The sequence below is a fragment of the Clarias gariepinus genome, chromosome 16 (assembly GCF_024256425.1).
Source record: "Clarias gariepinus isolate MV-2021 ecotype Netherlands chromosome 16, CGAR_prim_01v2, whole genome shotgun sequence".
NCBI classification, from domain to species: Eukaryota; Metazoa; Chordata; class Actinopteri; order Siluriformes; family Clariidae; genus Clarias; species Clarias gariepinus.
The window spans coordinates 8,517,370-8,661,548 of NC_071115.1; the positions used below are offsets into that span (position 1 = coordinate 8,517,370).

Sequence of the window (144,179 nt, forward strand, 5' to 3'; positions counted from 1 at the left end):
CTTGCCACTGTCACCATTGCTTCATTAGGGACAATGTGATAATTTAGATTTGTACATATTTCCTCATGTCAAACTCATTTAACAATTTTTTTTTTAATTCTGAAAATGCTTTGTAGCAATGACCATTATTGAAATATAAATACAGTTGAAATGAATTAAATCAATTGGCAGCATGGTGGCTTTGTGCTTAGCACTGTGACCTTGGACCTCCAGGTTCTGGGTTTGATTCCCACTCTGTGTGCATAGAGTTTGCATGTTCTCCCACAGTCCCAATACTGTACATCCAGATTTGCCTAAAAGGCTTTCCAAACTTGCCTGTAGTGTGAGAATGACTGTGTGAGTGTGTGTGTCCTGTGATGGATTGGCACCCTTTGCAGGGTGTACCCTGTAAGTCTCTCCTGGGATAGCCTCCAACCCCCCCGTGACCCTGTATACTGGATAAAGTGGTATAGACGATGAGTGAGTGAGTGAGTAAGTGAATTGAGTGATGAATTCAAATCCCAGCACTGCCAAGCCTAGAAATGTTTACCAGCTGTTTTTGAGTTTCTGATTTTGGAAAAGAAAAAAAAAAAAGAATCAGAAAAAAATGTGCAATTTTGATGAAATGTAAACAGAATTAAGTGTAATTTCTTTTGATTTATTAAAACCAAAAGTTTGTAGCAGATCAAAAAAGTATTGATATGAAATTTTTATTTACCTAGATTAATTTGCAAAGACAAAATGCCATTTAAAACTTCTTAAACAAAGAGCCTTGAAAATCAAGGGATGGGGGAAAAACAATCCCAAGTGCTATAGATTAAATTATGTTATAAATGCAATAAACATTTCTTCTCTTATAGCCTGAAATCACATTCATATTCATGCCATTCATATTCGGCAAAAATAGTTACTCCTGACAATCAGCAAGCCGGTTAAATTCATAATTAATATACTAATCAACACCCAACTACAGATACGCAAAAAAAACATTATTACTATGTTGTAAAAAAATAAAAAGATATAACTAAAACAAGACAAAGCATCAGATTAATGACGTTCCAATTTTGGAGAGGGGTTTAATAATTCAAAAATCCATGGTTAAGATCAGATCACAAGGATCAGATAATTTTTCAGATCAGAAAAAAAAGGCAGCCAAATATTTTTCCTTTCTACTTATTAGTTATAGAAAGGAGAACACTTTAAGCATGGAATCTCTCCACATTGTCTTAAATAAAAAACATTTTATATACATTTATATATAATGATTAAAAATATATAATAAGATGACATTCAGTACTCAGAACTGAATGTTTATTTCAGAACTGAATGTTTATTTCATTTTTATATTTTATATAAAAACATATAAATCATAAAACAGATGACATTCAGTATTCAGTTTTTAAAGCCTAATATGATTTTTTCCTCTTTTGTTTTGATATGGACATTCCTTTAGAGAACTGACCTTATTCATTTAAACAACATTAAAGGAAGAAATAATAAGTAAACTACTTTTTTTTCATATAATATATATAATTGGGCTCCAGTATGAGTTCTGGCAAAGACATTATTTATCATTATTTTTTATATGAGTGGGGGCATTTTTCAAAACGGGTCCGGGAGATTTTGTTTTCATGATGTGGCAACACTGATTTTTTTTTTTTTTTTTTTTTTTGCTTAGTAATGAAGCCCAAATACGTAAACTAATACAGTGGCAGTATAGCATAGCCCAGCATAGCCCAATTTGGTTGGATAGTTGATAGTACCTGCTACTGTACTTTAATAGGAGTACATGTAAGTGACTGGTTTTAACAGCCCTTTACTATCTGATGACTATGCATTGCACAGGAGCTGATATGACTATGAGAAATGATCCTCATTCTGGTTGACGAGGTGACTGTAACCAGTAACCTTTTTATTTTGGCAGCACAACACAACAAATACCACAGTGATCAGCAAAAGAATGAAGACAGACTGCAACAATCACATCTATACACCAACACACAAAAGATTAAGGACAGTTATTGATCTCATTTGGTAGTGATTGTAATAGTATTATGATTAGAATGTGTGTGAAATTTGTTCTGGTTAACACCTTTATCACTTGCAGATGAGCTGATCTGTCACTCCTTGTGCCAATCTGTTGGAATCACTGAATGCGTGAGTCTAACGAACTCCTGCAGGGGGCATTGCTGGGCACATCCAGGTAACGTTAAATTGTATAGCTCAGCCACTGAGCTTTCATTATAAGCCACAGAGCTTTCATTATGATAAACATTTTCACAAAGAATGATCTGTTATGGAGAGAGGACCAGAGAGCAAAAAACAATGAGTAAAACTTAAAGGTAGTACTTTACCTGCAGTAAATGAAGTTAATTTTAACTTGTATGTACTGTAACTTGAATTTGCATTTGCTTGTTCCATTGTGCTGCTGCCACATTGTGTCTGATTGGATAGTCCAGACTATCAAGTAAGAGTAGCTGTACTTCCAAATAATACTACTCAAGTCGAAGTAAAAAAGTAGTCTTCCAAAATATTACTCAAGTAAGAGTAAATAAGTATATACAGTATATAAAAATTATACAGTATATGGCAACATTGCAATATTCAATGAAACAGCTAATCTGCATTGATTTATTATATATTTAGGAAGTTGTGTTTTTATATGCTTAAGTGTCTGTCTCTTTTGGCACATAGAGAAAACACCATGGTATGAAGCTGTTCTTTTGCAAGTGAAACATGCTTTATACTGTATATGATGCCAAGGATGTGGGCTGAAGATTTTTTTCCCAACATGCCAAGTGACTACATTTGGTTATTGTAACTGCATCTAATTTGTCAAACGAAGTTGTCATGCGGTAGATCTACCGGCTGCATGTGTAGAATAAATGGTTAGAAAAGTAACGAGTAAAGTGTAGCCCGAATGTAGCGAGGGCAAGAGTAGCGTTTATTTTTCACAAATTTTGTTCAAAAACTTAAGTAAATGTAATGGAGTAAATGTACCTTGTTACTACCCATCTCTGGTGTTTGTGTGTGTGTGTGTTTGTGTGTGTGCGTGTGTGCATGCATCGGAAAGAATGAAAGATTGCATTACCCATTATGATCCTGGTGCAGTTCAAATACAGTATGTGGCAGGAAGCAAATTGTGGCGCTAATCTGTTATACACATTAAGTGCTTCTTGAAGTGCTACAATGGTTATGTCATGCTGCAGAACATTCAAAAATATTGTCATTTGTCTCATGTTAATCATAACCAATGCAGAAATGTGAACTTCTTAACAATCCTAGCGTGCTCTCGGCAAGTATATGGTTGTTTTCCAAATCGCATTGTTTGTAAACAGCTCCAAAACATGGCATTGGTGCTTTAACACCATTTTTCATAATACTTAATGCTTCTTGTCTCCCAATTAATGCTTCATTTTTTGTAAATATATTTTTTGTTTATATTTTTATCTGATAAAAAGAAACTCATGTCTGTAACTTTATTTGAATTCAAAATTTTCAATTATCTTAATTGTCAATCAGATGAAAGTTAGCCAATTTAGATTTTACATAAAAAGACATAAACCTGTAAATTTCTATTATTCTAAAATGCTAAATCGTTAAGATATCACAACATGAATTTGACATGGTTATGGACACTACATATTTTTTTTGGTTTTTAAGCTTTTACCAAAACAAACATCTCTTTTTAATCTAAGCAACAATTTTTATAAATAATATCCTTCTAGAAACTTATACCACCTTTAGTATCAATATTTATAAAGAAATATGAATAATTTGCATTTTAAATTATTATTGTTTGAATCAAGCCAGTTTCCCATTTTGGAAAACATATAAAACCATCTCTCCAAAACAGTTGAAGTTAGCAACTTTTTAGGAAAGCAGGATTGGTCACTTTACTGAATCACATTATAGGCTCATGATTAAATATTTATTTAAATATTTAAAACTGTTAGATTACAAAAAAAAAAGAAAAAAAAAGTGCACGTCTGACCTCCCTGTAGCCGGGATTTATTTTTCCTTTCATAGATGCCAAAAAGAATCTGGTAGGAAAAGTCATTCAGCAACTTCAATATCTTCATCACCTCTGGAGTCACCCAAGGTGGAGTGTGTAGACCATTATAAATCTGCGTTTAAGTACAAAAAAGTAGGAGAGAGAGAGAGAGAGAGAGAGAGAGATTGGGACATTATTATAGCTATTCAGATTTTATTTTCTGATATTTAAATACAGTATAAATATGTTCATCAATACAGACAATAAAAAGGAACAACAGGGACACTGCAAACGTCACCACTTTACACCAGCCCGACAAGCAATATGAACAAGTATAGGACAGTTGGAGCAGTGTTAATATGTCAACAGCACTAGGAGCAGAAGCAGCAAGAAAAAAGATAATGAGCGCTAGGAAAAAAAGTAACTGAGCTCATCTCAGAAGAAGCTATGCAAGCCCAGGAAACCAGACCCACCATGCTTTACCAAAAAACTCATATGTCTTGGATTATGAGTAGATACTTTCTTTCTCCACATTATAACCTCTACCAATTGATGGAAAGACCAATCTTGGTCCCAGAACATTTGTAAATCATCTCTGTTTTTCCTTGCAAATTCCAATTTGGTTTTTCAATTCTTACTTGCATCTTGTAGTCCCTAAGGATAACAGATTTGTATCATGCCCAAGAAGGTTTGCTCCCCCTTTCCACCTCTCTCAATCTTGCATGACTTCATACTTTATCAGCTATGTAGGTGAGAGCATGAGACTGGCATGTGCTTCTTCACTGAAGATGTTGCACCTAAACAGTGATCTGCTTCCATTCTCAGGTACAATTGCTTACACATCTGATCCCATACCTGGGTTCGCTGTATCATTCCGGAGACCAAGTCTTAAAGTGATTTGAAAACGATTGTGTTTTCACTAAATCAATCACATAATCAAGTGTTATTTGAAACAATCCCAGGGCCCATGGGATCCCATGTTAAAACTCTCACAATGTGAACTGCTGTCTAATTTGTTCCGTAGCTCCTACTTGTACTTGGATTTTATTTTAGTTCCAAGACATTTCAAATTTTCATATTGTGCAACCACTGCATATGCAATAGCTCTGGTTAATTTTCTGTCTTTCCTCAGTGTAAGGGACCACCCCTAGAGGGCACTGTGTGCCCGATATTTTGGATTAGTAGTTTTTGTTAGTGGATTCAGTTTCCCAGAAGGCACCTCGGTCAGGTGACGAGGAAGCGCAAGTAGCTCAATAGATCTTCTATAAATAGCTGTTTATTCTGGGAAACTGGGTTGAGCATTATTAACAGTTTGGTCATGTGGGTATTTGTTTTGTTTTACTTTGTTATTAGTTTGTATTTGTTGTGTTTAAGTAGGCTGTTGTTTTGTTATGTTTAGGGATGCACCGAAATGAAAATTCTGGGCCGAAAACATCCAAAAAATTTTTGGATGCACTTGGCCGAAAACCGATACCGAAACCGAAAATGGCTTCATTAAAAAACATGTTTAAAATATTTTCTTTTTGTTTGTATTAAAAAAACTACAAATTAATTAAGCAATCAAACTTTTATTGATAATAAATAACAGTAATAAGGCTGTTTAACAATAACAAAACTTGCTTCCAAGTGCTTCCAAACCGCCGACATACTGACAGCGCGAACGAGACGGGAGGATGGGAGAGGCGTGGCGACAATTTCGGCTTTTATTTTCGGCGCTTTCTTACGTTTCGGCCGAAACCGATAATAATTTCGGTGCATCCCTAGTTATGTTTGTTAGTGTTGCTTTTGATTTATGGAGTCTTTGTTAGTTTGTCTCTTGTCTTGTGTAAGTACTGTTCTGTGTGTCTCCAGTGTTTGTTTGTCTCTTGTGTAGTTCCCTGTAGGTAGCCACACGAGTGCTTAGCTGCTAGAAGGTTTAGCCTCTAGTATGGATTAGTCTTATGTGTTCTTAGCCTGTTGTGTGTTCGTTCCCCTTGTAGGTTCAGTTACTAACCCGTATAGATATTAAACCCATTTAGTAACTAACCTGATTAACTCATCATCCATTTTGACAATAACCCGATCAGTTACTAACCCAAACTAACTACTAACCCGATTCAGTCAGTCGTCTTGTCTTGTCTCTGGTCTCATTTATAGTTTGTCTTGTCTTTGTTAAGCTCTAAGCCTGTGTTTCGCTTAAGTGCCTGCATTTGAGTTTTTTAAGTTTCTTAGTCTGTTTAGTTTCTTAATCATTGTTTATTTTGTTTAAATAAGGCTCTTTCTGTTAAAGACCCTCTGCGCTTATGCCTGTCCTTTTCAGTCCACAGCAATTAGCCAAATACCATCAATCCATGACATTCGACTTAAAAATTTTTACTTTTAGAGCTATTGATTGTTTAAATGGGATATCATGGGCAACAAAAACATAATATATTGAAAACATTACAACAATACATTATTTTTAATAATTTATTTGGTTATTGAAAACATGTGCCAATTTCAGATCAGGTGGCTGCAACATCGTCCACATCATTTGGGACAGGGCCAATTGAAATGTAAAGGTGATGAGAAACAAGTGCTGTTAAACAGGGAACAAATTGTTATAGTATACCAAGAAGTTTCAAAGAAAGGCCTTGTCCTTATCAGTGTTTGGGGACGTTACTTTTTAAAATAATTAATTACATTACAAAATTACTGTCATTAAGAAGTAATCAGTTACATTACAGCATTACTTTACCAATATGCCAACAGATGCACCAGCAAATTAAAAGTACTGTAAAAGTAACTAGTTAGAGTACTTTTTCATTGCGGAAAATAAACTCCTTTGAGGTTCCTCATGCATCGATTTCGTGCAGTGGCGTTAAGTATGGTTCATGATTCACCGGGAGTTTTGGTGCTGTGATTAGGTTGCTATCTTTCCGCACATCGGTCCTCACATAGTCAAACCGCATAGGTGAGATAGGGTAATAACAGCAGGAATAATGGAGGGGGGGTGGGTTATTGGAGGACAACTTTCACACAGACACACTAACAGATTGAGATGACTGCTGTCTGGCTCACGGATTACATAAATTAACTGAATAATGGATTAAATATTTAAAAATATAACCTAAATAAGAGTACTTAAATGGCAGACCTAACTTTGTAGGTTACTTATTACATCAAAACAGCAATCCAAGTACTCTAACAGTAACTCAACTTTGTAATGCGTTACACCCAACACTGGTCCTTATACACTAAATATATAGACCATTATGCCAGCAGATGCACCAGCAAATTTAAATTTAATACTTTCAGAATAACATTACCTAATGTAATACACAATATCAAGAAATTCAAGAAACCCCTCAAATCTCATTGTGTAAATTGGGAAAATGGGACATTTCTCCCTTTAAGCTTCTCTTAATGAACTGCAATACATGATTATTTGGCCAAGTGTCTAATGATTTACTTGCCCCTCTGAAAAACATCTGACACTTCTCACTTCTCAATTTCCCAGGATTTTCTTTATTTGTTCATCCTCTAATAGTGTATTGTTACAGCTCCCCTAGATGGATGGATATTCTTGCAAGCTCCTTTTTCTTTGTTCTTTCTGGAACATTTAAATTAACGTTTTTGTTTGTAACAGATGTATGTAACAAGATGTTTGGCTGAAAACATACTGAGCAAAAGTCTTAGGCACCATATAATATGCTGTAACAATTTTGTTATATATGTTCATCATGTCTGCATAATCATGTACAAAATTATTCAGTATTTCCATATATAACTTAAAAATAAATAAATAAATAAATAACATTACAGGAGAACATATGCATGGTTGAAAGAAAAAAATATATAGTACAAGACAGACCAGTTTTCAGATGGAAACAAAAAATCTAATGTACGCTCATGGGATTTGCATAAAAATAAAAAAGCATGAGTGTGACAAAGTTACGAAAAGAACTCATATTCTCCAGCAAGCTCAGTGAAATCTAACATCTATTTTACTCATAGTTTTGTGCAAAGGTCTTGGGCACATACAAAGATATGGCATAAGCAAAAGATGCTTAGGAAAACATTTATGCATAAAAGAAACTTCTATAAAGAGCAATAAAGAGTAATAAAATAAACAGTCAATATTTGAAGTGAAAAGAGTGAGTGAAGACACAGATTTGTGCAGTTCATAGGAAAACAGCTGATGAAAATACTCTTGTCTTTCCAGTGACTAAACCAACTAACATTCAGACACATTGTGCATGAGTGTATATATGTGCTGTCCTTTTCTCCCAGGTTGGCAGACACTCTAAACTATTTTTCCATTTTTTTTAAACTTCCAGTTCGCCCCCCACGCCTTGCCACCCTAGTTGACTTTTTTCCATGTTCTGCACTCCACTTTGAACCACACATCTGACTGTACGCGTACAATCATACAATTCCCAGCATAAACTAGGGGCTAGGGTTAGCTCAGTGGTTAAGGCATTGGACTACTGTTCAGAAGATCCCAGGTTCAACCCCCCAACCACCAAGTTGCCACTGTTGGGCCCTTGAGCAAGGCCCTTAACCCTCAACTGCTCAGATGTGTAATGAGATTAAAATGTAAGTCGCTCTGGATAAGAGCGTCTGCCAAATGCAAATGTAAATAAACTGGTGTTGTAAACCTCTCCTCACTGCCAGATTATTGTGTACCTTCCAAGCCCAGGATTCTTGCAATTTCTTTCTTTCCATGTATGATTTTCCTGTTCTCAACCTTGCTTGTTTGGGTTTTTGTCTCTTGCCTCAAGTTTAAGAATCTTGTTTCTGGATTGTGGATTTAATGGCTGTGAGTCAACACTTAGTCTCACGATGACAACATTCCTTTACTTCTCGTGGATTTCTGCACAACTGACCAATTTATTGGCTCTGATCTTCTGCTTTGTCTCTCGCTAATGAAACTATCATTCCCCTTGACTTCTGCAGACGGATTCGCTGGCTATGATTTCTCATTTATTTTAAGCTCCTCATCTCAGCCCTGACCTGACATTAGTTGCTTTTTTGGGTCATTGTTTTCCCATATGATGAAGCTCCCAGACTATGATTAGATTGGATTAATCTTTCTGTAAAATAGCATACAGGATTTTTGTTAAGACTTTTTAATAACAATTGTTGATTCCTTCCAGAGGCAGTCATGCAAGCCCACGCCATGACACTGTGCTTTACCAATAAACACTGAAATGTATTTCCCTCTTTGGATAATAATATGTCACTGTCCTTACTCTCTCTTTTAATGCTCCAGCTTTTGCATTTGATTGGTGCCTTCACACAGCTGTAAATTAAAGTACATTTCAAATGTATTACGCAAATATTATGTTGTTTCGTTTGAAGAGAAAAAAGGGGCAGATTATAATTCTGGGGTGTTCTGGCCACAATACACCCGTGTACAAAGGCACAATGTAAGGTACAAAGTGCACAATTTTACTTATATTGACTCATCAGAAACAGGCTGGATCTTCCACAGACATTTGTTCGTGAGAGTTGGCAGCTCTGATTCATTTTATTAATTACCACAGACCTTAAAACGAGTCTTTACTCAGGAAACCTCTGTAGCGTTTCCTCAGGAACTGGCCCATCTTAAAGTGCTGTTTCATTCCTTCTCTATGGCGAAATAACTAAAGAAACAAAGACAAAGGTAGTAAAACACCTAATACGATTGACATCTTTAAAGATTTTATGATTCCTTTAATAATTTATTGCTGCAGTCCCCTCCAAAAGTACTGGAATGACACTGTCAGTACTTTTCTTTTTGTTACACACTAAAGTAATTTGGGTTTGAGATCAAAAGGATCTAAAATAATATATCAGACTTTTACATTTTATTTCCTAATAATTTACATCTAGTTGTGTTAAACAACTAAGATCATGACACCCTTAGTGGTGTACCACCCCATTTTAGGTAAAAAGATCTAAATTAAATTAATATTTGGTTGATGTCACTGTCACGACACCATGTGCACGATGTCTTTCCAAGAGAAGCCGAATAGTGGCATTTATCTTTTTGTGACGGCAATAGTGACAGTAAAGAATAGTGACATTCATCTTTTTGTGACGCTTTTCTAGGCTTCTACTTCAACTTCTTTTACCTGTTGCTAGTTTTGGAGAACTTGTAATTTTAATCTCATCTTCAGTCGGTGAATTATATGTTCAAGTGCAATGTGGTCTGGTGGTTTACTGTGACAACCTATAACCAACTTTTTTTTCTTGGGTTTTAAGTCAGTGTCATATTGCAAGATAAAGTTATTCCAAGTTTATCTTTAAATTGCCATACAGAATTTTTATGTATACTTCTGGATTAATTCTGCTGCTACCATTCCTAAACCTTACAGCTACAATAGTAGCACTCCTTATTGTGTGATATTGTTTTTATGACACCCTTTAATATCAGCAGATTATGATTTGTTTATTTATTTAACCAGGTTTTTTTTGACAACACATATCCTTCTGTGACTGGGCAGAACTACCTGTGACTGGCAGAGCTGGCAACTGACAGTTAACGACCACCACTTGTAATTAACAGGAGTGAAAGTAATTTACTGGTTAAGCATTTCACTACATTTCGTACTGTGTATGACTGTGTATGTGACAAATAAAATTTGAATTTGATTTGATTTGGTTGTGTTAGAAGCTAGTTAGCATAATGTTCATCAATGGGTATCAAGAAGCTTTAATGAATCAAAAACATAAGAAAATGATTTTGAAAATAAAAGTGTCGGGAAATTGTAATGACGCGGGTCTCAAGAGGGGCAGAACCGCGCATAAATACTCTGCAGTGTTCAGAACGGGCAGATCCGCAGGCTGCTACCCTGCGGAGTTCTGAACAGGCAAAGGCGCGGCCAGGTAGACACGCGGTGGCCAGACAACGTCGCCGCTAGGCAATCAGCCTGAACACGCCTAACCTGGCGGCGCGTTTATTTAAGGGCCTTGATATCTCATTTAGGTAGCACCGGTAAGGTATCAGGGCAAAAAGACAAACAAACAACGTGCGCTGTTGAGATACGGTGGCAAAACCCAAACCTCTGCTTCCCTAAGACGCCCTCGGGAGAGAAAGAAAGCGACACACCTCAGTTCAGCGTGCACTCTTGGTTTCAGTTATAGTGTAAAAGCACAAAGAAAAGACACAAACTCTCTCTCATAAATCCTCGGTAAATGCATAGGCCCCGAGAGGATACAGTATAAGTATTTGTTTTATTTTTCAGAGCCCCGTCCGTTCTCTCCTAGACGGCAGAGCTGTTTATTTTGTGTTTTTAAGTTTTCTTTAATTTCCTTCTAAGTTAACAATCTATTTAGAGTTCTCTGGCACTGCAGCAATCAACAATCCATTGAGAATTCAACTGAGAGCAATGAATTGTTAATTGCTGCAGTCCAATGTGCAGCGCCATTTAAAGTACATTGCAGACAATCCATTGCGCTTCCTGTGATAACCCGAATGTAAAGACCTGTTTCTTTATCTAGCCAAATTTTATCAACTTTACCAGTTATTGGTAAGTTAAGCCACACATTAAACCAAATCAAAGCATTTATTTGGTAAATAAAGCCACACATCAAAGCATTCATTTGATAAATAAAGCCACACGGTAAAGCATTTTTTGGTGAATTAAGCCACATATCAAATTATTTATTTGGTAAATTATGCACATCACATCATGGTAAATTAAGCCAAACAAAGCATTTATCTGGTAAGTTAAGCTACACATTAAGCATTGAGCATTTACTTAATAAATCACAGTCATACAACAACAATTGCATGCTTATATAACAGACAGTTAAGCAGCTACAGAAAAAGTATTATCATACTTACAACTGTTACAAATCTAAGTGTATCTCCAGTGGATCCAACCGAATTTCCAAAGATAAACAATGTTAAGGTGATAAAAATGCATGATCCCATGTTTTTAATCACAGACGCAGCTAAATTACAATAGAAGCGACCTCCTGAAAGTACATAGAAGATGTGACAAGAAATGTTTCTAAACACAAATAGACATAATTGCGACAAGAAAATTAGAACAAAAACACGAATAAACAGAAAAGGGAAGTACGAATGGAGCGACACAATGTGCATGATGGCTTTCCAAGAGAAGCCGGATAAAGAAACAAGTACAGTATCGTTATAATAAACGGACTCAAAGGGTAGACAGGCTGCGTCCCGATCGGCTTGAAGTTCCCTTTGAAGTAGAGTGGACTGGCGATACAGCCTGCTCAGTGTAAAGGGGAATGGTAGGGAACAATGGTTCATTACTATGCAGAAAGTGGTAGATTGCCGATTAGTTATTGCACCTCACACAAGAAAAAGAAGACTTATAAGGTTTAGGTCTGGCATCATTTTCGTTCACCATTAGTCATTATACAGCAAAATATTAATATATGGCACAAAATTACATTGTATTCATATTACATAATTCGTTAATAATAAGCATAAGTTAGGGTTCCAGTCCATTGCAGGGAACACACTACGAACAATTTTACTTCTGCTCATATCCTGCAAATTTCTTGTTCTTGTTTACATGAAATGAGAACAGCCGTATAAGCATTTAACTGCAAATCAAATCATATCTTTAGGAATGATACCATACATCTTGTAAATTAATAAAGTCACATTTCAATAATAATTTTAAGTAATTCAGTGGTATCAGTTCTTGTTTCAATGTATACTCAATTTCTAATATTAGTAATGTGAAATGTTTCTGTTACCAGGGTAATGCATGGAGGAAATGCTTTCCACATTGGTGGCACTGCATAGTTTTTTGCATGAAGGAATTTTGTTGAGCAAGTTTGTTTGGCATGTAGTGCATGACTGATTGTGTGTGCCCGTGTGTGTGTGTGTGTGTGTGTGTGCTTGTTTATTCAAATGCATCTTTTTTCATGAACTTTTAGAAAAGACAAATGCATAATTTTTGACATAATCTCCTTGCTTTTCAATGTACTGTACTTTGTCCATATGCCAACAAGATTTCCAACAAGACATTAAAAAATGAAAGCTGAGCTTCAAGCTACACATACATCACTGTGAGAAGTCAACATTCATTCTCATATACAGCTGCTTTCAGGGGACCAAAGAGTTAAAAGTCCAATAAAGCAAGATCAGGACTATAAAGAAAATGCTTTAACACTTAACTTGAAATATTTTTTGGTCAACAATTAAGAATATTTCCGTTCCAGACCCTGCCGTTTGCTCTCAGGCTAATAGTGATGAGTCTATGTCTTTTACCTTCCTTAGATTATTGGTCCAGTTTGCAGATATCCAAACACTTTCTCCATAGTCCGCACTACTATATATTAGTTTCTAATAAGTCACGGCACCAGGTATACCCTTAGCCCACAAAAAAATATATATTCCCAGCTGTTTTTTTCTTATATAGATTACAATTGGGGCATTCATTTTTGCTCACACCGCAGTTACAAATGAACTGATGTATCACATTTAAACCTGCACAGCAGTGACTGAGGAGACAGTAGCCTTGAATGGAAAGCACAGATGCAGCCAACAGATATTTTAATATAACCAGAGTGTGGATAGTTTTTGACTTACAAGAAAGCGATGCAAAATGAGTGTAAGAACTTTAAAACATCTTGCATCAAACATCAGTATTGTCAGTATAAGTGTATAAACATATTTCCTTCAATTGATCAATCAAATTGTACAATTCGAGTCTCACATATGCTGTAGTAAAATAGCAATACATTAACATTGCCAGGTTTTATTAGTGTCATCTGCATAATGCAATTGCACAACTGCAACATCATTGTTCAAAAAATAAAACTGATTCACATTATCCATATCAGAAAACATAAACTCTGAAACTTTTGAGGGATCACTGGCCGAAGTTGTGTTCAACCTTTTTGGTTCTTGACACATCTTCCCCATTCCAAATTTAGCGTGAGTTTAGCCACAAATCTTTTGGCAGGATTACCAGAAATGTTTCACTAATATTTGTCAATGTATGCTTGTGTACTTGCTTCATCAACCACCAAGAATGGATATCTTGAACTTGGTCTTTACTTGGTCTTTTAGAACATTGTATACTGTATTAGCAAACAATTTTTGCAATATTGATAGAAGCCTATGTTCCAATACAAGCTCTATCCTGATCTGGTTGGTTACATTTCTTTTGCTAATACTCAGCTCATGTTCTCTACAGACTGATTAATGCTCTCTTTACCCAGCTTGTTCGTAAAGGTGGACAGCCATGTCTTAGTAGGTTGATTTCACTTATGGTGAAGGTTAAATTTCAGGCAGATATCCAAATAATGCAAAAATGTTATTACAGTTGATTTAAAACATCCCTACAGTTTGACGCATGTGCAGTATGCTGTTATAACTTCCGGTTTGTAATCTGGCACATCAACACATCAACATCTGGTTGTAATCAACACATCATTTTAGTTTCGTTTAGAGCACAGGTTAAGCTGCAGGCAAATACCTACGGCAAAATTCTTTTTTCGTTCTATTCAGCCAGTTTTGTGCGATGCTGTGACAAAATTTGTCTGGACAGACATACAGATAGACATATGGACATACAGACAGAAAATTTTCTGAGACTGGTTTCGGTCCTCCAATGTATCAAATGTTAAGATATTATTAAAAGATTTTTTTATTTATTTGAATATGCTTGTAAAATGACATATGAGATCTGTTTACATAGAATAATGTGAATCAGTAATTAATAATGTAAATAATGTAATAATGTGAATGTTACATGGCATTATTAGACCGAAAATTATTATAAACAGGAGTTTGCTGTAATTGTAAATATGACTAACATTCTAACATGCAAAAATCCAATTTTTGTTTTTGCAGCATTTTCATACTTTTTAACTGTTGCAAGATGTTTTTATAATGATAAAAATCTTGAATTATACCAAAGTTAGAAAAAAAACAAGTACAGAAAATTTAACAGAAATATGCTATAGAATAACATTTGGCATTTAACCATGATGCTGTCAGACTTTTTATCTTTTTTTTTTTACACAGCATGTGCTTTATGAGTCCTTGTAATTGTTCCGCTTTATTTTGACATTCAGACATTATTCCCCTATATGTAAGACACAATCACATAAAAATATCTTATGCCTACTTCAGGTGGTAAAAATAAAGGAAGGAAGGAAGGAAGAAAGGAAGGGAAGGAAGGAAATGTATTGGTATTTCAGGTAAAATAAAAAAATTAAACTCGGACACTTTTAATGTAGGCTTCTGCGTCTGCAATGGTTTTAAAACTCATACATTTCTTGTTATATTTGATAATCACATGAGCTTGCATGCCACAGCGAGTCAACGCCCGAAACTGGGCTTTCACTCGAGCAAAATATTGCCGGTTCTGCAGAGTCTCCGCTGACAGATCCGGAAAGAAGATAACTCGTGGATTCACGTATCTCACATCTTCATTTCTCCTGGCCACATTCAATGTCTTCTGCTGCTTTTTGTAATTAAACCACGTAATAATGACCGTTCTGGGCCTTTGAATTAGGCGAATGGAGTAAGCAGAGGAGGACATATTCACAGGGACCTCATGTGTCCAATTATCCAAAAAGCTACACAGTAGCTTTGTCTCATTGTCTAAAAGCAAGAAAATAATAATTTTAGTCTATTTTTTTCAGAGGATCCTCTCACAAGACATCAAAATCCATGTGACCAACCAGCATGTCATAACCAGAAATCCATAACTAGTTATTATTCTTGTAAGATTTTAACTCCTTACAAAAAGTAAACACCAAACAATACATCAATACCTCAGAAAATTTTCTGGTTCCAACAATCATGCCACATTTTAAGTAGCAGCGATCACATATTACTCAATTCTAATGATTTTATCTGAATATTAATTAAAGAGGCTGACCCGTCTCTACATGATTTGGATTTTCTTGACAATTGTTAGGAAATTGGACTACTGGGGGCCGTTCTTCGTACGTCGCTAACTCAGTTAGCTGGATTTGATTGTTGTGGATTTGTCCTGATCTTGGATTGTTTTATTCTTCGATGCGCTTCTAGCATTTGTTGTCATAGCAACATATCCGTAAGCTTGAACCTGCTCGGGAGCAGGTTTATTTCATGTAAACAGGATTTCGCCTGCGCTCCTGGCGGGTTATGATTGGTTGAAATGACGAGGTCACATCTGATTGGTTAAAGAGCACGACTGACTCAAATGGGAAAAGAAAAGTATATGCCCCCTGCCATGGTCCCCCCCACACACACACATAATCGCTATCAAATATTATATATGAACATAAATTCATAGGTTTATTATTATCAAATATGATATTACTATTATAATAAACCCTAGGTACGAGACAGCCGTCAAGACCATTAATACAAATTCTTGTATAATGTTTTTTTGTAACACATTTATTTTTCAGCGGTTTGTCATAAAAATATGCAAATAAATATTTATGTATATTAAAAGTAAATATTTTATAATGATAAAGTTAAAGGAGAAGGAGAAATTCTGGAGTGAGTTAGATGAAGTGATGCAGAGCATCCCCAGGGGTGAAAGAGTGGTGATTGGTGCAGACTTCAATGGACATGTTGGGGAAGGGAACAGAGGTGATAAAAATGTGATGGGCAGGTTTGGCCTTCAGGACAGGAATGTAGAAGGACAGATGGTGGTGGACTTTGCAAAGAGGATGGAAATGGCAGTGGTAAATACTTTCTTCCAGAAGAGGCAGGAACATAGGGTGACATATAAGAGTGGAGGCAGAAGCACTCAGGTCGACTACATCTTGTGTCGACGTTGTAACCTGAAAGAGATCAGTGACTGCAAAGTGTTGGTAGGGGAGAGTGTAGCCAGACAACACAGAATGGTGGTGTGTAAAATAACCCTGGTGGTGAGGAAGGCGAAGAGGACAAAGGCAGAGCAGAGGACAAAGTGGTGGAAGCTGAGAAAGGAAGAATGTTGTGAAGTCTTTAGGGAGGAGTTGAGACAGGCTATGGGTGGTCAGGAGTTTTCAGTTGACTGGACAACTACAGCCAATGTGATCAGGGAGACAGGTAGGAGGGTACTTGGTGTATCATCAGGTAAGGGGAAAGTGGACAAGGAGACTTGGTGGTGGAATGAGAAAGTCCAGGAGTGTATACAGGGAAAGAGGCTAGCTAAGAAAAAGTGGGACACTGAGAGGACTGAAGAGAGTAGACAGGAGTATAGGGAGATGCAGAGTAAGGTGAAGGTAGAGGTGGCAAAGGCCAAACAAAGAGCATATGAGGACTTGTATGCTAGGCTAGACAGTAAGGAGGGAGAGTGGGATCTGTACAGGTTGGCAAGGCAGAGAGATAGAGATGGGAAGGATGTGCAGCAGGTTAGAGTGATTAAAGATAGAGATGGAAATGTACTGACAGATGCCAGGAGGGTGATGGGAAGATGGAAGGAGTACTTTAAGGAGTTGATGAATGAGGAAAACGAAAGAGAACAAAGTTGTGGAACAGGAAGTAGCAAATATTAGTAGAAGTGAGGTGAGAAGGGTGTTGAAGAGGATGAAGAGTGGAAAGGCTGTTGGTCCTGATGACATACCTGTGGAGGTATGGAAGTGCTTAGGAGAGGTGGCAGTAGAGTTTTTGACAAGTTTGTTTAACAAGATCTTGGAGAGTGAGAGGATTCCAGAGGAATGGAGGAGAAGTGTATTGGTGCCAATTTTTAAGAACAAGGGAGATGTGCAAAGCTGTGGCAATTATAGAGGTATAAAGCTAATGAGCCAGACAATGAAGCTGTGGGAGAGAGTAGTGGAAGCTAGGTTAAGGGCAGAGGTGAGCATTTGTGAGCAGCAATATGGTTTTATGCCTAGAAAGAGTACATCAGATGCAGTATTTGCTTTGAGGATGCTGGCGGAGAAGTACAGAGAAGGTAACAGGGAGTTGCATCGTGTCTTTTTAGATTTAGAGAAAGCGTATGACAGGGTGCCAAGAGAGGAGCTGTGGTATTGTATGAGGAAGTCTGGAGTGGCAGAAAAGTATGTTAGAGTGGTGCAGGACATGTATGAGAGCTGTAAGACAGTGGTAAGATGTGCTGTAGGTGTGACAGAAGAGTTTAAGGTGGAGGTGGGTCTGCATCAAGGATCGGCTCTAAGCCCCTTTTTGTTTGCTCTGGTGATGGACAGGATGACAGATGAGGTAAGACAGGAGTCCCCATGGACTATGATGTTTGCAGATGACATTGTGCTCTGTAGCGAGAGCAAGGAACAGGTGGAGGAAAATTTGGAGAGGTGGAGGTATGCTCTGGAAAGCAGAGGAATGAAGGTTAGCCGCAGCAAGACGGAATACATGTGTGTAAATGAGAGGGACCCAGGAGTATCGGTGAGGCTACAGGGAGCAGAGGTAAAGAAGGTGCAGGATTTTAAGTACTTGGGGTCAACGGTCCAGAGCAACGGAGAGTGTGGAAAGGAGGTGAAGAGGCGGGTACAGGCAGGTTGGAATGGGTGGAGAAAAGTGTCAGGTGTGTTGTGCGATAAAAGAGTATCAGCGAGAATGAAAGGAAAGGTGTACAGGACAGTGGTGAGACCAGCGATGCTCTATGGCTTAGAGACAATGGCGCTGAAGAAAAGACAGGAGGCAGAGTTGGAGGTAGCAGAGCTAAAGATGTTGAGGTTCTCTTTAGGAGTGACAAGGATGGATAGGATTAAGAATGAGTTCATCAGAGGGACAACCCACGTTAGATGTTTTGGAGATAAAGTCAGAGAGGCCAGATTGAGGTGGTTTGGACATGTTCAGAGGAGAGATTGTGAATATATTGGCAGAAGGATGCTGAGGTTGGAACTTCCAGGCAGGAGGTCTAGAGGAAGACCAAAGAGGAGATTTATGGATGCAGTGAGAGAGGACATGAAGTTAGTTGGTGTGAGAGAAGAGGATGCAGAGGATAGGGTTAGATGGAGGCAGATGATTGGCTGTGGCGACCCCTGAAAGGGAACAGCCGAAAGACAAAGAAGAAGATTTTATAATGATAAATTGGACGAAACTAATTTTATTATAAAATAAACAATATAAAAGTATACATGTTGTATTTAAAAAAAAAAAATAGTTCTTTTTTTCATATACAACATATTTATTTTCATATTGCTTATTTTATTTTATTGTCTCATGTAATTTGTAAACCATTAACCTATGAATATTTATGTTCTAATATAATATTTGATAGCGATTATGTAGGGGGGGGTGCAATCCATGGCAGGGGGGCATTTCAGCGCATAACACGTGTTACAAAAAAAAAGTTGAGCCGCTCTTTTTCCATTTCTTCAACCAATCGGAGGGCTTGTGATCAGTGTTTCTACTGTCGATGAATATCGCCTTTTAAACCAACGCACGAGCGCGCAATAATCCTAGACAACTCAATCCAGCTCTACTAATCATCAACAACAGATGAGCTTGAAGAACCGACTTAGCCAGATCGTAATTAGCACGATGAGCTCATCTTAGATGTGTCAATTCATCTCGAATGTGTCAAGCGACGTACGAAGAACGGACCCCAGATTAAGTACTGGTCGGAAGGTTATGTCAGGGAGGTTTTTCTTGACACCTTCGCCCTTGGCTTGCCCATCAAGGACATTCTGATCATTTTGATTTATACATATTTCCTTCCACATTTCAAATTCATTTACCTACTTTTTTATTCTTTAAAGCTGTTTTGTGACGATGACCATTGTTAAAAGCGTTATATAGATACAAGTGTATTTAATTGAATTGAATTAAATTATGAGTTCAAATACCAGCACTGCAAAGCCGGGAAATGTTTACCAGCTTTTTTTGAGTTTCTGATTTTAGAAAAGCAAAAAAAAAATTAAATCAGTAAAAATGTTATGATTTTTTTTGTTTTGTTTTGACATGGACTGTCGGGGATCACCCCTAGACTCGGTGTTTGTGTACTTTTGTGTTTCTTTGAACTCAGTTTCCCAGGATGCACCTCGGTCAGGTGATGGGAGCGCTCACCTGAACCGAGGCAACTCATTAGTTTTCTTATAAGTAGCCATTTGTTTGGTTGCTCGTGGTCATGCATTGGTTGTGTGAAGGGGGCATTTGTTTTGTGGAGCTGTGTCTTAAGTTTGCACTGTTTTGTTAAATTTAAAGTTAGCCAGTCTCTTAGTATGTTTGTCTCCCCTGTTTAGTTACTGTTGCAGTCTGTTTAGTCTCTAGTCTGTTTCGTACCTAGTCTCTGTGTACCTAGTCTGTTCGTGCTTAGTCTGTTTCGGTCCTTGTCTGTTTAAGCTCTTGCCCTGTTTTGTTTTCTATTTGTTTTTGTTTAATTTTTAAAAGACTTTTACGTCCTCACCTCTGCCCACAGCCGACACTAATCATGACATGGACAAAAGGGAACTGACCTTATTCCATAATCAGACTACTTTTTAGCATCTTAGGAATAAAGGAATAGGTGATTTTTGTGAATCAAAGTATGTGCAAAGTAGGTACAAATATTATTTTGCATTTTTATTGTGGGCAACGAAATGTTTCCACATTCAAAAAAATTTTTCCTGTGTGATTTTTGCCTCATGCACCAAACTTTTTAATGTGGAAATACCCAAATCAATACTTCTGGCACCAACAACCATATCACTGTCAGAGATGCCACATATGCCCCCATAAACAAAATAATTTAAGCACTGTGCTGCTGCGATGTGATTGTTAGATAATTGCATGAAACAAAGGGTATTGTGCATATATAAACACAAGTGAAACTGGTCTCTGAATTACAGAGAAAGTTAATGGCGAAATCATGAAACCAACTGCGAAATAAAAGATCACAATTTTCATATCTAAATAAAATGCATGCACCAAGAATGATCCATGGTTTCCTAGCCCAATTGGTTGGATAATTGATAGGACCTGCTACTAGGAGTACATGTAAAATTGTATGTGACTGGCTATTACAGGCCCTTAATACCTGATGACTGCATTGCACAGGAATTGGTTGGAACGATAGCAATCAGCATTATGACAATGTGGCTGTAACCAGTAACCTATCCATTTTGGCAACACAACAAACACCACAGTAATCAGCAAAAGAACAAAGACCCAGACAACCACCACAACAATCACATCAACACCAACACAAAAAAGAGTAAAAACAATTATTTATTTTATTATATACTCAGCCAAAAAAGAAACGCCCCTTTTTCAGGACTGTGTATTTCAATAATATTGTAAAAATCCAAATAACTTTACAGATCTTCATTGTAAAGTGTTTAAACAATGTTTTTCATGCATGTTCAATTAACCATAATCAATTAATTATCATGCACCTGTGGAATGGTCGTTAAGACCTTAACAGCTTACAAAAAGTAGGCATTTAAGGTCACAGTTCTAAAAACGCAGGACACTAAAGAGACTTGTCTACCGACTGTGAAAAACACCCAAAGAAAGATGCCCAGGGTCCCTGCTCATGTGCGTGGACATGCATTAGGCATGCTGCAGGGAGGCATGAGGACTGCTGATGTGGCTAGGGCGATAAATCGCCATGCCCACACTGTGAGACACCTAAGACGGCGCTACAGGGAGACAGGAAGGACAGCTGATCATCCTCGCAGTGGAAGACCACGTGTAACAACACCTGCACAGGATCGGTACATCCGAATATCACACCTGCGTGACAGGTACAGGATGGCCACAACAACTGCCCGAGTCACACCAGGAACACACAATCCCTCCATCAGTGCTCAGACTGTCCGCAATAGGCAGTCCATGAGGAGGAGATGCACTGTAGTACTTCAAGCAGCTGGTGGCCACACCAGATACTGACTGGTACTTTTGATTTTGAGCCTCCTTTCATTCAGGGACACATTGTGAAACATTTTTAGTTTATGTCTTATCATGGTGTTGACTCTTTTAGTGTTCATACAAATATTTACACATTAAGTTTACTGAAAGTAAAAACAGTTGAAAGTCAGAGGACGTTTCTTTTTTTGCTGAGTGTATATTTGGTAGTAAATGTAATAATACTATGGTAGTGTCCATTTTAATAATATGAATAATATAGAATGTGTGTGAAATTTGTTTTGGTTTATACCTTTATCACTTTCATGTGGCTTGATCTGGCACTCCTCGTCCCAATCTTTTGGAATCACTGAACGTGTGAGTTCAATGAACTCCTGCAGGGGGCATTGATGGGCACATCCGGGTAAAGTTAAATTGTATAGCTTGGCCACAGAGCTTTCATTATGATAAAACATTTTCACAGAGAATGATCTGTGAGAAGAGACCAGAGAGCATAAAAAACAATAATTAAAACGTATTAGACGTACAGTAGTACTTTACCTGCACATGTAGCATGCACTGTATAAGTAAATAAAAATAGAAATGTGTGCTCTTGTATAATGATGTCCTGCAGGGGGCAATAAATTGTTCAATTAAGTGCATGTGTAAGCTGCTATACATTCACCAGCCACTTTAACATAAGTACCTGTAAACCTGATCTTTTATGCAGTCAATGAATCTGTCAATTATATACAGTAGCATCAGTGCCATGTATACAATCATGCAATTACAGAGGTTGTATGAAACAGAATGATATGAAAGACCAATAAATGCATTGCGTGGTAGTCCAGTGGGCAGAAAATTCTGATGTCAAAGTCACTAAGATTGTTACGTGGTGCGGTATGGAGAGCCGCACCACGAGATGTAATATGAGTTATAAGAGTCCTAACGCAGGGCTTTAGATGGAATCAGTGAAATAGGACGTTGTGGAAGTGCTTGTAATACGCACAAAAAAAAAAGACCTTCCCGTTTGGAGATAGCGTGAGATTATTAATTATGAGAACTTAAAATGAAACAAATGAAAACCAATAACACAAAATAAACAGAGTTCCGCCGTCTACGTAAGAATGGACGGGGCTCTGGAAAACAAAACAAAAACTATATCCTCTCGGGGCGTTCGCCCTTACCGAGGATTTACCGCGGCGTTGCCTGGCAGCCATGTGCATAAATGGCCGCGTCTTTGCCTGTTCAGAACTCCACATGGTAGCAGCCTGCGGATTTGTCCGTTCTGAACAGTTTAAGAGCGGCTCTGCCTTTCACACGAGTCGCATCGTTACAAAGATCACTGGTTTTAAGTGAAAATTAGCTGAAACTTTTATTTAACTTGAATTTGAATAATTTTGCATTGTACTGCTGTACATTATGGCTGATTGGATAGTTGCATGAATGAAAAGGTGTACACAGAAGGTGTGTGTGTGTGTGTATTGAAAGTTTGCATCACCCATCAGGATCCTGGTGAAGTTCGAATATGTGGCAGGAAGCAAATGGTGGCGCTAATCCATTAGACACATTAAGTGCCTCTTGAAGTGCTAGAATGGTTGTGTCATGCTGCAGAAGAAATCGAGACACAACCAAAAATACTGTCATAGTGTATATAGCTGTGAACTTGTTTACAACCTTAGGATGTTCTTAGCAAGTACAGGTGCATCTCAGTAAATTTGAATATCATCAAAAAAAAGTTGATTTATTTCAGTAATTCAATTCAAAAAGTGAAACTAATATATTATATATGGTACAGTAGATTCATTACATACAAGAGTGATGTATTTTAAGTGTTTATTTATTTTTTATTAATATGGCTCACAGCTAATGAAACCCCAAAATTCAGGAACTCAGAAAATTAGAATATTACTTTAAATTTAAATCAAATTCAAATTGTATTCGTCACATACACAGTATGATATGAAGTGAAATGCTTATACGACTGGTGATGGCCTCATGATTTTAAAAAGAAAGTTTTAGTGTGAAATAAGAGAAGTAAGAGAATTTACAAATTAGAAATAATAGAAATATGGAAATAAACTTAGATGTAAAGGACTTTTAAATTTACATAATGTACAAGCAAAAAAATCATAATAATGAAAATTAAATAGTAAAATAAAAAATAAAAATATTGTTTGTCCTTTTAGTCCTTATCCCAGTTAAGACATCTCTGACATTGTCTCTCATTCGAGTGGATTGACACAGGGGGCGCTATAGAGCCTATTATGGGGTGGGACGTGTTTTGACAGGCTCTCGCTGAACAATAACATTTAATATGTTAAAATCTTTTTTTTTTTATTTCTAGTTCATTTCATTAATTGGTCAGTAATACGTAGTCATAACTTCGTGACAAGTTTAGTAGTTTTTTTTGGTGTCGGGTATGGCTGCGAGCTTGAAAAAAAACAAATTCAGCGGATCATCGAGCACTAGGCCCAGCACACCCTCGGCCCTCAGCCCCGTTAGTGAGCTGAGCTCAAGCCGTGCCGCTACTTTATCCACCTCAAAATTGGAAAAAATGGACGTCGAAGACCTCAAATTCTTATATCCCTCAAGAGTGACAATATAACTGTTATTAAGGAAGAATTGAGAAGTGCACTGACCGAAGAACTGAACTCCATTAAGGGTGAGACGCTCAAGGTCGAAATCACCAGTGGCGTTGCGACAACCCGCGCAGAGATGGACCAGATTAAGTCTTCTGTGAGGGACATGGAGGGCGGACTGTCTACATGGTCGGATGAAGTGGTCTCAATGCAAACTACTATAACGAGCCTGCAGGCAGAAATGACCAAACCGAAAGCCTGGTATGATGACATGGATGGGAAAATGGGGAGATGTAACATTCGAATCCTAGGCGTTCCGGAAGAACCGGGGTCAAGCTCCACCGCGTCTGTCTCTAAATTACTGACCGAAGTTCTACAGGTGGACAAGGACCTACTTATTGACAATTCGTATAGAAGTTCTGGGCCCAAGAAGCAAGGAGGGAAACCGCGCACCATTGTCGCCAAGTTACACTACCATCAGGACTGTATGGAGGTACTGCGCTGTGCTCGGTCCCGAGGTCCACTTCGCTTTAACGGGGAGCAAATAGCTATATTTCCCAATTACACTCCGAGTGTGGCCAAGGCTCGTGCGGCATTTACCGTTGCCAAGGCTCGTGCGGCCAGCTCTTACGAGGACAGGATGGTGTGCGCTTTGGCATTTTGTATCCTGCGCGACTCCGTATCACCTATAAGGGCGAGGACAAGATGTTCACAGATCCGGATAAAGCCATGCACTATGTTAAGCATAGTGTTATTACTTCTGCAGAAGCCAGTCCTTAACTCCTAAAGGACGTTCATATTTCGTTTAGTTGGCAGATGGACGGTAAACACAGTACTGACCGGGGTAAACTACAGTGGTTTATTACAAGTTAGTGTAATTATGTTGAAGTTTCCGTTTTAGTACAAAGTTAACGCTTCATAACCATAATAAGGATGATGTTGACTAGTTAATGTTTAGACCTGTTTATATATTTTATTGTTACAAGCTTATAAGATGGTTCAGTGACAGCCTGATTTTGGCTCAGTAGGATCCAGATAAGCACAGTGTGTGGACTTGTTGGTGTGGGTTGGGTTAATCACCTGGTTTTAATGGGTGATTGGGTTAGGGTTCAGGCCAGTCAGCAGTACTTTTTTTAAAAATCTCTTTTTCTCTCTCTCTCTTTCTTTCTTTTTTCCTGGCTCTATTCTATTTTCTGTAAATCTGCAGCTTCACTATTGCTATTAACTTTTCATGACAAAAACAGGTGTTTCTTTTAGACAGACTAATGGATGTTTGATCAATTTTGTTAGTTGGAATGTTAAATCCCTTAACCATCCTGTAAAGAGGAAAAAAGTCCTCATTCATTTGCAACACTTCAAAGCTGATATTGCTTTTTTTAAGAGACCCATTTACGCACATGTGACCAATCTAAATTAAGGGAGGGGTGGATCGGACAAGTATATCACTCCAACTTCCGCTCAAAGGCGAGGGGGGCTGCTATCCTGATTAATAAAAACTTACCATTTGTAGCAACTACTGTAGATGCAGATACTGCTGGCCGCTATATTATTGTAGCTGGGCATCTATATGGGCTCCCACTTATTCTAGCCAATGTGTATGCGCCCAATTGGGATGATGAAGGTCTGTCTCGGATCCCAAATATGACAACCCACCACCTTATCATAGGAGGTGATATAAATTGCGTTCTTTCCACTGTGTTAGATCGCAGTTCCCCCAAAAAAACGCCTAAATCCAAATCAGCAAAAGTAATACAAAGTTTCCTGGAGGCTTATGGATTGGCAGATGTTTGGCGTTTTCGAAATCCTACTACAAGAAAATACTCATTTTATTCTCCAGTACATTATACTTTTTTAACCATAGATTATTTTCTTATAGATAAAAGGCTTCTGCCTCTTGTAACAGATTCGGATTATAAAGCCATAGTGATATCAGACCACTCTCCACTGACTCTGTCAATCCATATCCCCAGTGCAGGACCTAACTATCGTCCTTGAAGATTTAACTCCTCACTTCTGTCAGATAAGAAGTTTGTGAGTTTTATGAGTTCAGTGATAGAGTTTTTTTTAAATGTCAATCAAACTTCAGGTATGTCATCTTCTACAGTTTGGGAATCCTTAAAGGCATATCTAAGGGGGCAGATTATTTCTTTTTGTGCAAAACAAAATAAGGAGACCAGGGAACAATTTACAAAATTAGCAGATACAGTAAGATAAAGAAATTGGATTCAATATGCAGTGGGTCACCTACACCAACCATACTCAAACAACGCTTATTATTACAAGCGGAATATAATTTAATTTCGACAAAACAAGCTGAATATTTGGTTTTAAAATCACGCTCCTCATTTTATGAGCATGGGGAAAAAACGGGTAGACTGTTAGCCAATCTGTTGCGGCAGCGTTTATATAAGCTATAAGCTATAAAGGGATCGACTCAGAAATTTTATGATACCTGGCAACCATTTATAAGCCATTATGAAAATATAGATGCAAATCAATTAAATCTGTAATAAAAGATTGCTTTTTTAGTCTTTGTTTCTAATACTTCCTTCGCTTCCTTTTTTGTTTGATGAGCAATTTATTTATTTATTTCCCTTTTTCTTTTTCTGCTGACTGGCTTTTTGTTTGTTTGTTTGTTTGTTTGTTTGTTGTTTTTTTTTGTGGGGTGGGGGAGGGGTACAGTTAGAAAAAAATAGTGTACAACGTATGTATGTATATGTAACTTGTTAATATTTCCAATAAAAAAGACTTTGATAAAAAAAAGAGTGGATTGACACAAAAAATGCGATAGTTGTAACCCATATCCTGGATTCATCTGTGCCTGGTGGCTCCTGAAGCACTGACTCCAGCTGCAGACCACTCCTTGTGAATCGCCCCCAAATTCTTGAATGGGCTTCATTTCATGATCTTCTCAAGGCTGCGGAAGTATTACCCTCCAGGTTCAGGGTGTCAATGATCCTCTTCTGGACAACGGTCAGAAAAAGTCAGCAATCTTCCCCATGATTGTGTAGCCTACTGAACCAAACTGAGAGAACACTTAAAGCCAAGGAAACCTTTGCAGGTGGCGTTAATAAGCTGATTAGAGTGTGACACCATTGGAGTGTGTCTTCAGTAGTCAATTCTTTCACAATTTTCTTAATTTCTGATATGCTGACTTCTGGGTTTTTATTAGCTGTAAGCCATAAACATAATAATAAAAATAAATAGTTGAGTTTCACTTTTGAATTGAATTACTGAAATAAATAAAATATTTGATGATATTTCAATTTATTGAGATGTACCTATATATGGGTATTTTCCAAATTGTTTGCCAATATAATAAATATTGATCAGAACCCCAGTGAATAATTTTTCCCTGTACACTGAAAGTTCAGACTCCTGTAATAACACTGCTACAACTGTATGGATAAGTCTTGGAAATACATTAATAGTCTTGGAAATAAAAAGAAAACAGCAATGTTGTAACTCACTGCAGAATACATGATCATCTTCAGCTGCTGAGGTGAGTTTAAAGTAGCTGCAGCCGTTAGGTTCTTAATAATTCGATCCAGCAAGACACCTAAGAGATAGGGGACTAAATGAATGGCAATTTTCCTAAATATTTACTGTGATGTAATTTGTCAAAAGACTTAAAAGATTTTTTTTGACACTTAATAATTATTTTATATTCCACAGTTCAAACAAGGAACCACAAAGTTACATACATTTATTTTGTTCATTTTCACAACCTAGCCAAAGTACTGTATGTAGCTCAGTTGGCTATGACCAATCATCCCACACATCTGTGGTAACCTATATCACCACATTATTTAAATTTTCACGGCGCAAAGTCACATGGTCAATTAATTTTTTTTTCAACTCAACTGTTTTTGTTAGAAGCTAGCTTTGTAGCTTAAATACAGCAGTTTACTACCACACTTCAGATTTTCAATGCAGATCCACACAAATGCAGCAACACAGGCTCCAAAGACTATCCAAAACAAAGGTGTGGAAATGTACACATCAGGGGAAATAAATTAAAAAATCCAACAATTTGAAGACACCCTAGAACACTGACAAGAACTGTCCATCAGTAAGAAATTTAAAGTATAAGACACCAACACATAGTCTTCTAAAATCTGGGCATTCATCAAATCTAAATGACAGAGAAACAAGACACTCAGAAGGTACCAGGAACCAAATGGCAACTTTAAAAGGGAAAGCAGAGGAAACCATATGCATCACCCATATTATAAAATATATTACACATATAGACCAGTATGGGAGGGTGGCAAAAAAAGACCAAACAGAAAACAAAAAACCTAACAAATAAATAAATAAATTACACCCCACCACCACCAGCACTACTACCAAAAGAGTTTTTAGTGGCACATTACATAAATCTCAGCCTACTATAAATTGTGGTGGTGAAAACTGCATGGATTATTAAACTGCTGATTAGGCTACTTGGTGTTCCCAAATTGCCCATAGTGTGTGAGTGAGTGTTTGTGTGCTCCCTGCGCTGTATTGGCACCCATTCCAGGGTGTACCGCACCTCGTGCTCTAAGTCTCTTAGGATAAGCTCCAGGCCCCCCTATATATCCAGGGAGACTTACAGTAGGGCATGAGGCGGGGTACACACTGGACAGGGTGCCAATCCATCATAGGGCACACACATACACCACTCATTCACATACTACAGGCAATTTGAAAACTGCAATTAGACCAATCTGCAGGTCTTTGGACTGTGGGAGGCAACCAGAGTACCCGGAGGAAACCCACCAAGCACAGGGAGAACATGCAAACTCCATGCACACAGAAAAGGGAATCGAACCTTTCCAGGAATCGAACCCAGACCCTGGAGGTGCAAGGCGACAGTGCTAACCACTACACCACCTCCCTTTCTTACTGTGATTTTTAATTTAAATAGCCCTAATATTCTTCCACACCTTGTTGATTGTATGTCGTTGTATAATCTATGAACTGGCTATGAATCAACTTCCCTTAGGGTCTGTCTGTCTGTATGTCTGTCTATCTATCTAGCTCTATGTGGTGTAAAAAAAAAAAAATACATCAAAAAGCTGTAGGGCCAGTTTAAATTGCATAGATGCATTTTTAAATATTAAAATCTTTATATATTTAAATTATTTAAATCTTTAAAATTGTTTTATTATGAAAAAATGTGCAGGTCTGACCTCCCTGTAGCTTGCATTTCTCCTCCCTTTTATAGATGCCAAAAAAGATCTCGTAGGAAAAGTCATTCAGCACCTTCAATTTCTTCATCACCTCTGGAGTCACCCAGCGTGGAAGGGATAGATTATTATGCTCCTGTGTGTGAGTGCAAAAAAGCAGGAGAAAAAGAGAGAGAAAGATCAGGAACTGTATTTACAAGGCTTTTCAGAATTCTCTCAGAGAACTCCTATCTTAGCTTAAAAAGTCGTAGCTAGGAGTCCTAGACTAGTCCTTTGTTAAATGCCTATACTTGACTATAAACATTACATTTGTTGTTCCTGGTAAAAAGCTGAACTTTCTATTGTATCATATCACACATTTTGTTATTTTATGACTTTTGCATTCAGTACATTCAACTCAGTATGTAACATTTTACATTTTTTAAACATTATTTTTCCAAACAAACAAATATTTAATGTTATAGATAAAGAATTATGTCAGTAAAGAAAGCCTCATAAAATGTAAATAATTTGCATGCAAACATAAGTGTGACAATCAAAATATCCAAATAACATAGCAAATGGTACAAATTGTACTTTTCTTAAGCAAATGTTCAATGTGTTCAGTTAATTACTGTGTATGGCTTATAATGTTATACTGTTTTTTATGTAAAAACATTAAATTCTATTATGTTTATGGCATCTTTACTTTGTGGCATTTCTTTAATAATGAGTTTTTTTTTAAGATGCTTTATTCTACATACCTCACAATACATATTTACTAATCTAAATTTAAAATAATGCATCACTCATTTAAATGGTACAAACCTTCTCAGCTATTTAAGCTTGTGGAAGAGTGTTTGTAAATGTTGCTTCTTTAAATCATTAAATAATGCAACAAAAAGATAAATGATATGACAAATCTAGGACAAAACAAAACCAAATTAACAGGAAATTTGGCATTGACTCTACTTCTCTAACTTTACAAGTTTAGGAGCTTTTATAGAATTAACTTCAGCAGAAATGTCCACTTCTCTCACAGTACCTCACCTCAGCGGAAAGTGTGTCGTAGACTTTCCACACTGTCTTAAGAGAAAGTGAATCCAGCCCAGTTTTATTCCGCAGCGTCTTCAGGAAATCCTACTCAATAAAAAGAACAGTATTAGGTACATAGCAAAACTTGCTATCAATAATAAGTCTCTTTCACACTTCACACAAAGAGCACCTATTATGCAGTAATTTTTCACTCTTCAATTAAATTCTTCATTCAAAACATCTAGAAACCCTCCATGATCACCTGTGCACTCCAGTTTAGCTCACTAACCAGATTATTGTATGCTTCATGCTTTGTATTCTCATGTTATTTTATGCCTTTATTTTCTGGATCACTACCTGTGCATATTCAAATAGTTTTACGGACCTCTCCTTTGTCTCACACTTCTTTCATGATATTGGGAACTTTCTCGACTCTCTGGCTTTGGCCCTCGCCTGTCCTCTCCTCTCCGATTAACCATCCTGCCTGTTTTAGCAAGTATTGTTTTAAGCAGGTAATAGAAAGAGAGATTCAGACCCACTTTGTTTTCTTCGTTCTTCTTCTGGTAAATTTCTGAATTTTCTGTCTCATTCATAAGCTGTTCGTAGCGTGGGCAGTTTGCCATAGGAAAGGACAGTAGCTATGGAAAAAAAGTCACACAGACATTGGTCATCAACAACTGTCAGTTTGCATTAAATATAACCTGGGCATTATTGTAGTTGTATATATTAAGGAAAAAAAAAAAAATTACTTTTCTTTAACTTCTCACATTTTTTTCTTAACCTAGGTATTGGTAAGATTTGTGCTGTGTACTGAGTGTATGGGAGAAGATGCATATTCCTACCTTCTCCTCATCCAGGGGGACTGTGTGTATTGGTATAGGCCGCCAGTGCAAATCTGGATGAATCATCCTTGGGTCATTGTGATAAAGACCAGCAAGATTTGAGGCAGCACTCATAATAGTGCGATCATAATCCGAACTTCGTACAGCAATCTGTGCCACAGGAATTAAATTGAGAATGGTAATTAGCACCTACTGTATAGTAAATCCTGATTTTAAAGTAAGGTAGTACAGTTATGGAACAGAGTCTTGGTACCAGATTTTGGAAAGCACCAGAATAAATCAGTACCAGTAATCTTGCGGAGCAAGGCAGTTTTCAGACTAACTGGTGCAGGTAAACACCACCTGGAATATTAATACCTTATATTTACTAGGAAAATAGTCTAAAAATAGGTAGACACTGGTTGACATACATTAAGGTGTGATTGTAAGCATACTTAAAAAGCTATAGATTTCTTCATACAGACAGTTGCTATTGCAAAACTACATATAAAGATTTTTGGCTAAAAACATAAATACTGTTGTCTATCCAGTAAATAAACCAGAGAGAACATGTGCATGATCTGTGTATGTGAATGCATAAGTGTGTACAGTATGTGTGTTGTCCTTTTTGCCCAGGTTGGCAAGTCAGCTAGTAAGAAACGACAGACACTTCAAGCAATTCTGCCATTGTTTTTAAACTACCAGTTGTCACGCATTGCCCTAGTGCCTTTTTTCTGTGCTTCCATATTCCACTGTGATTCAACACGCCTGACTCTATTTATGCAATTAAGAATGTGAATTTATTGGCCTTGATTCAACACTTCGTCTTATGATAACGACACTGGTTTTGGATTGCTGGATTTCTGCATGGCTGATTTCATGGCTAATTAATTGGCTTTGATCTCCTGCTTTGTTTCTCATTAACTAAACTGATCACTTCTCTTGGACTTCTGCGCACACTGTAAAAAAATCCAACTAGATAAATATTAAATTAATTGATATTTCATTGTTGGCCCAAGTTCATATTACAGTGGTATTTGTTGAGACAACAGGTAAAATTGTGTTTTTGAAAACTTTGGAGACAGACTGAATAAACAAAAAAAAAACTCAAGTTGAGCCAGCAATTCATCTTTCTGAGATCACATGATTTTATAAAACATACCACATCGCACTTTCCCAAACATTATCCATTGTAGAGAGAAGAAAAAAAGGGGTGGGGTTGTTGTTCTGGCGTGCTCCAGCCACAATACATCTGCACTGAGGGCACAAAGTAGTGATTTGACTTCAAAATAAAAGCTGTTTATAGCTGACTCATAAGAAACAGGCTGGATCTCTGTGGTTTTATTCTTCCATAGACAACTGTTTAAATATGAAATAGTGATGGGAAGTTTGAATCATTTAGTGACTCGGTTCTTTGAATCTTGTTCATTAAAATGAATGGATCTTTTTTTGAATCATTTAGTTCATTTCATTCTTTTGATCAGAAAATAAATAAAATGTTGCATTTCCATAAAAAAAGACCCCCAATACGTCTACATGCACAAATTTTGGCTATAGTTCCAGTAATTAAAATATTACAATATTACATAGCGTCTATGGGAGTCACATGACAAAAAAACTAACAACTCGGGACTTGAAGACTCATTAAGGAGAACCGTTCAATTCTGTTTCCTGTATACTGCACTGCATAGCATCTATGGGAGTCACGTGACAAATGAACAAATGACTCAGAGTAGAAGAGTCATTGAGAAAGAATCGCTCAATCCTGATTCCTGTACATAACCTACAGTACAGAGGTCTCGCGATGATATGCGCATGCGCACCCAGTAGAAAATGAACAAATCGTTCATGAACGACCCATCACTAATATGAAAGTGTGTGAAGTTGAGAGCGTGTGGCATGAGAGCGTGTGAAAATGAGTGATTGCGTGAGTCTCACGCTCAGTGCGTGAGAGTTGGCAGCTGTGGTTAATTTTATTCATTACCACAGACCTCAAAACGAGAATAGCTTTCACTCAGGAAACCTGTGTAGCGTTTCCTCAGTAACTGGCCCAGGTAAAAGTGCTGCTTCATTCCTTCCTATACAGTCACACAAGACAAACAGGCTCTCAGCTAAGGCTGCAACACAATAACTACACGGGTGATTATAATACACAATGACTTTATCATAATGATTTTTGCAATAGGTCTAAACAATGTACAAAATAATGTTATAATACTACAATAAACATTTGTTACAGATAATTTTGTATGTATTTATGCGGAATTGTACAGTGCGTGTTTGTGTGTTTGTACCAGAGAAAGCTGTCCAAACCCCTGTGGCCATGCGCTCTCATTGTGAGGGTCATTTGGATAGGCGTTGACTGGGGAACGGTCTCCATGGCGAAATAACTAAAAGAACAAGGACAGAGGTAGTTAAACACCTAATAGGATAAAATTTACAGTACATCTTGAAAGATTTTATTATTCCTTTAGTAATCTTTTACTGCAGTCCTATCCAAATGTATTAGAATGACCCTACCAATACTTCAGTTTTTGTTATACTTACTGCAATAAGGAATTTGGGTTTTGAGATCAAAAGGATTTAAAATAATAGATCAGAATTTCAGCTTTTATTTTCCAATATTTACATCTAGTTGTGTTGAACAACTAAGAACGTGACACCTTTAATGGTAGACCACACCATTTTAAGGTAAGCAAAACTACTGAAATGGTTTAATTTGGTTGCTTATTCTTTTTGTGCAATAACTGCTGCCCCACTGATATCACTGAACTGGTATTCATCTTTTGTGACGCTTTTCTGAGTTTCTACTTCAATTTCTTTCACCTGTTGTTAGTTTTGGAGGGTTTGTAATTTTAGTCTCCTCTTCAGATGATGAAATGCATGTTCAAGTGGGTTGTGGTCTGGTAGTTTACTCAGAATACCTACTGCATGATAAAGTTCTTCCCAGTTATATCCATTTCTCTTTAAACTGTCAGGTAAAATGAGTTTGAAAGGAGTCCGGAAATAATTATCAGTTTGTCTATCTTCAAAGTACAGTCAGCACACTCTTTCTTTTGCGCACAATGGTTTTCCTTCCCGCTTTGCTCAGTAATGCAAATACAGTTGCATTCAGTAATAAGAAATGATTTGTTTCCTTAACAGCAGCAACATTATTTTAATTTTTTTTTTTAACTAATAACAACCTAGTTAATAAGAATAATTCCATATTATATGCAGTGAATTTGCTTTACAACAATCACTATTTAGTATAAAGGTCCTTATTTTTCAAGCTTGCTGGAACCTACTGAGCCCTTAAGTGGACATGTGTGGAAAAAATCCACCTTGGAAAAAAAATTAGAGGTAAAAAAAAAATCTACATTAAAAAGAAATGTGAAGGTAAAAATATCTGGCCTAACAGGAATCATCACTCACTCATCACCTACAGTATACCACTTGATCCTGTATTCAGGGTCACGGGGGTCCTGGAGCCTACCACAAAAGACTTAGGGCACAAGGTGGGGTACACCCTGGACAGGGTGTCAATCCATCACTGGGCACACACACACACACACACACACACAATAAGGGCAATTTAAGAACGCCAATTAGCCTAATCTGCATTTCTTTGGACTGTGGGAGGAAACACACCAAGCACAGGGAGAACATGCAAACTACCATGCATATACAGTGGTGTTCAAAATAATAGCAGTGTGTTGAAAAAAGTAAGTAAAGCTTCATATCCATATAATAACTTTTAATTTAAATCACATAAATGCAGTGGACACCCTGCACATTCTATTCTGAATCACAACATGAAAAATGTGCTGAATGTATTATTAGTTTAATGTAAGTGAAGAAAAACAAATATTAGTCCGTTCAAAATAATAGCAGTGTGGAGTTCAATTAGAGAGGTAAATTATTCTGTAAAAAACAGGTGTCAAATAAATTCCCCTTATTTAAGGATGAATACAGAAAAGGTTGTCCTGTGCAAAAAGTATTTTTTCAATTCAATTTTATTTATATAGCGCTTTTAACAATGGTCATTGTCCCAAAGCAGCTTCACAAAAAAAAAAAAAAAAAAAAAATGGGTTGTCCAGACACTGTTCAGAACAACAGCGTACTTTGATTCAAAAGTTGATTAGAGATGGGAAAACATACAAAGAAGTGCAGAAAAAGATAGGCTGCTCTGCTAAAAGGATACCAAATCATTTTAAGCTTAAAAGTGGAGACCACAACCAGAAAGACGTGGAAGAAAACTGAAAACTACTATTCAAATGAATCGAAGAATAACAAAATTGACTCAAAGAACATCTAAAGTTACCTGTTAGTACTGTTACTATTAGAAGACAGCTATGTGAAGTCAAACTATCAGCAAGAAGCCCCCGCAAAGTCCCATTGTTGAAAAAAAGACGTGCTGAAGAGGTTACAGTTTGCCAAAGAACACATTGAATGGCCTAAAGAGAAATGGTGCAATATTTTGTGAACTGATTGTTCTTTTTGGGTCTAGAGAGAAATGTTGCAATATTTTGTGGACTGCTTGTTCTTTTTAAGTCTAGAGAGAAATGTTGCAATATTTTGTGGACTGCTTGTTCTTTTTAAGTCTAGAGAGAAATGTTGCAATATTTTGTGGACTGATTGTTCTTTTTAAGTCTAGAGAGAAATGTTGCAATATTTTGTGGACTGCTTGTTCTTTTTGGGTCTAGAGGCCGCAGACAGTTTGTCAGGCGTCCCCCAAACATTAAATTCAAGCCACAGTACACTGTAAAGACAGTGAAGCATGGAAGGACAAGCATCATGATATGGGGATACATCCCGTACTATGGCGTTGGGCCTATTTATCACATTTCAATTTGAGTCCATCAGAATACTTAAAGAGGTCACGTTGCCTTATGTCGAAGAGGAAATGCCCTTGAAATGGGTGTTTCAACAAGATAACGACCACAAACACAGCGGTAAACAAGCAGCATCTTGATTCCAGACCAACAAGATTGACGTTATGGAGTGGCCAGCCCAATCCCCAGACCCTAATCCAATAGAAAAGTTGTGTTCTGCCAATAAAAAAGCTGTTTCTGAGGCAAAACCAAGAAATGCAGAGGAATTGTGGCATGTAGTACAATTGTCACAGATGTGAAGCAGTTCTCAGAAAGCATTGTTATACAACAATATTAGTTCAGAGATGCACAAGAAAGATTAAACTTCAAGCATTTTTGTTTAAACGGTAAATTTATCACTTTGTAAAGATGAATGATGGCAGTGCTATTTTTTGGACAGGCTATTATTTGTTTTTCTTCACTTACATTAAACTAATAATACATTTAGCACATTTTTCTACATGTTGTGATTCAGAATATTCAATTCAATTTTATTTGTATAGCGCTTTTAACAATTGTCATTGTCGCAAAGCATCTTTACAAAATCTAATGAATTATTTAAGTCTGTATGGAATGTGAGTGTGCATGAATCAAAATTAGCAAATTGTCCCTGGTGAGCAAGCCGCTGGCGACAGTGGCAAGGAAAAACTCCCTGAGATGGTAATAGGAAGAAACCTTGAGAGGAACCAAACTCAACAGGGAACCCATCCTCATCTGGGTGAAACAGAAAGCAGAAATTAATCTGCATTTATACAGTGTGTTAGGTGGCAGCCAGTTCAGCTATAACAGTTGAGATGTAAAGCAAACAATCACCTCACCGTCAACAAACCTAATGATCAATGAGAGTGGGGAAGACAGCATCTAAACATACCAGTTCACCATAATACTCTACGTCCATGAGTCCCCCAGATCTGCCCCTTTACCCAATGAGTCCCGAACATTATTTGGAAGACTATTCCATAATTTTGGGGCTTTGTAAGAAAAAGCTCTGACCCCAGCTGTAGTTTTCATAATACACGGTACTAAAAGCAGCCTGCATCCTATGATTGAAGTGGGCGGGGCGGATCGTAAGACACTAGCAGTTCGCTCAGATACTGCGGCGCGAGACCATTTAATGCTTTATATGTCAAGAGTAGTATTTTAAAATCAATGCGAAATTTTACGGGGAGCCAATGAAGTAAAGATAAGGTAGGTGTGATGTGTTTGTATCTTCTGGTTCTAGTGAGGACTCTCGCTACTGCATTCTGGACTAGCTGAAGCTTGTTTATGCATCTAGTTGAATAACCAGACAGTAAGGCATTACAATAGTCCAACCTAGAGGTGATAAAAGCATGAATTAGTTTTTCTGCATCGATAAGCGACAGTATATTTCTTATCTTGGCAATATCTTATCTTGGTGAAAGAATGCTATCCTCGTAAAATTATCTAAATGTGCTTCAAATGAAAGGCTGGAATCTATAATCACACCGAGGTCTTTTACTGTTGCACTCGATGGAACAAAAAGGCCATCTAAAGTTACAGTGTGATCTAAAATCTTACTTCTAGCTGAATGCGGTCCTATGACTAGAACTTCTGTCTTATCAGGATTAAGCAAAAGGAAATTAATTAGCATCCAATCGCTTATGTCCTGCACACATTGCTCAACTTTAGTAAGCTGGTTTTTCTCATCTGGTTTTGCTGAGACATATAACTGTGTGTCGTCAGCATAACAATGAAAACTAATACCATGTTTACGGATAATGTTGCCTGGAGGAAGCATGTATAGGGAAAAAAGCAGTGGGCCTAAAACTGAACCTTGTGGAACACCAAACTCCACTAGAGAGCATTAAATAGGATCTAAGGATTCTATAATTCAGGATGATCTCCTTTCATGCTATTTGAAATACTAACAATTTAGTTTGACGCCATTTACGTTCTAATTTCCGAGCTGTCTGTTTTATAGTATGTGTGCAGTTGTTATACCAGGGAGCGAGTTTCTTATTTCTCATAATTTTTCTTTTAACTGGAGCTACATTATCTAAGGTATAACGGAACGTCGACTCTAAATATTCAGTCGCACGATCAGAGTTCTGTGGGGTCAGACGGTGATCCAATCAAAGTTGTTAACTCTGGGAGATTACTGGTAAAGCTCTGTGTGGTATTTGATGTGAATGTACGTTTAGTATGGTAGCGTGGTGCTGCGCATACATTATCACTATAATACATTTTAATTGAGACAAGATAGTGATCTGATATAACTTCAGACAGTGGACTTGTGAATAAATTTCTTATGCTTAATCCGAAAGATATTATTAAATCTAAAGTGTGACCTGCTTTATGAGTGGGTCCTACTACACACTGATTTACTCCTACTGAGTCCAGTATGGACATAAATGCTCTACGCACAGGGTCTTCTGGATTCTCAAAATGAATATTAAAATCTCCAGCAATTAACGCTTTGTCTACGAAAACGACTAGGTTTGAGAGGAAATCTGCAAATTCACTAAGAAATTCAGAATACGGCCCTGGAGGTCTGTAAATGATGATTATCGGGATCGACTGAGCTGAATTAATATTTGTAGCTACACTTGTTATGGTACTATAGAGAACTTCAAATGAATTAAATTTGTGTCCGTGTTTTTGTATGATAGTCAGATTATCATTGTAAATAATTGCAACACCTCCTTCTCTACCAGTTAACCGAGGCTGGTGTACAGTATGTAGTTGTATCCAGGAGGACTAGCTTCATTTAGAGCTCCATACTCGTCCTGTTTAATCCAGGTTTCATTAACTATAACTGCTTTAGATGTGAGAGATCTAATATTTAACAGTCCTAGCTTCAGATCAGAGGTAACATCAGATCAGATCGGAAATTGCCTTCGCTAGTTTAAACACCTCTGTAAATTACCCTTGCTAACCTCTGACTGACGAAGGCGTATATCATTCGCTCCAGCATGTCCAGCATCTTGGAGAACCTACTGTATGCTGTCCTAGAGCCCTAAAATTACCTGCTATGTCCGGTGCTTTGCCCCCGGGGATACACCTAACCACTGTAGCCGCTGGCGTTTCTCAGAGGGTGCATCACTGAGAAGAGCAAATGAGTAAATGTCCTGTTGGACACTTAAAGAGTAAATGTCCTGTTGGACACTTAAAGCGCAGAAAAGGTGTGCTCTGGTGGGCTAGCCTTAGCGTTAGCTTTGGCTGAACGAGTATGCCGCCGAGTCGTTACCCATTCGCCCCGCTGTCGGGGGCTGGTTATCTCCATCAGCGGCACCCAGACTTTTCGCTACGGGAATAACGCTGCTCTCACACTCTCTAACCCTCTCTAAATTCTGGATGTGCTCCTTTAATGCTAATATCTTCTCCGAGTGCTCACTAACACACACCTATGACAAATAAAATTACCACTTACGACGGAGGAAGAATGTCTTAACATCCTGCACTCCACACACTGGACAAGCTGAATATGATCCATTATATCGTACCTGAGACTGAGTTTAGTTGTTCTGAACTGAATTCCGTTTGTTGTTCTTAGACGAAGAAGTCCAATAGTATGAAAAGAATAGAACCTGCAGGGTGTCCAATGCATTTGTGTGATTTAAATTAAAATTACTATATGGAAATGGAGCTTTACTCACTTTTTACAACACACTGCTAGTATTTTGAACACCACTGTAGAGACGGGAATCGAGCCTGGCTGGGAATTGAACCCGAACCCTGGAGGTGCAAGGCAACAGTGCTTACACTTACAGCACCATGCCGCCACCGAACAGGACATCAGTGAAAAAAATATATTGGAGGAAAAAAATGTAAGCTAGAAAAAAAAAAAGAAATTTACCTTTTTGTTTGCGTGATCTTGCAAAAACATTTGTAAAATCTCACAAAAGGGGATTTTTACCAATCTAGTGAGTGTTAGTAATTCCCCCGAAAAGTTGGCTGCCAACTGCTAAAAATAAAGGGAAAAAAGCAAACAGGCAAGATAATACTCTGAGTAGAGTAGTTACAGGCATGAAGAAAATTACTGAGTTTTTACTTTCAGCTTGGCCTAAAATATAAAGACTTGTACTTGGAGCTTGCCCTTTACATATTTTGGCGCTGGAATATTGATCCAGAAGTATGAGTCACATGATCTCGATTTATTTTCTCCTATGTACCGATTTTTTTTTTCTTCTTCAGTAATTTTTTTTCTATGTCCCATGTCCCATTTTTTTTCTTCGCCTGCGTGACTACTTCCTGAAAATCATGTAAAAAAAAATCGCCACAGAAGTTTACAATTAACTTGTTAATTCTCTAGTTTTAGCCATTTTGTGCAGAGGTGGACACCACAGTGAATATTTCTACTGCTTTTAGATAAAAGAGCTGGCCCTGCTTTGAATATAGCGACTACATACAGTACCAACCAGTATTATAAGGCTACCTGCAATCTGAATTTGTGAGGAATTTCGTCACTGTTATACTTCCATATGAAATGCGTTTCAGGATTTAAACTCTCTCGTTGCTGGATAACCTGGTTAGGACTCTGAGCTGTTCAATGGACTTGGATTTTTGCTTTCACTTCAGATTGGATTTTTTTTTTTTTCTAGCTAAAACCCAGCTTTAGACCCTGTTTTTACAATCATTTCCTCAGATTCGCATGACACTTTATCTACACTTTTTTTTTTACAGCTGTGCAATACTGATAAAAAAGTTAACAACAAAAAATAAAGGAGGTGAGGAAAAAGGGGGGAAAATGTGTGATTTAAAAACTGCATTCTGCTATTACAGGACAGGGAACTTTACACAATTTACATTTTTTTATGTTCGTTTTCATAATATTTTTACTTTGACAAGCTAAACCAAAAGAAATGTTTAAATTACAAAAAGTTGCTTGGTTATAATTGATCTTTTTTCGCGAAGTTTGTATTTTCAAAAAGTGCAGTAGGGAAATTTGATGGTTGGTTTGGTAAGTTAAGTCAGACATTAAGCCACATCAAAGCATTTCTTTGGTAAATTAAGCCCGAAATCACATAATTTCTTTGGTAAATTAAGCCAAACATTAATGCATTTCTTTGGTAAATTAAGCCACAAATCACATCATTTATTTGGTAAAACAATAATGCATTTCTTTGGTAAATTAAGCCACAAATCACATCATTTATTTGGTAAATTAAGCCAAACATTAAAGCATATATTTGGTTAATTAAGCCACACATTAAAGCATTTTATTTGGTAAATTAATCCACATAATAAAGCATTTATTTGGTAAATTAAGCCACACATTAAAGCATTTTATTTGGTATATTAATCCACATAGCAAAGCATTTATTTGGTAAATTAAGCCACACATTAAAGCATTTTATTTGGTAAATTAATCCACATAATAAAGCATTTATTTGGTAAATTAAGCCACACATTAAAGCATTTTATTTGGTAAATTAATCCACATAATAAAGCATTTATTTGGTAAATTAAGCCACACATTAAAGCATTTATTTGGTCATTTAGGCCACACATTAAGCCATATTAAAGCATTTATTTGTCAACATACAACAACAATTGCATGATTATATAACAGATAGTTACATAACACATACATAAAACAGAAAAAGCACTATCATACTCACAACTGTTACAAATCTAAGTGTATCTTCAGTGGATCCAACCGAATTTCCAAAGACAAACAAAGCCAAGGTGATAAAAATGCATGATCCCATGTTTTAATCACGGACGCAGCTCAATTTACAATAGAAGCGACCTCCTGAAAGTACACAGAAGACGTGACAAGAGATATTTCTAAACACAGATAGACATAATTGCGACAAGCAAATCAGAAATCAGGACAAAAACACGAATAAACAAAAAGGGAAATATGGATAGCACATTCGAACACCAAATGTACGATAGCTTAAGCTATCGATTTAGCTTAGAAGCCGAATAAATAAGCATCGCTATAAAGAAACTTAACGGTCTCGAACTGTACGAACATAAAGGCTGCGCTCCGATCTGCTTGAAGTTCCCTTTGAAGTGTGTAACGGCTGGAAGATATGAGTCTGCAAAGCGTTACTCAACATCACCACAAGGGGGCTTATCCCTATGACCTCACCTAAACCTGTGGTTGAGGCGGAAGCATTCTGCAGGAGAGAGAGAGGAAGAAACGAGAGAAGCGTATCACAGACATTTTGCATCAGCAGGATTTTGCAAAACCCTGGATTTCTTTGTGACGAGCTGTGCACGGTACCAAGACTTTCATTTGTCCTGTTCATGTATGAACAGTTAGTTTAGTAATTCAGACCAACCTGTGTTAACTTGGAACCGGTATCACATGTATAATAAAGCTGAGTTGTGATTTTCCTCCCTAACCTAGTGTAGTGATTCCCGTAGTCAGTAAGACTAGCAGAGGTGGTGACGCTAGTAACCTACTTAATAACTAGTTTATCTGCTACCGTGCTATAAAGGATGGCGCAATTAGCTGAGTGCATCATCCGCACCAAGCTCCCTTTCCTAAATGCCATATCTTACTATATTGCACACTCTGCACATCCTGTGTAAGTTATACATTTTATATTTTGCAGTTTTGTAAAATTTTACAAATTAAAATTTTCTCTTTGTGCAATTTTTCCTATTGCAATGAACTTGTTCAATCTTTCTATTTTAGGATATATTTTACCATATATCCTCTAAATGAATAATGTCACATTTCAACAGGAATTAACTAAATAAACAATTTGTAATGGCATCAGTTCTCTTTTCAATGTATACTCAATGTTTTATTTCAGTAGTGAAATTAAAGGAAAAAGTTCTCCAAGATGTTCCCATTACCAGGGTAATGCATGGAGGAAGTGATTTCCACATTGGTGGCATTGCAGAGTTTTTTGCATAAAGGAATTTTGTTGAGCAACAGTGTGGTTTGTTTGGCGTTTCCAAATTGTCTGTAGTGGATGCTTAATTGTGTGAGTGTGTGTGTGCCCGGCAATGGGTTTGCACCCCTGTCTGTTCTTATTTCATGCTGCAAGGCAACAAAATGTGATTATTTTGAAGGTGGGTGATTCTTTTCAGTGTTTGGAACTTTGACAGGCGCTTCAGAGAATGGTAAATCTTGCAGTTTATGCTAGTTTTGATAGTATTTTGGAAATTAATAACCAAAGATGTTGATTCATTACCAGTAAAAGAATGTACCAGAAAACTAACCGAGGTTATGAGAATGAGAAGTTATATGAGATAGCTTCCAGCTATGTTCCTAGTGATGAATACACACCCATCTTTTGGATGTTTGCTTGACAAACATTGGTTGGACCTAAAAATTAATGCTCTGCAGATGATATTTTTTTTTACTCTTATGCAACCCCAAAAGAGCTGTTAAACTGAAACTGTTACATACTGTTCCATGAAATGTAATCCTGTACAAGATCAAAAATTTACTCCAGTTTGCTGCAGGCAACATTGTGCATTTTTTCTGTTTTGCAGAGGTAAAAAACTATTTGTTTAATCATATTATGTCTATGTATAGCAACGATTTAAATAGAAATTACTTATTCAATTTTTATAATTTTTATTTTGTCTTTCATTTTAAAATTATTTGGTTGCATACAATGTGTTAACTCTTTATTTGTCTCTGCTTCATGTCTAGTGAAATGCATCTTTTGTTAAACAATATTCAATTTAATTTTTTTTAATTCAATTTTATTTATATAGCGCTTTTAACAATGGTCATTGTCTCAAAGCAGCTTCACAAAAATAAAAGAAATTCATTAAAAAATAATAATAAAAAAAATAATAAAAAAATTATAATAATAATAAATTGTGTATGTGTGAGAAAAATGTGTCTAGATAATAATGAGATGAATGAATGAAACGGGTTGACGGCGACAGTGGCAAGGAAAAACTCCCTGAGATGGCAATAGGAAGAAACCTTGAGAGGAACCAGACTCAACAGGGAACCCAACCTCATTTGGGTGATATAATATATCTATGTACTTTTAAGTAATTGACAAACATTTTAGTGTACCATATGGCAATCTTCCATGTATAGTATGTTTGAGGGTGAGTCAAAAATAATTGTTGGCTAGCAGTAGAATTTTAATTAACTTTAAAAAAAAAAAAAAAAAATACACTATTAATTACTTAATCTCCTTTGCTTAATACAATTCCCTCAATAAGCTTTTATATTTCCCCATTAAAAATGTTTCAGGCCAAGCTGCGAGCCTAGAAATGTATTGCTGTCTTCACTTTTTCATCAGATGTCAGTCTTCATCCTCGTACATGCTGCTTTCAGGGGGGCAAACAGGTGAAAGTTCAATAGACCATAATCAGGACAATAGGGAGGATGCTTTAACACCTCAAAATGAAGACAGTGTGGACAGAAGTGTGCAGACATGCGTTGTCACACAAAACCACAACGCACCTATAGCAGTCCCTTTTGTATAATCTGAAGTTTAGGCCTCAGCTCTTCACAACCACCTCACCTTTAACGGTAGAACTGTTAATTGTTGAGCCTTTTTCTGATAATGTTCCGATACTGGTCCTTGAAAATTCCAGAAAACTGCTAACATCAATTTTCCTGCTGATGATTGACTTATGATTGAACTATTTCTTGGTCAGTGATTGAGAATGTTTTTATTTCATACTCTGCCATTTACTCTCAGGTAGTGATGAATCTATGTCTCGTCAGCAATAATGATTCTCTGTAAGAAACATTCACCTTCCTTAGAATATCAAAGCACTTTCTCAATTCTTTGACAAATAATGCCACCAGGTACACTCTCAGGCCACGGAAAAAACAAATCACTGATTTTATTTCATGCAAATCACAAGTGAGGCACCTATTTTTGCTCGCACCATATATGCAAATGAACTGACATAACAAGGAGGAGACAGTTGCCATAAAAGAGAAAGCACTGATAAGACAGTGTGGCCAACAGAATTTTATTATAACAGGAGTGGGCACAATTTTTTGACTCACCCTCACGTGTAGTGGAATAGAAAATTAAAATAAATTTAAAAATATATATTTTTTAATTCTAACTCACCATTATCATTCCACAAAACATGACCACTCTTTTTAAGTTTAATCCATAATGAACATATGGCATTTTTCTTGCACCTTTAGTACAAGTTTATTTTTTTCCGGTTGTGGAGTGTCTTTCATTGTAGATGCTGTTTTAGCTGTTTTACTTTCCATTAATTTTGGGAGAGACAGGGTCAGCTGTTAAAAATAGTAAAAATTGTACAAATCTGAAGTTCCTTGATGTAGCAACAGTCATTGAAAAGCATAATAAAAGCTGTACATGAGTGAATGAGTGTTTTAATTAAAATGGTGGTTCCCATAAAAAAAGCCAGTGTATAATATAAGCATTTGATGCTCAGTGATTAACACATAGAAATGAGAAAATAGTGGTTGATACGGACAGAAGTGGGCAGTGTTCACCTGCAGTATTGATCAAATATAATGGATTTAAACTTGTTTAGAAATTAAGATCAGGATTGCATTAATCAGGGAAAACAAATCATTAAGCTTTTTTGTGCTGTGGAAAACTTCTGTTAGTTGCAGAATAAATGTAATGTATATTGATTTTAGTGGCTGGACTCATTAACTTCCATAAGTATTATAGCAGATACTTTATATACCTAAAAAAAAAAAAAAAAAACATTTACTGTCAAACTCTCTCATCCATTTTGATTGATTTGCATACCTTAAGACTGTAGACATGAGGGTAGGGAAGATTATTTTGTTTATGATTTACCTTTAAATCGCCTTGTACTATATTATTGAACAAAAGGGTATCGGTTACAAAAATAAATATTATATGTGTTTACAAATCAGTGTTACCTCATTAGGAAGATGAGTGTATTTTATAGGATGCAACTTTAATTTTTAAACATTCAAATTTACTCTCCAGATTTTTTTTTTCTTATTATTTTTACTTGTTTTAAGAAAGCCTAAATTATATCAGAATTACAGTAGTGGGTCAAGCACGAGAAGGGAATGGCTGGTGAACATAAAAGCAACAATGAAAGCTTGTGTAACAAAAAGTTATCTATGAGTGCTGCAGCATCGAAGAGGATTGAACAGTCAGATTTAATAAGAGAGAAGACAAAACAGGAGTCTAATATTATAATATAATAATATGTTATCCCCAAAATGACTATTGTCACATGAAAGACTTTTTAAACATTTTTAAAGACACATACTGTAAGCATGTAACTGGACAGGAGAATATTATTAAATATACTCTATTTTCTATATCATTTGGTACATAAGAATAATAGCATGTATATACAGTACTGTATGTATATGAATCTTCTATCAAACAAAATCTATTTTTTTTTAAAACTGCATTTACTCTATATTGTAAGTTAAACCAAACAAAAACTTGTGCAAACTATTAGCTAAAACCATTTTTTGTTAAAATCTCTAATTTTCACTTTATCAGAGAAATTATTGATTTGCAAACAATTTAAGATTTTCGCTATTACCAAATGTAGTGTATTTTACTGTTTCAAATGTAGATGTGCTGAAAACAGATTATTAGTCATTTTTATTTCCACATTATCTCTTAATTTTGTGTAAAGTCAGAGAAGATATAAACAATGTTTCTTGAATATGAACTATAATATCATGATATCATATACAGTATGTTCAGTTCTTATTTAATGAAAGTAGTTATAAGAACAAATGTACAAGTGTCCTTGGCACTTGCTAAGAGTTGCTGTAAAGCAATCATGCTTTTAAAAAAGGTTTCTTGTTTCTTTGTTTAAAACTATAGACTCAGGTACAATTTGTGCAGTTTTATATAGAAATTATTTGCTTAAATTTACTAAACATCCTGCAGAAACAGCCACAGGTTTTGAGGAATTTGTCAAACCTACTTTTTTTTTATTTATGCAAGTCTCAAAACTTTTTTTTTATGCCAAAATACATAACATGCTGTTTTTTTTTTATATATATATTTTTTGTCTGGTTGACAGATATTTTTCTGAGATTTTTTTTCTGGAATGCCAATGTTCGAAAAATCATAACTGTTATTTATTTGTACTGATTTAATAATACAGTAATAAAATAAACATGTTTCCTAATTCACTGTTTGTGTCTATTGTATTTCTATTTTTGTTTTATTTGTTCCAAATTTAAAGTTAATTTCTTCTACATTATATCTTTGTATCATAGCAGATGACCATGTAGTGGAGGAAGAGAGAAATTATCCAGAAGTCTCTCCTCCATTCCAGGGCAGAATGGTATGTCCTTGAACGAGAGTTGGGCGGGGTCTAGTCAGCTGGGTATCTTCTGATTGGTTTGATGTCCCAGACACTTTTGAGAAACTTACAGAAGGAGTGAGTGGAGACTGACTAAGTCAGCTGGTGTGTATAAAAGCAAGAATGAAACTGCATGCAAGAAACAACGGTCTACGGGTAGCGAGAGCTGCAGCAAAGAAGGGGAGCAAAGAGTCAGGATTAGTACGAGATAACACATAATCTTCATATATTCCAAGAGCATAATACAGTAACTGTAAGTACAATTATGTATCTCCATTGTGACTGTTCATATATGCAATACTCCCTTTTATAAAACAATGTTTTCAGGTAAATGTAAGGAGAATAATATGTACTGTATTTAAGACTTTAAAAAAAAACATTGCATTTCTTCACACTGTCTCTTTTTAGTAGTGCCTGATAACTGTAAACTAATCAATAGCTTCCGAAAAGTTAAAGTTTGGCAGAAAAATTATATCCACTGGTCCTCATGTAAGGTTGGCACAAGAACATTTAACTAGACAATATAGCTGAGAGAAAATATTATGACCTTACATTTGGATGTTCAGGTCTCAAAAATATAAGGCCTTATTATAAGTTAACAAAATGACATTACATTTTCCTAGGAGTAAAAGAATAAAACATTAAAGTTATGATAATTAAAATTAAATCGTGGAGTTCGTATAAGAGCTTTGATATGCATGTGTATTTCTGTATTTAAGTTTTTTATCATTACCTTTTACTTTTTGGTTGATCATACAGACTAAAATATATATATATATAAAAAGAAGGTTATTGACCAGATGTTCTGTTCTTTTTGTGAATGTGATTCCTAGATGTCTGACAAACGATCAAGATGTCCTCTGCTAAAGGAGTTGCTATTGGGATTGACCTGGGCACCACCTACTCCTGTGTGGGGGTGTTTCAGCATGGAAAAGTGGAGATCATTGCTAATGACCAGGGAAACAGAACAACACCCAGCTTCGTGGCCTTCACAGACACAGAGAGGCTGATCGGAGATGCTGCAAAAAACCAGTGGCCATAAATCCCAACAACACAGTGTTTGATGCCAAGCGACTGATTGGCAGGAAGTTTGACGATCCAGTCGTACAGTCTGACATGAAGCACTGGCCTTTCCAAGTGATCAATGACGGAGGCAAGCCGAAGGTTCAAGTCGAGTACAAAGGGGAGAGGAAATCCTTTAACCCTGAAGAGATCTCCTCCATGGTTCTTGTGAAAATGAAGGAAATCGCTGAGGCTTATCTTGGACAGACAGTAACAAATGCTGTTATTACTGTTCCTGCCTACTTCAACGACTTTTAGAGACAGGCCACTAAAGATGCTGGACTGATTGCCGGACTGAATGTCCTGAGGATCATCAATGAGCCCACAGCGGCAGCAATTGCCTACGGCCTGGACAAAGGCAAGAAAGGAGAACGCAACGTCCTAATCTTTGATCTGGGAGGTGGTACATTTGATGTGTCCATCTTGACCATCGAAGATGGCATTTTTGAAGTGAAGTCCACAGCAGGAGACACTCACCTGGGTGGAGAAGACTTTGACAACCGCATGGTCAACCACTTTGTGGAGGAATTCAAGAGGAAGCACAAGAAAGACATCAGCCAGAACAAGCGAGCCTTGAGAAGGCTGCGTACAGCATGTGAGAGAGCCAAGAGAACCCTGTCCTCTAGCTCTCAAGCCAGCATTGAAATCGACTCCCTGTATGAGGGAACTGACTTTTACACCTCCATCACAAGAGCACGCTTTGAAGAGTTGTGTTCAGATTTGTTCAGAGGAACACTAGAACCAGTGGAGAAAGCCCTGAGAGATGCCAAGATGGACAAATCCCAGATCCATGAAGTTGTCCTGGTTGGAGGTTCTACAAGAATCCCCAAGATCCAGAAACTTCTGCAGGACTTCTTTAATGGACGAGAGCTGAACAAAAGCGTTAACCCGGATGAGGCAGTAGCTTACGGTGCTGCAGTTCAGGCGGCCATCCTTATGGGAGACACTTCTGGAAATGTCCAGGACCTGCTGCTGCTGGATGTGGCTCCACTGTCCCTGGGCATTGAGACAGCAGGAGGAGTCATGACCCCTCTCATCAAACGCAACACCACCATCCCCACAAAACAGACACAAATCTTCAGCACGTATGCAGACAACCAGCCCGGGGTTTTGATCCAGGTGTATGAAGGTGAGAGAGCCATGACCAAAGACAACAACCTGCTCGGAAAGTTTGATTTAACAGGCATCCCACCCGCACCTCGTGGAGTTCCTCAGATTGAAGTGACCTTTGACATTGATGCCAATGGCATTCTGAATGTGTCTGCTGTGGACAAAAGCACCGGCAAAGAGAACAAGATCACCATCACCAATGACAAGGGCAGGCTGAGCAAGGAGGACATTGAGAGGATGGTGCAGGAAGCAGATAAGTACAAAGCAGAAGATGAGCTTCAGAGAGAGAAGATTGCAGCTAAGAACTCCCTGGAGTCATATGCTTTTCACATGAAAAACAGTGTGGAAGATGAAAGCCTGAAAGGCAAAATCAGTGAAGAAGACAAGAAGAAAGTGATTGAGAAGTGTAACGAGGCCATTACCTGGCTGGAGAACAACCAGCTGGCAGAAAAGGAAGAGTTTGAACATCAGCAGGAAGAACTGGAGAAAGTCTGCAACCCCATCATCACTAAGCTGTACCAGGGAGGGATGCCAGCTGGCAGCTGTGGAGCTCAGGCACAAGACACTTCAGGAGCAAACAGCCAGGGACCAACTATTGAAGAAGTGGATTAAAAATATCGACCTAACAAGTGGTCATTTGAAAAAAAGATGAACAGTGTAAGCTTTAGTATGATTATAAATGGAGGCTGAAAAATGCATGCTGCCAAAAATGCATGCTTCCTGTGGGCCTTTAACATATGATTAAAGATTGAGCTATTGACTGGAATGTTTGGATGTAAATTTAAGCTACCATGGTTCTTACATTAAATTTAATACTGTACCAAACTTTAGGACAACGAAATCTGGTTTTATGACTATACTGTATATGTTATAAATATCAGTAGATGTCCAACTTTATTTTTGTACTTCTGTTTATATTACATGAGAAGAATATTTTTCTTGAAACAGTTAAAAATGTTTTTGCAATATTTGAATACATTTTATTTATGAAACTAAAGGCATACAGTAACAGACATGGTTTTCTTAACTTAATTTAAAAATGTAAAAAAATTCTAATAAAAACGTTTTCCTGTGTAAAAGTCGAGGACATTAAACAGCATGTTATGTGCTATTATGTTAAAAGATTACACCAGTACAAGTTACATTTGCAATCAATTTTACACAGACTTTTCATGAGTAATCATTTAAATAGCATTGTTTTATATTAATTAATAAATCATATTTACTAACTAAGGAAACCATAAAATATATAGATGTATACATTTTCATGATATGATGTACAAGTTATTGTCACAGTGTACACAATAGAAGCCATATACTGTACTGTACAGTTCGATGGTAAGTCATGACAGCATGATGCTTGATATCCCAGCAGAGGTCAGTACTCGCCTACAGTTTTTAGCACAGTTTAGTCTTTAAATATAGTCAGGATCTGGAAAGACCTTACAATTTCTTCGACAATTAAATTTTTCATGTGCACCACCATACATGCACTGAAAAGTTTATACATAGAATTTACGCTACCACAGGCAAGAAGGGGGAAACTTGTGCACCATCAAATTGAGGTATTATTTAGCTACATTGGGAAATTAAATTAGCAACCTATAAAAATATTTTAAAATGTTGAGTAGTGCTAGTATGTTGACAGGAGTGTAGGGGTGTGGGTGTTGTACAGAAAGCTCAAGAATATTTTCCTGGTTAAGTGCTTGGATGGCATGTGGGAAGGAACTTCTCCTCATTCTTTCTGTCTTGACTTTCAAGCAAAGGAAGCACTTTCTGGACTGCAACAGAGAGAAGAGTACATCGCAAGCATCGCTGAAGTCTTTTTCTGTATTTTCCAAGCATTAGCCCAGCACTGGATTGCTGTAGAATTGACAGGTCAAGACCTTGGTGTAGATGGTGTCCTCATCTGATGAGAGAACTGGCCTATATAGCCTGGTGCTGTTCTTAAACTGGGATGTAATGTTTAAAATTAGGATGGCCTCAGTGCAGGTGTAAAAGTTTCTTATCATTTTAGAGGGCACTTTAAAGTCATTTTTTGCATCTAAGGTGGTAAAGACACTTAACATGATTATGCACCAGGGTTTTAGGTTGACAGCTCCTGTAGGATGTTGACACCAAGATACCAAAAATTGTCTCACAGGTCCTTACTGGAGACCTGTAGATCTTAAGAAGACTTCTTCTGCTTCATACTGGAATCCAATATCAACTCTATCTACCTGATATTCAGGGTGAGTTTTAATTTTATTTTATTATTTTTTGCCTAAAACCACATAGTCTAGAACTACCCTCTTGTTAGGCCTTCTCGTTATTAGCAGAGGTCAGAACTTCCACAACAGCATCAACAATTTTGACAATTGTGGTAGAGTTGAAAGTGACCACAGAGTTATTAGTGTCCATTAAGTATAGTCTGTGGTTTAGGACACAACCCGCAGAGGCTTTAGTGATGAAGGAGAGGGAAGGAAAGCCATGTCTACCCGTCCATACTGCATGCGTTCATCCTGTCAGGAATTTGGAGATTCACTGACAAATGGATAGACTTACTGTAGCCCTGTGACTTTAAATAGAATTATAATAGTAAATGCTGAACTCTAGTCAACAAATTTAATTTGAACATAATATCCCTTCCTGATTCAAGTCTATTTGTAAAAGGTGTATGATAGCATTGCTGGTACAGACATCAGCACAGTTTTTGAATTATAATAGGTCCATGTGTCAGGTAACGATTAAGCAACAAGTACTTTAAACAGTATTTTAATCCATTTCATCATGCCTGAAAGGAGGACTACTTGGTAAAAGTCATTGTTGCAGGTAGGTTGTTCATTTTGGACAAGAATCATGATTGATTGTATAGTATAGTAGCATGTGGGGTTTACTACCTCTTCTAGGGAGAGACATAATATCTCCATGAACATCATTGCTACTGTAGCTTGTCACTGCCCTATGCATGTAGTAGGACACAGCCTTTAATTCAGCTCTGGTCTGGTCACTGATGTCAAGCCACAAGTTATAGGCAACCCTTTTTACATCCTTGAGTATCAGAGATGGTTTACTTTTCTGCAAACATTCAGCTGTTGTTTTTTAACCACTATCCTCCCAATAAATCCTATAACAGCTTCTGTAAACATGTTGACGTACAAAGCGGCCACCAACTGGTTTGTCCAGCACGCAACCTCTGTCTGAACTGGACTTTTGTGATTTAGCCTTTGTATGTATTTAGGCAAGAAAAAGATAGTGTCATGGTGAAATTCTCCAGAGAGTCGCTAAGATTGTGACTTGCAGTTATTTTTTAATTGAGTATGGATTTGGTGCAAGATGTAAGTCAGTCCTACTACATGCATAAACCAGTGAAAAAACTTATAAAAATATTCAACCTCTCTTTGGAACAATTGGTAACATTCAAACGCTTCAAATACTTATTCATTATTCCGGTCCCAAATAAATTTAGATTTGGTCCTTTTGTGCTTATGCTCCATCAACTGCTTAAAAGTGCTGGTGGTAATTTTTCTTGCGTAAATTTTTAACTCTGTGTGTGTGTGTGTGTGTGTGTGTGTGTGAGTGAGAGAGAGAATTTATTCAGAAATTGGAAGGTCGAAACAACCAACTGAAAAATGACCAGAGTTGGGTATAACGCATTACTTTGTGTAACGTGTTACTGTAATCTAATTACTTTTCCTGATAACGCAGTAATGTAACGCGTTACATTTTAAATGCATTTAATTTGATCAATAAAGGGGCCCTGGGGCGCTGCCCCATTAAAGTTAGGCAGAGAAGATTGATACTTTAACATGTAATTATTTAACATAATAATTATTTATTTTAATAATGAAATGAATTCATTTAGTCACAATATCCCGCTGTATTTCTAAATATGATTTACCATTTTAAAAAAGTTCATTGTATTATTCAATTCAATTTTATTTTTCAATTCAATTTTATTTGTATAGCGCTTTCAGCAATTTTCATTGCCGCAAAGCAGCTTTATACAATGAAAAGAATTATTTAAGTTTGTATGAAATGTGAATTTGTATGAATCAAAATGGTCAGACAGTGGGCGACAGTGGCAAGGAAAAACTCCCTGAGATGGTAATAGGAAGAAACCTTGAGAGGAACCAGACTCAACAGAGAACCCATCCTCATTTGGGTGAAACAGAAAGCAGTAAATGATCTGCATTTATACAGTGTGTAGGGTGGGAGGCAGTTCAGCTATAATAGCTGATGTTAATTGATGTTAATATGGAGTCCAGGTAGTTATTGAAGACCCAGGTAGACTTGTAGGAAGTTCCAGTCCTGAACTATCGAACTGTCAAGTCCCCAGAGAAACAGTTGTCAACACCAGTCAAGGCCAGAACCATTTTCTAGGTAGAGAGAATCATCCCCAGACACCAGACGCATCCCAGAGAGACACACGGGGGATCCATGTGACGAGATCTTCAGCCAGAAGCGGGGCACCAGGATGGGTCAGACCGGTCCGGAGGGCAGAGGGAGTCTGGATCACTGGCAGCTCAGGAACGACATGTGTAGCTCGACAGAGAGAGAGAAAGAGTGAAAGAGGGAGACAGGAGGAGAGAGGAAAGAGAAAGAGGGGGAGAAAGAAAAGAAGAGGAGAGATGGCAGTTAGGTATGGTCACAGTCACACAATGTATAATGTATAATGTGAATGTATATTAACTGTAGCGTGCAAGCAGAGACTCCGGCAGGACTAACTATGACAGCATAACTAAAAGGGAGAGCCAGAAGGAAACACACACATGAGGGCTTCCTGAGATGTAAAGCAAACAATCACCTCACCGTCAGCAAACCTGAGTGATCAATGAGAGTGAGGAAGACAGCATCCAAACATACCATTATGTTCATTTGTGTTCGAGTACGCGGGGCGCCCGACAAACGAGTCTTATTACCGTTCAGCAGATTGTTGGTTAAAGTATTAAATGGTGATTGACGTGGAAGCCAGCTAAATATGAAAGGAAATTTTTTAATTTCTTTGCTAAAAATACCCCTTGTAAGGCGATCGGACGAAGAACGAAAAAAAAGATAAAGAGCTTTAACGATCGACCTAAAGGAGGGAGAAAGTGGAAAAAATGAGGATTTTTAAAGCGGAGAAAGCCCGAGATTCATTAACATTAATTATCGCCAGCCGACGTTGCGGCCTCGCCCCTTCAGAGAGAGATCCGCTTCAGGAGCAAACAGACAGGGACCAACTATTGAAGAAGTGGAATAAAAATAACTTATATGAACTTAAGTGGACTTCTATGTACAAGTTATTTACTCTAAAATGGTTACATGCAAGACCTAACTAATATGTTTCTCATATAAGATTTAATATTGTAACAAACTTGGGGCCAAATAACCCTGGAGCTACTGTACTAGAAGTTATGCTGTAAATATTAGTTTGTGTGTATGTGTATTTTTGTTTATGCACTCAAATTTGACATATTTGTATAATTATTTATTTCATTAAAATAAAGAAATTATAAAGTATGTTATTTTATTGTAGTCTTAAGTGCATGTGCTACATGTAAAATAATTTACATGCAAATCTGTTACTGTTTTATGCTGGCAATGATGTTGAATAGTTCGTGCCATGCTTAAATGTTGCTTAATTGTTACACAGGTACCTTTTCAGTTTTTCAATCAGCATTTGAACTTTAACACTTTGAATTTTCCTGAGAAATTATTTAGATAGAATTTTATAATGATCAATAAACAATATTTATTGAACTGTGGAAAAATCTGCAATGTATGACTCATTGTTAAATTGTAATAAAACGAGACAAACAATTACGCAACAGTGGTCATTTCATTTTACTATAAAGTGTTAATTTAGTATAAATGTTCTGCAATACGCATAAGTCACTATATGATTATGTGATGATATTATCGTGGATGATTTGGACAGCAGGGGTCAGTGTTGATCTACAGTTTCTAGCGCAGTTTGGCTTTTTTTTCTAATTCCCATTTTATTTTGTGTGTTCAGAATTTACATTATGTATACATAATAAACCATCTGGGCTTTTATGAAATATTATATGAAATAATTTGAGGAATTATTTGCTTTTTATCAAAAATAAGTTTAAAAAGTATTTATTTCATAAGAGACTAAAGAAATGATAAAAAATATTTATCATTCTAGTCATAATTGAGTAGGCTACATACAAAATCATTTAAATGCAAATGTATATGTTTTATGCTGGATATGTTAAATAGTGCGTCCCGTGCTATGTTTTGTTACGTTCTTACACTGTTACAAGATAGTTCTTTGTAGTTTTTAAACATTCAGCATTTAATTTTTAACACTTTTGATTTTCCTGAAAAGTTATATAGATAGTATTTTGTAATAACACTTAATAAACAATAGTCACTTAACTGGTAAAAAGTTTTACCAGTTATTTTATTAGAAAGTGTGTTTATTAAAGTCACATAAAAAAGCCATTGTTTGTGCTTCAACTCTTATAAATGTCAGTATATGTTTATATCATGTTTCACTATCTAATATCATTTTTGAAATACAGTAATAATGTAAACTGTCAATCTACATTTTAACTGAAACTCAGCTAGGCTTGAGTATACCATATAATATGCTGATAAATGATAACTCATAGTCTGACGTTAAAAAGGTCAATCATAAAATGAAATGAGGACCAGTTACAGTATCTCTTCAGACTTATACAAATAATATAATTACAAATAACTCTCATATCACATTTTTTTTTACATAGAAAAAATAACTTACTTTAAACTGCTCCCATTGAGGAGGCATCACGCCGGACACCCTTCCAGTAACAACCGGTGCATTTCATCGTGGCTTGAGACCAGCACTGCATGCAGGGGCTGGGTAATATGAGGTGTGGCACCTCACTAATGGCAGGGCTCAAACTCGGGTTGTCAAATTCTCAAACCAACAACCTAGAGCTCTAGAGCCTTAGCGGCCTGAGTCACCTGAGCCAACACTCTCAATTTTTTCTCAAAGAAAAAGTTTAAAAAGTTGGTGATCAAAGAATTCATATCTATTACAGGATGGTTAAATTATATATTTTTTTTCTAAAATCAGATTAAATTGTTAAATGAAAAATGTGTAGGGATACACTGGTGCAGTTTGACGAGCCACTCAATTGTCATTTGACTGAGACTTATTTGATGCGGTTAGTCTTTTATCCTCATTCAAAAACATTTATTATTAGGCATAAAAAGAAACATAAATGTTAACATTGTCTGTTTGATATTTCCTATAATGGCAAAAATACAGATATAGTGGATGAATCCTTTATGGATTTACCTTTGATGAACTGATTTCACTTGTTGAGCTAATTTCAAATAAGCCTTTTTAGTCAGTTAAACTAAAATATGATTGGATGTTTAATATTAATTATAATTATTATAAAAGTCATGTTGGTTACTGGGAAGCTTAGATGATTATTGATGAGTGGCTCTGATTTAAATTTTAACTAATAGAAAATTCATAGATAGATAGATAGATAGATAGATAGATAGATAGATAGATTACACTTTATTTTCAGACCCAATTTGGCTCATTTCATTACAGTAATGACTAATTTACATTTTTTTTTGGATTGGCTTCTTCTTTCACATTATATCTTGTGTACACAAAAAGATGGCTGAGATACAGCCAGTCCCTCATGAATATGAAATATAACATCACTTTTTTTTTTGTATGCTTTCCACACAGACAATGTCCTTATTTATTTAAAAGTAATAATACTTTAATAATACTGTTACAATATCTGAATGTTTACAATAATTACAATATCTTAAATTTGACATTAAAATACTATCCTACAATACAGTTATAATATCTTAGATTTGGGTGTAATAGCAACTGTGCAATAACACAATTTGAAACAGCAACATTATTCTAGTGCAATTCATTGCAACAGAACTGTGCATAACATTTTAAACTGTGCAATATTATCCCTGTGCAATTTATTGAAACTAGTGCAATTTGTTTGTTTGAAAGTGAATTTATTGTTTTGTCTTCACTTTTTCTTTTATAGGCTATTTATGCACTATACTGGCCCCATTTTTTATTTGCACAATTTTTTTTTCTTCGCTGCTGTAACAAAGATATTTCCCCGCTGTGTGACGAAACAAGGGATATTTTCTCTTATCTTAATATTAACAATCTGCAAAAGATCCTGCTACATATCAAGTGGTTTCCAGAATGTTTCGGTTTTCTTTTTGTGTATTTTAAGAAAACCTTGTGTCATTGCATTATGTTTTGGAATCTATACATCTGATCATGCAGTAACAGAAAAGAGAAACGGTCCCGAACTCTCTAGAAATTTCTCCTCTGTTCCGGGTAGAATGGTATGTTCCTGAACAGGAGGTGGGCGGGATTTAGTTAGGCGGGTAACCTCTGATTGGTCGGTTTCTCACGAGCTTTGGAGAAGCGTCTAGAAATAGCGAGAGGCGATTGGCTGAGTCTGCTGGTGAGTATAAAAGCAAGAATGAAAGCGCGTGCAACAAACAGCCGTCTACGACTAGTGAGAGCTGCAGCACCAGAGAGGACCACTGAGTCAGATTGAATAAGAGTCACATAATCTTCATATATTACAGGAGTCTAAGAACTGTAAGTACTATTTATTATCATTATTATTAATAATCTTTTTAAAACACATATTAGTTATCAGGTTACTGGACAGTATAGTATTATGTACTGTGTAAAACTTTTAAAAAATAATTTTCTTTTAGTGGAAGAATAAATCATAATTTATGTAATAACTGAAATTTTGAAATTGGGGAGCTCAAATAATAAACAGTTGTAGACAGTTGTGTGTTTCTGTGTTTGATTTAAACATCATTTAATATTTAACTAGCTAAAATTTGTTATATGTATAAATGTATGTTACATGTCACTGACCTGGCTTTTTTTTTTTTTTTTGTCTATGTAATTTCTAGATATTTGACAAAACAATCAAGATGTCATCTGCTAAAGGAGTTGCTATTGGGATTGACCTGGGCACCACCTACTCCTGTGTGGGGGTGTTTCAGCATGGAAAAGTGGAGATCATTGCTAATGACCAGGGAAACAGAACAACACCCAGCTACGTGGCCTTCACAGACACAGAGAGACTGATCGGAGATGCCGCAAAAAACCAAGTGGCCATTAACCCCAACAACACAGTGTTTGATGCCAAGCGGCTGATTGGCAGGAAGTTTGACGATCCAGTCGTACAGTCTGACATGAAGCACTGGCCTTTCCAAGTGACAAGCGATGGAGGCAAGACGAAGGTTCAAGTCGAGTACAAAGGAGAGAAGAAATCCTTTAACCCTGAAGAGATCTCCTCCATGGTTCTTGTGAAAATGAAGGAAATCGCTGAGGCCTATCTGGGACAGAAGGTGACAAATGCCGTTATAACTGTTCCTGCCTACTTCAACGACTCTCAGAGACAGGCCACTAAAGACGCTGGAGTGATTGCTGGACTGAACGTCCTGAGGATCATCAATGAGCCCACAGCTGCAGCGATCGCCTACGGCCTGGACAAAAGCAAGAAAGGAGAGCGCAATGTCCTGATCTTTGACCTGGGAGGTGGTACCTTCGATGTGTCCATCCTAACCATTGAAGACGGCATCTTTGAAGTGAAGTCCACAGCAGGAGACACTCACCTAGGTGGAGAGGACTTTGACAACCGTATGATCAACCATTTTGTGGAGGAATTCAAGAGGAAGCACAAGAAAGACATCAGCCAGAACAAGCGAGCCTTGAGAAGGCTGCGGACAGCATGTGAAAGAGCCAAGAGAACCCTGTCCTCCAGCTCTCAAGCCAGCATCGAAATCGACTCCCTGTATGAAGGCACCGACTTTTACACCTCCATCACGAGAGCACGCTTTGAAGAGTTGTGTTCAGATCTGTTCAGAGGAACACTAGAGCCAGTGGAGAAAGCCCTGAGAGATGCCAAGATGGACAAATCCCAGATCCATGAAGTTGTCCTGGTTGGAGGTTCTACGAGAATCCCCAAGATCCAGAAACTTCTGCAGGACTTCTTTAATGGACGGGAGCTGAACAAAAGCATTAATCCAGACGAGGCGGTGGCTTATGGTGCTGCAGTTCAGGCGGCCATCCTCATGGGTGACACCTCTGGAAACGTCCAAGACCTGCTGCTGCTGGATGTGGCTCCACTGTCCCTTGGCATTGAGACAGCAGGAGGAGTCATGACCCCTCTCATCAAACGCAACACCACCATCCCCACAAAACAGACACAAATCTTCAGCACCTACGCAGACAACCAGCCGGGGGTTTTGATTCAGGTGTATGAAGGTGAGAGAGCCATGACCAAAGACAACAACCTGCTCGGAAAGTTTGATCTGACGGGCATCCCACCCGCACCTCGTGGAGTTCCTCAGATCGAAGTGACCTTTGACATCGATGCCAACGGCATTCTGAACGTGTCTGCTGTGGACAAAAGCACCGGCAAAGAGAACAAGATTACCATCACCAATGACAAGGGCAGGCTGAGCAAGGAGGACATTGAGAGGATGGTGCAGGAAGCAGATAAGTACAAAGCAGAGGATGATCTTCAGAGGGAAAAGATTGCAGCCAAGAACTCCCTGGAGTCATATGCTTTTCACATGAAAAACAGTGTGGAAGATGAAAGTTCGAAAGGCAAAATCAGTGAAGAAGACAAGAAGAAAGTAATTGACAAGTGTAACGAGGCCATTACCTGGCTGGAGAACAACCAGCTGGCAGAAAAGGAAGAGTTTGAACATAAACAGAAGGAACTGGAGAAAGTCTGCAACCCCATCATCACTAAGCTGTACCAGGGAGGGATGCCAGCGGGAAGCTGTGGAGCTCAGGCACGATCCGCTTCAGGAGCGAACAGCCAGGGACCAACTATTGAAGAAGTGGATTAAAAATAACTTGAATGAACTTAAGTGGACTTTTATTTACAAGTAATGTTATTCACTGTAAAATGGTTACATGCAAGACCAAACTAATATGTTTCTCATATAAGATTTAATATTGTAACAAACTTGGGGCCAAATAACCCTGGAGCTACTGTACTAGAAGTTATGGTGTAAATATTAGTTTGTGTGTATGGGTATTTTTGTTTATGCACTTTAAATTTGACATAATTGTATAATTGTTTTATGAGAATAAAGAAATTATAAAATATTTATTTCTAGTTATTTTATTGTAGTCTTACATGCATGTGCTACATGTAAAATAATTTACATACAAATCTGTTACTGTTTTATGCTGGCGATGATGTTGAAAAGTTCGTGCCATGCTTAAATGTTGCTAAATTGTTACACTGGTACAATGTACCTTTTTAGTTTTTTAGTCAGCATTTGAACTTTACCACTTAAAATTTTTTCGGACAAATTATTTAGATAGAATTTTATAATGATCAATAAACAATATTTATTGAACTGTGAAAAATCTGCAGTGTATGACTCATTGTTAAATTGTAATAAAATGAGACAAACAATTACGCAACAGTGTTTTTTTTATTTTACTATAAAGTGGTAATTTAGTATAAATGTTTTACAATTTGCATAAGTCACTATATGATTATGTGATGCTTATTTGATTAGCACACAGTAATGACATTATCGTGGTTGATTTGGACAGCAGGGGTCAGTGTTGATCTACAGTTTCTAGCACAGTTTGGCATCTTTTCTAATTCCCATTTTATGGTTTGTATGTATTCAGAATTTACATTGTGTGTACAGAATTGACATCATGTATATATAATAAACCATCTGGGCTTTTATGAAATATTATATGAAATAATTTTAGGAATTATTTGCTTTCCATCAAAAGTACGTTTAAAAAGTATTTATTTCATAAGAGAGTAAAGAAATTATAAAAATAGTTATCATTCTGGTCATAATTGAGTAGGCTACATACAAAATCACTTAAATGCAAATGTGTTTTATGCTGGGTATGTTGAATAGTGCATCCCATGCTATATTTTGTTACATTCTTAAACTGGTACACGATAGTTCTTTGTAGATTTTAAACATTCAGCATTTAATTTTTACCACTTCGATTTTCCTGAAAAGTTATATAGATAGACTATAGTTATATATATAGTTTCATATAGTTATATGAATAAAATTTTGTAATAACACTTAATAAACAATAGTCACTAAACTGGAAAAAGTGTAAATTGTGCTGATCTGTGAATTTCCATGATGTCACGTATAAGTCATAGTTACTGTATATTGCAATAAAATTATACAAACAATTAAGTAAGAATGAGCATTTTATTTTATTATTATAAAGTGTGTTAATTAAAGTCACGTAAAAAAGCCATTGTTTGTGCTTCAACTCTTATAAATGTCAGTATATGTTTATATCATGTTTCACTATCTAATATCATTTTTGAAATACAGTAATAATTTAAACTGTCAATCTACATTTTAACTAAAACTTAGCTAGGCTTGAGTATACCATATAATATGCTGATAAATGATAACTCATACTAGTCTGACGTTAAAAAGGTAAATCATAAAATAAAATGAGGATCAGTTACAGTATCTCTTCAGACACCTTCTGGTTGGCAAAAAAAATCATCTTATACAAATTATATAATTGCAAATAACTCTCATATCACTTTTTTTTCATAAAAAAAAAATTACTTTCTTAAAACTGCTCCCATCAAGAAGCCATCACGCCGGACACCGTTTCAGTCACAACCTTTGCATTTCATCCTGGCTTACGACCAACACTGCATGCAGTGGCTGGGTAATATGGGGTGTGGCACCTCACTAATGGCAGGGCTCAAACCCGGATTGTCAAATTCCCAAACCAACAGCCTAGAGCCCTAGAGCCGCTGTCTGGGTCACCGGAGTCAACACCCTCAATTTTTTCCTTAAAGAAAGAGTATTACGGGATGGTTACATTATACTGTATATTTCTTTCTAAAATGAGATTAAATTGTTTGATGAAAAACCTTTAGTTTTATGTGTATTTATGTGTAGGCATACACTAGTGCAGTTTGGCAAATTGCCACTTGATTGATTTAACTTGTAAATTGTAAATTGAAGTACATTTAGAGGACTTTTGCGATTTGTGTCTGTGTGTGTTAATATGTACCCATCAAGTTATTTTACTGCATTTTGTATTTACTGTAATAGGTCTTCATTGTCTTTATACATGACCTTTACACAATGACAATATTGTTGAATCTAATCTAATCTAATCTAATCTCATTATGGCTTTGTCTAAATATGGGTTTATTTAATTAAAGGTACCACTGTGCTCTAAACAGACTGCTGAAGAATAGTGAAATTGTTCACAAAGTAGAAAGAAAAGGAATTGAACTATGATTCTGGCACATTTCCATTTGTCTTCATACTCTAATGTTGCAATGTGTACTTGAACCAGTGGAAAAGTTATCTTTATTTAAAAACATTTATTATTAGCCATAAAAAGAAACATAAATATGTACATTGTCTGCATGATATTTTCTATAATGGTAAATGCACAGATATGGTGGATGAATACTTAATTCATTTACCTTCAATGAACTGATTTAAACTTGTTGAGCTAATTTTAAACAATTATTTTTAGTCAGTCAGTTAATATGATGGGAATTTTAATATTAATTACAATTTATATAAAATCATGTCAGTTACAGAAAGGCTTGGATGATGATTGATGAGTGGTTCTAATTTAAATTTTTAGTATGAGAAAATTCATAGATAGATAGATAGATAGATAGATAGATAGATAGATAGATAGATAGATACAGACAATCCCTTATGAGTATGAAATATAACATCCATTTTTATAGTATGCTTTACATACAGACATTGTGCTTATCTATTTAAAAGTAATAATATTAACAACTAATATTGCAAACATTTCTGCTACATGTCAGGTGGTTTCCAAACTTTTTCTATTTTGTATTTGTGTCTTTACATTATATCTTGGGATCTATACTTTACATCAGATCATGCAGTAACAGAAAAGAGAAACGGTCCCGAACTCTCTAGAAATTTCTCCTCTGTTCCGGGTAGAATGGTATGTTCCTGAACAGGAGGTGGGCGGGATTTAGTTAGGCGGGTAACCTCTGATTGGTCGGTTTCTCACGAGCTTTGGAGAAGCGTCTAGAAAGAGCGAGAGGCGATTGGCTGAGTCTTCTGGTGAGTATAAAAGCAAGAATGAAAGCGCGTGCAACAAACAGCCGTCTACGACTAGTGAGAGCTGCAGCACCAGAGAGGACCACTGAGTCAGATTGAATAAGAGACACATAATCTTCATATATTACAGGAGTCTAAGAACTGTAAGTACTATTTATTATCATTATTATTAATGCCGTTATATGACAGGATTTGTAATCTTTTTAAAACACATATTAGTTATCAGGTTACTGGACAGTATAGTATTATGTACTGTGTAAAACTTTTAAAAAATAATTTTCTTTTAGTGGAAGAATAAATCATAATTTATGTAATAACTGAAATTTTGAAATTGGGGAGCTCAAATAATAAACAGTTGTAGACAGTTGTGTGTTTCTGTGTTTGATTTAAACATCATTTAATATTTAACTAGCTAAAATTTGTTATATGTATAAATGTATGTTACATGTCACTGACCTGGCTTTTTTTTTTTTTTTGTCTATGTAATTTCTAGATATTTGACAAAACAATCAAGATGTCATCTGCTAAAGGAGTTGCTATTGGGATTGACCTGGGCACCACCTACTCCTGTGTGGGGGTGTTTCAGCATGGAAAAGTGGAGATCATTGCTAATGACCAGGGAAACAGAACAACACCCAGCTACGTGGCCTTCACAGACACAGAGAGACTGATCGGAGATGCCGCAAAAAACCAAGTGGCCATTAACCCCAACAACACAGTGTTTGATGCCAAGCTGCTGATTGGCAGGAAGTTTGACGATCCAGTCGTACAGTCTGACATGAAGCACTGGCCTTTCCAAGTGACAAGCGATGGAGGCAAGACGAAGGTTCAAGTCGAGTACAAAGGAGAGAAGAAATCCTTTAACCCTGAAGAGATCTCCTCCATGGTTCTTGTGAAAATGAAGGAAATCGCTGAGGCCTATCTGGGACAGAAGGTGACAAATGCCGTTATAACTGTTCCTGCCTACTTCAACGACTCTCAGAGACAGGCCACTAAAGACGCTGGAGTGATTGCTGGACTGAACGTCCTGAGGATCATCAATGAGCCCACAGCTGCAGCGATCGCCTACGGCCTGGACAAAAGCAAGAAAGGAGAGCGCAATGTCCTGATCTTTGACCTGGGAGGTGGTACCTTCGATGTGTCCATCCTAACCATTGAAGACGGCATCTTTGAAGTGAAGTCCACAGCAGGAGACACTCACCTAGGTGGAGAAGACTTTGACAACCGTATGGTCAACCATTTTGTGGAGGAATTCAAGAGGAAGCACAAGAAAGACATCAGCCAGAACAAGCGAGCCTTGAGAAGGCTGCGTACAGCATATGAAAGAGCCAAAAGAACCCTGTCCTCCAGCTCTCAAGCCAGCATCGAAATCGACTCCCTGTATGAAGGCACCGACTTTTACACCTCCATCACAAGAGCACGCTTTGAAGAGTTGTGTTCAGATCTGTTCAGAGGAACACTAGAGCCAGTGGAGAAAGCCCTGAGAGATGCCAAGATGGACAAATCCCAGATCCATGAAGTTGTCCTGGTTGGAGGTTCTACGAGAATCCCCAAGATCCAGAAACTTCTGCAGGACTTCTTTAATGGACGGGAGCTGAACAAAAGCATTAATCCAGACGAGGCGGTGGCTTATGGTGCTGCAGTTCAGGCGGCCATCCTCATGGGTGACACCTCTGGAAACGTCCAAGACCTGCTGCTGCTGGATGTGGCTCCACTGTCCCTTGGCATTGAGACAGCAGGAGGAGTCATGACCCCTCTCATCAAACGCAACACCACCATCCCCACAAAACAGACACAAATCTTCAGCACCTACGCAGACAACCAGCCCGGGGTTTTGATCCAGGTGTATGAAGGTGAGAGAGCCATGACCAAAGACAACAACCTGCTCGGAAAGTTTGATCTGACGGGCATCCCACCCGCACCTCGTGGAGTTCCTCAGATCGAAGTGACCTTTGACATCGATGCCAACGGCATTCTGAACATGTCTGCTGTGGACAAAAGCACCGGCAAAGAGAACAAGATCACCATCACCAATGACAAGGGCAGGCTAAGCAAGGAGGACATTGAGAGGATGGTGCAGGAAGCAGATAAGTACAAAGCAGAGGATGATCTTCAGAGAGAAAAGATTGCAGCCAAGAACTCCCTGGAGTCATATGCTGAAAAACAGTGTGGAAGATGAAAGCTTGAAAGGCAAAATCAGTGAAGATGACAAGAAGAAAGTAATTGAGAAGTGTAACGAGGCCATTACCTGGCTGGAGAACAACCAGCTGGCAGAAAAGGAAGAGTTTGAACATAGGCAGAAGGAACTGGAGAAAGTCTGCAACCCCATCATTACTAAGCTGTACCAGGGAGGGATGCCAGCGGGAAGCTGTGGAGCTCAGGCACGATCCGCTTCAGGAGCAAACAGCCAGGGACCAACTATTGAAGAAGTGGATTAAAAATAACTTATATGGACTTAAGTCGACGTCTATGTACAAGTAATGTTATTTACTATAAAATGGTTACATGCAGGACGTAACTAATATGTTTCTCATACAAGATATAATATTGTACTTAACTTGTGCCAAATAAACCTGGAGCTACAAGTAGTTATGCTGTAGATCTTAGTTTGGGTTTGTATTTGTGTATTTTCGTTAACAGCTAACAAATCTGTTACTGTTTTATGCTGACAATGATTCCAAGTTCAAAATTCTAATTCAAATTTTATTTGTCACGTACACAGTCATACACAGTACGATATGCAGTGAAATGCTTGAATGCTTGATGTTGAATAGTTGAATAGTTAGATATTATATAGCCATGCTATAATGTTGCTACATTCTTACACTGGTACAAGGTACTTTTTTAGTTTTCTCATTTAAAATTTACTACTTTGGATTTTCCTGAGAAATTATTCAGATAGAAATTTTATAATAATCAATAAACATTATTTACTGAACTTTGTGGTAAATGACTCATTGTTAAATTGTAATAAAATGAGACAAACAATTAAGCGACAATAATAATTTTATTTTAGTATAAAGTGCCCATCTTTTTAGATTTATAAAATTTATTTATAATTTAGTCTGGATTACAGAGCGCTCATGATTAAAGTGATCCCTTTAGGGTTTATTAATTATTGCTATATTGATTGAATTGTTTGATTTCCATTAAAAATAAGTTTATAAAGTATTTATTTCATGAGGGAGTAAAGAAATCATAAGAAAGTTATTTATTATATTAGTCATAAGTGAGTCGGCTACATATAAAAATATTTTAAATGCAATTGTGTTTGTTATGCTGGGTACAGTGTAAATAATGCGTCCCATGCTATATTTTGTTACATTCTTACACTGGTACGAGATAGTTCTTTGTGGTTTTTAAACATTTGATCCTTACCAGTTTTTTATTTTCCTAAAAATTATATAGATAGAATTTTGTAATACCACTTAATAAAAAATATTCACTAAACTGAATTGATATAAAATATTCTGATCTGTCAATTTCCATGATGTGATGTAAGTAATTGTTACATTGTAATAAAATGATACAAACAATTAAGCAAGAATGAGCATTTTATTTTAATATAAAGTGTGTTTATTAAAGTCACATAAGAAAAAGCCAGTGTTTGTGCTTCAAATCTTATAAAACTCAGTACAGTGGAACCTTGGATTATGAGCATAATTTGTTGCTGAGCGCAACTACCACATAGAGGATTAAGAGTTGCTAGCGGTAAAATTTACGTTGGAGCTCTTCTTGTCCTTGGCGCCATTGGCTTGATGGGGCTCAGCACCCTTTCTGTGTTCTCACAAACCACATAAACCTGGAATATCTCCAGCAGGCTAAACGGCTCATCTTTTAGCAGAAGTGATGGATCTGTTTTTTAATAGATTCCAATTTCTCTTGTCTTACAGACCCAGCACCAAGAATGTCAAACCTGGTGCCCTGTCCCGAGCGTTCTCTCCCGAGACACATGAGAAACCATTGACCTTGATTATTCCAAGGTCAAGGATTACCGGGTGCTCTGGTTTCCTCCAAAAGGTTAATTGGCATTCTAAAATTGCCCATTATATGTGTGTGTAAGTGCCCTATGATGGATTGGCACCCTGTCCAGGGTGTACCCCATCTTGTACCCTAAGTTGACTGGGATAGGCTCCAGACCCCTTGCAACCATGTACAGGATTAAGCGGTCAAAAAGATGAATAAAAAATAAATAGTAGCAAGAATATAGTTAATAAATATGGACAGCTGAGGGCAGTATTAGCTCATTGTTGCTGACTCCATGGCAGAGGTTTTATTTTCCGACTGCTAGGGTCTGTTTGACCCAATGTAGTAATAGTTTGAAAAAAAAAAAATCTTGAATTTCGTTAAATAGCACTATTATATTTTATGACTTCTTGTATCACATCGCTATGTGTATCTATGTGCATCGCTATATACTGTACTACCATTCAAAAGTTTGGGGTCACTTACTAATTTCTTTGTTTTTGTTTTGTGATTTATTTTCTACATTCTACAACAATACTGGAGATTTCAAAACTATAAAATAACACATATGGAATTAGGTAATTACGTAACAACAAGAAAAACAACAGTTAGTTGTTATTTTAAGACACAGAGGTCAGACTTTCTGTAATAGTTCTTGCAAGAACAGTATTGTCAAGTGCATTTGCAAAATCCGTCAAGCACCATAATGAAACTGGCTCTCATGAAGGCCATCCCAGGAGGGCGAGACCTACTTCTGCCGCAGACGAGAAGTTCATTTACAGGTAAAAATGACCAATTAACAGCAGCTCAGATTAGAGACCTTATGAAGTCTTTACAGAGCATAAGTAGCAGAAACATCTCACCATTAACTGTTCAAAGGAGATTAATGCATTTTTTGGACACCTTCAGCATTCCTTTACAATGTAGAAAGAAATAAAAATCAGGAACGATCATGGAGTTAGAAAGTGACCCCAACCTTTAAAACGGTAGTGTGTATGTATGTGTGTGTGTATATATATATATATATATATATATATATATATATATAGAGAGAGAGAGAGAGAGAGAGAATGTGTTTTTGTATAGATGTTGTTCCTTTCCGCAAAATTTCCCCTTAAATTATTCTTTCATTCAAGTTGATTAGGTTAAATAAATGATTTAATTGTTGCTTTTAATTTGTATTTAATGCTATAATTTTAGAAGTTTAATTTTTTTGGTCTATTTCTACATTTCAGTACATTTTGTGCTTTACCTAGAGATACAGTATAGACAAAGAAACAGAAACTGTTCAAAAAAGAGAGAGAAAAACGACTTGTGTGTGCAGTGCACCTGTGTGGCTATTTAAGCAGTGCAAATGTAAAACCCAAAATGTTTGCTTTTAAGTTGACCTTGTAATCGTAAGGAATCCTAAAACATCCTTCCAGTGTTTGAAAGGAAAAGACACAACAGCCAGCAGCTGAGAAAAACATCTCACCTCCTGCAACCGTTACCAGCATTCCTGCTCGCATGCTCTGCCCTGTTGCTCTATCTTTTTCCTTCTCTGGCACTGTGAACAAACTTTGGAGTGGTTCTGATGGAGCAGAAGGTAGTTCTCATCACCGGCTGCTCGTCAGGAATCGGGCTCAGTCTAGCCATACACCTCGCATCAGATCCATCTAAAACATACAAAGGTAAATATTCACTGAATGATTAATGTGCTGGACTTGTATCTGGATTTGTCTGCTGTTGTGTATTATTATTATTATTATTTAAATTTTTATTATTATTGTTAGATGGAACTCTTTTGCTTTGTGGATGTTGTTTAGTTTATGCCACCATGCGTAATCTTGATAAGAAGCAGCGCTTGCTGGAGAGTGTGAGGGACCTACACAACGACACCATGGCTGTTCTGCAGATGGACATCACAAACCAGCAGTCCATAAAGATGGTCCAAAGAAGCATCACCGAGGGCCGAGTGGACATCCTGGGTGAGAGAACAAAATAAGGCATAGAACAAAACCTTTTCTATCCTCACTTTGAAATTTTTTTACAGTGGTTTGCATTTTATAAACATTCATATTATTATAAACCATCATGGAATTACAGTCTATCAGCAGAATGAGAAAGCAATGAGTTTATAAAAGTTGCAAAGCATTTTTACCTAATTCTAAGGAAATTTCATTAAATTTATGGACATAACCCTATTAATCAGTTTCCCTCTGTGTGCAATCCAAAACCTTTACCAAACCTTCAAGGGTTTTTCCCATTAAAAATGATTGCAAATAGAAGTTATTAGGTTTATTTAAAAAAAAAAAAAATCCTAACTATCCAAAGAATCTTAAAGGAATTGATTTATTTTTTTACATTTCTGATATTAATTGTCTGATGTTCTCTCTCTCTCTCTCTCTCTCTTTCTCTCTCTCAGTGTGTAATGCAGGTGTGGGGCTGATGGGCCCCCTGGAAGCACAATCAGAAGACCTTATGAGAGGAATCTTAGAGGTGAATCTGTTGGGTACAATCCGCACCATCCAGACCTTCCTACCCGACATGAAGAGGAGGAGACAAGGACGGATCCTGGTCACAGGCAGTATGGGAGGGCTACAAGGTGAGAAATAAAAAATGAATAAATAAAATACTTTTGCGTCTTTTGGAGTGAAAGCTTTTGACAAACCTTTGTTTGACATTGTTTGTGTCTATCTCAGGTCTTCCCTTTAATGAGGTGTACTGCGCCAGCAAATTTGCAGTAGAGGGTGTCTGTGAGAGTCTGGCCATCCTGCTACAACAGTTTAATATTCCGTGAGTTCTCTCTATGTATTGAAGTGTTACTGACAAATACGAACTCTTTCTATGAAACTCGAACACTACAAACATAATACTAAATACTTAATTCCAAGATTTAAGTCCTACACATTAGTCCGATGTATGATCTATACGTCTTTCAAATTATTGTCTGGAACTCTACAGTTCTATACTATGCACTATGTACTCTATACATTTTCTCGCCATGCAGTGTGAGTCTGATAGAGTGTGGGCCGGTGAACACTGACTTCTTGAGGAACCTGAAGAAGACAGACTTGAGTGACGAGTCTGTGGAGGTGGACGCACACACACGGCATCTATATGAGAGGTACCTGCAGCACTGCAAGAAAATGTTTCAGAATGCAGCACAGGACACTGAAGATATCATTCAGGTGAGCCCAGGTGTAGAGACAGGATGTACAGTAAATACATTATGATGCTGACTGCAAAAAGAAATCCACATTTTTGTATAGTGTGAAGTACAGTGTGTTTCAGATTGGATATAATATATACTCTATACCATCTATTTCTCAGCATATACTGTACAGTAGTATATATTTTTATTCTACATCTCCTCTGGTTGTCCTTTAGGTCTATATGGAGGTGATCCAGGCTCAGAGTCCCGTCTTCAGATACTACACTAACAGCGCTCTTCTCCCTCTGAGTAGCCTCAAGCTCACAGCTCTCGATGGTTCACAATACATCCGAGCCATGAGTAAGTTTATATTCTCACCTGATGAGAATGCAGACGCACAGAAATAAGAGCGCACCTCAGGATCAAGGTGTACAGTTTCATTTTATGCAGTGAAGTTTTGCAATATGGCCTAGATTCAATCAGTTCTATCCTCTTGAATGAGATTGTTGTACTGCAAACTCTTATATTTTAAAACATGCCTACTGTCTTGCTTATAACACATGCTTACATGTAAAAAGAATAAATCATGTTCTACATGGATGCAAATGTATAACCAAAATGTTTTCCGATTGAAATAAAAAAATTATATATTCCAGAATTGCAGCTCATTTTTAATTTATACCGTAATTTAGTGGAATGTCCAGGTTTCTAGACATGAGTTGGCTACAGGGGAAGAAGTGCACACTAATTAGCTTACTGTATATGTCACTATTCATTTGCAAAATACATTATATGTTAAGACAAAAATAGCAGTTACATTACTGTACTGATTGTATAGTTGACTTAAATCAAGGTAAATTCAATCTGACTTATGCTTTATGCTTATGCTTTATGCCTAAATTAATTATGCTTTAATTTGTCATCAGGCAGACAAAAACAAAAATAAAGCACGTACACAAATCTAACTGCTCAGTGCCTTTTTGAAACAAATCTGTGGTGTTTATGATAGAGGCAGAGCCGCAATTCCAAAAAGCCTCCACAAGCTATGAAATGAAGTATTAAATCAGTGTTCATTGTTGTGTAGTTCAATGTGATGATAATTGTCTCTTTCTTTCTTCTTTAAGTCAAAGCCGAATCACTTTACTGCTGAGGCTGCTTTCATTTTCATAAAGACTTTATATAACTTGTTTACATTTAGTTTCTTAGGAAAACCGTCTTACATCAATTTAATGAACCTATTGACTTAGTTATCTACTAACTTAGATACTGATTCAACACCACAGAAGCAAGTTGCATGTTATTAATGAGTTGTTTTTAATTTTTTTAATAACTAGAGTCATACATAATTATGAGACAGTAGGGATAATTACAAGATAACGTATACAATTTTGATTCTTCAGTGAATTAAATGTGCATCAATACAATATAAACCTATCTGTATCCACCCATCTTAGGAACCCCTGTAGTCCAACTAAGGATTGACCATTTTTTTATAACAGTGGTATGACCTCTGGTCAACATTCACTCACTACAGGCATATATTATATTATATTATACCAAAACTGTTTCTGAACGCTAGTATATTTAATATATTAAAATTATTTAAAATTAGTTCATAAATTCAAGTCAACATAAATAACCCATCTCACATTACTCCCTTAAATTAACTACTCAACTTTATCTCTTGTTCGTCCTTTTTTCAGTGAATTAGTTTTGGTCATCTTTCCCAGCAAGTAAAGTCACGTCCATGGGAAACAGTATGTTCTAACTCAAGGTCTGAACAAAATCTAACCAACTATATCTTGCCCTTGTTATGTCTGTTGAATTCCTGAATGATTGCAATACAGAGGAGTTTTTTCAGTACACTGATACTCCACCTTCACCTGTGATTAGGAGGCAACAGGGGACGCTGTTATGCTCTGCACAGAGGTAAAGCGTTCATTAAAATGGCTAAACACTAGACCGTTCATTAAACAAGCTATTCTCAAATAGACAATTTTTTTTAGAAAATTCAATTATGAATAAATGAAAATATATTGAATTAGCAAAAACAAGTCAATCATTTTGTAGGGAGGATGCATTCGTCCATCTAGGAACCTCTGTAGTCCAATTATGGTGCATGGAAGGAAATGATGACCATTGTATTTATTTCTACTTTTACGGCCATGGTAGTTCCTTCAGCCAACATTTACACACCCATTTAAATGAGCAGTTTGGGATCTTACCTGTGGCTTGTGTCCACTTTTGGCATTACTGGGTGTTGTAATGTGTAGGGGTAAAGCCAGGCTCTTGATGGTATGTTCAAGTCTTTAATCATAAATGACACTGTTCAGCAAAGTTCCACTATGTTACAAAATCACTTAAAGCATGGACTGTATATTGATTACTTTTGGAAATAAAATCTGTAAACATTTAGAGCAAAACTACTTTTTGTTTTGTGTCAGGCAGTGTAAAAAAATGAAGCAGATCTTAAATAAACTTACTTAAGTAACATATTTCATCCCAACTGACATATGACACTTTAACCAGATAGATATCTGCATAATTGCAAGCAGGGCTGGTCCTGGGTCTGTTGTTGCCCTAGGCGAGTTGTTGCATTGGCATGTGTCATTTGGCGCCCTAGGCTACTGACTGTATCTCCTATACCACGGGCCGGCCCTGATTACAAGATAAAGTCTGTTTAAAAGTATCCTCAAACATGATGTGCATTTGCTCAGGACACTAAAGACTATTTGTATTCTGTCCCGTGGTAGAAAATTGCCTTGGACTTAATCTCTCTAGTATGAGTTTGCTAATTTAAGCACAGTTCCTTATATTATTTGTAAAGTACATTATATCTACATTAACAGTTTAAAGATGCATGTTAAATGTACAAGAGATAAAGGCTATCCCTGCTATAAGAAGGGTACAACTTAGTTAGTCCCGAATATAAATGAATAAGGACATTAAACTCTAACAATTAGTTTAGAAAACCTTGATTGACGTGTTTTTTATTTCCTTCTTCTCTTTCTGTCTATTTCATAAAAAAAAAATTTCACAAATACAAGTTCTTGGTAAAAGTTATGGTAAGAACCTTAAAGCACCATCTAGTTTACAACAATACAGAAATAAAAGCACTTTATCATCATGGAAAATCACATTAAAGTAAAACACACACACACACACACACACACACAAGGGAAAGGAAAGCCAGTAAGTTACCTATCTGAATCATTAAAAAAATATATTTATTATTTATTAAATATAAATTCATATTTTCTTATATAATGTCATGTTAAATGTTCATTGTAATGGTATGTGTGTAAGAAACATGAAAAATAAAATGGTCTGTTGTTCTATTCTGTTAGAATATGTATTTTTCATTGTTTTGATTGGCCGCTAGTTCTTACTTGTTAATTCAACGTATAACTGGCTCTTATTATTTGTATGTGTATACAATCTTTCTACATTTGTATCTACCTGAAGTCATAAAGTCTGAGTTATTATTATAAATTGTGTGTATGAGTGTGTGTATAGGTGTGAACAAAAATAATTTAAAATTTAATTATGTCACAGGTTTAAAAAATTCCCCCCAAAAGGTCACTTTTAAAGATCGAACTATCTTTAATATAATATAATAATAATATATTGAATAAATAACAATTGATATGACGTCATTCTGGAACCGTTATATAATTCGTTCAGTTTTATATTCTTCTTCTTATATAGGTAGGTCGGATAGTATTTCGGGGCGGGGTGTTCTCTACTAACCCCGACCCTTTTTTTTTAAGTGAAGTGTATCGCAGTGTGTGTGTGTGTGTGTGTGTGGTACTCAGTTTATTATCCTCCCAGCCGGCTGGAATAAAGACGGATTACTGTTTGCTACACTGAACTAATGGCAAAAAGATCTGCTCAACACTTTCTCCGAGCTCTTGCTGAGCTGCCTGAGGGTCGGTCCTCCAGTATTTGGAGAAAAAACTCCATCAGGTAACTTTAAGGAAATATGATTTATACAATAAGAATAAACTTGAACTCAGTCATAGTCTAACAAATATTTCTACATAGGAATCTACTGGTTTGTTGCTGATAATTTGTTTGTTAAATGTTCCTATTCTTTGTTTAAATGTTTTTTTTTATATATATATATATATATATATTTTATTATTGCTTTGAATGTTTGCTAGTTCTTACTTATTTATCCAAAGTATAACTGGGTTTTATTATTTCACCTAAAATCTTTACAATCTTTCCGTTTCTGTTTCTATATTAATTTGTGGTCTGAGTTAATGATATTATTTAATTTATTTTATTTTTTTATTAAATTTAATGTTGTGCTAGACGTTAACATATGCCAGACCTTTTAAAATACTATAGCTATCTTTATTCAGATCAGTCGCCTTTCGGCCAAAATTGCATTCCACGTCTCCATGGTTTCGGATTATTTAAAGACGTATTTTTAAGGAAGTGGGCTCTGATTGGCTGCAGGGTGGAAAAACGTGACCTGTGATTGGGTGTTGCGCTCTTTGATTAATTCCACTCTGCCACCAGTGTGAGGCGCTGTTTGCCCCAGTGTTTTTTCCCGCTAAATGCAGTGTTTTACCGTCTAGTTAAATGCAATAAATTAGCAAATTTTCTTTTTACTATAATAAAACAGCTTTTTATTCATGTCAACAATACCTTTTTACTTTAATTAAAAATCTGAGATTTGGTCAAAACATGATTTGAGGGGCGTTCAAGTCAAATCAGGACTTCTGACTTTATGTATTTCTCTCCATAATCCCCTTTTACACTAATGCACTTATCCCAGGGTTTCACTAGTGCTTGGATACATCAAGGTAGAAGGTTAGGTTAGGACTGTACAGGGAATGTGGCGATAACTTCCATCACCATACTGTGCTTGAAGTCTTTTGTGAACTTCAGTCGTTTTTATACATTCATTCACGAGAAATTTCATCACAAATCCCAGTTTGACGTGAACACTCCTTGTATATTTAAATTACATATTTTAAACAACATAACACAATTACTATCCTAACATAATTTATTACTTAAAAACGTACAAATATTACAAGAAACTATAAATAAGATTTAAGATTCAAAGAACATTTCTTAAACAATGCTTAAACAATGCACCTAATATACAAATATACCATATTGTGCCTATTAGACGACTATCACCTTCATTATACAAAAACGACACCTAGATATTATTATTCATAGGTTAAAAATATCTACAATGTTAAAAGATCTTCTTTGATTTTTCTTTTTTGTTAGGTTCATAATAGTTATTGTTCTACAATAGCTGGATACAATTTATTAGAAAAGGTTTGTCTTGAATTCAGACAATTCAGAACCTGAGCAGTCTTCTTGATTTATATAAACTCCCATACTCGTGTATATATATATATATATATATATATATATATATATATATATATTACTATTACAGTACGTGAATGTTATATTGTGGAAACTTTAGCCTAATTGAATGTTGTATATAATGTCATTTTATAAATGTATTTTTTTTTTTTTACCAGACATGTGAGCTCGTGTGGTGTGTTAGCAACAAGCAGTAACAGGTTAAAGCTGTTTCCCGTGACGATACACACCATCCCCGCTCGCAAGTTCATTAACCTGGCTGCCCCCGTCATAGCACGAAAAGTGGAGTACTCTGAGAATAGGACTATTGAGTAAGTGTGTATACACACACACACACACACACACAAACACACAAACTAAATTTTGTATATACAAGCAGGTGTAGCATGTCTGAATTGGTCACTCTCACACACACAAGGACCACGCGACCATGCAGGGATGAAATTCAGTGCTTTCTTTATTTCTGCAACAAGGAGAAATAATCAGGGGGTGAAACAGGCGACAACTTCTCCCTCTCTGGCACACACACAGAGTCATTCACAGGGAGAACCGTATAACACATGCGCTCGTTAGCCTCGCACACAGGTAGACTGAGGCAATCAACGTCGCATGCAGAGAAAGCCTGAAGTGTCCAGCTAATATCGCTCCCCCCACCAAACAAAACCTCGGCAACAGAGTTCCACTACTTTAACATTATTTTCCTTTGTGAACAATCACCGAAGAACAAGAATTCGTGAAGTTCATTAAACTAATAAAACAAAACGGAAGAGAGTTAAAACATCATGGACAATAAAATAAAAGTGAAAGAATAAAAATAAAATTAATAATTATACAAATAAGAAAGGGAAAAGCAAAACAAGCAAGATTAAATCAATGTATTATTCACACCAGTTACACAGGCCTTATCAAAAAATTAACAAATGAAGCGTTTCTCTCTAGATACTCAGTGGAACAGATCTACAGTATAGTAGCCAACGTGGACAAGTATCAGCAGTTTGTGCCATGGTGCAAGAGGTCAAAGGTCATAAGACAGAAGAATGGGGATGTGCAGGCACAGCTGGAAATTGGATTCCCTCCTGTCATTGAACGCTATGTGTCTGAGGTCACTGTCATCCCCAACTACCAAGTCAGGGTAAGGACAAATTTGTTGTGAAAATGAATATAGGCGATATTTCTCTTTAAACTCCCAACACATTTAGCTATGGGGTCACTTGAGCAAGGTCCTTAACTCTCAATTGCTCAGATGTATAATGAGATAAAAATGCAAGTCGCTCTGGAGCGTCTGCCAAATGCCGTAAATGTTACTCACCTTAAACTTGGTATATTAGTAAATATGGGGTATGGCTGAATGATCAGCACTGTCACGTCACACCTCCAGGGTTGAAATCTCTTCTCTGGTCGGTGTGTGTGGAGTTTCAATGTTCTTCTTGTTAAAGTTAAAATGCATTCATGATTAAGGCAAGTTTGTTTGCCTGTGTGTTGCACTGGGTTGGCACCCCCTCCAGGGTGTACCATGCCTTGTGCACTGAGCTCCCTGATATGGCCACCAGCCATTAACATAACGGCATAAGCGGTATGGAACATGAATGGTATGATAAATGTGCTGAAACCCTAGAGCAGGTAGTCAGAAGTGGTAGAACAATGTGGCAGGACATGAGGTTACTGTAACATTATGCAATCAGATGGGGTTCAAGTTGCAGGATGAGTTAAAAGATTTTAATCTAAACTGCATACAAAAGTGAATGCTATAAACAGTACTGTATAATGCTCTCATCTAAATGTAAAGTATAACAAACAGAATATTTATTATATTTGTCTGTATAGTCAGTTCGATTTTCGATTGTTCACTAATTAAAGGTTAGTTATTTTATATTTCTGTGTCAAAGTGTTTAGTTTTAATATACATACAAAACAGACTGAGGAATTATTTCATAGATAATCCTTTGCTATATTTAATTTACATTAATGCGTTGTACTTGTTTGAAACCTTTCCCCCAGTGTCCCTTTTAATCATTGTTGTTGACTTTACCCAGTGAAAATAAGCACACGGTGAACCTGAAAAATTGCGAAAGTGTCCTGGGTCAAAATGAGATCACGTGTGACGCATACAAACGACAGTTTACACTATATACAGCCATTGATTATCTAATTTTGAGTTTTGTTATAACTGGGTGTGACGTGTGTTTGCATGTGTGTGTTATTACATTATAGGCTGTGTGTACAGACGGGTCACTCTTTAGGCACCTTGATACTCTGTGGCGGTTCACACCTGCTTCTGGGAACCAGGGAGGCTCCTGTGACTTGGAGTTCTATGTAAGTTTGGCAAATTTAAACAAGTAAAGACTTAAGTGTCCACCAAAACACATACACACAAAGCATGCATGCATTTATCTATCTATCTATCTATCTATCTATCTATCTATCTATCTATCTATCTATCTACTGTATCTACTTGTCTGTATGTCTATTAATTATTGTAATAGATGGAAAGGGACAATCTGGATCACTGTAATTAGGTACTTTTAGCACAGTACATTTTTTAGAGTTCATACTAATGTCTAAAAATTATGTAATTCTAGAGTGATTTACCAGTATTTTCCACCAATCTAGTGCTTTAGTACATAATTAATTTTGTCTGCTGGAAATCTGAGACTGAAAAAAAAATTGACTTGATAAAACACCTGTTTTTCCCCTTATTCAATTATCAATAGTGACATCATAAAAATAATATTTTTTAAAAACAACTATATTTTGTCTCTGTTTCATGTCCTCAGACTTTATTTTCTCAGCTCACATCTGAACTGACTGTAAAGATTAAAAGAGATTAAACGATTATTTTTACCTGGTCGTGTCTTTTTGTCACTGCCCCCAAAATAGCCAGCAGGTCTCAACGCTAATGCAGACTCTGTAACCTGACTATAAATAGGATTACACGGGCAATCTGCACACAGAGAACATGATTACAGATTCTGTATGTGGAGAAATGTACAGTACAATTAAGGCATTACATTTAGGAGACGCCCTTATGCAGAGCAACTTACATTTTTATCTCATTATACATCTGAGTAGTTATGGGCCTTGCTCAAACACCCAACAGGGACAAATTGGTGGTTGTGGGATTTGAACATGGAATCTTCCAAACCATAGTCCAATGCCTTAACTACTGAGCGACCCCAGGCATGGTATAACCCCCGCGGCATGGTCGCATTAGAACATCAACCTCCACAGTATTATATTAATTACATTATAAACATGTATTTTGAAATATTTATGATCAACAGGTTTGATGGAACCAAAAGTTATTTGTATAACACTATTACCAATATATTTTATGAACATTTGTATGAAATGTAAAATTTAACATGGAAATGAATCAAAATAATTAGATTAGATTAGTCAACATAAACATACTGGTAGTATGTGCGTAATGTGAAGTATGTGGCTATTTTTTACATTTTGGGCTTCTGGTTAGATTTTGCAACCCGCCTTCATGCCAGGACAACTGAGCTCAGCTTGTCTAGTCACTTATAGTTTTAAAATAAAGGACTGGGTCAGATGGGACAAAACCAGGGAAAGTGTCAGAGTTTTATTGCCAGTTGCAATCCACATTTCAGCCAGCTACAAAAAGACAAACTGCATTTTTAACGCTTGTTTTTTTTCTTCTCTTTCCTTACCCCTCTAGGTGTCATTTGAGTTCAAGTCCCTGCTCCATGCTCAGTTAGCTACAGTGTTCTTTGATGAGGTGGTTAAACAGATGGTGAACGCTTTCGAGCTCCGAGCTGCCAAGCTTTACGGCCTGCCTCAGGATACCAACAGGAGGATGAGAGCAGCCTGAGAGCGAGATATTCTCAGGGAAAAAAAAAAAAAAAAAAATCACTTTATAAAAGACATTCCAGAAACATAATCACAGTGTTTTAACTCCAGAAGAGGGCTGGCAATATTGTCCGGGATATCGGACAACGCTTCTCAGTGTGCAAATATTTATATGTACAGACACACACAAAATGACTATTTATTTTAATTACAATATTTAATGTATGTAGTATAATATCTTATGGTAAATGTTGTGTGTGTGTGTGTGTGTGTGAGAGAGAGAGAATGAAGTTAAAGAGTGAATGATCAGTGTAATTTAACACTTTTTACAATTATTTAAAAAAAATCAAATATTTCCATTAACTATAAATGGGAATTTCTCCCAGCATGCATTACATTTTTTAAAATTATCTTTATTAAGTCTTTAATTAGACATGTGTGCAGTCTCTTGCCTCAAGACTGAGTTTGTACAAGTTTTTTTTTTTGTTGAGTTTGTTGTGTTTAAAGATGCACAGCACTTTTTGCATATGTTACAGTGAGTGTATGGTTTTACTCTTTATAAGGTTATATTAACTTAAATGCTTCTGCTTTCTGTCTGACATCTGTTGATGTTTCAAGAAAGTTGCATAACGGTTAGATTAACTATTTAGGTGTCCAGTGACCACAGAACCCCTTGGGGAAACCATACTTCCTGTTCTCAAGAGATAATTATGTTGTGGCACGCTCCTGTCTACCCACCAGTCAGGGTTTGCTTCTGCACCCTGTCAACCCGCCACTGACAAATAAACATGTTTATGACCAAGAGGAACCACTTAAATTAAATTTGTAGTAATAATAAAATAAACAGACACACATACAGAGCACCGTAACCATAACATTATAACCACCTGCTGTTCTGACAACTTTCTAAAAGCATTAACCTTTGAAAAAAAAAATGAGTAACTGAATTGCGCCATACACTGCAGTATCAGGACCTGCCAAAAGTGCTCCATAGAAGGTAAAGTGGTGGACTGGCGACAGGGTCATGGCGACAGCCTTGTGAGGAGCAAAGGTTGCCCCATGTAGTCCAATCCAATAGACAAGTTATTGCAACTCAAATTGATGAAAAGGTTAAATCTGGTTCCCTTTAAAATGTGTCAGAACACACAAGTCATCACTGTTATGTTGGCAAAAGCGAGGACTTACTCAATATTAGGCAGGTGGTCATAATGTTATGGCTGATTCCACAAGTATGAAGATCACTGGTTTACTAAAGTGCCCCCTTGTGGAGACTCTTGGAAAGAAATAATTTGATGAATCAAAGCTCACTGTGATGATTTGATACTTTTTAACTTCAAAGCACAAGAAGTTCTTTAAGGTACAAATAAAAGGTACAGAGAGTGCACAGTGTAATTCAGGTGAAACTGTTTTTGTTTATTATTATTATTATTATGTTCAATCATAGACACTTTATTAATTCACAGTTATAGCAGTATGTGGGCGTATTGTCTAACGTTACTTGTTTTGAACACGTACCTTAACTTAGGTGTAAAAAAATAAATAATTAAATGGAATTGCACCACATATTATACAGTAGTTGTTGTTTTTTTTTTGTAAAACATCCAAACAGTACAATAACAATATATTATTTCAACAGACAAGTGTAAACTTTACGGACAATGCCCCAGCACAGTGCACTTTTAAAAATACATTAAAAATAACAACGTGCCTATTTCTAAATGTAGCTATTGCACTAGTTGGTTGCTAATGAATCATGAAGAGAGAGAGATTTAATCCAATGTTTACGCTTCATCGACAGGCTATAGGTAAACTGTAATCATTTTTATAACTACTGTTACGTTTAAATTTATAGTTCTGTAATATCCATGTGATCTTTAACATTTTCGCAGCGTTGCGTCAGCACTACAGGACATTTACGCACATTAAAGCACAACAATTTGCTCACAGTTATGCTGTTTAAGACAGAATGACATGACAAGCTGATCGAAGTGGTGATAAATGTGGTGTGCTGGTGTGGTTTCCATGGTTACATAGACATGTGTTCAGGAAGGACGTAACTGATGTCGTCCCATGGGTGACGGTACAGACCCTGTTTCAGCCGCTTCTGGTCCAGATAATGGCCTGAGGGCAGCAAGAGAGCAAAAGAGGAGCAAAACATTTCAAACCACTGTGTTTTAACAGGAAGCTGCTGAGATACACAGATCATCGAAGGAGGAAAATATACAGTCATCAGGAAATAGTTCAGAACCGGCGGTTTAACACGCAAGCCTGACACAAACATAGGACGCACACACGCCCGCTTCATAACAAAACCCTTAAATACATCAACAACAGATATTTAAATTTAAAACCACAAACTACTGTAATAAAATCTCATATTTTTATCAAATTATTGTAACTGTTTTTTTTATCTTTAACATTTTCGACTTTAATGTTTACAACTGTCTTTGTCGTTATAACTCACTCTCACTGTCTATAGCACTTATTCTGTACAGGGTCTGGGGGGCCTGGAGCCTATCCCAGGGGGGACTTGAGGCACGAAGCGGGTTACGCCCTGGACAGGGTGCCAAACCATCGCCATTTAGGCTAATCCTCATGTCTTTGGAGTGTGGAAGGAACCCAGAGTACCTGGAGGAAATCCACCAAGCAAGGAGGGAACATGCAAACTTTATGCACAAAGACACAAAGGCGGGAATCGAACCCTTGGCCATGGAGGTCTGAGGCCACAGTGCTAACCATTACAGCATTGTGATGCCAACATTTTTTTGTTGTTGTTAAAAATTCATACAGTTAGAAGAGTAAAACTGGAAAATTGTCGAAATATGTATCATCTGAAATTAAGTTTGACTAAAAGTTTAATAATCACTGTGTAAGGTTTATTCGAATGCACATAGACACGAGGAGATGTCCTGACTCTGGAGACACGAGGTGACAGTGCTAACCGCTAAGCCACCAGACGAAATGGCACTATTAAAAAAAATACATTAATTAAAAATACCGTGATAGAATAAAACTATAAAGTGTCCTGCAATGTTTAAGCTTAATCTATCCCCAACTCTATGTATTATTAAAGTTCTGTCAGTTTCATGAAGGGTACCAGTACCTCTGGAGTTGACCATGTCTTTGATGAAGCAAATAACACCAATAACACTTACCAATAAAGCCCATGCTGCGTCCTAGGACAAAGATTCCATTCAGTGCACCGATCTCTATAAATTCATCCGCCTCGTCCCTGTAACCAGAAAGAAAACGTGGTGAGAAAGAGTACAGCATCAAAGAGGGGGAAAAAAAGCTCTGATTAAATCTGTGGAGCTCTTCTACTGACCGTGTAAAGCCTCCACATGTTCTGAGGAGATCGACGAAGGCCACGCCGATAAAGCCGTCTACGTTCAGAATAAGGTTAGGTTTCTGGGAGAGAGAGATGTTCAGAGATATTATCACTTAGCAGCAGAATTTACCCAAATCAGGCGTTTAAAAGGATTTACATTCACGAGTGCCGGCATGGTACCTTGGAGGTGGTGATTTTTTCAACATCCAGCGCATAGTCAAGTAGCTGGGTAGAAGGAAAGTGCTGCTTCACAAAGTCCTTCAGGATCTGCACCCTCATGTCAGGATTATTGATCTGAAAGGGAAAAAAAAACAGTACCTATCTTTCTCAGAATTATATTATTACACAATTATATTATATACAATTATAAACACATTTTAATTAATTTGTCTTTTAAAAAAGATAAAATAAAATAAAGATTTATGATCATTTTATTTGGTGTAACCTAAAAGAGTTCCTGGTTCCTCTTAAGGTTTTTTTCCATGAAAGGAAACATCACTTCTACAAAAGCAGCTGTAACTGGCCGACTCGTTTCCTACATTGTATTTACTTACAGATTTAACTCTGTGCCCAATTCCCATGATCAGCTTGCCATCCTTTTTCATCTTGTTGACAAACTCCATGGGCAGCATGCCACTGTCGAAAGCCTTGCTGAACTGCTTAGCGGCAGCATCCAGAGCTCCACCAAACCGGTCTCCCTAAACACACAGACACACAAAACCATAATCCCACATATTCATATACAGTAAGAACTGATGTAATACAATTAAAGTAACAGGTCTTACGATGGTAAGAAGACCAGACGTGAGGCTGGAGATGAGATCTTTTCCTGCACGAGCACAGACGATGGTATTGTGAGCTCCAGAGACGGCGGGACCGTGATCCGCAGTCACCATCAAACACATCTCTATGAACTGGCATGCGTATCGGGGTAACCTGTCAAACAAAAATCAGTCAGCCACTTAAACACAAATGTAAACCAAAGAGTTTAAATCTGGCCATTCGTACCTTCTCTGAAACCAAAGAAGGCCCAAGGTCCCTCCTAGACCTATCTCTGACTTGAAGACCTCTGTAATGGGCATTCCAGCGTAAATCAGCTCCTGCCCTCGTTCATCACAGATACTAGTCATGAAGGACGCTGGCTTACGGATCAGACCAAGTTCCTGCGAAAAGAGACATGACTAGGACGTGTATGTGCAGACATGGTGCACATTTTCTAAAGAGAATCTTAAAAATATATACTGTATATTAACAAATTCACAATTCTGAGGTTACAGTCCATTCTGAACCCAGAATACTCACTCTTGCCCAAGAATAGTCCATTGGCACAGTGGGAGGGGGAACTTCTTTAGCTGGGACAATCACACCACGGGTCACCAAGTCATCATACACTGATCTGGAAAACACATCATTCCATTGCATCAAATAAATCAGCGACCATTATAACAGCCAGGTTATATCCAGTAGATTTATGGTCAGTCTTACTTTATGACTTCTCCCAACTCATCAAAGCTCCTGGGGACAAAAGCGCCAGCCTCCTGGAGAGCCTTGTTCTTGGCCACTGCTGTCTCTGAGGCCTGGTTAGCACACGCCCCGGCATGGCCAAACTGCACCTGTTTACAGAATCGAACTTGTTATAGTCAGAAATTTCTCCAGCCAATTTAACTCACTTAATGGGCCAAACTGATAAATAAGTAGAGCTGTCAATCAAATAAAATTTTTAATCATAGTCGGTGATTAATCACGATTAATCACCATTTTAAAATACTCAGATTTATTTGTACTATAAATGTGCAATGTTGAAATAAAGAAATGCATGACAAACTGGTTAGAGAAACAGATAATGCAAGTTTTATAATATCTCAAACATTACAGCACAGCATGCAGAGGCTGGGTAGTATGAGCTGCGGCAACCCAACGACAGTGGGACTTGATTCCGGATCCTCAAATCCTGAGAACAACCTACTAGTGATGGGAAGTTTGAATCATTTTAGTAACTCGGTTCTTTTAATCTCGTTCATCAAAATGAACGAATCTTTTTTTTTGAGCCAGAAATAAAATAAAATGTTGCATTTTCAATAAACAGACCTCCAATATGTCTACATACACAAATTTTGGCTATAGTTCCAGTAATAAAAATATAACAATGCAGCTAAGGACATATTATAATAAACAGAATGAGTAGCTCATCTCTCATATCTTCCAGTCTGAGTCGTTTGTTCTTTTGAATCTATTGCACTGCATAGCGTCTATGGGAGTCACGTGACAAAGGAATGAACGGCTCGGAGTAGAAGAGTCATTAAGAAAGAATCGCTCAATTCTGTTTGCTGTACATAACCTACGGAGGTTTTGTGATAATTTGCGCATGCGCGCCCAGTAGAAAATGAACGAATCACTCTCCGAGAGTACTCGTTCTTCTGAGTCACGTTAAAGATTCGTTCAAAATGATTGAATCGTTCATGAACGACCCATCACTACAACCTAGAGCCTTAGGTAAACCTAAGGTTCCCCACATCTTACGGTAAATGTGTCCTTGCATAATCAGTTCCCCTTAAAGGTAGCACTGAGCTTTTTATAATGAAAGTTGGCGTTTAGCAAACGTGCCATTATCACACAAAGACGAGTAAATGTGTTGTGCTTATGGGAAGCCATTGGGATCAAACTAATTTGTGTAAATAAATAAATAAAATAACGTGTTAAAATTTCTAGATTAATATTGACAGCCCTACTAATAAGGCAAATTAGTATTGTTTATCCACTTGCTACACACACCTCAGAGGAAAACATGGTAGCACAGGTGCCGATGCACCAGCAAACCACAGGCTTGGTGATCCGGCCCTCCTTAATGCCCTGACAGATCTTATACTCCTCTGTGCCTCCAATCTATAGATGGACAATAAAACAGAAAGAAAAAAAAAAAGAGAAAGACTGTTTTAGAAAAAAATCTAGAAGTTTAAAAACAAAAATAAATAGCAGCGCTGACAGTCATGTATATGAGGTTTTCTCACCTCTCCAAGCACAACGATCATCTTCACTTCGGGTGTGTCCTGATACCTCAACACGTGATCTGTGAATACTGAACCTGGGTACCTGCAGCATAAACAGCACAAGTGTAACCAAATTGTACGCTCATTAAATATACACATTCACATACATTTTATACGTTTATGTTCTCCAACAAATATTCAACACAACCGAACTCCTTTAAGAGATTTTGAACCGATCTATCCTGTCTTCATCCATCCAGTACTTTTACAGAAACTAGACAATGCTGTGCCGAGGTACATAAAAAAAAATGTTTTTATGAATTGTGTTGGACCTTACTAAGACACTATGATGGATTTTTCTTTACCCATCTCTCTCTTTACACACACACACACACACCTATCTCCGCCAATAGCTACACCCTCGTAAACTCCATCAGTGGTGCGGGAGATGATGTTGTTGAGCTCATTGGACATTCCCCCCGAGCGGGAGACGTAGGCCACACTGCCTGGCCTGTACAGCTTTGATGCCAGGATGTTATCGAGCATTCCACCTGTGTTTCCGATCTTAAAACAGCCAGGCTTTATTCCTCCAACCTAAAACACACACAATTTTTGTTTTTTAAAGAAATCATCTTAAATGTTACCAAAAAAAAAAAAAAATAATTACAGCCAAAACCAATATGATGCATATGAATAACAGCGGTAATGTCGTACCGTTGCTGGCCCGATGATGGTGACACCCTGCTCATCTGCTTTCTTAATGATCTTGCGAGTCAGAGCTTCAGGAATTCCCTCGGCTATAATGGCGATGGTGTGAATCTGAAAGACACATAAACTTGGTGCTTGAATTCATGTTCAAATCAGTGTGATGTATTGTACAGTATGTCAGAAAATGAAGGCTCCTGCTTCTTTCTAGTCCTTAGTGTAATACAGTATTAACATTACCAGCATTAATTAACCACATGGGGCGTTTAAGTCAAACCTGGGCATTTGATTGTGCAAAATAACAGAAAACTACGGTGGCCAAGAAGTGCAAAATAAAATAAAACCAAAAACAATAACAAAAACAAAATAACAAATCAGAAAACACCATGATATATCCAGAAACAAAAAATCAAATGAGAAAACACAACAATTATTATAGCTGATTAAGTGAGACATCTGTCACTCAAAACATACAAGCGCATTTAACACAACTTAGTTGACCAAAGTAATATATAATCCTAAAATACTGAAATGAATCTTTAAATGAAAATACATCTAAATATCCGTGTGGCTGCAGTACGTTCTGTATATTCCTGTATCTAACCCCACTGCAGCCACATGGACATTTAGATGTATTTTCATTTAAGAATTCATTTCAGTATTTTAGGATTATACAGCACTTCACTTGATAGTACTGACTGTATGTCTTGAGTGACGGATGTCTCAACCAATCAGTGATAAGAATTTAATTCACAAACTATACCTACCTTTCCGGTTTGAGTAAATTGTTGTTTTCTTATTTTGTATTTTGTTTCTGGATATATCATTGTGTTTTCTGATTTGTTATTTTGTTTTGTTATTTTGTTTTCAGTTTTGTTATTTGTTTTCAGTTTTGTTATTTTGTTTTCAAACTAGTTATTTTGTTTTTAAACGGGTTATTTTGTTTTCAAACTGGTTATTTTGTTTTCAAACTGGTTATTTTGTTTTCAAACTGGTTATTTTGTTTTCAAACTAGTTATTTTGTTTTCAAACTAGTTATTTTGTTTTCAAACTAGTTATTTTGATTTGCACTTCTCGGCCACCGTAGAAAACAGTTAAGAGAGTAAAAACTCACATTATTTCTCTATATAATCCTCTACTACACTAATGCACTTATCCCAGTATTTCACTAAGTTAGAAAGTTTTCTCAAATACGCCAGAGCCGTGATCGGACTGCCTGCTTCATGTCTAAAATCAGAGGAACTCCTTCAATGTCCCAAACATCTTGCTGGGAGTAAGGTCAGGACTGTACAAGGCAATAACTCCCAGCTGAGTTCCTGTAACATGCAAGTGGGGTTGGTGAATGATTGTGTGTACAGTTCCTACAGACAGATGCGTCTCTTCCGCATGATGGCGACAAGTTATCTGTTGATTTTTAAGAACCAGGCATTGTACTCGCTGCATGTCTACGGGAAAGACTGCACTGTGCTCTGAGCCACCACGGCCTGGATCGTCATTTACAGACGTACTGCCTTCTTTAAAGAGTCTGCACCCTTCAAATGTTTTACTGCAGCTACGACACGCAGTACCGTACTGTAAAATCTTTTTCAATTTAGGTTTCATGACATTCATTCACGAGAAATTTCAGATTCTCTATTGGGAACACTGCAAACCTGTGGATATTGTAATGTTTCCATAGTGCTGTCGAAGGCAGAACGGAGAGAGGCGAAGCTAATCAGGACGTCCACTTCTGGGTGTTTCTTCATAGCGTCTGACATGTTTTTGTAGACTGGTAGTAATATTTCCTTATGACCCCAGTAAAACTTCTGCTTGTGGTCTCCACTGTAAGAAAAAATTAATTAATTAATTGTTACAATATACTATACAGTGTGCAAGTTCCATGTGCATGAATGTGATTATCAGTACCTAAGAAAGTCTAACAGTGTACATCCATGATGTTTTTTTAAATTACCGGTTCAGAAAACGTGACACTTACGTGAAAGGGTAGACCATGGCTGCTACTGAGGGTTGCTCGCGAGAGCACACGTAATCGAAGTCCAGCATTCCCTGCACGGCACGGGTCTGCATCCCCCACACGAGAGCCTTCGTGTGCTTGCTGAACAGAGTGGTGGCCTTCACTAGAGAGAGAGATACAGACAGAGAGGAACATCTCACTCACACGGAAAAAAGACTATACAGTATGGTCATTTTTTTCTTTTTCATTTTAAATCTGGACAATGAATCTGGCATGTTGGTACAGTTCGTCTTGTCTGGGTAATAAAATACCTCGTCAGGTGCAAAGTGAACATGATGTATAACTTTGTGAAAATGAAACCAAAAGCAACAGCGGGGTTTTTTTTTTTTTAGAAGCATTAGTGCTATACATTGGTACACTTTTAATGGATTTTTAAAAAAATTCAAGTAACTGATGACAATAACAGTGTTGAGATTTTTATAGATAATTCATAGTCTATATTTTAAAGACACTACAATAAAATAGTGATACTGAGACACGAACACTGTATGCAAGTCATCCTAAACCATAATCAGATGTTTCTGTGTATTATTTAGTTATTATGTCTTGAGCTGTGTGTAATGATCCTGGAAGGTTATTTATGTCTCCTGGCCGATATCTGCAGTCCAAGGACAAAATCACAGCAAGGAATTCCGGGAAAGAATGAGCATGGAGGACAAATTAAACAATTTCCAACACTGCGGAGATACTATTATTCAAATACTGCTTATTAACTACCAACACAAACAAGACAGCTTGTACATTATAGTAAATAAAGTTTAGATGTTAAGGTGGGAAAATATGACAAAAATACCATGTTGCAATACTTTAAGACATGACGGGGAAAAGTGTATTGTGGCTAGGAAAAGCGTAACCACAGAATTGATATAACATTGTTATACTGCACTGCTCTATTTGAAGTGACCTGTGGCATTCCGTCCAGGGGGGAAACCCCCTCATGCCCTAAGTCTTCAGGCCCCGGCAAATACAGGATAAAGTGGTACAGTATAAGACAAGGAGTGAGTGGAAAAAGTAACCTAAAGAGACACCTAGTGGTCTATAAAGGGAGCACAAGTCTAGATTTGTGTGTTCATTATTACTTACTCATTTGCACATGTATCAGTGTGTGTGTATATGCGTGTGTGTGTGAGAGTGTGTGTATATGCGTGTGTGTGTGAGTGTGTGAGTGTGTGTATATGCGTGTGTGTGTGTGCGGTGGGGAAGTGGGTATGCGCTTAAGACCTGGTGGAGTTCCTGGTTTAGCTTTTTTTGCAGACGAGGCCCCAGCTTCATTCTTGACCTCGGAGAAAGACGCAGTTCTACTAGAGGTAGGAGTCTTAAAAACAAACAGAATAAAATTATATATTTGTAATTAGTAAAGAGACAAAAATAAAACAACCATTACAACCATTACAATATAACAATACAAGATGGAAGCCTCGCCAGTAGGGCTGCATTTGTAAGAAAAAGAAAAAAAAAAAAAAGGTTTCAAATATATTTTTCCTGAATGTAGACAAAATCTAAGTATGACTGCTGAGTCTCTGCTGTCTGTTATCACCCAGATGAGGATGGGTTCCCTGTTGAGTCTGGTTCCTCTCAAGGTTTCTTCCTATTGCCATCTCAGGGAGTTTTTTCTTGCCACTGTCGCCCTCGGCTTGTTTATCAGGGACAGTCTGACCATTTTGATTTATACACATGTTCTCACACATTTTGTACTCATAATTTCCATAATTTTCTTTTTGATTCTGTAAAACTGCTTTGCAACAATGAGCATTGTTAAAAGTGCTCTATAAATAAAAGTGAATTGAAAATACAAAATAAAACACACACACGCATAAGCGCGCACACGCATACGCACACACAAACACGCACACAGTATGCATACACACACGCACGCACACAGTATGCATATGCACGCACGCACATGCACACACGCACGCACATGCACACACGCACGCACATGCACACACGCACGCACATGCACGCACATACACACGCATACCGAGTTGCCACCACTAGTATTCAGCAGGAAGTTGGCTGTGTGGGCAGCAACACGTGGCTGAGAGGCGATTGGTCGATGTCCCAGTGCCATACCAACAATGGCTGTCATATGAGTCTCAGTGCCGAAGACATGAATGGGGATTCCTGTAGTCTTACCTAAAAACACGTACATATAAACAAACACATAAGTCACTGACGGGGCTCGTGTAACAAAGTACATTTTTCAGTAATCTAACATTTTTATTTATTACCTATAAATACCTGGTATTAACATATACTCTTATCTTTCTTCCTACTGTCTTGATCTTTGGCATAACAAGCCATTCCTGCTGGGTGAAATATAATCCTTATCTCTCTTCACACACACACACACACACACACTTACTTACCCACTTCTCCCATCACTCTCAGACCCTCCTGATAGTTTGGACCGCCACGTCGTACAAAAATAGTGACTTCATGCTCCTTCAGAGGTACCTGATAGTCCTTGATTGCTCTGACAATACCCTAAACACAAATCAAATGGAATACCGTCAAAGCTTTTTGAGAAAAAACATTAACGTCACAGGGCAGGAAACAGCTTAAGTAAAAATTTAGGAAGGGATACATTTTGCTGTGATACCAGGATATTTTAAGACTAAATTGTGTTGCTTCTGCCAGGAGGTTAATACTTGCTATAGATCACTATACAGTAGATGTACATTTCTGAACAAAGAAACTCTCTTACTGTATATGAATATTTCCTAAATGAATGAAATACAATTCACTGGGTGACAAATAATACCATTTTTAACCTTTCACATGTTTTCAACTAATTTACATAATTAAAAGGTTGCTCTGTCTTAAAAACCTGGACAGTTGCATCATGCAAGTTCATAGGAGAGTGCTGGTTTATTTTGCAAGCTTTTAATTTTAGACAAACATTTAAAGTTTAAACCAGGCATGAGAATAGGGAAGAAGGGAGATTGAAATGACTGATTTCCAGTTCTCTGAGCGAAAATGCCTGGTTGATGTCAGAGGAATATGGCCAGGCTGGTTCAAGCTGATAGAAAAACAACAGTAAGTCAAATAACACGTTGTTCCAACCAAGGTATTCTGAAGAGCATCTCTACAAGATGCAGGAGCCGAACACCACACCGGGCGCCACTCCTGTTAGCTAAGAACAAGAAACTCAGGCTACAATTCACATGAACTCACCAAAATTGGACAGAACATTGGAAAAATGTTGCCGAGTCTCAGTTTCTTCTGCAGTGTTCATATTGTAGGGTCAGAATTTGGTGTAAACGACATGAAAGTATGGATCCATCAGTGGTCCAGGCTGGCGGTGGTGCTTTAATTGTGTGGGGGAGGTTTTCTTCCAACACTTTGGGCTCCTTAATGCCTAAACACGGTTTAAATGCCAACCTGAGTATTGCTGCTGACCATTTCCAATTTTATGACCACGGGATGAAATGCCATGTCACAAAGCTCAGACTGGTTTCATGAACATGACAATAAGCGCAAATGGCCTCCACAGTCACCTGATCTCAATCCAGTCGAGCACCTAGAGATGCACATCATGGCTGTGCAGCCGAAAAATTTCTGGAACAACTGCATGATGCCATCATGTCAATGTGGACCAAAATCCTTGATAAGTCTTTCCAGCACCTTGTTGAACCTGTGCTATGAAGAATTGAGGCAGTTCTGAAGGCCAAAGTCGATTCAGCCCGGTACTAGCAAGGCGTACCTAATGTACAGTAGTGGCCAGTAGGTGTTTGTTACGTCTTGTAACGTTTGTTACGTTACGTTGTAACGACCCTTTATGTGGCCGCGCTACAATCTATCAGTTCTTTATATACATACCTTAAATGTTGCAGCTACATTGGTGAAGTTTGCGATGCTTCCTCCAATGATCAGCACCTTCCCTACACAGATCATATAATCATTTATATACATATATGAATTATATACTGTATTTATAGGAAAATATTACAGTTTATAGTAATTATCTACAGATTCCTCGAATATTCTAAATGTTGCAAATGTAAATGTCTTACCACCTTATATCGTAGATCTCATAAACATTAAACATTAATTATATACGATATATATAATGATATACATCAAAATGTAAAGGGTTTTCCCAGAATGCCCCCATTCACACACTATATTTGGCAACCAGTTTCTCTAACGTACATTTGCATTGAGTGACGTTACCGAATGGCAGGACGTACCATCAGGATGTTTCTCGCGGGTCATTAGGGACAAGATGGTCTTGGCGTAGTCGTAGGTCTGCTGCTCGCTTGGAGCGCCTGAATACTCTCCGTAATTGGCCAGCTCATTAACTCCACCCAGGTCACAGATCGTATCGCTATGAGGAGAGGAAGAACACAATCATTTAAACATTAACGCCACAAAAACAGGAATAACATCATTAATCCACTACAAAAACACACATGAAGTTAGTTTTATGACAGCAAACATCAAAGTGTGTGTCATTGGTTCACATGTATAAAGAAATGATCCCTCTGTGACTTACACACACACAAACACACATATTCAAACTAATTAGTGCTCCGACTCCGTTGCAGTTTCTCTCCTGACAGACGGAGAGAGACGAGAAAGCTCCCTCACTTTAATCCTCCAGAGAGACTTTTCTCAGACACAGCTGGTTAATGCAGTTCAGCTCGGATGGACTCCAGCATCAATCCATGGCTATGTCTCAGCAACTATCTCTATATTGTAGAAACACACTCTACCAGTCCAGCTCAACAAATCAGGGAGTAAAGTTACACACTGGCTATAGTGAGTGTTGCATTTTGGTGGATACATAAGGGATTTTCAGCACTTTCAGTGCATTGATTAATTTATTTATTGCTGGTATGTTGGTTGTATTGTTCCTCTGCTGACATTACACACACCTACTACACACAGCGTTACTTTTGGCTCTCATTTTCAGTGTAGTCCCTATACCTCACTAGTTCTAGAAAAATAATAAAAATAAAAAACATCTATATTATGCCATGAACCAGTGATGTACGGGTGCAAATGATGACAGATGATCAGGCTGGTGATTAATATACAATTTCCTATTGGGACTAATAAAGTACTCTATCCATCTATCTATCAAACTGATGCTGAGTGGTTGGAACAGACGAGAGGGGAAATGAGGGTGCTGCTGAGTTGATGTTTTTTTGCATAAACAACCAATTGTTAAATTGTATCTTTAGGCACTTTGCATCCTGTCACAGTAAAATTTGTTCTCTTTTTTTATTTATTCTATGTCATTTAATTTAATTTCATGCAAAAATAATAATAATAATAATAATAATTGCTCATTACTGTACTGTAGCTTCAACGGTAGTTTATATGCAGGCTAAGGAATGCTTAATCACTAGTGTACCTATACACCACCGAGGCTCCGCCGCCTGCCACCATGGTCCAGATGCGTCCACGAGGGTTGAGGAGAGTGAGTTTCAGACTTGCACCGCTTTTAGCATCCAAATCGGCGATATATGCTTCCTAATGGAAAAATAGCACAAATATTAATGATAGCAATACAATACTGATTTTAGCTCATGCATTTGTGTATCTTGTTTATACTGTATGCCGGCATGACAGGAGGGTTTGAGTTCACCTGATTTGATTTGATTTTGATAATTGAATTTGACTGTGGAAAGGATACGACACTACAGTATATGTGATTACCAGAGTGCTCCGTCAGCTGTTAATCAAAAATTTATGCATGCCTTCTCCTCCATCCCATCTGGCTACGCAGACAGTTAAATGCCTCTGTCTGATACACAACCAGAACCTCAGTTACTGACGTGTGTGTGCTTTAACAAGACCAACTGACAGCCTTATTAATTCTGTAAGCTTGCTCTCCATTTTCTCTCTCTATATGTGTGTGTGGACCGCAATAAGGCACTCGGTGATCCTCGAGAAGGCTAAATGGGTCAATACATCACTGTGTTTATCAGCAAACAGAATGACAGCTCAGACTCATCATTTACAGCAATGCAACCACATACATCCCACATGTTCCTCATACACAACCATGCACGTTACAGTGTTAATTATTCATGAAGCACGGCTTCTAATTAAATATTGAATCGTATTTCTGTACATGAGGAATTGAACGTGTTTAATTTAACATGCATGATTTAAAGGTAGACCTCAGAAAAGAAGAACATTATGATGTTATAGATATCATATATACACATATCATATTTATAAACGAAGTCTTTTTAGCCAAAAATCTATAAATATGTTCATGTAAATAGATGCATGTACAACCTTGTGTACTGTAAATATCTCATCCATATCAAAATCTAAACATGATCCTTATGTGCGTATAGATCAAAATGAATTCCTACAGTAGGTGTTGACTGACGGTATGCGCTAAAGTCATCACAGTGCAGGTGCCGACCCTACAAAAAAATTTCGGTGGATCGAACTGAGTAATTGAACCTTAGCAGAGCTAATCAGTGTATGAAAAACATTTGCTGTAAATCAGCAACTGCAGTGCACAACTGGTGGTGTGGTTTCTTAGGCCAGTCACATGCATTTATGTAATCGATTTGGCTGAAGTCAACCGGGACTTTTGATCGCCCGGAATAATACATAATTTCATGCATTTCAATAGTTTCCTTAATACTTCCTGCTTCATGACTGAAACGCTGGCCTCCCAGGAACTCCTTTAGTGACCAAAATATGTGAAAATGGCTTGGAACGAGCATGAGGCAATAAGTTAAGTTAAGCCTTTATGTGAAACATATACTGTACATTACTGCACAGTGAAATTCTTTCTTCGTATATCCCAGCGTAATTGGAGTCGGAACGCAGGATACAAAGCCCCTGGAGCAGATAGGGTTAAGGGCCTCGCTCAAGGGCCCAACAACCTGGTGGATGCTGGGGCTCGAACCGCCAACCAAGAATCAGTAACTCAATGTGTAACCAATGTGTTAAGGCTCTGAGTTACTGATCAGAAGTTCCGCGGTTCGAGCCACCACTGCTCCATTAACTTCCACCCGGGATCTCATAATGTGCCCATGTGCCATGTTCCCACAAACGGACGTGTCACGCCCACAAGGTAGCGACAGCTTATCTTAAGTCTTCTGTAAATGTCTATGGGTTTTACACCCTTCAATCCTGAGAAAGCCGTTGTTTTACTTCGAATATCTCATCTGTTCAGAGTCCATGATGAGAGTCTAAAGTATTAACACGAGGCAGCGGACCTACTTCATATCGCCGTGTTATATTTACAGCCATAAACTACTCATTCATAGTTAAACATTAAAAGTTAAGCGAAAGTGGTGCTGCAATTCAACCATATCATTTGCTACTCTGGATGGTCCTGTGCAGGGAGCTTTGTGTAGCTGATACTAAGCCATAATGAGCAAGTAAGCATTATTTAAATTTCTCAAAGGCATTTCTGTATGTAGAATGGGTATCGAGCAACAATAATCGTGATTTATAATATAATTAACTGAACACAAAAGCCAATTGATAACCAATTAGATGTCAGATTTTTCCTCCGAATATCAAATGCAAATGACAAAACAGGAGTAATTTGAGACTTTTAGAGTGCGGCATCATCTTACTTCAGGATACGCCTCCCTGCCAAACGGAGGAGGAAACTCCACATCACCCCATTTAGCCTTGCACAGGTAATCAGCGGTGGCATCGATCTTAGCAGCCATGTCCAACACATACACTCCATCCTTAGTCACCACTGCGAGAGAGAGAGAGAGAGAGAGAGAGACAGTGCAGAAATAAATCAATAAATGCTGGTTGGAGACAGCGAATAATCAATAAAGTCATTCTGTAACATAGAAAAATCATCAACTATAAAACAGGAATTTCTATTACTTTTTAAACATACACTACATGCAAAGGCTATAAAACTGCTAAACACAAGTTGAAAGGAAACAGGTTCAGTTAACAGAAACCTTTGAAAACTTTGGTTATGTTGTTTACTTGGTGAGAAACATAACAGTATCAAAGGAAATACAGAAGCAGATGCTACGGGACTCAAACCAACCGCTAATTGCTATCACACACACGCACACGCCAGCAGCCCATCTTTGTGTAAATTATAAAGTAATTAATCTCTCTTGGCCATTCTAATGAAATGTAAAAATCTGGAACAGGACAAGAAAACACTTGCAGTCTTTCTGATCGAGTCTGATTAAGTAATGTCACATATTTACAATATCATAATGATGTAGATTTCTTCAGCACTGACACAGATCCGCCGCTTCAAATGCTTCATGCTGATCAAAGTTTATTCAAAGAGATGATTTACTTTATTACTTAACTTAAAGAAAAATGGTCTGCTTCGATACTCGATGAACATTGTTTCAGCACACCCATGAGCCTCTTAACTGTGTGTCTAAGGTTCGAATTCGCTGTACTCAATGTTCAGCACCTTGTTGAATCCATGCCATGGAGAATTAAGGCAGTTCTAAAGACAAAAGTAGGTGTAACCTAGTAATAGCAAGGTGCGCCTAATGTAGTGGCCGGTGAGTGTATGTAGAGTTAAAAAGACAACTCAAATATCTTAAGAACTGTAGCCAATTAATAGGGCCAGTGGTGGCTCAAGTAGGTAGGGGTTTCTAGGTTTCTGATCGGAAGGTCGGGGGTTCGAGTCCAAGCACTGCCAAGTTGCCACGGTTGAGCCCTCGAGCAAGTCCCTTAACCCCATCTACTCCAAGGGGCGCTGTATCCTCGCCGATGCTGTGCTTTGACCCCAACTTTCTAACTGGGATATGTGAATTCATCTTTGGGGATTAATAAGGTACTTAATTAATTAGTTCTGATTCATTAATTAATAGTTTTAATTGAGCTCATCTAAATATTTCATAATTAGCAACCAGCCAACCAATTCATTTTTTGGCCAGGCAATGTATAAAAACACAAGCATAGACTGGACAAGGTTTACAGACCCCTGTGGGTTAAAATTTAATACAGAGGTGACGAGGTCAAGTGAGGACTTTTCTAAAGTTGTGACTCACCCAGTGGGTTGATCTCCAGGTAGGTGAAGTACAAGTCTTCATACAGGTTAAACAAGCCCACCAGGAAAGAAGTCAGAACCCTGAACAAACAGAAAACCAACATGATATTAAATAATGTAGACTGACATACCTGCATGCAAAAAAAGAGACAGGGGCGTGTGAGAGAGAGAGAGAGAGAGAGAGAGAGAGAGAGAGAGAGAGAGAGAGAGAGAGAGAGAGAGAGAGAGAAAAAGAGAGCAAAATGTATTCTGAAAACAATTAAGTCAAAGCTTTGTATATTTTTATCACCCGAATACATAAAACCAGTGTATTAAATGTTTTTGCCCAATTTGATATTAATCTATGTTAAACAAAATAGAATATATATATATATATATATATATATATATATATATATATATATATATATATATATATATATATATATATAAACAAAAATATTTGGCCAAACCCATATATATTACACAAATACATAAACTTTAATATGGAGTCCGTCTCCCCTTTGCAGCTGTAACAGCTTCCACTCTTCTTGGAAGGCTGTCCACCAGATTTTGGAGTGTTTCTGTAAGAATTCGTGCCATTTCATTCTGTAGAGCATTTATAAGGTCAGACACTGATGTTGGAGAAGGCCAGGCTCGCAATCTCCATTCCAGTTCATCCCAAAGGTGCTCAATGGCGTTGAGGTTTGGGCTCTGTGTTAGGGCCGGTCAAGTTCTTCTACACTCAACCATGTCTTTATAGTCCTCTTTCCCCAAACTTTTGCCAAAATATTGGAAGCATAGCATTTTCCAAGATGTCTTGATGTGTAAAAGAATTGAGATAAGGGACCTAATTGATCGAAACACCAAAGTTCAATAATTAACAGGTTTGGCCAAATAATTTTGTCCATATTTCCTGTGACTGTTATTTTCATTGCTTTTGTGCATTTCTATTCACTTTCAAAGATTCTAAAATGTGTTATCTACATTTTTTTCTGTTACTAAGTTTAATTCCTTGATACATTTCTCTCGGTCAGTTATGAAAGCAATTTAAAAATTGAGGGAGAGAGGGAGAGAGAAAGAGAGAAAGAGAGAGAGAGAGAGAGAGAGAGAGAGACAGCCAAACATCAATTTAGTGTTTGTGAGTGTGGCTTATGTATTTATAGGGGAGTAACGAAAGTGCCCTATCCGTCATGGGGACAGACTGTCAGTCCACGCCTGAAAGAGTGAGCGAGTGAATGAGAAAGAGAGAAGGACGAATAGGCAGAGGCAGAAAGACTGGGCAATATAGTGAAGTAAATAATTTCAAACAGTATTACTTATCACTGTGTCCATATTAATATTACTTATGTGTCCATATATTTATTAAACTGAACTCGAGGCCACATGAGAAATTAACTGAACGAGGAATTAAAAAAATAAAATCTCCATCTTTATCTTTTCTAATGGTCGACAGTGAACTGGTGGAGGAGGATGCCAGAAAAAAAGCAGAAGCCCTGAACCATAAACAAAGTGCCATTTTGTTTCTAATTGTCCCCTTGAGAGAGCAACCATGGCACAAAGGAGAGACGACAAAGTAGAGAAGAGAGAGAGACGGGGGGAAATGGAGCGAGGTAGAAAGAAAGAAAGAAAGAGAGAGAGCAATAAGTTAAAAAGAAAGGAGTGCAGAGAGAAAGAGGCATAAACGTCGGCCTGGACTATCCAACCGTCAATCTTAATGTCAGCCAAGACAGTGAGTACAGCCAGGGGAGATAAATGTGTGTGTGTGTGTGTGTGTGTGTGTGTGTGTGTGATCTATATAAAAAACAAGAAACAGGTACGTGATAGGAATGATGCTGAGGTGAACGGAGAGAGAGGGAAGGATAAAGAGAGAATTTAATTTATCTAATGGAGACACACACACACGCATACAAGTTATAGTCTATGATAAGTGGGTACACTCTGTATCCCTTGCTCTCTCCCTTTTTCCCTCTTTACCCTCATCTCTCTCTCTCTCTGCAGTGGACAAAGCTTTGGCTCTGAAAGAAAAATTTAAACACGCATAGAGAAAAATAGACATTTTGGCATGCCACAGGACTGATGGTAGGACTGAATGTACCTTCCAGACAGCAAAGAAGCCACTTCTCGCCAGGAAAAACATCAGGGACAGACTGATATTCAGGGTACAAGGTACAGAGATTGGACTGCTGAGGGCTGCGGTAAAGTCATTTTCTCTGATGAATCCCCCAAAAGCTTGTCAGGAAAGGAAAAGGTGAGCGCTACCATCAGTCCTGTGTCATGCCAACAGTAAAGCATTCTGAGACCAATCATGTGTAGGGTTGTTTTTTAGCCAAGGGAGAAGGCTCACTCACAATTTTGACTAAGGACCTAGCCATGAATAAAGAATGGTACAAAAGCATTTCCTGAGAGCAACAATCCAAGAACAGTTGGGAGATGAACAATGCCTTTTTCAGCATCATGGATCATCTCGCCATAAGGCGAAAGTGATAACCAAGTGGCTCGTGGAACAAAACATGGAAATTTTGGGTCCATGTCTAGGAAACTCCCCAGACCTTAATTTCATTGAGAACTTGTGGTTAATCCAAAGAGGCGGGTGGACAAAAGAAAAACCCACAAACTCCAAGCATCGATCATGCAAGAATGGGCTGCGCCATCAGTCCAGATGTGGCACAGAAGTTGATTGACAGCATGCAGGGCGAATTGCAGAGGTCTTGTAAAAAAAAAAAAAGTGCAACAACACTGCAAATATTGACTTTTTGCATAAACTTAATGTAATTGTCAATAAAAGCCTTTGACATTTATAAAATGCTTGTAATTATACTTCAGTGTACCATAGTAACATTTGACGAAGCTGAACTCTGAAGCAGCAGACTTTTATAGCAGAAAATTAATATTTGTGTCATTCTCAAAATCACTGGATATCCTCAACGACTTCTTTATTAGTGTAATTTTATTTATAAAGCCCCTATTTGAGTATATAGAAAAAAAGAAAGTTGAATATAATTATGCTCTTTGTTCACAGAACATAATGCTGTTTTATCATGAACTATCTGCCCCTGTCAGAGTAAACACTAGTGCTTTTTGTAGTGTATTTTTCAACAAAAAAAATGTTTTTAATATTTGATTTTTGAATTATTAATTCATTTTATTGTAATAGAGTGTTATGGTTTTATCTGTATTATTTGTAATTGTTTTGAGTTGTCTCTAACTGTGTTGCTGCCTACTGTATCTTGAGGTTTTTAATCTCACTGGGCATTTTTCCTGGATATATATAAGTATATTAGTTAAACCACTCTGCTGCAGTATTGATTTCGCTTCCACAGCCTGCATTAACCATTCAACAAACTGAGCAGAAAAACAGCGCTTGATTTTTATTTTTTAAACCGTTTCAGCAAGACAGTTTTTTCCAATCCTTCACATCATTCACGTTTCCCCTCCCGAATTTCCCCCACCTATTACACTCACTCTTTTTTGTCTTCTGGGGCGTGTGTCAGGAGTTTCTGTCGCACCAAGTCTGGATTAAGTTTCTCATCGACGCCCACCAGGAGCTTCTGAGCTTTAGAGTCAACATCACCTACATCGACTCCTCCCTCGTGATGGAAGAGCACATAGTCACCTTCACGTGCGGCGTAAATGCACACATAAAACTCTTCCTTCTGCAGAGACACAGAGAGAGAGAGAGAGAGACACAGAGAGAGAGAGAGACATGAGAGGAAATTAAAAATCATCAATCAGTGACAGCAGTGCTGACTGCAAAGAAGGCAATTCATGTAAAATTCAACAAACTAGAAAAATCCTTGGATTAACATTGCTCTGTTACTGTCTGATTACTAAGAATTAGTCTCAATTGTATCTCATAAATGACATAACACTGTAAGTTGCAAGCCAAGATAAACTGATGCATATGTTTTTAATTTATTTGGGGTTCACCTGTGCTTAATTACAAGGGGCATTCAAGTCAAACTGGGACTTGTGTTGAAATCTCTCGACAGTGTAAAACAGAACGACGTTCACAGAAGACTTTAAGCTCAGTACAGCGATGAGACTCGAAGCCGTGGTAAAGCAGTTTAAAGAAGACATGGACATTAGAAAAACTCAACTAGGAACCGCTGCACAGTCCTGACCTTGCTCCAAGCCATTTACACACGTTTAGGCCATTAAAGGAGTTCCTGGGAGGCTGGCGTTTCAGACCTGAAGCTGTAGTCTGCTGGGGTTAAGCAAGTTTTTACTCTTATAACCGTGTTGTTATTCTTAACAGTCAAAAGTACCGGTCTGGCTTGAACATCCCTGGTAAAAATCTTGTGAATCATCACTTACTGTAACTTGGGGGGGAAGAAAAGAAAAAAAAAAAAAAAAAAAAAAAAACCTCTCGTTACTTCAGTAGAACACAAAACAGATAAATGAACTTAATCTATTAGGGCTTGGATGACCTATGTACTATGATTTACTGTTTTGACATCAGACCCCTTTTAACCCTGCTCACCCCACAGGTTCCACTGTGTGTGTGTGTGTATATGTATATATATATATATATATATATATATATATATATATATATATATATATATATGTATATATGTGTGTGTGTATATATATATATATATATATATATATATATATATATATATATATATATATATATATATATATATATATACACACACACACACATATATATACACACACACACACACACACACACAGTGGAACCTTGGATTACAAGCATAATTCGTTCCGGAAGCGAGCTTGTATTTAAATAACACTCGTAAAACAAATTGAATTGTCCCATAAGCAATAATGCACAGCCTAAAAAAATAAATACATAAAACAATTAATACAATATATAACGTAAAAAAAAATCCAAGGTTTCACTGTGTGTGTGTGTATATATATATATATATATATATATATATATATATATATATATAAATAATGGATTTTGTTTTATTATATTTTGTAGAGATTCACAATAAAGTGCATTTAATGTACAGTGAAACCTCGGATTACGAGTAACACGGTTTAAGATTTTTAATAAATTTTGACTTGAAAAACAAGCGAGTCTTGGTTTACGAGTACCGAGTATCATGTATCACGCATGCGCTTCTTGTTTTGACACCGAGCGTAACGTGATCACAACTGAGCCAACGGTCTTTCTCTCTTGCACTGCGGAATTGTGGGTAATTGTCTACCCTGCTAGGTCTTCGTGCCCCTCTCTCACTGGTATAATCAACATCCTTGCACACGTGTACTGTTTACTATAACACTGTGACCATGAGTGTGCGTAAAACATATTTTATTTCGTGTTTGCAAGTGCGTGTGTACAGCGTGCGTGTACCGTATATTATGACACACGTACGTGCGCGCGTGTAAAGCAAAAGAAAGTCTCATTAGAGAGGTTAAAGATAAATTTTCTCTCTCTGTCGTTATGTGTGTGTGTGCGCAATTTGACACCGAGCCCCTTCACACACACACTCTCTCGCCTTTGTCTGAACAACAATGTGAGAACAATTTGCTTTGATTTACTAGTGTTTTGGAATACAAGTCCACTTCCGGAACGAATTATGATCGCAATCCAAAGTTCCACTGTACTTCCAGATTGTAACAGTAATAATGACACATAGTTAAAGCTAAATAATATGCATTGCAATCCATTGGGTATACATGTAAATATATCAAAATGTACAATTAAAAAGTGTTGCGTAATAGTACAGTACATATTTTAACGCTTTGAAGAGAAAATTTAGACTCATTGTGCTTCTTCTGTGAAATCCCAGTGCAAATTGCCTAAGAAATAACTTTTTTTTCCCAAAGAATGATTAAGCTACGACTTTACCTGACTATGGGCAACAAAAGGCTCTATAAGGAAGTTCTTCAGAATGCCTTTGGCCTTTCCAACCTGAGGAAAGATAAGCCATCAGATGAGTGTCTACATAATAATAAAATAATAATAATAATAATAACAACTGAAACAGAGATATAAGAGCGGGTATAAAGTGACTATGTACTTTATGGTAGCAAAGAAACACTGGAGGCTTAATGACCAGACCTCAGGGCTTCACAAAGAAAATGTAAAAGGAAAACAGGACAGCAATTGCTACAAGCAGCACTCACACACACACACACACACACACACACACACACACACACACAGATTTATTTACTGTGCAGTCCCCACAACAGCATGAGAAGGCTCCAGATATAAATTAACAGTGAAGTGGTCAGGAGAAATGACATTTCAGAGCAAGCAAAAAGGAAAAAAAGAAAAGGAGAGAGAGCGAGCATGACGAGAAGTTAAAAATAAAAAGAGAAAGACAGAGAGCTCAGAGTCTTTAGCGGTTTAAAAGCCTCCAGGGACAGGAGATCATTCAGACAGCGAGGCGAGACTTATAGAGAGGAAATAATAGGACAAGGAAAGAATGAAAAAAGAAAATGTCAAGAATTCAAAACAAAATAATTCATATAAAAGGTTGTATATTCATCCAATAATCCTTCTGACATTAATTCCTTATAGTTATTCATTTAAAAATGTCACACATTAGCTGGTTTTCTGTTTATTGAATCGGCTTTCTGATGAAATGACTGAACATGCGTGTGATCTCACCATGGTCTCTTTCATAAGGCGGGGCTTAAGCCATTCTTTGACGCCTTGAAAATCAAGGTTGACGCCTACCAATCCTAGCTTCCCTCGGCGCTTGATCAGCTGATCCGGCTTCACGACTAATTTCTGAAAACAGAAAATGGAAAGTGTGTCAATTCTTAATACAATATAACCGTAGGAAAGAGAAAGAGGAATAAACACCACAGCAGTCTATAATGAACACGGAGGAGGGGGGAGGGGGGCAAGTGATGGAGAAAGGACAAAGGGTGGAGGTTAGAATAAGTGAGTGAGTCTCTAGAGTGGACATAAATGGGATTTCCTAATGAATCCTCTGCCTGTGTGCTTTTTTCCACTGAGACAGAGAGAGAGAGAGAGAGAGAGAGAAAGAGAGAGAGGGATGAGTCATGTATAATATGATTAGACTCTGGCCTTTGCAGTAATGGTGATTAAGAGATCTTTTAGAGCCAGACTCTAATAGGGGCGACGTGGCAGTGATGCATAAACTGTGACTCGGTAACAAATCACATACTAAAACTTAATACACTGAAACAAATTTCCTACATCCTAAAACTCCATCCTTTAAGTGTGTTTATATACAGTAGAACCTATGACACACAAACCTTATTCTGGATCTTAACATGCCAATGCCTTTTACATACCTCTTCATCGGATGATAATTTATGTATACTTATACACAAGGCTTGAAGTAGTTTAAAATTCTTACCAGTACTATGTAGCTTAAATGTGAGAAGAATAAACCATAAAGGTTTGGTATTTTCTTTTGATGGAATTCAGATAAATATCATTATTATATTTATTTTATCATAATTTTCATTCCTTTTCTTACGTCTTTTTACAGAGAAATTTATACAGATTTAGATCATACATACTAGAACGATACTGGAGATTTTAAAACTATAAGAGAGCATAAACTAAATTATATAATTAAGCAACCACAACAACTAAAACAGTCAGTTGTTATTTTAAGACATGGAGGTCAGCTGTTCAGGAACAGTTCTTGCAAGAACAGTATTGTCAAGACCGTTTGCAAAACCCATCAAGCACCATGATGAAATTGACTCTCGTGAGTTTCTCCACTTTTTTTTTTTCCTTCTTGGGATTTTTCCTTATTTTCTCCCTAATGTAGGCATAACTAATTCCCACCCATCATAAGGGCACTCCCCTATCAAGGCTACAGCTACCAACCAGGGAGGACAAAGACCATCACATGTTTCCTCCAGGTGACACAATCCCGCCACCCGCATCTTTGCTCACGCACCATTGGGAGCAATGTAACACACTCAAAGGATAACGCTATCCGCTCCTTCTGCTTGCATGAGCTCACGGACGCGTGATTGGCTAGAGCCACGATTGATGGGGGAGTGCTAGAGCCCCTGCAATCCTTCCCCTCTGAGATAGCTGTGAGAGACTACAGCATCACCCAGGAATCAAACTCGTGAAATCTGCTTTAGAACAGCCTAATTCATCTAACTACCCATTCTGTGGTTAAATCCCACATGGCATATAATTGAAAGCTAGTTCACCACGACGGGTGTCGAATCCCTTGTTCCATACATCAAGTCGTGCTCTTGATGAGGGGTTAGAGAGGGATATGGGATTCAGCCTTGTGTTAGGTAGTTTTGTAGCCGTCAACAAACCTTTACCACTTTGTTCACAGCTATAAAACAAACTAACCGAACCTGAACGCGCGTTAGTGGAAGCTCATGATCATGCAATAGTAATAATAAAAAGATTTTTTTTAATTGGTCAGTTCGTAGAAAATTTTGAATGACTTAGCAGCAATTATTAAGGAGACAAAGTGTTGGTAAAGATGGCATAGCATTATCAGACGTGTTTTCTTGCTGAAAGTGCTACTGTAAGCCTGGTCTTGAATGCAGGTTTTGGCAGGCAGCTGGTCTCGCATACTTCTAATACTGCAGACCGCCACTGAATATTTCAACTGTGCTCATGAATCTTTATCCATATATAAATTCTGTTTTAGCACTTTGCTTACTTAGCTTCTTCCTCCTCAGTACCTCAGCATTACCTTCTCTCTAAGGAATACTGATGCACCAGCAGCCAAGCCTGATACCTCACATAAACGGTGTATATTTGCACACTGCACACTATTTGCTGCTCTCCTGCTCCAGAGAGCAATACTGGATTCAACAACACTACATACAACACATTAGTCTAGGAATTAATCATTGGTAATAAAGACCCAATTTCTAATACAAATTTGTTGAAACAAATTGTACATGTCCTTTTTTTACATAGGAAAATAAAAGCAATTAAAGCGTGAACCAGTTTCCTTAGACGGACAGACGGACGGATGGACGGGTGGCGGGGGAGGGGTTAGTGGTTTGGGGGTTTAGTGGGATGCACAGTGTTCTGAAGGAAGTTTTTGGGATATTACTGAGAAACTGGCTGGGATGACCTGGACCTCATGAAGGGCCTCCAAGAAGTCCAGACCTCACTCTATGTAATTTACAGGACAAAGCCGTACCCACTGGAGGACTTGGAGGAATTTGTTTCAATAAATTTGTATTAGAAATACAAAAAAAAAAAAGAAATGTATTGGACTTTATTACCAAATTTTAACACTAGTTCCTTTTTACCCACCCTGTAGGTCTCTTATTGGGCCTAAAAAAACAAAGGATCAAGCAAATCTGTTTATACACTAAAAACATATAATTGTTTAAAAAAATAAATAAAGATGTCAGCTGTCTCTACTCTTCTGCCCACCTCAGTCAGCAGCCATGGATGGTCCTGAACCAGTCGGTTCCAGTCTGTGTCTGTGGTTACACTGGCGTAGCGGAAGCGGTTCTGCACGACGGCAGTGGTGCAGATGTGCTTGTACAGGAACTCCTTCCCTGTCTGCTCAGAGATGGCCTTCGCCGACATGTTGCTGATTCACACAACTGGAGGGATACAAAAGAAAGAAATTTATATTAGGCGCATGTCAAGGTCAGGAAAGTTCAACTGTGGCCCTGGATGAGTAGAGTGAGGTGGAAAGTTGCAGATTTCCTGCTGTAAAACATCTATAATAATTAGAGTTTGATCAATCACTCTCACTTCCTTCTAGTCAACCTTATAATTATTGGTTATTGGCGAGATCAGGACTGTACGAGGGATGTGGAAATAACTTCTAAGCGATGTTGGCGAATGATTGTATGTACAGTTTCCATAGAGAAATGCAACTCTTCTGCAAGTGGGCAACAAGTTTTTGGGCATTTACAAGCATCAGGTGAATCACTTGCTCAATGTTCACAGTAGCCTCCGAGCCACCTCGGTCGGGATCGAGTCTCATCACCGTAACATCAATAATTAATATTAAACATCAATAATTAATATTAAACGTCAGAAAAGGGTGTGGTAGTGATTAAGCTGATCTGTGTGCCAGTACACCCTGTTCCTGACACATGATCACCTCCTGAATATAATGACATCAACTTTTGCTCAATATGACCTATTTTCCTGCAAACCATGCACTGTGAAGAGAACGATGGCGCAGTAGGTGTAGCACTGCCACCTCATGGATCCAGGACCCTTGTTTTGATCCTAAGCTCGGGTTACTGTCTGTATGGGGTTTCTGAGTTCGTTTTCCTGTGTTCATGTGGGTTTCCTCACATGTTCTAAAAACATGTCAATAGATAGCTATAGATCCCTTGTATAAATGTGTGAATGTTGCCTTGTGTTGGACTGGCATCTTATCTAGTGTGTATTCCGGCCTCATGTAATAATCTGCAGATCCACCACGTCCAGGATAAAGCAGTTAGTGAAAAAGGGACTGTTGGAAATTTTAACTTCCTCCCTCTACATTTATTACTGAGGCAAACTCTTAGTATTTTCTGTAGTAAATGCTTACATGAGAAACTAGCAAGAGAAAGAACAATCAAAGGACTTTTTGCATCCTAATTATAAACAAGCGAGTCCTCTACATACAAACATTCGAGTTATGAACTTTCGATTGCGATGTCCATCGGCACGATTCTAAGAAACAAGGACAAGATCATGAAACATTTCAGTTTTATACTGTGTATAGGCAATTGTGTTAGTATCCTAGTACATAGATGATGTTTGTTGGACTTTCGAACAAATTGGAGCTCTTGAAGCGGAACTCGTTCATATGTTGGGAACTTACTGCATTATAAATGTCTTTATATTCCTCCTTAATCTTTTGCTTCCTAACTTGTTGAATCTTTCAACTGCCTGCTCATCTGTTTCTTACCTTCTCTTAAAACAACAAACCGATAACTAAAAATAGTCCTGATTGCAAGACTAACATGATTAGTGCCCAAGCCCAGCTCAGCAAGAGAACAGTGTGTGCAGAAAGACATGATCGATGCAATCAGGGGCACAGCGGAGGCGGAATGCAGGACTGATGACTGAGGGAACAAGCTGGCTTTCTCCGAATAAACTTAAAAATTGCAAGGAGTGTCCACAGTGATGCTCCAAATTACCATCTTTTTGTCATTTTACCATTTCTATACATCAAAACGAGTGGAAATGTCACCTTGTCTTGATAGTTTGGATGCTAGTAGTCTTCATTTATTTATTCTCTAATTGGAGGTTAAACACACAATATTATTTATGAATTTAAAAAAAGTGCAGAAGATGCCTTTTAAAGTTACATATTCTACTCTTTTTAAATAAAGTTTGCTGAGATCTTAGAGGTTTTCAAAATGTTCCTGCTGAAAAACAACTCAGACCCGACACTCCTTTTTTAAGCATGCTGTTTCGGTGTCTGTAGCTTTAAATAAACTGCTCCTGACCAGTCCTTTGTAAAAGCGCATTTTCAGTATACAGCCAATCAGTATAGAGGGACCAGAAACATCCATGTTCGGGACCTAATCAATCATTTCCCTCACGTTTTTAAGCTTTTCCTACCTACATTTCTGACTAAATAAAATAAGGAGAAAATATAAGTATGAGCATTAGGTCATGATGACTTTCGCAATATTTAGCAATTTGTTGTTGGTCTTCCAGCTGCTCCCGTCGTGCGGTTGCCACAGGGACCAACTGGTTCGCACCACAACTTGGGACAGGTTTTATACCGGATGCCCTTCCCGATGTAACCCTCCCATTTTATCCGGTCTTGGGGCCAGCGCTAACAAGCCAGGGCTGGGGTTTCTTGGTATATGAGGTCACAAAAGGGAGAAAATTTGATTTGCTTGTTTAGGTTTGTTTGCATAATATGTCGCCGTTAACACAAAATACAGCTGAAAATACCATTAATCTTAGGTCAGGATGCACATTCTTACAGTACGTAGTGCAAACACAAGACTAATATGATAAAAGTGTGAATACAGTTCACATGCAATGAAAAGCCTCTCTTATAGTCTGTAGACTCACGTACTGTATACCAATGCTGTATGACTGTATAAATGCTCCTGTGTGACCATCACTCCATCAAATCATCCATGTACGTCTCTTTCCTCCTGACTTCCCTGAACCCTGTCAGCACCTTCATCAATATGAGAAGAATCCGCTGTAAGTGCGCTTGACCCTTCTCCTTCTCATACATACGGAGCAATCAGACCTGCCAAAATCTGGCATAAAATCTGCACTGTAATGCAAACACAAGCATACACAAGCAGTCTGACTGAAAAGTGTTTCTTCAGAAAGGTCACACTCATTCATATGCAAAAAAATGAGTGTGTGGTTCTGTGTGTGTGTCATGTGGTAATAATTTTATTCTAGAGATATATTGGGTACGTTCATACCAGGAATCTTGTAGAAAAAGCTAGTTTCTTCACCCTGGTTTCCGGATTAATTTTTCTGGCCCAGAAATGAGTTCCGCCCCATCTGTGGCTTATGACGATTCACAGAACTATGTGGTTACAGTATAGGGGTGGGATCATTCATGGGAAGGACAAATCTTGTATTCCACTGAAACAATTAGCTGTGTTAAAAAAAAAAAAAAAAAAAACACGTCTATGTCTCTAATGAACACATTACAGTGTTAAAAAGGTAAAAAATATATATATACATTTAGGGGACGACCAAGGACTTGAGGACAACACACACGTGTTCAGTTGGGATAGAAAATATTTATCTCACTAGTTTTCTGATAATTAAACCATGTTACAAAAACAGGACAGACGCATATCCAACAACCGTTAGATAAAAGAAAACAGTAGGGCACTCGATTGTGACAAGGATGGACCATGTCACTGTGTCAAAACTATACAAAAAAAAAAAACCACCATTATCACCACCACAAACTGTTCTTATCTACTGTGCATTTAGCAATGATGTATTTTCACAAGGAAACATTATGACGAGGAAGTGACAGAAATTTACAGAGAAAAAAAAATAAAGATTTATAAACAGCTATGGAGTTAGTCATAGAACTGGTTTAACAGGAGACCGGACCATCTGGTATGCACTTAGTTTAATTAGTTAGGATGGGGGAAGAGCTGTAGGTATTGATCAGCTGTATGGAGAAGATCTGGTTCCCTCATCTGCATAAAGAGTGCGTTACCATAAGACAATGCCATAAATTTTGAGATAAATAACCTTTAAGAACGGGCAGATCAATTAAATCCTAAAAACTACACTGTATAGAACCATAAATGTTGTGGAATTACAAAGACAAATTAATAGAAATGTCCATGAACACAGTACTGTACAAAGATCTTAAGCCAACCCGCATTTCTTAAGGTGTTGCTTCCAAAAATCCTGAATTTCTAGTATTTTTAATGTAGTCCTGAGGACTAGTTGTCTCATTTTCAGTTCGTGTACATGACCAGTTTCAGAGAAATGTTGTTTGTTCAACCACAGTCAGGCTGCACACTTTGCTTATTTAAAAAAAAAAAAAAAAAAAAAAAAAAACACCAACCACACATTGCGATTATTTTCACACATATTGCGATTTAAACTGCACTACACCCACTGACAAAAGTGAGTACACCCTTTAAATTTTAGCAAATATTTTAGTCTCTCTTCCCAAAGGATAATACTATAGAAATGAAACTCGGATATATTTTAGAGAGGTCAATGTGCAGCTTGTATAACAGTACAGATTACCTGTTCTCTGAAAATAACTAAACATAAAGCCATTATTGTCAAAATAGCTGGCAACAAAACTGAGTGATAACAGCTGTATGTACATCTTTAACCATGCAAAGACACATTTCCTTTTTAATCATGTTCATGTGTTTGTTAGTGGCTAAGTACGTCTCCAGACCTGAACCCTATTGAGCACCTGTGGGGCGTCCTCAAGCATTATAGCATTATTGAGGAGTGGAAGAGGATCCCAGCAACAACATGTGAGGATTAAGGCCATGCTAAATGACAATGGTGCTCACCCATAATATATTTTTAACCGTTTTGCATGTCAAGCCACTTAGTCTGCATAAGGTATTGTTAGAGGACAGTAAATCTGAACTGCTATACAAGCTGCACATGACTACTTTAAAGTGTATCCAATTTTCATTGTCCCTTGAGGACATATAATAAAGTGGTTGATGAAATGTGAGGGGTGTTCCCACTTTTGTAAGATGATGCACGCAAGTTCTAAACATTTTGCATTGTATTAAAATTTATTTATCCATACTAACACCAAGAAACTGGACACAAGATGTCACTAATTAAAAGAATGTTTGCCACTATTTATTTATTAGCTAAAAATTATTAAGAAAAAGAAATACTTATATTATTGACAACCTCGACATATATTCTTACTTACTCATCATCTATTCCATTTTATTCTGTATACAGGGTCGTAGCGGGCCTGAAGCCTGTCCTGGGAGACTTAGGCCTTGAGGCGGGGTACACCTTTGACGAGGTGCCAATCCATCGCAACACACACACTCACACGCAGTTTGAAAATAAGCCTAATCTGCATGTCTTTAGATTGTGGGAGGAAACGCAAGTATTTGGAAGAAAACCCACCAAGAACGTGAAGAACATGCAAACTTCATGCACACAGACCCGAGGAGAGACGCAAACCTGGACCCTGGGGGGGCAAGCGACTGAGTCAACCACTAAACCACTGTGCTGCCTGACTATGCCTATATTATGTAAAACAAAATTGCAGCCTCTCTCGATTAACTAACTGCACAGGTCCATATGACGATTTTGAATTTAAGGCAGTGAGAAACAGGGGCAGATGATCAGGCTGGTGATTAGTATACTGGTGATGCTGAACGCTGAGTGGTACAGGGAACAGACGAGAGGGGAAATGAGGCTGCTGCTGCTGAGGCTGTTACATTGTTACAAAATAAATTACATTAATTTAATCTTCATCGTTTCATTCAATGTAATATGTTACAATAAGATGAAATGAGGGGGAAGAGTTTTGCACATTAATACATGCTGTTTTCTTGGACCTATAATGGGATTAAAACACGAAGCGAAGACTTTGATCTTTTAGGGAGATGAAAGGCGGAAAAGGATGTGATCATTAACACCAGGAGACTTTACTTTCACCCTTAGGAGTGGGACAGACCGGTGAAACGTGTTTACAAACACACCCACATCCTGCGCACTTCCAGTGAATGAATAAATAAAGCATGACACAGAAACAGCGCTCAAATGTATTTACACCTCCTTAGACTTTTAACAATCCATTATAACAGTAAAGTCAATTAACAGCAGCATAAAAATGTAATTAAAACCAATCAGATGACCTAATACAAAACAAATAGTATGTAGTTTACCTGACAGTGTCATACTCACGATTTATGAACTGTAAGGTCTGAGGTTTGTTGATTTGTTTGTTTGTTTGTTTTCAGCTCCAGAGACCATACACCGCTCTCACTGCCGCTCGCGCTGTCCGCGCGCTCTGTTTCAGCGCCCCTGTTTTGTTTCCTCCACCCCCCTCCCCCCCTCTGCATCAGACGATGGGCTGGTCCGATCGCTCTGCGCTCTGATTGGTCCACTCCGTCCCACGTGTCTCAGCTCCGGCTAATTCAGCCAACAAACGCTCATTGCTTAACAGTGGCCTCGTCAGGCGCCGAATCAAGTCCGAATTAAATTAAAGGTTACTACAGCACAGAATAATACAATGCCGGCTGTAAAACTAATATATGACAGAAGCCCTATGTGATATAGTAACGTCTTTATTGTTTACTGGGTTATCGTGATAGGAAAATCCGGATCGAATCATTTGACTCACTAAATAAGAGCCGACTCTTTCCAATCGACTCCAAAAACGACTCATTGGAATTATTTTACTATACAAAAAAACTAGATATTTTATCCAGTAGTAGGTATTCTTGGCCTCATTACATAATCTTACTGTACCTTCTATTCATTATTCATTCATTCATTCATTCATTTAGCAGTTAGCATTGTCGCCGTGCAATTCCAGGGTCTGGGTTCGATTCCCGCCTCAGACATGACTGCAATTCTGGAATTTGCATCATCTTCCCGTGTTTGGTGGGTTTCCTCTGGGTACTCCCACAGATTAGCTAATTGGCGTTCCCAAATTCCTCATAGTGTGTAAATGTGCCCTGCGATGAATCTGTAATGTACGAGGTTGCTAGGGGCCCGGAGCCTATTCTACTACACTTTTGGCACAAGGCGGGGTACACCCCTAATCGTTCAGTCATTTATCTTCTATTTTGCTTATTCTAGACAGCACGGTGGTTTAGTGGTTAGCACTGTCTCCTTGCACCTCCAGAGTCCAGGTTCCATTAGGCTAAATGGCGTTCCAAAATTGCCCATAGTGTGCAAATGAGTGAGTGTGTATGTGTGTGTGTGTGTCCTGCTATGGATTGGCACCTTGTCCAGGGTGTACTTGGCCTCGTGCCCTAAGTCTCCTGGAATAGGCTCCATGCCCCTGCGAACCTGTATACAGAATAAAGCCAGGGTTCTCACCAGATCCAGAAAATATGATCATATAACCCCAATATTATCATCCCTGCACTGGCTACCTGTTCAGTTTAGAATTAATTACAAAATAGTATTACTTACATGCAAGGCTTTAAATGGTTTAGCTCCCACATACCTAACCAGTCTTCTAAAACGCTATAACCCACCACGCTCCTTAAGATCACAAAACTCTGGACTTCTTGTAATTCCCAGAATTTCAAAATCTACAAAAGGGGGTAGGGCTTTTTCATATTAAGCTCCAAAACTTTGGAATAGCCTTCCAGACAGTGTTCGGGGCTCAGACACAGTTTCACAGTTTAAAAGTAGACTCAAGACGCATCTCTTTAATCTGGCATACGCGTAACTCATCCCATAACCTCATACTCCAGTACACCTATCCTGAATGGCAACTACGCTAATTCTCTCCATCTGTTCTGTACTTTTCTACCCATCCCGAGGCATCTGGAGATTGTACCAGCTTCAGTAGACAAAGGCCAACCCTGTGAGGATCCTGAGGCATCCAGAGAAGGACCAGCTCCAGCTGAATTCTGCTTTATGATGGTTGGAGCTACACATCCTGCTCCTGTGCTCCCAGTGATCCAGATCCCATCTGCCCTCCGCACCTACTGACTCATCCCTATGTTGAACTGGACTTCATGTTTATTTAAAGAATTTCTGTTATATTGTACTGTACTTTCAGCTGCATAACACACATGGTGTTATATCATCTCTATGTTTTATCACCCAGATGAGGATGGGTTCCCTGTTGAGTCTGGTTCCTCTCAAGGTTTCTTCCTATTGCCATCTCAGGGAGTTTTTCCTTGTCACTGTCGCCGTCACCCTTGGCTTGCTCATCAGAGAAATTTCATTCATTCATCTCGTTATTATCTAGACACATTTTTCTCACACATACACAATTTATTATTATTGTTATTATTATTTTATTTTATATATATATATATATATTTATATATATATATATATATATATATAAATTTTTTTTTTTTTAATGAATTTCTTTCATTTTTGTGAAGCTGCTTTGAGACAATGACCATTGTTAAAAGCGCTATATAAATAAAGTTGAATTGAATTGAATTGAATTGAACTGTACAGACTCTCATTAACGAACAGTACTACAGGCAATTTGGGAACGCCAGTTAGCCATTTAGAATGAGTGAGGAAACCATAGTACCTGAAGGACACACACACACCAAGCACTGGGAGAACATGCAAACTCAATGCACAACAGACCCGAGGAAATCGAACCCAGACCCTGGACGTGCAAGGCAACAGTGTAAATCATAACACCACTGTGCCACATTATTATTATTATTATTATTATTATTATTATGTAAAGATGTATTTAGGTTGTGTTTTTATTTTTTAACCCATTAGAATTTTTTCATGCAAAAGGCAAAAGGAATGAAATAAATTTAATGCAGACCTGTATAACTTTTCTTTTTCTTTTCTTTTCCATATTTGTACAGCTAAGTTTTCTTAATTTTTTCTTATATTGGATATTTTTGTCTTCAATGGATATATTATTTTTATCCTAGCTAAATTTATTTTCTATTGTATATATTTCTTTTTTATTCATATTCATTTACTATTTATTTTATTAATAATATTTTATTTTTAAGGTGACAGGCGGTCGTATAAGCATTTCACTGCATATCGTATTGTGTATGACTGTGTATGTGACAAATAAAATTTTAATTTTAATTTTTAAACTTTTAATGAACTTTTCATGAAAAATTTAATTATTATGCATAATCTTTATTCGATCACCTGTTTTTTTTATGTATGCACCCCTGCCTGTGGTGGCACAACACTTTGGTCATGCCATTTAGTTTTATGGTCACTGCTTTAATCAGACTGTTTTATTCTGAGTGCCTTTCAGTGTTTAGAAATCATAATGAACCTTGTGTTACTGAAACACAGTGAGTCAGTGTTGAAATCAATGATTTCCAAAAATAACCTGTAGTCATCTCATCTGTGCAAGAATTAGATCATCCAAATCAATAAACCTTTCTCAATCAAAATTTTGTCACGCCGCTTGCACGTGAATGTCTTTGATTAGGACTGGTATGAGAAATGAAAGGAATTAATTCATACATATTTGGGAGCTGAAAATACAGTGCAAATTGCATTAAAACTCATTTTTAAATGTCTCTTAAGTACTTATAACTATTAATTATTCGAGCGATCCTACATACTGGGTGGCTAGACTTACTTTGTGATAAAAAGGTCAAATCAAAGTCTTGGCTATTAAAGTGGATCTAACTTCAGTGTGATTACTTGATGCAGTCTCAGATCTCCAGCCAGGAGACTTTGTCAAAGAGACCAGAGCTTCAGAAGCAAATGTTCCTATTGATTACTGGGGAGGGGCAATAAATGATGAAATACTCAGTTTAAACATTTTAATTGCGGCCACTATAAGCAGACAGGACAGTGGGGCAAAAGGAGCATATTGAACTGGAGGTTGAATAAGCTTTAATTTGGCATAAAAAATATAAAATATATGCTCAGTACGGGGTGCCCCAGCAAGCCCCATCTCAATTATTTCCTGCACCTATAAACATAAACATATACTGCCTGGCCAAAAACAATTATATTGTTAATTACTGGGAACAAGGTATTTAACCCTAACGGCAGTGAGTATCTTCTCATTTCTTAAGCAACCATATCAGAAGACATATCCAGTGGCTGTGACAAAGATGTTAATCTGCTTCAGAAGGGTCAAATTATTGACCTGCATCAGGCAAAGAAAACAACTAAGGAGATGGCCAAAACTACTTAAAACTGGGTTAAGGAATGAGGAATGCATTATTAAAAACTGGAAGAATAGTGGTGAAGCATCATCTTAGAGGAATAAATGTGGTCAGAAAACCATTCTTACCATCCTAAATGCTTAGTGAAATCAAATATGTAAATAAATAAATACATTAGAACTCACAGCTATGTTTAATGGTGAACCTTAGAGCATTTCAAGGGATTGGGATTAAACAGCTGGGTAGGCTTAAGAGAACCACTTCTCAGTGAAACTAATCAGAAAAAAGCTTTCAATTTGCTGGGAAGCATAACGGATGGACTGTAAGGCGTTAAAAATAGGTCATGTGGTCCAATGAGTCCAGGTTTAAGATGTTCCAGAGTGATGAGCACATCAGAGTAAGACGAGAGAGAGAGGAGGGAGTTTATGCAGCTGTCTGATTCTCCCATTATCAATACAAGACCTTGGGAGGGTTATTCAGAGTAAAAGGCTGTCCAATTGACTATCAGTGTGTGCAACTTTCTTTTTGGCCAGGCAGTGTATATATGTTTGATGTAACTGCGTAATCTGCTGTTTGCTTTATTGGTGGAAAATTTAGGATTGATGGCAGGCATGGGTGGAGCTGAGAGGTGGCCAGGGCAAACAGTGTGAAGAACCGTATGGTAATTATTCTTATTATACAGTGCTGTAACTGAATGACTTGGTAATCCTTAATGTCATAGTCTGGCTTGAAGAGAGAACAAGCAACTCAGATAGCTAAATGTACTATTCCCTGGCACTGCTGACCACAACATGCATTTGACATGAATATTAATATTCCTTAAATATCTTTTCAAAGGCATAGCACTGTACTGTACTGTCACTGCCTATTATTTGCTAGAATTATATTATTAGGAAAAAGAAATAAGGCATTGGATAGGTCATACACCGTTAAGGCGATTCACATTATGTCTTTTTCTGTGGATGTGGATTAGTATTTTGCCCAATCATACACTGCCACTCGAGGAAAGTAATAAAGCTTAAATTGGCTGAAAGCCTTAAACCAGGAACAATTGAAAAATTTAAGTCAAACTTTCTAGAGTAAACCTGCCAAAGAAACTAAGGTTAAAAACATGCCATTTATTTTTGCTGATTCGTCCAATAGAGACGAAGTCCTTGGCACTGTAGCAATAATAATAATAATAAAAAAAGTGTTAAGTCAGCTGTTTCCCTGCCCGTTTTTTCCTTTCAGACAGATCCAGGTCGTAATAAACTGAACCATCACAATCCTAAAAATCATCTTCACAAGCACTCATCCTTAATAAAATGGCTTCCCATAACTTACCCAAAATATTCAAAAGTTTCCACCACAAAAGATGTGACCTTCTGTAATAAAAAAAAAAGTTAGATAGTCAAAGGAATCTCAAAGAAGACACAATCTGGCAACCCTGGCCTGCTGAACTACTCTGCTGTTTTAATGCACTTTAAATGCCTGGTGCCACCTTGTGGAGAGACTGTTCCACATTTACTTAGCAGTGATGAAGTTGCTTTGTGTTGAATTTCCAATTTGTCTTGGATTTATTTGCATGGTTAATTGATGATGTGAGGTCTCTAAGTTTTAACACACAAGACTTAAGTCTTAAAAGTCTTGGTTTACAAGTAAAAAAAAAAAAAAAAAAAAAGAATTATTTTTTGTTGTTGTGGAAATTAGGATTTCATCTTCAGTCACAGATGATCACATTGAAAGTGAAGTAGTGGCTTAAAAACGCAACTGAACGGTTAATCGGGGTGTAAAGAATCTTGGGGGAAAATGATCACACAGTCTTTGGAAGACGGCATGAAACAATAAAAAAAAAACAAATAAAACAGGAAGTGTAGTCAACTTTTTAATAAAAACAAGCAAGACACTGTCTGAGCCAAGCAAATCGTTTATTAAGTGTACAAAAAAAAAAAAAAAAAAGAATAAGTGCAAAAATACAGTGCCTCGACACCCGAGGCCTACATAAGCAAGGCGTCTGCCTTGTACCAGCCCATTTGAGACGAAGGCATCAGGGCAGGGGGCCAGTCACAGTATTCTGAGTGCAGCTTGTCAAAAGTGACTGCAGCTGGAAAGAGCAAAAGTGAGACTAGCTCAAAAAGCTAAAGAAAAGGATAATACTAGTTAACATGTGAAGCGGCACATGGCACAGGAAGTCATCTGCCTGGAAATGACTGCAATGCTGCATGAACACAAGAGTTAGGCAAGACAAACCGTTTCACTCACACAGCCATCTACACTGAATACAGAGAGAAAGATTAGTAATAGTAAGTAGTAGTAGTAGTAAAGGCGAAACTGTTAACGGGTCTGTGACTGTAAACACTATAGACGGATAAAAGTTGGGTGTGACTGTAAAGCTGATAAACAGCATGCAATCAGAGTGAAATGCATCTCAAATGTTAGTACAACTGAAAAGATAGATAGAGGGAGGGGGAAAAAAAAAAACTGACATGCTACAAACACACACACACATACATACACACACACCAAGGCCAACCATCATGCACACTTTTGTACCAAACTTAGCAATTCATTAATTTTAGTCTAATTTCAAAAAGATGTAAAAAGGTGTCGAATCATTTTTGCCTGAAAAACAGGTAGTCGGAGCGCCGCCGCTCACAGATCAGTGTTCGATTACACATTAAGTGCAGGGAAGACCGAATGCTGCAGTGCAGGAAGAAACGCTAACGAAGCAGACTGAGCAAGCACCTGGCGAAACAGAGTGGACTACAAACTACAGCACGGTGATTCCTGACCGTAAGGCAGATTCTAAGGCCTTGGTGCTTGTGCTGCCAAGTGAAAGGAAAAGGCACCTGCTAAGAAAGGTCGCTTTGGAATGGGAAGGTGGTGTAGTACGTACCGAATCGCCCACACCCAGCCCTAAAGCTGAAAAACAAACATTCACACGTACACAAAACCAGTCTCAGCCCTAGAACGCCATTAACCCCTCTTCATCTCTTTCCACCTTCTCACAGAATCGAGCACTTCGGCTTCTTCTTTTTCTCCCCCCCCTCCTTCTTGGCTGGTTCGGTAACACGCTGCTTTTCGGAGAAGCTCGAGAACGTGGCATCGCACGTCACCTTCTCCCTCAGAGACAAATACCAGCGACCCTTGCCCAGGTACGAGAGTGTGCCCAGCTCCAGCTCCTCCACAGTGGCTGGTTTTTCTTCTCCTTCCTGGAAGATCAGGATCTCCAGCAGATCTATTCCGGTTTGAACAGCCTCCACGTTCGCTGCACAGCCCAGGGTCACGTGAGCACGGCTGCCCACAGGGAGAGCCTCGACACCGGGGAGGTCTGCTGGAGGAATCCCTACTTTGTCAGCTCCCGTGGGCCACAGTGACAGCTGTTCAGGGGTCAGTGACACGCGGGCACCGAACGTGCGAGGAGTCACTATGAGGCCGACTACAGATAGTTCTGTTGTTGTGTTGTTGGAATCTTTAACCACCTAAACAGGACACAAAAAGAAATTTATTTCTGCTTAAGGGGTATAAAAGATTTAGCAAAAAATAAATTATTTTGAGTGGAGTCACAACCATTTTTAGTGATCTTGGCACGGCTGACCTATTTGCAAACACAATTTGAACAATGTTAAACTGCAACATGGTAAAGGCTTAATGTTAAAACAGTCATTAAATCCATTTGGGACTCTCACAATAGCATTAGTGCTGAGAGATGGTCGAGTGACTGTGTGTGGCACCTCACCAAACCGACTACTTTATTTTAAAACCAAATTTTTTTTTACATTAAAACTTTTTTTTACCTTCATTATATACTTTTGCGCCATTAGAGGTGGTGTGCTCTAAACTATTCACACATTGGTAGGCAGCACAGCATTCTGTATGGTACGGGCCAATGATTTGCCATGTTCGTTTAGAATTCGAATAAAATTTAAAAACAAATAAATAAAAATACCTAATAAAAAAAAAATCGGGATATTTATAAAATCGCGATACTAAGAGAATCGCAAAAAAAAATTTGAATCAGCATGTTATTGTGATAACGCTATATGAGGAGGTCTATAAAAGCTCTATATGGTCTCAAATTGCTTATTGATAGAATCTTAACTGATGAGACCAGACAAGATATATTTAATTAACGTGTTTAATACTAACTGTTTTTTTTAAATGTTGCAAGCGTCCATTTAAATGAGGAACGTCCATTTTTCGACCAATGACACTAAAGGTGATTTACTATAACTAAATAATTCAAAGCTGTCCAGTTCCTGGCAAGTTGTATATATTAACTAGCTCGTCTAATCTCGGCTTCCCCCACAAATATGGGGAAGTAGATACTGTTTTGTGTGGTGTTGAGATGTAAATTAACCACACGGTCAAAGCTCTTCATTTTTTTCTCTCTCCATGCTCTCATTGGTGCATTATCTTTAACCTTACTCAGCATATTAATCCTCAACAAAAAATAAAATAAAGTGATATCAAATAACTTATTTAAAACATTTTCAAGGTTTCTTTCCCAGACAGAGATTGACCAACCTGTAGTTCAGCATATTCTTTTGAACCCTCTGCCTTTCCATAGTCACAGAACTTAGTAGTGCAGTGGAGCGGTGCAGAGGTCTGAAAGAACTGTTCCAGATCCACCTCCTTGTTTACATCCCCAGTAACTAAAAAAGACCAGACAACCATTTTAAAGCCAGGCATCCAGCACAGAGCTATGTACACGAACACACACACACACGCACTACTCACAGTCACCAATATGTTTCTTGAAGGCCTCCAAAGTGTCCAGCGTCTTCAGGAACTCCATTGTTGAACACTTGATCTTTTCTTCAACTTCAGCCAGCAGAAACCAGCCATAGAACATGGGGAGCTCTGGTTCTTTAGGTTGTGCCTCCACCTCTTTTTGGGCCACAGCCTCGCAGGGCTTTTCTGCCTCTGCCTCAGTTGTTTTGGCTTCTGATTTCTCTGCCTCAGTCGGTGCAGCATCATTTGCAGGTTGTTTAGGTTCATCCTTCTGCTCAGATTCTGCCTTTTGCTCAGGTTCCGCCTTCTTCTCGGGTTCCGGCTCCGCCTTCTTCTCGGGTTCCGGCTCCGCCTTCTTCTCGGGTTCTGCGACTTGTTGCTCCACCACTACGATCTCAGGCTTATTCTCAACTTCAGCTGGCGCCTCAGCAGATTTTTCCACCTTGACAGCTTCCTCCGCTACTTTCTCCTTCTCGGGTGATTTCTCTGGCTCTACGGCTGTCTCGGAGGATGCACTCTCTTTGGCGGGCTCCACCTCAGGTGTTTCCCCTGTGGACTCCTCTGCCGGCTTCTCTGGCTCGGGAGGGGCCTGAGCCGAGGGCGTCTCATTCACCTCGTCAGATTTGGGATGCTCAGGGACGGGCGATTCTGTCTCATTGGTCTGAGAAACAGCCTCGGGCACTTCCTGATTCTGATCAGCTTCCATTCCTCAACAGCGGTCTGTCTCGAAAAAAAGGAAACTCATGATAACCATCAGTCCCACAATACGTCAGCTTCACAGAAGAAAGAGTCTGTGCTGTGGCTTTACTGTAAATGACACTGAAAAACTTGACTATCCATGAGCGGTTCATCAAGGAGTACAACGTGCTTAAAAATGTGTAGAATATATATAACGTGCACAATTACTGTCATCAATCAGAGATGTATTCCACTGGATATGGAAAAAAAACTACTAACTTCTTCTAAACTAAAGACTAGGCTTGCAATTATTGTCAATTAACCAAAAATAATACGATTTCACCCCTGCACTGGTAAGCAGATTTGATTTAATAGCAAGTGCAGGTTCAGCAAATGCTAAATCATACTATAAATACAAATCCCCTAATAAACCAAATAAAGAATTATTTTTAAAAGAACAGCTTAACATCCATGCATTTGTTGTCAGCAAACAAGCCAATCAGAATGACAGCTGGAGGTCAACTCATGACCATGTTTGGAGAAAAACAGAGCAGATGTGATTAAAAATCCCTCACGCAATGAAATAGAATCGAGCTAATAACTTAAATAATAATAACGCACAATGCTCGCCATTTGATCAGCATTTAAATGAACACTGCCTACTTGGAAACTTTCAGCTCTCTCTCTGGAAAGTCAGTAATCCAAGTGATGCTGATCTCATCACGTCCCTGGGATAGTGCAACAGTAAGGGATTTTTTTATTTATTTTAAGAAAAAGATCTAAAAGAGTAGAGAGAGATACAGCAAAGCAACGCAAACTACCAACAATCCTGTTTATTTGGAGCATTTATTTAACCCGTATGTTTGGTGGTGGGCATTAGTGGCTCAGTTGTACATTTCTCATCCACCATGCGAAAGACCTGGGTTCAATTCCCACCCAAAGCCCAAACCACAGCAAATGGATGCAGTCTTGAATCTTGTGCCAAGTTGTGTGCGGATCCGATGGTTCGCTGTCGTGACCCCTCTAAGGGTCGTACACTGTAGCAGAGGTAGACAGGCCTACTCTCGGACCTACAGCTCTAGAAAAAGTGGCAGATAAGCTGGAAGATGAGATGAGCCAAGCTCATGCCTGTTTTTCACGTTTCGGTCATATAATCTGATTTGCCTCTACATTAAAAATTCACGAAAGTCTTCAAGACGAGTTGCTGATCTTTTTTATTCAAATACTACCCAGGTTACCCATGGCTCCGCCCATGTGCAAATCCTGACTCCTGTGTTCTCCAGTTACCTACCAATGTAGTGTGCTCCTACGACGGTTTGTCAGCCCTTTTCTGCCCGTCATATGTACTGCCTACTGTTACATTCGGCGAGGAACGCTGGCGACACGCCCACAGTATGACAAAAGTACAAGATGACGCTGCCTACTGTTACACGCTGACAATCGCTGCCCGTTACACCGACCACACAAACACCAGTGATACAGACCAAACATGTTATATTATATAAACAGATAAATAAACAGCCACAAAGGGAACAAACCACCAAGTTAACATTAAAACAGTTTAACAATCAGTAAATAAGATTAGATTTAGTATGGTTTCTGTGGATGTTAAACTTGCAGTTTAGAAAAACACAATCCTATTTTACTCTGCACGTTTATCCAGACTGTCTGTGGTGAAAGCCTCTTGTAATCCGCTTGGATTTTCCACAGAGCCACATCCCAGTAACACCCAGGTAAAATCCGGCGACTTCCTCAGACTCCCAAGAGGCTTTCTGATGAAATCTGAGGATCCACCCATTCTCCCCCAATTACCGCAGGATGCCGTCTGCTCTTGCCCTGACGTCTTTCTGTCCTTACTCCGTATCTTCATCTGTACCTCGCCCCCTCCCTCCACAAAAACCCTGTGCTTTATCTCAAATATCAGATCTCCGTCATTGAGAAACGGCCAGCTGTTTTGTTTCTTTTTTTCTTTTTTAATCTTTTTTTTCCAACTCTGACCACACACCGGACTGGCAGAATTGCACAAACAGCTTTTTTTTTTTTTTTTTTCGAAACATGAAGGACATCAGCTGACACATGTTCCTGTTATCGAGCGCAGAGCAAACTTCAGCAGTTTGGCCACAGCTTTAATGCTACTGACTTTTTTTTTAACTCCTTAGTCAGGAAATGTGGCTTCAATAAAGGCAAGTGAGATCACCAATGCTTTGATGCTTTAAGTATATTGCACGTACTTCCTTCTGCATATGAGAGAGTTTTAGAATGCTAGGTTTTTTTTCCCCTAGATCATGCACAAATCTTCATGAATGAGCTTAAAACTAGGAAGTCTATGAAGTGAAGCAGTATGAGATATGAACACCTGCAGCAAATGGCTCCTTTTGTGCGTGCGTGAGCGCGCGCGCACCGCCCCAAACGAACGCGCACTCCCGTACTACACAGCACTTCTGATATAAAGACAATAACAGCTGCACTAGGTTTGGGGGGGTTTAGGCGCACTATTTAGTGCGCTAGTATGCAGTTTCGGACACAGCCACGCCATCTGATCCGTTAGAGACAAAGAAATAATCACGTTTAAAAAAAAAAAAACGAGGCCCGTGTAAAGACCCCCAACAAATCAATCAATACAAGACAAAAACTTCCAGATTTTTTTTTTAAGTTTTAAAGCAAATGACGCCTATTTCAGAAGACGGAAGAAAAAATATTGGCACCTGAGCTAAAGCGATGAGGAAGGGGGATTAAATGAGGAGTTTGTAATGAGAAAGAAGAGATTTGAGGTGTAGGGAGTGGCTGGAGCTGAGGCATTGTGTGTGTGCATCCATCCACTCGCAACAAAAAGCAAGAAATGCTGCGTGTCACACGACACACACACGCCAAAAGCGACACGCTGCCACATTAAAGGAAAGGCCCATGTGCTACAACATGCACGCGCAAAAAACATACACGCATATACATAGACATCTTAAATATTAAACAAAGACACCCCCCCCCCCCAAAGCCCTTACCTACCTGTGAGTGTCACAGAAAGTGTGTGTGTGTGTCTATGTATATGTAGATATGAGGCACCGGAAAAACCAGCAGCTTTTCCGCGTTTCTCACAGGTCGTCCCCGAGCAGCGTCCAGAGGAAACACAGCACCACTTCTCTTTCTCTCTCGCTCTCTCCTTCTTCTTCTTCCCTTTCTTGTTTTTCTTTTTTTTCCCCCCTCTCTCTCTCTCTCTCTCTGTCTGTCTCTCTCTCTTCTCGAACACGCTATCTCATACAGCGCGGGGGCGCGAGAGCGTGAACGAGCTCGATGCGCGTGCACGTCAGGGAGCTCTAGTGCGGCCGTCACGCGCACACAAAAATGACCCTGAATACGAGTTACGAGCAAACGATCCAACCCAGCGCCTGCTCGTAAATACCCCTGGGAGGAAAGACTGGGTTTTTTTTCTGACGCAACCAGTTTTAAGGATGAATTTTGTATTCTAATATAATAAAAAAAGTAAATAAAAAAAAAATCTGTCTAGTCATTTTAACGGCTAAATGATTACATAATAATTCAAATATTTATTTAGTAAAAATGTGTTTAACAAACGTATTGAGATCATACTATGTTAACACAGCCGTTAAAATAAAGAAGATGACCCCCCCCGCCCCCCCCCGAAAGGGTGTGGTCAGTCACGTGACTCGGAATCAGAAGCATCAAGGATACCGCAGAACTAAAAGAAAAGACAGAATGAGTCCTTAACCTGTAGTTTCTAACTTTTTATCCTGTATAAAGAGTCGCAGGGGGGCCTGGAGCCTTTCCCAGGAGACTTAGGGTATGGGGCATACATATACATACACACTCACTCATTGGCACACTACAGGCTGATTGGCAAAGGCTTAAACCAGAGCACCCCGAGGAACCCACCAAGCACAGGGAGAACATGCAAACTCCATGCACACAGACCTCAAGGCAGGAATCGAACTCAGCCCCTGCAGGTTCAGGGTGACAATGCTAACTACTGAGTCATTGTGCCGCTGGGACTAAACATTTTAAAATGTAACTACTCACAGGACAGTAAAAGATGGCGATCAGACCATGTAATTTTGTACTTGCTATGCATACACTTAATGCATGATTAATTATTGGCAATACTTCCGTTTTCGTTCAACTGCACCATGCAAATGGTGAAACAAATATTTTACTTTTAATCTCTGCATTGTGTTTGCTAAAATAAGACCAAAAATCTGTTATGTGTCTTATTTCATGTAAAGGCAAAAATCTTACAAAATATAAAACAATAGGATAAGATCTTTTACAACTACAATAATAATAATACTAATAATAACACTAACTAGAGGGTAACCCGCCATCTGCATGAAGATCTTATGGTCAACGGCTGCTCCTCATACTGCTCCAATGTCTCGCCAGGCCTTTCTTCTGCCTGTTATATGCGCTGTCTCTGTAGATGTTCTGCAGTCTGATCCAGGGTTTCAGTAGCTATGAGCTCGGCCTGACGTACCTGTGTTTGCCACTGTCACATTTATATATATATCTGTAGAATATTAATAATAGGCAGCTTTGGGTTAGGGGTTCTCACCGCTGGACTGTGTGCGTAGAGTTTACATTTCCTCCCAGTGCTTTCATGCTTTGTAGATTGATTCTCATTTCCCAGTTACCTTTAGTGTGGAGTGTGTGTATGTTTGTGCTCTGCATTGGGTTGGAAAATCATCCAAGGTGTCCTCCTTCTTGTGCTCTAAGTTTTGTAGGAGAGGCTCCAGGCCACTCAGAGTTACACAGAATAAGTAGTATGGACAGTGGGTAGATGATGATGATTATATTAATAATAAGAAGAAGAAGTAAAAAAAAGTCATAATAATAATAATAGGTGACACAGTGGCATACTGGTTAGCACAATGGCCTTGCACCTTCATGGTCAGGGATTAGGCTAACTCGTGTTTCCATAACCCTACTGTGTGTGTGCGTGTGTGTGTGTGTATGCTTGTGTGCCCAGTGATGGATTGACACCCCGTTTATGGTGTACCACACCTTATGCCCCAAGTCCCCTGGGATACTGTATGCTCCAGGCCTCCCATAACCCTGTACAGAATAACCAGTAAAAAAAAAGAATGAATAATAACAATCTTTATTATCATCATCATCATGATTGTGTAATCTCATTATCTTTTTATTTGTTTTGTGTTTCTTATTATTAGCATCTGAAACCTTTTGAACTTGGTTAGTGTCAAACAGGAAGACGTTTAGTAATAGACTAATACCCAATGGTCCTCATGAGGATGTTTTAAACGTGTGCACAAACTGTAGTTGGGGGAAAATGTGATGTCATCACACTCATGAAGCAACTTTATTTAGAATTGCATGACAGACATTACTACAGATCAGCTTTAGAGAAATAAAGTAGTATCGTATTAGTGATCAAGTCGCAATTCACGTGTGTGTGTGTGTGTGTGTGAGAGTAACTGCAGGGACTTGTGCTCGGAGCGGAGCATTTAAATGCAGCACAATCGGACGGGAGCGACAAAGAATAGGCCACGCCCACTTAAAAAAGCACATGTTAGACACGCCCATTATTTGGAAGAAGCGCTTCGTGGCCACGCCCACACTCCTGAAGCGTGTCGTCGATTACGTGTCAGACTGCAACTTGTTTGTTGACAATCTTTTTTTCAAATAGTTTTCATGGTAAAAAAAAAAAAAAAAAAAGGCAAATTTTCACGGTGGACCGTTTACTGTTTATGAAGGATTAGAAGAAAAACAGTGTGATTGAAGCACCCTGACATGGGGATGACGTCACATCCTGTGTAACACTTCTTTTTTTTTTAACACCGGAAATGCGAGGTAACAGACCTCAGATTAGCAAAATGGAGATCTGTCCTTGCCTGAGAGAATATATCTTACAGCAGTATTAAAGTTATCTTATAAAAATAAGTATATAAATAAATAAATAAATAAATAATTTTTATAAATAATTTTATAGAAAAGCCTTGGTACACTGTAAAGTACAGTGAAAGTATCATATCAGATTGAAAGTTTACAGCCCTGAGCTCTGTGCCCTGTGGTCTTCTCCTCAGGTTCTTACACTCACCGCATACATGTTTCTGGGTAAAAGAGTAGAAGTGCGAAGATGTAGGTACATTTGAAGGCATCACACTAGCAACAAAAAAAGCCTTTCTGACCTACATTAACCATATCCTCTTTACATGGTCAGACTTATAATTAAAAGTTCCTGTGTCTGCACGCTGCACACAGACAACCTTAGGTATGTTACATGATGTTTTTCATGATCACTACAAACATGAATTTTGTATAGACACATGAACAAAAAAAAAAAAGAGACAAAGTATGACTATTCTGGGGCATTTTAAACATTTCTGATGCAATTCAACCCATAGTGATGCAATGCTTTCTATTAAAAGTGAGTTTCATATGTAGTTCTGTCCGCCTGTTTCTTTCTTTTGGATATTTGTCACTAAAATCATATCCATAACAGTGCATCGGTTTTCCTTCTGGGAAAAAAAAAAAAAACTCCTATGAAGACATTTTGTATGTAGAACCCCATAAGGGTCTTTCCCTATAAAAAAAAACTTTTTAAAAAACTTACTAATTATCCAATGATCCCTTTAAAAAATCAAGAACTCTTCTGAAAAGATTCCATAGAAAAGGATAATTCTGAGATTTTTGGACGGCATGGCAGTGTAGTGGTTAGGACTGTTGCCGTACACCTCTCGACCAGGTTCGCTTCCCGTCTCTGTGTGCATGGAAATTGCGGGTTTGTGGGTTTCCTTCGGGTAATCCGGTTTTCTCCTTAATTGGCGTTCCCAAACTGCCCATAGTGTGTGAATGATTGTGTGTATGTGTGTGTGAGCCCTGTAATGGATTGGCACCCTGTCCAGGGTGTACCCTGCCTCATGGCCTAAGTCTCCTGGGATAGGCTCCAGGCTTTTGTGACCCTGAATACAGGATAAACTGGCATAAATGATTTTTCTGTGTCGTACACACGACACGTGGGTCTAAAACAATTCTAAAAAGAAGCGATGCGAAAGATTCATTATCAGTTATCGCAAACTTTTGATTGCAGTTGTTGCCAAATCATCATTTTAAAAACTGCATTTTGTATTTATTTCGCTTATCTTTGGGTAATAAAATTGTATTTTTATAGGCTCCTTTCTGGTCACCCAAGGTCGCCTAAGGTCCTAATATTAATATGTTTAATGATCTAAATCATTTAAGTGTGACAAATATGCAAAAAAAAAAAAAAAAAAAAAAAATCAGGAAGAGGCATAAGTATGCTTGAGTTTGTAAGTATGCTGTGTAAGCAACAAATATGAATAAAACATCACAATTATTTATGAATAATGCTTTCCTATGTGTTTAATCAAATTACTCACCAACACATAAGTTTAACTTTGAATTTCCTCTTAATATAACAGTTTGGTGTATTTAGAAATTCAAAAACACATATGGCCGAAGGTTGAATATTTTTAAGTGACGGGCGAGCAAGTTTCAGGAACAGAAATCACACCTTCCTTGTTTAGCATCTTGTTCTGCACCATCACATTTGTATTTGCTTCTTTAAGAAATGACACCAATGTCAGCTGCTTCTTTTCGCCATGTTCATAAGGCACAATGACATGTGACTGATAATGCAAGTACACAGTTATTACTAGTTAACCATTAGTCATCATGGAAATGAATAGGAAGTTTATCAGGAAGGTGACAAATAATGATCATTAACTAGTGATTTTACTATTATAACTTTTTTAAACCTTATTCTTCTAGTATGATCTGTCATAAATAAAGTATTGTTGTTAGGTAAGAAGGTTAGACTCCTCTTTAGGACAAATTCAGACAAGCTGAAATGGTTCTTGCAACACTCTTACAAACAGAAAGACACTGAAAATTCTGTGGTTACTCAATCATTCCTCACAAGTCTTGGTATTGCAACACACAAAAATAAAATTGCCTACATCACTTATTAGCCCAAATAGAAACTATATACCTTTTTAGACCACAGCAAAAGCTATAGAACTCTATAGAAGCTAAATTATCGTCCTGTTTTAAGCAAAGACATGACCTAATATTATTGTCCTTTAATTTCAATGGTGACCGTAAGCTTATTAGTCATGTATAGATCTTGTACTGTGGGTTATTATTTATTTTTTTAATATGTTCTTGAATACAAAGGCCGTTTAAGTCAAATTGGGACTTTCACTTGAATTTTTTTCTCTTGAAATTCCTCCCGGATGAACTCGTAAAAAATTTATTGACATTTGCAAAAGACCTCAAGTACAGTACGATGATCAGACTCTTAGCAGCAGTAAAATATTTGAATGGTGCGAATATTTCAAGAAAGGCCGTACGCCTTCAAAATCGATGGTTAACCGGTTGCCATATTAAGGAAGAAACACATATGACTGTGCACTCAATCATTCACCAACACCACTTGCACATTACAGGAACTCACCTGGGAGGTATTACCACATCTCTGTACAGTCCTGACCTCTCTCAAAGCCATTTCAACATTACTATCCCATTAAAGGAGTTCCTGTGAGGCCAGTGTTGAAGCAGCCAGTCCCATCATGGCTCTGGTGTACTGAAAAAAACTTTCTACCTTGACAGTGTCCAAGCACTAGTGAAATACTGGGATGAGTGCATTAGTGTAACAGTGGATTATATAGAGAAATAAGGGGAGTTTTTACTCTTTCACTGTCTTATACAATTTTTATTCTTCTGTAGGTGTCCATAAGTACAAGCAATGAGTATGAAAGGTTTTTAGTTGAAATTTGCAGTCAGTGAAACATCCTTTAGCGGGGGACGCTAACCGACTCGCTCGCTCTGCTCTCACTGGGACACTTGCTCTCTTGTTTCTTGAAGAGCCTGCCAAGTGAAACAATAGAAGAAATCAAATTGCAGTCAGAAAGTCAGTAAGAATCATGAAGTGTATGGAGTAAACAGAGAGAGAGAGAGAGAGAATACACCAACATCAGTAATAATAATAAAAAAAATTAATAGGTAACATATTATTTGGTCACATTATACGCACAAATGTTTTTGCACCCCTCGAGACACCTATTTGTGTTTTACTATTTAAACCTAAATCTTTGTGGAACCGCCCCTTCTTAGATCATTTAAAGGAAATATGTTAATCTTATAGATAAAATTTTAGTAGAAAGTGAAAGCAAGTGGAAGTTATTTGATGTGTTGCAAAGTTATACCGGTCAAGATATTAACTTTCCATTTACATTCATCAAGATTGTTCTATCAAATCAATTAAGCATTTACAATGAGGTATTTTAAACAAATATCTCATAATACATGGTGGTAATTCAAGCTCAGTGCATTTAAGCCATTATTATATATATATATAGGGATCAGGATTGTGCAGTATTGAGTAACATATCCTTTTTTTTTAGCACAAAGTAGGCAATATGACGAACTGAACTTTAGTTAATTTTAACAAACTACCCAAACATGACTGTGTAAAAAAATAAAAATTAAAAATTAAATAGCACAGATGCATATGATTGTGTTTTTATTCTTGTTTTCATTTGTTTCTATGATCAAATAATAATAATATGCTCATTTTGAGAGTTCTACATTTTTGCATTTCCTTTCCTATATTCCGCTGGTGGTCAAATTGACCTTTTATAAAAGTAATGATAATTTTCATTGTACCTGACAAACTGTATATAAAAACCTACAAACACGGTTTGATGTCTGAAGCCTCCTTGTCAACACACACTGGCAAGGTTTCCATATAAGCAAAATCTTTTTTATTGTCATTGACCTTGCATACTCCATAATTTGGACTGTCTGTATAGTTCTATGTAGTATCATCGAGAACATTTTGTTATTCTAATAAAATTATTAATTCACCGTCAGATACACACACATGGTACATTAAGTTTTCCTTATTGCTTATTTGCACTAAAAAACTGAATTTTAGTCATATTTGGATCACATCCTTATAATCTAAAGAGTAACATTGAGTCCTTGTCCAAACATATTGTAAGTTACCATACTTTGTCCATACTATATATATATATATATATATATATATATATATATATATATATATAAAAGAAGTATGGTAGAGATAAGATATACACTAAATGAGAATTTATATATAAACACTCATGTGAATTCAGTCGGCATGCAGCGACAGAAAACACCGGGAGTAAAACAGCAGAAAGGAAAAGCTTAAGCAATAGAGGAGGAATGTCGGTGTTGACCTTCTGGATGGCATCTCTGGCATCGTTGTCCTGCAGCAGTTTAGCCTGGTCCAGTGCCTTCTCAAAGTGTAACATGCCGGATTTAGAGTTCCCCAGTTTTACTGAAACAAAAAGAACAAAATACTTACATGCTCTCCTGTGTACAACTCCTTACCTCTGCATGCCAAACTTATTTTCATTACTTGTATAACTTGTATTACATTATGAGTAATGCAGTTTGGACTCACACTCGGCCTGCGCCACAAGCACGCTGGCATTGAGCTGCCATTTCGCATCACCGATGTCATCCGCAGCACTGAGTGAGTGGATGCCGTAGTCTTTGGCCTTGACGTAACGCTTGAGTTCCAGGTAACAGCGGCCGATCTCATGATACAGCCAGGCCTTCTCCAGCCCACCTTGTATCAGGGGGATCTTTTCCTCCCAGCTGCACACACACACACACACACACACACACACACACACACACACACAATTAAATGTTTAAGAGATAGTAACCTGTGTGAGTGTACATAATCTAAAGCTGCTTTACTTACACTTTTATGGCTTGTTGAAATTTGCCAATGTGTGCGTACACTCGGCCGATGTTGTCCAGAGCCCTGGATTTACTGTACATTAATTTACTGCGAAACAATAGCATCAGTTTACATTTGTGAAACTTAAGCAACATTAAACTGTAAACTCTCATTCAACCAAGCGTGCGCGTACATACAGACATGGTCACTGAGACCGAGCATGGGAAACGATTACTCACAATTCCGCAGCGCGCGAGAAAGGAGAACCATCGGCTCAGTTGTGATCACTTGACGCTCACCGAAGCGCATGATACTCGACAATAGTTGGTTTTTGTATTTAAAGACTCACTCGTGTATTAAGTCAAAATTTATTAAAATTTTTTGCTTGTCTTGTGGAACGCTCGCAAACCGGGTTACTCGCAATCCGAGGTTCAACTGTAGCAAGAGCTAGTGCGCTATGTAGTATGTTCAGTCTCTTGTTCCACACACAAGTAGTGCCCTTGATCAGGGGTTAGAGTGGGATTTGGAAATCAGTCTTGTATTAGAAGCTACTTAGCTTTGTAGTTCGTGTTAGCCGTGAACAAAAGCAGAGATTGTTCAAAGGCGATTTTGAACGATTTGGAGGCAGTTACTAAGGAGACACTTTAGAGGCAGTTACTAAGATGTGTTTTTTTGCTGAAGGTACTTCTGTGACTGGTTTTAAATTAGGGCTTTGGCAGGCAGCAGCTCTCTCCCCAGTACTGCGAACTGTACCAACCTTCTTTCACCAATCCAATCAGATGACTCAGTAGAAATTGACTCACGATATCCAGTAAGCGAAAAAGTGCCTGCTTTTCCATTCAGACTTCTGAAAGTACCTCATGACTCACCTTTGCTGGGCCAGCTCCAGGTCCTTACGGTGGTAGTCCAGCGCCTTGTCCATGTTTCCCAGATCCATCAGTGCATTACCTGATGACAGAGCAGAGAAAAACTGCCTCTTATTTCTGCCAGCCTTTTACTGGAAGACTTAATCATGTATGTGGATAAGAATACAAATTATACCTATGTAGCTATAAAGGTTTCCCAGCACTTCTGTCTTATTAGGCAGAGCTTTGTCAGACCAGCCTTGCACCGTCTTCAGCACCTCGCGGGCCTTCTTTAGACCCATCTCCGTAATTCCCGTAGTCAGTTCTACAAAGCAAATAAAAAACACCACTGGCAACTGATTCTTGTTGCATATTGAGAATTTAAGTACACTGAATAAACACTGTTATTAAACTAAACATTAAACTATAACAATGTCTTACCAAATCGGTTATCATTTAATTTTCCAACACTTGCGCAATACAGTAAATGCATCTTGGTTAGGTAAGGTTTCACAATGGTTTTGTGGTTTCCGTATGTGTTCAGATCCACACAATTATGCTAACTACTTTAGCAAAAGCATGAATTCCTCCTATCTGAGTTGTGTAATCCAATCTCTGGAAGGACACTCTATAATATAAATGGACTATGAAACATCTATTAAGAAATTTCAGGAATATTGTACTGTGTAATACTCATCGTCTATAACACTTTATCCTGTATACAGGGGCCTAAGGCATAGCCCAGGAAACTTAGGGCATGAAGCAAGATACACCCTGGATGGGGTGCCAGTCCATCGCAGGGTACACGCACACTCATTTACACACTACAGGCAATATGGGAACTTCAATTAACCTAATCTGCATGTCCAAGGACTGTACCTGGGAGAACATGTAAACTCCATACACACCTCGAACCCGGATCCTGGTGGTGCAAGGCGACGGTGCTAACCACTAAGCCGCCGTGCCACCCCTTGGCTTACAATTACCAGATAAATGCTCGTGAGGGTCAAATACGTCATTATTTACAGTACTTCGACTAGTATCCTAGCTCAGGAAGTCACCTGTATCAATCTCCTCCAGGTTTTTGAGGACGTACAAGGCAGGCTCAGAGGGAGGACGGTTTTGCGTGCGGTTCCACTGCTGCTGTAGGAGCTTTCGATCGCGTTCGCGTGCGTAGATAGGTTTCTCTTGCCGCCAAAACTCGGTACGTGTGTCCAGATAGGAGATGCAGCTCATGATGACATCTTGGAGCTTCTCACCAGTACGTGTCTTTCCTTTTATTAGATCTGAAACAAGACACAAGCAAATGTCAACCTAAAGATTACTGACACATCTTTGTGCTGGGGGTTGGGTGTTTAGTGGAACAGCGTTAAATGTCATTTTTGAATAGCTAAAAGTTTGGAGACGCTTGTAGAGGATCTCGGAGAAATTTAGAGGGTTTGTGACCACTTTTATCCAGATCCCAGATTTTAGTATAGGATTTTTGCATATAACATATTACACACACACACACACCTTCATCTTTGAGGAGCTTTTCCAGGTACTCTTTATCAGTGTACAGCTCTCCCAAGAGCTGTTTGGCTGTTTTCTCACTCTTGGTTGTCTTTTGGCTCTGCACACTCAGGTCTTTCTTCATGGGTTGGATAAGCGATTTAAGCGGAGTTTTTTTGCGCTGCCAGTCAAAACACACACATACAGATACACGGATAACTGATTACGGTTTTACCACAATTTGCGATCATCTCAAGCTGATAACTGTTGGGTTTCAATTCAAGTGGAATTAATTTCTACAGCAATAAAGCAGATAAATAGAGCTTTTACAACTCTGGTTTCGTCAGTGCCTCTTAGGGACGCAGCAGGCAAAGAAAGACTTACCTCCTTTACTTTATGGAAGAAAGACAGATCACCCTTATTCTCCAGTTTTACAGACGAAGGGCCTAGAAAATTAGAAGGTTTATTCAAGGTTATTACCTAAAAACAATTGTACATTTGCCTATCAGAGTGAGTTGTTCATTTTATCTAGAGTGAAGTCAGTTTTCAAAGCTAATTAGTTTGCATGACTTTAATTGTTATAAAAGCGCTAAAGACTAAACACATGATTAAAATGAATCATAAGATACAAAAGCAAGGGCTTTTTCAAAAGGATTTGCTGCTATGTAATTATGGTAAACATGCCATTGCATTGATTATGAAATTATAGTTGAATTGGGTTTGCTGGCTGTAATTAAGGCGGGTTTGTTCCTTTTAATAGTCGCATAATAACGTTGTGGGAAACGCACATGATTTCTCGAAATGCTGTCAAATCACTGGTACAAATTTGGCGAGTGTAATTAACCCAGAGTGGTTTGTACATTACAAAAATGTCATTAATGAATGAGCATTAGTGTGTACTTTTTGAAAAGGCCCATCACTCAAGCTCGTACTGTTTAACAACTGTGAGGTTACAATTTAATGGTTATACAAGTCCGACATCTCTGTGAGTAGTAACTCTTCATAAAGCACTCACTTCCTACGGAGTTGTTAATAGCTTCCTCTGCTTTCTGTATACCCAGCCTGAACTCCTGCAGCTCTGGTCGCAGTTTGTGGCCTCGGTGGTAGAAGACCAGCGCAAATTCGAAATCCCCCATGGTGTACAGAGCCTCTGCCTTCTGGTACAAACCCTGAGCAATGAAGGGAATCTTTTTGTTATTATTATATCATGATGTGCTACACACGCTTCTTTCACATCCTGAGCTACAGTAGGTTATGACAAAAACAACACGCAAAGTGTTCAAAAGTCTTAAACAATTTCTAGAAACACAAAATCTGGTATTCATGAAAGACCTGTGTGTTTATATTCTATGAAAGTTACAACTGGCAATGAGTTACCGCACTGCATGCATATATACATTGATTACATTGTATTAAATAAAAGCATATTTATTTTTTATCATATGAACAACTTTAGATCTCGTCCACACATAAATATGTATTTTAAAAAAATATCTATTTTTAAAATAGTAAAAATCTTTGTTTACACAAAAACTTGCTGTGCTGTTTAAGCATGTTCAACCAGCAGGTGGCGATATAAATTCTAACCATAAAGCCATGCTGGCCAATCAGAAGCCTGAAAAAACGTGGTCGACAATTATGTCACATTCTGACCCCCAAAAAGAGGATTCCCAGTAAATATTAGTGATGCCGAGATGAAGCCTCATTCACGTGTCGAGGCTTCCCAGTCAGTAGTTTCACCAAAATTTCATCAAAGTTTCATTAAGTTCATTTAAGAACTCATTGTACTGATATCTAGCGGACGAAATATTGCAAGTTTTGCAGCTTCAGTGCCATACATAACCTCACTAATGCACCAATGACAAGGCCTTAATGAAACAGCCTGGAGAAAACCCCACATGAACATGGAGAACATGGTCTCCAGAACTCCACCCATCATTTCAGGGACCTCTGTAGTCCAACTAGGGACTGTGGAGGCCAGTGGTGACCATTGTATTATTCCCATTCTTACAATCATGGTAGAACCTCTGGTCAATATTTACACACTAGGGGCAATTTGGGACGCTAATTAGACTAATCTATTAGACTAATCAAACTCCATGCACACAGACCCGAGGTGGGAAATGAACCCGGAACCTGGAGGCACAAGGTGACAGTGCTAACCATCAAGCCACCGTGCCGCCATATTGGACATATTAGACTCCACTTGGACAGTAAGCCAAACCTGACATGCATGACTATTTTGTTTGTCACAGCATTTATTTTTTCAAAGCTATGCAACACTTAAGAACTGGTAATGATAACTGACTGATCTGGATTTTTTTTTTTAAATAGGCATAGATATGTGAAAAAACTTAAATTCCTATTTCTAAGAAATCAGAAATGTTTTGCGCTCTCAGGCCACTGAGTTTTACCTTTTATGGAGTTTTGTGGGCGTTACTAAATGCAAATGAGCTGCGCTGTGAACTGTTTTGTACTTTGAGTAACTGGTATTTATTAATATATTTGTATGCATGTGTGTGGGGAATAAATAAGCATTACTAAAGCATTTGTCAATATGGTTTTAACCTTTATAAAGAATTGAAGATGGTATAATAGCAGCGTGTAAGAGTCAGGAACTTCGAAAACATTAAACATGAAACTGAACATTGCTGTTTGATTGAGGCTTTTGAATGCAACTCAAAAAAAACCCACCTTGAAAAAGTTTTTGTCGTCTTTCAGAGAAGCTTCTGCGTCCTTCAGGGCATTTTCAGCGTGACCCATTTTCACATAACACCTTGATCTGGCAACCAAACAGTTCCTGTCGTCTGGCTGTAATAGCAGAGCCTGATACACACACACACACACACACACACACATCTGCCTTCTAAACAACTTATTTACACTTATATACAACCCATATAAAGAGAGTATTTAGTGTATATATACATGTGCATCTTAAGAAATTAGAATATCATCAAAAAGTTGATTTATTTCAGTTAATTCAAGTCAAAAAAATGAAACCTAAAATCATTTAGATTCATTACACACAGACTGATATATTTCAATGTTATATTTCAACATTAAAATATATTCTAATGTTGATGATTATGACTTACAGCTAATAAAAACCCAAAATTCAGTACCTCAGAAACTTTTATTATTGTGAAAATAAGAGACTCATGGTGTCACACTCTAATCAGCCAATTAACTCATAACACCTACAAAGGTTTCCTGAGCCTTTCAGTGTTCTCTCAGTCTGGTTCATTAGACTCAATCATGGGGAAACCGCAACAGGAATAACCGCAGCCTTGAGAGGATTATGAAACAAAGCCCATTCAAGAATTTGGGGGAGATTCAGCTGGAGTCAGTGCTTCAAGAGCCACCACGCAAGACCCACTGCAATTTACTCCAGGAATCTTCTGGAATGTCATCAAGAGGAACATGGATGGTCACAAACCATCAACCAAAGCTGATGAGTGGTGTAAAGTTACCCAACAGCATTGCGAAAAACTGGTGGTGAGCGTAACACAACACATGAAAGCTGTCATTTCAAATCAGGGTTATTTCACCAAATACTGATTTGTTAAATTATTTGCATTTTTGTTTTATTGGAGTTATGAAAGCTCTGCAAATATCTTGAGGTATCGGTTATTTTAATGTGTTGTCTTGATGTCATTTCTTTTAACTATACACTAAACAATAGTTATATTTTGATTTTAGGAGAAATATTGTCACCATTTCACAAAAAATTCATGCACATCTACACTTACATATTTATATTTTCATTTCTTCATTTTTACAACAAATTCCAAACTTTTTACAAATTTCAATTTTTCCTTCTATATTTTGTTATATTGCGAATGTCCTTATTTGTACAGTATATTTTTATTTTAGTTAAATTTATTTTCTATCGTAATTGTTTTTATTCATATTTATCTATAAGATTTTATTTTTTTAAGGTCACTGGCGGTCGTATAGGCATTTCACTGCATATGTATGTGACAAAATTTAAATTTGATTTTTGATTTGAATTTATATTCCCTATACAACATGTCTTTTTTTTTATATTGGTCATTTTATATATACAAATTCGTTTTGTGTAAAGCATAAACCTATGATTTTATTTTCTAATAGGCCTATATTTGACACAGATTCTGGCAGGGGGCATTTTAGAGCATAACACCTGGACCAAGTGTCCCCTTTATTATTTTTTTGTGCATGATATATGACGATATGCAACTTGTATATCCAGATTGTATTAAACTTTAAATATTTGGCGAAATACAAACAGTTTTCCCTCAGCTCTTACCGTGGAATAGCTTTCAGCAGCCTTACTATACTCCCCTTTGTGAAACAGCTGGTCGCCTTCAGCCATGTAGGTGCTAAAGTTACTTTTCGGACCCTGTTCTCCCTCGTTATCAGACATTTCTACACCCGCTTTTAGTTATTAATCCGACACCGAGTGAGTAGCAACCGAAAGAGTCCCAGGAGCTCGCGCGCGCGCAGGACCGTCCCGCCACCGGTATCCAGGCAACCGCATAACAAAAAGCGCGGACGCAGCGGCTTCACGTCAACCAGCGTCCAGACAAGGGACACGTGGAGTCAATCATTTCATTTAAATAACACAGGGAGAGGGTGAAAGAAGGACACAAAATTAAACACTGAAATCCCACAACTTTAAAAATGACGAGGCGGATAAATGGGGAGAAACAGGAAACAGGCGGAGTTTATTTACACGGTTATTTCCAAAAACGGTCCATAGTCAAGACTGTTTGCTTTAGGATGAGCCTGAGCAATGTGAATGTTCCTCTTCTGAACGCACCATGAGGATCTTAGGACGGCCAACATGATTCGTTTTTTAACAAGTATGTATGCGAATAGCCAAACCAGCTAGTTTCATTTCCCCAAAAAAACTGACACAAATACAAAGGGGACTTCCCCAGTATGACTGCTTGGTTTAAAGTTAAAGAAGATTCAAAATTATTGAAGTGTGCATGTAAGACAGACAAACACTCATTCACTCACTCATCGTCTATCATCACTTTATTCAGTATACAGGGAGCCCGGGAGGGGCTTAGGGGACGATGTGGGGTACACCATGGACGGGGTGCCAATCCATCGCAGGGCACAAACACACACATCCTTATTCATTACACTATGCTCAATTTAGAAATTAGCCTAATCTGCATGGGAGGAAACCAGAGTACCCGGAGGAAACCGACCAAGCAAACTTCTTGTACACAGACCACGAGGCGGGAATCGAACCCAAGGAAGCACCAGTGCTAATCCATACGCCACTGTGCAGACAGTTCCGGACATCCAGCTCAAAAAACAATGATACAAACTATATCCGAAACAACACTCCTGACAAACTATGAAATTTTGATGTTAGCCTTAGAACTGGGTTCTCCAAACCTGTTTCTTTTTTTTTTAATCCACCTGTCAAACCGGGGACAATATACAGAATCATGGGTATTGTGTGGGGAATTTCAGTCCTTTAAATTAGATTTAAAAAGAACCCGTAGGGATTTGTACTTGGGTCCTCAGCAAATAGTTGAAAAGCTGTAATCTCTAATCAGGCTGTGCACAAAAAAAAGAAAAAAGAAATGGTGCACAGCTTAAGCTTGTTCTTCACAGGACTTCGCCGTCTAAGATCCTCTTGTAGCTGACGAACATTCACATTCACATCTCAACTGCTCATGTCCGGCTTGAGAATTTACAATAAATATTGATATCAAAAAATGAATACATTTTATAGTTAAAAAAAAACAAAAAAACAAATTAAAACAGTCATCAACTATCAACACGAACAGAACCACTTTACATTCCAGTAAAATGTACAATGCAGCAAGGGGGTTGAATGTAATGTTCAAATGACGAAATCCTGTTAAAATCTTGTATGTTTGGAGAAAACCACTAGAGGGAACCCGAACACCTGGGTTGTACTTGTATGCAGTAGTTCAATGTGTGGGATTTTTTTTTTTTCCGTTTTGTTTTTTAGCACAACTAGTTGAAGAACGCTTAAGTAAAATTTTAACAATACAGTTTGGCATAGTACGCTATCAGCAGTTGAGAAGATTTAAAACAAGTGAAATGAGTTTACTCCAGGAACATTATTATTATTATTATTATTATTATTAGTTATTATTATTATTATTATTATATACATTTGGAGATGAGGTACTCGTTATACATTCCTTCCTACCGGCGTCACAAGGCGCCTCAAAGCACAAACCTTGATAATAACTGGCACTTAACATCAGCATAGTGTGGTGCAGGAGAATGTGGACGAGATGTACGAGTCTTGCATTGATGTGATGAATGCTGCGAATGGTGTTTTACAGTCAATATGTAGCACCTTCTATACAAGTTTGACAACTTTGGTTCTACGACCAAACAAACTGGGAAAAGCAATTTTGCTAGAGTGGTTAAATAACTAGGACCATTTTAATAATAATAATAATAATAATAAAAATAATAAAAAAATAAACATGTGCAGCTGTTCATGATGCCACTGTGATGAGAAAAAACGAAACAAAAAAACAATCGAAATTGTGGTCAGAGCAAACTCCTCACGGTGTTGCTTTTAAAAAAGTTGTTTACAGAATGACCGCTTGCTGATCCTAGGACCCTTCGACGCTGCAGTACAACACGCAGTTGTATATGGGTGGGTGTATGTGTGTGGGAGGGACAGGTGAAAGTCTGTGTTGGGGTTGGTTCTGGAGGCCGCGTGGGTCTACTGCATACATGCAGGAGGGGATGGACAGTTAGCCGAACTGGAAAAAGAAATTTCCAGGTCCGGATGCTGTGAGGAACAATAAAACAAAGGAATCCCAATCTGAGTCTAGTTACAATGTTATGATTGTAATTTTAAGCAAATGATCACAATTTGAGTACAGATCCGTGGTTCATGCCTCACCTTCGAAACTGAAACCACTTGGGCCGCCAAAGAAAGCTTTGAAAATGTTGTTGGCATCGAAATCTGAAGAAAGAAAGAAAAAAAATTAAATAAATGTGACACTTCGAGCAGGTCAGGGGTCTTATTTTCATTCAACTAAAATTAGTGGAAGCAATTTGATGAAAAAAAATTTCTTCCAAAACTCTAGCAAAGTAACTCACATGAGCAAACTTGTTTTTCTCTGTCTACACATCTTTAATAATATCGCTTTCATCTTTTGAACATGCTGTCTTTTTTAAACATCCACTTAGGGAGAGTAAATAAAATCTAGCAAATCTATGAAAAAAAGTTAACCGGTCACAACGGACACCAACTATGTGTTTACATGGACAATATTCCTTCAATGTGACAAAAAGAAAAATCTATGTTATTGTTAACTGATGCTTAAAGGATTTAATTAGATTTTGTACAACAGGGATCTTCCTGCTGTGAAGCGTTTAACCTGATTGAAAAATAACAAGACACATTTCTTCAACTTTGAGGTTAGGTTAAGCTTCCCATATTTTCTGACCAGGTTTCTGGTACTCAAGAATTCAGTCTCATCTATGATTGGTTAGATGCTTTTTAATACGTGTGAAACAGTGAGCCAATCAGTAGTTCTCACCTAGCAGCGACTCAGTGGATGAAAGTGAAGATGGGTCCGATTAGGAAAGGAAGCAAAAATTTTTCCTGGAAACTCATCGTGTCACCCAATGTTACCCTTATACGGGGCAAATGTGCGCAGAAAAAATATTTTTAGTCCGACAAGAGAGAAACATTTTTTTTTACAATCGAAATTGTGGTCAGAGCAAACTGCTGGACTCTTCACGGTGTTGCTTTTAAAAAGGTTGTTTACAGAATGACCGCTTGCTGATCCTAGGACCCTTCAACGCTGCTGGAAAAAGTTTAAACCAAAACTTTTACCCAACATCTCAAACATAAACATAAGAATAAAGTAAAGGTAGCCCCCTTCTTCCAAACGAGTTCCGTCCCGGGAGCTGTCTTATTTCAGATTTGTTCTCAAGTCCAACAAAATGAGTCTTATACGCCTTTGACACAAATGTACAATGTAAGGCGTACCAATCCACTTGACTTAATCTGTCCACTTTCCCCACACTGCCATCATGTGGTCAAAAACCGTTAACACCTTAGGAAATGAATCTCACAGTAAAACGTAACACTGTTGTCCCTGCGCCTTTATATCCCAAGAGGAATCCCGGCCGCCATTTTGTCTCAGAGCTGTTTTTCACTGTATTGGACTATGAACTCTGTATTGCTGAGGATTTTCTACAATAAGGATTATTTATTCTTCAACAGGACAGATATTTTCCATCACCATGCTCGCGGACTGATTCATCGAAACCGGTGAGACCGATTTTATACAATGACTTACACACTAAAAATATAGTTTATAATTGTAAAATATCGGTATCTGTTGCACTGGAGTGTCTTTTGTTTAGGTTTTTTGTACAACACGCGAGTATTGGAAGTAGAATTGGGGCCTGTTCGCATCTGCGGAAATTTGTAACGTGGGTACTACCTGCAATTTATTTATTTTTTTTATGTTATTTTAAAGTCGGTGTGGTGACACATTTTCCTTATTAATTTCCACACAAAAGAATCAACATATCACAGAATTTACTTATCTGCAATGGTAAAGCATCTAACCAATCATAAATGAGACATTACCTAAAACACAAGGCAGGATTTGTAAGAAAAATGTGTCAAAGTCTAACCCAACTTTGAAGCTTTACTACTACTGTTAGACTGAGATATTTGCGCAATGTATTTTATATTTTAATT

General features: G+C 37.8%; 8 protein-coding genes and 2 pseudogenes across 11 annotated transcripts in view; 5 read left to right on the plus strand and 5 right to left on the minus strand.

The window, feature by feature from the left end:
• Positions 1 to 13,443: 13,443 nt before the first annotated feature.
• Positions 13,444 to 42,086, minus strand: LOC128544237 (lysosomal acid phosphatase-like). 3 transcript variants are annotated; one of them, XM_053514297.1, is made up of 12 exons: positions 42,013 to 42,086; positions 41,653 to 41,786; positions 33,512 to 33,607; positions 33,209 to 33,295; positions 31,239 to 31,388; positions 30,936 to 31,034; positions 30,412 to 30,501; positions 29,386 to 29,518; positions 27,682 to 27,770; positions 23,131 to 23,237; positions 21,952 to 22,121; positions 13,444 to 15,521 (listed from the first exon to the last, which is right to left on the minus strand). In XM_053514297.1, exons 2-12 carry the CDS (start codon positions 41,740 to 41,742, stop codon positions 15,130 to 15,132), a joined length of 1,503 nt encoding a protein of 500 aa, XP_053370272.1. In that variant the 5' UTR covers positions 41,743 to 41,786; positions 42,013 to 42,086; the 3' UTR covers positions 13,444 to 15,129. The 3 variants fall into 3 exon arrangements, with proteins under 3 accessions (XP_053370272.1, XP_053370270.1, XP_053370271.1); XM_053514295.1 differs by having other exon boundaries at positions 21,943 to 22,121; XM_053514296.1 differs by having other exon boundaries at positions 21,943 to 22,121; positions 41,994 to 42,049.
• A 6,037-nt stretch (positions 42,087 to 48,123) lies between these two features.
• On the plus strand, positions 48,124 to 50,062 carry LOC128545052 (heat shock 70 kDa protein 1-like; annotated as a pseudogene).
• A 7,882-nt stretch (positions 50,063 to 57,944) lies between these two features.
• Positions 57,945 to 60,352, plus strand: LOC128545037 (heat shock 70 kDa protein 1-like). The gene is made up of 2 exons (XM_053515374.1): positions 57,945 to 58,037; positions 58,367 to 60,352. Exon 2 carries the CDS (start codon positions 58,388 to 58,390, stop codon positions 60,317 to 60,319), a length of 1,932 nt encoding a protein of 643 aa, XP_053371349.1. The 5' UTR covers positions 57,945 to 58,037; positions 58,367 to 58,387; the 3' UTR covers positions 60,320 to 60,352.
• A 3,257-nt stretch (positions 60,353 to 63,609) lies between these two features.
• LOC128544870 (heat shock 70 kDa protein 1-like) lies at positions 63,610 to 66,287 on the plus strand (annotated as a pseudogene).
• A 2,772-nt stretch (positions 66,288 to 69,059) lies between these two features.
• hsd17b1 (hydroxysteroid (17-beta) dehydrogenase 1) lies at positions 69,060 to 71,281 on the plus strand. The gene is made up of 6 exons (XM_053515170.1): positions 69,060 to 69,195; positions 69,331 to 69,492; positions 69,930 to 70,109; positions 70,207 to 70,300; positions 70,515 to 70,695; positions 70,895 to 71,281. Exons 1-6 carry the CDS (start codon positions 69,099 to 69,101, stop codon positions 71,063 to 71,065), a joined length of 885 nt encoding a protein of 294 aa, XP_053371145.1. The 5' UTR covers positions 69,060 to 69,098; the 3' UTR covers positions 71,066 to 71,281.
• Positions 71,282 to 74,492: 3,211 nt separating this feature from the next.
• si:ch73-141c7.1 (coenzyme Q-binding protein COQ10 homolog, mitochondrial) lies at positions 74,493 to 81,392 on the plus strand. The gene is made up of 5 exons (XM_053514679.1): positions 74,493 to 74,624; positions 76,175 to 76,327; positions 76,956 to 77,148; positions 78,228 to 78,329; positions 79,699 to 81,392. Exons 1-5 carry the CDS (start codon positions 74,533 to 74,535, stop codon positions 79,849 to 79,851), a joined length of 693 nt encoding a protein of 230 aa, XP_053370654.1. The 5' UTR covers positions 74,493 to 74,532; the 3' UTR covers positions 79,852 to 81,392.
• Positions 81,255 to 113,201, minus strand: aclya (ATP citrate lyase a). Its single transcript, XM_053514678.1, has 28 exons — positions 113,100 to 113,201; positions 107,160 to 107,335; positions 104,418 to 104,540; positions 103,650 to 103,712; positions 101,282 to 101,472; positions 97,839 to 97,918; positions 96,426 to 96,556; positions 94,226 to 94,344; positions 93,057 to 93,193; positions 92,686 to 92,747; positions 91,233 to 91,350; positions 90,845 to 90,999; positions 90,085 to 90,178; positions 88,825 to 88,966; positions 88,502 to 88,670; positions 86,859 to 86,963; positions 86,542 to 86,738; positions 86,166 to 86,247; positions 85,930 to 86,040; positions 84,643 to 84,770; positions 84,460 to 84,553; positions 84,166 to 84,320; positions 83,943 to 84,093; positions 83,712 to 83,855; positions 83,338 to 83,451; positions 83,155 to 83,237; positions 82,985 to 83,061; positions 81,255 to 81,950 (listed from the first exon to the last, which is right to left on the minus strand). Exons 2-28 carry the CDS (start codon positions 107,316 to 107,318, stop codon positions 81,856 to 81,858), a joined length of 3,279 nt encoding a protein of 1,092 aa, XP_053370653.1. The 5' UTR covers positions 107,319 to 107,335; positions 113,100 to 113,201; the 3' UTR covers positions 81,255 to 81,855.
• A 5,694-nt stretch (positions 113,202 to 118,895) lies between these two features.
• cnp (2',3'-cyclic nucleotide 3' phosphodiesterase) lies at positions 118,896 to 125,735 on the minus strand. 2 transcript variants are annotated; one of them, XM_053514733.1, is made up of 4 exons: positions 125,402 to 125,735; positions 121,727 to 122,444; positions 121,514 to 121,641; positions 118,896 to 120,468 (listed from the first exon to the last, which is right to left on the minus strand). In XM_053514733.1, exons 2-4 carry the CDS (start codon positions 122,424 to 122,426, stop codon positions 119,992 to 119,994), a joined length of 1,305 nt encoding a protein of 434 aa, XP_053370708.1. In that variant the 5' UTR covers positions 122,427 to 122,444; positions 125,402 to 125,735; the 3' UTR covers positions 118,896 to 119,991. The 2 variants fall into 2 exon arrangements, with proteins under 2 accessions (XP_053370708.1, XP_053370707.1); XM_053514732.1 differs by having other exon boundaries at positions 121,727 to 122,440; positions 125,402 to 125,733.
• A 5,334-nt stretch (positions 125,736 to 131,069) lies between these two features.
• On the minus strand, positions 131,070 to 140,108 carry odad4 (outer dynein arm docking complex subunit 4). Its single transcript, XM_053514740.1, has 12 exons — positions 139,749 to 140,108; positions 138,152 to 138,283; positions 136,473 to 136,626; positions 135,842 to 135,903; positions 135,482 to 135,638; positions 135,028 to 135,252; positions 134,163 to 134,291; positions 133,991 to 134,069; positions 133,143 to 133,229; positions 132,837 to 133,033; positions 132,610 to 132,710; positions 131,070 to 131,254 (listed from the first exon to the last, which is right to left on the minus strand). The coding sequence occupies exons 1-12, from the start codon at positions 139,863 to 139,865 to the stop codon at positions 131,219 to 131,221; spliced, it is 1,476 nt and encodes a 491-aa protein (XP_053370715.1). The 5' UTR covers positions 139,866 to 140,108; the 3' UTR covers positions 131,070 to 131,218.
• A 31-nt stretch (positions 140,109 to 140,139) lies between these two features.
• Positions 140,140 to 144,179, minus strand: part of dnajc7 (DnaJ (Hsp40) homolog, subfamily C, member 7) — a 23,740-nt gene continuing 19,700 nt past the window's right edge. Inside the window, exons 13-14 of the mRNA XM_053514739.1 lie at positions 142,359 to 142,421; positions 140,140 to 142,244 (exon numbers count right to left, since the gene is read on the minus strand). Coding sequence (XP_053370714.1) covers positions 142,207 to 142,244; positions 142,359 to 142,421 — 101 coding nt within the window. The 3' untranslated portion in view covers positions 140,140 to 142,206. The remainder of the gene's footprint in view (positions 142,245 to 142,358; positions 142,422 to 144,179) is intronic.

Bases quoted from the DNA above. Each gene is read 5' to 3' on its own strand.
- LOC128544237 (XM_053514295.1), bottom strand. From the start codon at position 41,742: ATGGGATCATGCATTTTTATCACCTTGGCTTTGTTTGTCTTTGGAAAT. The intron at 33,608-41,652 runs GTGAGTATGATA...TTGTTCTTTTAG, and splicing joins CACTTAGATTTGTAACAGTT to TTATTTCGCCATGGAGACCG. The intron at 31,035-31,238 runs GTAGGAATATGC...TTTTTTCCATAG, and splicing joins TCCCCCTGGATGAGGAGAAG to CTACTGTCCTTTCCTATGGC.
- odad4 (XM_053514740.1), bottom strand. From the start codon at position 139,865: ATGTCTGATAACGAGGGAGAACAGGGTCCGAAAAGTAACTTTAGCACC. The intron at 135,639-135,841 runs GTAAGTCTTTCT...TTTGACTGGCAG, and splicing joins TCTTCCATAAAGTAAAGGAG to CGCAAAAAAACTCCGCTTAA. The intron at 134,070-134,162 runs GTATAATTTGTA...CTCTGTCATCAG, and splicing joins AAACCTTTATAGCTACATAG to GTAATGCACTGATGGATCTG.
- LOC128545037 (XM_053515374.1), top strand. From the start codon at position 58,388: ATGTCATCTGCTAAAGGAGTTGCTATTGGGATTGACCTGGGCACCACC.
- si:ch73-141c7.1 (XM_053514679.1), top strand. From the start codon at position 74,533: ATGGCAAAAAGATCTGCTCAACACTTTCTCCGAGCTCTTGCTGAGCTG. The intron at 74,625-76,174 runs GTAACTTTAAGG...TTTTTTTACCAG, and splicing joins TGGAGAAAAAACTCCATCAG to ACATGTGAGCTCGTGTGGTG. The intron at 77,149-78,227 runs GTAAGGACAAAT...ATTACATTATAG, and splicing joins TCCCCAACTACCAAGTCAGG to GCTGTGTGTACAGACGGGTC.
- hsd17b1 (XM_053515170.1), top strand. From the start codon at position 69,099: ATGGAGCAGAAGGTAGTTCTCATCACCGGCTGCTCGTCAGGAATCGGG. The intron at 69,196-69,330 runs GTAAATATTCAC...GATGTTGTTTAG, and splicing joins TCCATCTAAAACATACAAAG to TTTATGCCACCATGCGTAAT. The intron at 70,696-70,894 runs GTGAGCCCAGGT...GTTGTCCTTTAG, and splicing joins ACACTGAAGATATCATTCAG to GTCTATATGGAGGTGATCCA.
- cnp (XM_053514733.1), bottom strand. From the start codon at position 122,426: ATGGAAGCTGATCAGAATCAGGAAGTGCCCGAGGCTGTTTCTCAGACC. The intron at 121,642-121,726 runs GTGAGTAGTGCG...GGTCTTTTTTAG, and splicing joins CAAGAAACATATTGGTGACT to TTACTGGGGATGTAAACAAG. The intron at 120,469-121,513 runs GTTGGTCAATCT...TGTCCTGTTTAG, and splicing joins AAGAATATGCTGAACTACAG to GTGGTTAAAGATTCCAACAA.
- aclya (XM_053514678.1), bottom strand. From the start codon at position 107,318: ATGTCGGCGAAGGCCATCTCTGAGCAGACAGGGAAGGAGTTCCTGTAC. The intron at 86,248-86,541 runs GTGTGTGTGTGT...TTTATGCTGCAG, and splicing joins GTAGCTATTGGCGGAGATAG to GTACCCAGGTTCAGTATTCA. The intron at 84,094-84,165 runs GTACGAATGGCC...TTTGTTTGACAG, and splicing joins CTTCTTTGGTTTCAGAGAAG to GTTACCCCGATACGCATGCC.